This window comes from Oncorhynchus mykiss, chromosome 17 (assembly GCF_057628025.1).
Source record: "Oncorhynchus mykiss isolate SJ-2025 chromosome 17, ASM5762802v1, whole genome shotgun sequence".
Lineage (NCBI taxonomy): Eukaryota > Metazoa > Chordata > Actinopteri > Salmoniformes > Salmonidae > Oncorhynchus > Oncorhynchus mykiss.
The window spans coordinates 27226509-27370687 of record NC_143038.1 but is presented as its reverse complement, the minus strand read 5'-3'; positions in this window follow the sequence as shown (position 1 = coordinate 27370687).

The window sequence follows — 144179 nt, the reverse complement described above, 5'->3', positions numbered from 1 at the left end:
CAATTACCCATTCCTTCTGAAGCTATATAAAAGCCAGTGTTCTGTTCAGGTGAGAGAAATTTGCTGGGAGGTCATTGCAGAGAGATTTTGCTAGAGGTTGATTTTGCTGGGAGTTCATTGATGAGAGTTGATTGCCTCTTTTTCTCTCTCTTTCTCTCTGCCTCTATCTCTCTGCCTGTGTCTCTCTGCCGCTGTCTCTCTGGCGCTATCTCTCTGGCTAGAGGTTGATTTTGCTGGGAGTTCATTGATGAGCGTTGATTGCCTCTTTTTCTCTCTCTCTTTCTCGCTGCCTCTTTCTCTCTGCCTGTGTCTCTCTGCCGCTATCTCTCTGCCGCTATCTCTCTGGCGCTATCTCTCTGGCTGCTATCTCTCTGGCTGCTATCTCTCTGGCTCTATCTCTCTGGCTCTATCTCTCTGGCTCCTATCTCTCTGGCTCCTATCTCTCTGCCGCCTATCTCTCTGGCTCTATCTCTCTGGCCTCTATCTCTCTGGCCTCTATCTCTCGGGGCTCTATCTCTCGGGGCTCTATCTCTCGGGGCTCTATCTCTCTGGCTCTATCTCTCTGGCTCTATCTCTCTGGCTCCTATCTCTCTGGCTCCTATCTCTCTGGCTCCTATCTCTCTGGCTCCTATCTCTCTGGCTCCTATCTCTCTGGCTCCTATCTCTCTGGCTCTATCTCTCTGGCGCCTATCTCTCTGGCGCCTATCTCTCTGGCTGCTATCTCTCTGGCTGCTATCTCTCTGGCTGCTATCTCTCTGGCTGCTATCTCTCTGGCTGCTATCTCTCTGGCTGCTATCTCTCTGGCTCCTATCTCTCTGGCTGCTATCTCTCTGGCTGCTATCTCTCTGGCGCTATCTCTCTGCTCTCTATCTCTCTGGCCTCTATCTCTCTGGCCTCTATCTCTCTGGGCTCTATCTCTCTGGGCTCTATCTCTTTTGCTAGAGGTTGATTTTGCTGGGAGTTCATTGATGAGAGTTGATTTCCTCTTTTTCTCTCTCTCTTTCTCTCTGCCTCTGTCTCTCTGCCGCTATCTCTCTGGCGCTATCTCTCTGATGCTATCTCTCTGGCGCTATCTCTCTGGCGCTATCTCTCTGGCTTCTATTTCTCTGCCTCTCTCTGCCTCTATCTCTCTGGCGCCATCTCTCTGGCGCCATCTCTCTGGCGCCATCTCTCTGGCGCCATCTCTCTGGCGCCTATCTCTCTGGCTCCTATCTCTCTGGCTCCTATCTCTCTGCCTCCTATCTCTCTGCCTCCTATCTCTCTGCCTCCTATCTCTCTGGCGCCATCTCTCTGGCGCCAATCTCTCTGGCTCCTATCTCTCGGGCTCCTATCTCTCGGGCTCCTATCTCTCGGCCCTCTATCTCTCAGGCTCCTATCTCTCGGGCTCCTATCTCTCGGGCTCCTATCTCTCGGGCCTCTATCTCTCTGGCTATATCTCTCTGGCTCTATCTCTTTTGCTAGAGGTTGATTTTGCTGGGAGTTCATTGATGAGAGTTGATTGCCTCTTTTTCTATCTCTCTTTCTCTATGCCTCTTTCTCTCTGCCTCTGTCTCTCTGCCGCTATCTCTCTGGCTATATCTCTCTGGCTCTATCTCTTTTGCTAGAGGTTGATTTTGCTGGGAGTTCATTGATGAGAGTTGATTGCCTCTTTTTCTATCTCTCTTTCTCTATGCCTCTTTCTCTCTGCCTCTGTCTCTCTGCCGCTATCTCTCTGGCTCCTATCTCTCTGGCTCCTATCTCTCGGGCCTCTATCTCTCTGTCTCTATCTCCCTGGCTCCTATCTCTCTGGCTCCTATCTCTCTGGCTCCTATCTCTCTGGCTCCTATCTCTCTGGCTCCTATCTCTCGGGCTCCTATCTCTCGGGCCTCTAACTCTCTGGCTCCTAACTCTCGGGCCTCTATCTCTCTGCCTCTATCTCTCTGCCGCTATCTCTCTGGCTTTATCTCTCTGGCTCTATCTCTCTGGCCTCTATCTCTCGGGCCTCTATCTCTCTGGCGCTATCGCTCTGCCTCTATCTCTGGTGCTATCTCTCTGGCGCTATCTCTCTGGCTCTATCTCTCTGGCACTCTCTCTCTGCCTCTAGCTCTCTGCCTCTAGCTCTCTGCCTCTAGCTCTCTGCCTCTAGCTCTCTGCCTCTAGCTCTCTGCCTCTAGCTCTCTGCCTCTATCTCTCTGGCTCTATCTCTCTGGCGCTATCTCTCTGGCGCTATCTCTCTGGCGCTATCTCTCTGGCGCTATCTCTCTGGCTCTATCTCTCTGGCTCTATCTCTCTGGCTCTATCTCTCTGGCTCTATCTCTCTGGCTCTATCTCTCTGGCTCTATCTCTCTGGCGCTAGCTCTCTGCCTCTAGCTCTCTGCCTCTATCTCTCTGCCCCTATCTCTGGTGCTATCTCTCTGGCGCTATCTCTCTGGCGCTATCTCTGGTGCTATCTCTCTAGCTCTATCTCTCTGGCTCTATCTCTCTGGCGCTATCTCTCTGGCTCTATCTCTCTGGCTCTATCTCTCTGGCTCTATCTCTCTGGCTCTATCTCTCTGGCTCTATCTCTCTGGCTCTATCTCTCTGGCTGCTATCTCTCTGGCTCCTATCTCTCTGGCTCCTATCTCTCTGGCTCCTATCTCTCTGGCTCCTATCTCTCTGGCTCCTATCTCTCGGGCTCCTATCTCTCTGACTCTATCTCTCTGGCTCTATCTCTCTGGCTCTATCTCTCTGGCTCTAACTCTCTGGCTCTATCTCTCTGGCTCCCATCTCTCTGGCTCCTATCTCTCTGGCTCCTATCTCTCTGGCTCCTATCTCTCTGGCTCCTATCTCTCTGGCTCCTATCTCTCTGGCTCCTATCTCTCTGGCTCCTATCTCTCTGGCTCCTATCTCTCTGGCTCCTATCTCTCTGGCTCCTATCTCTCTGGGCCTCTATCTCTCGGCCCTCTATCTCTCGGGGCTCTATCTCTCGGGGCTCTATCTCTCGGGGCTCTATCTCTCGGGGCTCTATCTCTCTGCCTCTATCTCTCTGCCTCTAATCTCTCGGGCCTCTATCTCTCTGGCGCTATCTCTCTGCCTCTATCGCTCTGCCTCTATCGCTCTGGCTCTATCTCTCTGGCTCTATCTCTCTGGCTCTATCGCTCTGGCGCTAGCTCTCTGCCTCTATCTCTCTGCCCCTATCTCTGGTGCTATCTCTCTGGTGCTATCTCTCTGGCGCTATCTCTCTGGCGCTATCTCTCTGGCGCTATCTCTGGTGCTATCTCTCTGGCTCTATCTCTCTGGCTCTATCTCTCTGGCTCTATCTCTCTGGCGCTATCTCTCTGGCTCTATCTCTCTGGCTCTATCTCTCTGGCTCTATCTCTCTGGCTCTATCTCTCTGGCTGCTATCTCTCTGGCTCCTATCTCTCTGGCTCCTATCTCTCTGGCTCTATCTCTCTGGCTCTATCTCTCTGGCTCTAACTCTCTGGCTCTATCTCTCTGGCTCTATCTCTCTGGCTCTAACTCTCTGGCTCTATCTCTCTGGCTCCTATCTCTCTGGCTCCTATCTCTCTGGCTCCTATCTCTCTGGCTCCTATCTCTCTGGCTCCTATCTCTCTGGCTCCTATCTCTCTGGCTCCTATCTCTCTGGCTCCTATCTCTCTGGCTCCTATCTCTCGGGCTCCTATCTCTCTGACTCTATCTCTCTGACTCTATCTCTCTGACTCTATCTCTCTGGCTCTATCTCTCTGGCTCTAACTCTCTGGCTCTATCTCTCTGGCTCCCATCTCTCTGGCTCCTATCTCTCTGGCTCCTATCTCTCTGGCTCCTATCTCTCTGGCTCCTATCTCTCTGGCGCTATCTCTCTGGCGCTATCTCTCTGGCGCTATCTCTGGTGCTATCTCTCTAGCTCTATCTCTCTGGCTCTATCTCTCTGGCTCTATCTCTCTGGCTCTATCTCTCTGGCGCTATCTCTCTGGCGCTATCTCTCTGGCTCTATCTCTCTGGCTCTATCTCTCTGGCTCTATCTCTCTGGCTGCTATCTCTCTGGCTCCTATCTCTCTGGCTCCTATCTCTCTGGCTCCTATCTCTCTGGCTCCTATCTCTCGGGCTCCTATCTCTCTGACTCTATCTCTCTGACTCTATCTCTCTGGCTCTATCTCTCTGGCTCTATCTCTCTGGCTCTAACTCTCTGGCTCTATCTCTCTGGCTCCCATCTCTCTGGCTCCTATCTCTCTGGCTCCTATCTCTCTGGCTCCTATCTCTCTGGCTCCTATCTCTCTGGCTCCTATCTCTCTGGCTCTATCTCTCTGCCTCTATCTCTCTGCCTCTATCTCTCTGGCTCTATCTCTCGGGCCTCTATCTCTCTGGCGCTATCTCTCTGCCTCTATCGCTCTGCCTCTATCGCTCTGGCTCTATCTCTCTGGCGCTATCTCTCTGGCGCTATCTCTCTGGCTCTATCTCTCTGGCTCCTATCTCTCGGGCTCCTATCTCTCGGGCTCCTATCTCTCGGGCTCCTATCTCTCTGCCTCTATCTCTCGGGCCTCTATCTCTCTGGCTCCTATCTCTCGGCCCTCTATCTCTCGGCCCTCTATCTCTCTGGCTCCTATCTCTCAGGCTCCTATCTCTCTGGCTCCTATCTCCTATTGCTGGGAGTTCATTGATGAGAGTTGATTGCCTCTTTTTCTATCTCTCTTTCTCTCTGCCTCTGTCTCTCTGCTGCTATCTCTCTGGCTCCTATCTCTCTGGCTCTAAACTCTCGGGCCTCTATCTCTCTGCCTCTATCTCTCTGCCTCTATCTCTCTGCCTCTATCTCTCTATCTCTCTGGCTCTATCTCTCTGGCCTCTATCTCTCTGGCGCTATCTCTCTGGCGCTATCTCTCTGGCTTTATCTCTCTGGCTCTATCTCTCTGGCCTCTATCTCTCTGGCCTCTATCTCTCTGGCTCTATCTCTCTGCCTCTATCTCTCTGCCTCTATCTCTCTGCCTCTATCTCTCTGCCTCTATCTCTCTGCCTCTATCTCTCTGCCTCTATCTCTCTGGCCTCTATCTCTCTGGCGCCATCTCTCTGGCGCCATCTCTCTGGCGCCATCTCTCTGGCGCCATCTCTCTGGCGCCATCTCTCTGGCGCCATCTCTCTGGCTCCTATCTCTCGGGCTCCTATCTCTCGGGCTCCTATCTCTCGGGCTCCTATCTCTCGGCCCTCTATCTCTCTGGCTCTATCTCTTTTGCTAGAGGTTGATTTTGCTGGGAGTTCATTGATGAGAGTTGATTGCCTCTTTTTCTATCTCTCTTTCTCTATGCCTCTTTCTCTCTGCCTCTGTCTCTCTGCCGCTATCTCTCTGGCTCTATCTCTTTTGCTAGAGGTTGATTTTGCTTGGAGTTCATTGATGAGAGTTGATTGCCTCTTTTTCTATCTCTCTTTCTCTATGCCTCTGTCTCTCTGCCGCTATCTCTCTGGCTCCTATCTCTCTGGCTCCTATCTCTCGGGCCTCTATCTCTCTGTCTCTATCTCCCTGGCTCCTAACTCTCTGGCTCCTAACTCTCGGGCCTCTATCTCTCTGCCTCTATCTCTCTGCCGCTATCTCTCTGCCTCTATCGCTCTGCCTCTATCTCTGGTGCTATCTCTCTGGCTCTATCTCTCTGGCTCTATCTCTCTGGCTCTATCTATCTGGCACTCTCTCTCTGCCTCTAGCTCTCTGCCTCTAGCTCTCTGCCTCTAGCTCTCTGCCTCTATCTCTGGCTCCTATCTCTCTGGCTCCTATCTCTCTGGCTCCTATCTCTCTGGCTCCTATCTCTCGGGCTCCTATCTCTCGGGCTCCTATCTCTCGGGCCTCTATCTCTCTGGCGCTATCTCTCTGCCTTTATCGCTCTGCCTCTATCTCTGGTGCTATCTCTCTGGCGCTATCTCTCTGGCACTCTCTCTCTGCCTCTATCTCTCTGGCTCTATCTCTCTGGCACTCTCTCTCTGCCTCTAGCTCTCTGCCTCTAGCTCTCTGCCTCTAGCTCTCTGCCTCTAGCTCTCTGCCTCTAGCTCTCTGCCTCTAGCTCTCTGCCTCTAGCTCTCTGCCTCTATCTCTGGCTCCTATCTCTCTGGCTCCTATCTCTCTGGCTCCTATCTCTCGGCCCTCTATCTCTCGGGGCTCTATCTCTCTGCCTCTATCTCTCTGCCTCTATCTCTCTGCCTCTATCTCTCTGCCTCTATCTCTCTGCCTCTATCTCTCTGCCTCTATCTCTCTGGCTCCTATCTCTCGGGCCCCTATCTCTCTGGCTCCTATCTCTCGGGCTCCTATCTCTCTGCCTCTATCTCTCTGCCTCTATCTCTCTGCCTCTATCTCTCTGCCTCTATCTCTCTGGCTCTATCTCTCTGGCTCTATCTCTCTGGCTCCTATCTCTCTGGCTCCTATCTCTCTGGCTCCTATCTCTCTGGCTCTATCTCTCTATCTCTATCTCTCTGTCTCTATCTCTCTGGCTCCTATCTCCTATTACTGGGAGTTCATTGATGAGAGTTGATTGCCTCTTTTTCTATCTCTCTTTCTCTCTGCCTCTGGCTCTATCTCTCTGGCTCTATCTCTCTGGCTCTATCTCTCTGGCTCTATCTCTCTGGCTCTATCTCTCTGGCTCCTATCTCTCTGGCTCTATCTCTCTGCCTCTATCTCTCTGCCTCTATCTCTCTGCCGCTATCTCTCTGGCTTTCTCTCTGGCTCTATCTCTCTGGCGCTATCTCTCTGCCTCTATCGCTCTGCCTCTATCGCTCTGCCTCTATCGCTCTGCCTCTATCTCTCTGGCGCTATCTCTCTGGCTCTATCTCTCTGGCTCTATCTCTCTGGCTCTATCTCTCTGTCTCCATCTCTCTGCCTCCATCTCTCTGCCTCTATCTCTCTGGTGCTATCTCTCTGGCTCTATCTCTCTGGCTCTATCTCTCTGCCTCTATCTCTGGTGCTATCTCTCTGGCTTTCTCTCTGGCTCTATCTCTCTGGCGCTATCTCTCTGCCTCTATCGCTCTGCCTCTATCGCTCTGCCTCTATCGCTCTGCCTCTATCTCTCTGGCGCTATCTCTCTGGCTCTATCTCTCTGGCTCTATCTCTCTGGCTCTATCTCTCTGTCTCCATCTCTCTGCCTCTATCTCTCTGCCTCTATCTCTGGTGCTATCTCTCTGGCTCTATCTCTCTGGCTCTATCTCTCTGTCTCCTATCTCTCTGTCTCCTATCTCTCTGTCTCCTATCTCTCTGTCTCCATCTCTCTGCCTCTATCTCTCTGGCTCCTATCTCTCTGGCTCATATCTCTCTGGCTCCTATCTCTCTGGCTCCTATCTCTCTGGCTCCTATCTCTCTAGCTCCTATCTCTCTGGGCCTCTATCTCTCGGCCCTCTATCTCTCGGCCCTCTATCTCTCTGCCTCTATCTCTCTGCCTCTATCTCTCTGGCTCCTATCTCTCGGGCCCCTATCTCTCTGGCTCCTATCTCTCTGCCTCTATCTCTCTGCCTCTATCTCTCTGGCTTTATCTCTCTGGCTCTATCTCTCGGGCCTCTATCTCTCTGGCGCTATCTCTCTGCCTCTATCGCTCTGCCTCTATCTCTGGCGCTATCTCTCTGGCGCTATCTCTCTGGCGCTATCTCTCTGGCGCTATCTCTCTGGCTCTATCTCTCTGGCTCTATCTCTCTGGCTCCTATCTCTCTGGCTCCTATCTCTCTGGCTCCTATCTCTCTGGCTCTATCTCTCTGGCTCTATCTCTCTGGCGCTATCTCTCTGGCGCTATCTCTCTGGCTCTATCTCTCTGGCTCTATCTCTCTGGCTCTATCCAGAGAGCCAGAGAGATAGGAGCCAGAGAGATAAAGGCCCGACCCTAACCCCAACCCTCGTAACCCTAACCCTGGATCAACAGACTCAAAACTAGAAACCTAACCGTAACCAGTTGAAACAAAACACAATTATATTCAAACCTAACCCCCGTAACCCTAACACCCGTAACCCTAGATCAACAGACTCAAAACTAGAAACCTAACCCTTAACCCTAACCCCTAACCCCCCCTAACCCTAAACCTAACCTCTAACCCAAACACTGGAGCAGTTACACCAACTTCGGAGGACACACATCACTGGAAACAACAAATCTGGACCCGTATCTCCCATTCCCCAAGTGGACGAAAACACGGCAAAAAATCTACCGCATACACAGGATCCCAAATGGACAAAAACGCGATGGTAGCTAGACTTGTATGGCAATTTAGCTAGTTAACTTGCTAGCTAATTTGTCCTGTGATATAAACATTGCGTTATTTTTTTACCTGAATTACACAAATTCCTCTACTCCGACAATTAATCCACACATAAACAGGTCAACTGAATCGTTTCTAGTCATCCCTCCTTCATCTTTGCCATCAACACAAATCAGTTCGTCCTTCAATCAACCACGTGAGTGAGGAGATATCACGTGCATAGGCAGAAATCCCAGGGGGGACACGATCCCCCTATCCTGGGAAAAATATGATTTCCCCCCCCCCCCCCCCAATATATCACTGTAAACATATCTATGTAATTTCAATAATATGAATGAACGCAATGAAAGCACTTAAGCTGATTATAGACACTAATAGCGCGTTTTTAAGTTTCAAAAGACTGCGACCCCCGCCCTTTGCCTCAATGGTTTGATCCACTGTAGGTCATTAGTTTAGCTAACTAATTAAACTAATTGACTTGAGGTTAACGTTGGAAGCGTTCACACACACTTGCTGAATTTGCAGAGCTGGCACGCAAACATTAACTATCAAGCTAGCTAGCTAGTACCTATTCAATTTATGTGGAGTTGTCAAAAATTGAACTTTTGCTATCGTCTGTTAACAAGGTTGGTTATGTTTCCACCTGCCTCGAAAGAAATGTGTATTTAATGTTCAAGCATTCTTATTGGTTGGATCTCATCATTCAAGCATTCTTATTGGTTGATTTCATCTGGGCGCTGGTGTCACCGACTAACACCATGGTGTAGCTCCAGTTCTCCTCAGTCCGAGAAAACACATAGAGAAGGGTATGTGTTGCAAATTACTCCTTTGTAGAAGTCCATAACATGAAATAGATTAAACATCCCAAGGTTAATGCTGTAGATATTGTTATAAGGGAGTGTGAGACTATTGAAACATGTAACTTTCAGAGTTTTATTGTTGTTATTAATATAGTTTACAGAGTGCTAAAAGTGCTGCTGTTGCTAGCTAGCAAGCCTTTCTGGATGTAGACGATTAGCTTTGAATGCCACCTGTGCTGGCGTTGCATTATGGGAGATGTAGTTTGGTCCTCTACGGTTTGAATGGAATAGAGGCGATTTCACGTTGTAACACGTTGAAATAAATGATGAAAGGCTGGTTGTAAGTACATATACCTGCATACATACTGGACTGATAAGGAACACTGCTATAACTATTATTAGTAGTAGTGTTATAATGATTTGAACAACCCTTCAGTTAACTACTGTACCTATCAATTATCCAGTAGTAGTGATTATGGTTCCTCAATATACATTTAACATATTACAGCGTAGGCTATGTGTTACAGCACTACTTTTGGTGTTTTTTCAGGAATTGCTCTTGAGAAAATGTCATGTAATTGTCCCCTCCCAAAGTTGATAACAGATTTTAGCCCCTGCTAGGGCAGATGGCACACAGACAGCAGAACTGGGGACAGATATGCAGGGACAGGGAGTCTCAGGTAAGTTTGTTGCGCCCCATATACAGTCAGTGTACAGTACCATTGCCACCTACTGTCCAGTATGTATGCAGGTATATGTACTACAACCAGCAATACCAAGAAAGGCTGGTTGTAAAAGCACATATACCTGCATACATACTGGACTGATAAGGAGCACTGCTTTTAACTATTATTAGTAGTAGTATTATAATGATTTGACCAAGTTGGGACAACCCTTCAGTTCACTACTGTACCTATCAATTATCCAGTAGTAGTGATTATGGTTCCTCAATATACATTTAACATATTACAGCGTAGGCTATGTGTTACAGCACTACTTTTGGTGTTTTTTCAGGAATTGCTCTTGAGAAAATGTCATGTAATTGTCCCTTCTAAGTTGATATCAGAATTTAGCCCCTGCTAGGGCAGATGGCACACAGACAGCAGAACTGGGGACAGATATGCAGGGACAGACTGGCAGAGACAGGGAGTCTCAGGTAAGTTTGTTGCACCCCATATACAGTACCATTGCCACCTATACTGTCCAGTATGTATGCAGGTATATGTACTACAACCAGCAATACCAAGAAAGGCTGGGTGTAAGCACATATACCTGCACACATACTGGACTGATAAGGAGCACTGCTTTTAACTATTATTAGTAGTAGTATTATAATGATTTGAACAAGTTGGGACAACCCTTCAGTTCACTACTGTACCTATCAATTATCCAGTAGTAGTGATTATGGTTCCTCAATATACATTTAACATATTACAGCGTAGGCTATGTGTTACAGCACTACTTTTGGTGTTTTTTCAGGAATTGCTCTTGAGAAAATGTCAGCAATGACCTACAGAAATAACCACTTTTCCATAAACAAGGTCTATTTCATGTTTGGTTGCAACTCTGGATACAATGTTTTAAACATAACTGTTCAAACTAGATGAAATGTGGACAATTTTCAGCAAGTTGATCTGGTAGTACATTTTTTGCAAAACTGTTCAAACTAGATGAACTGTGGACAATTTTCTGCAAGTTGCAGCAATGACCTACAGAAATAACCACTTTTCCATAAACAAGGTCTATTTCATGTTTGGTTGCAATCTGGAAGTACATTTTTGGCAGAACTATTCAAACTAGATGAAATGTGGACAATTTTCAGCAAGTTGCAGCAAATATTGAACTACAGAAATAACCACTTTTCCATAAACAAGGTCTAAATCATGATTGGTTGCACTTTGGAAGTACATTTTTTGCAGAACTGTTCAAACTAGATGAAATGTGGACAATTTTCAGCAAGTTGCAGCAATTATTGAACTACAGAAATAACCACTTTTCCATAAACAAGGTCTATTTCACAACTTCTGCACTGCCACCCAGAAAAAGAGGCAACTTGGAGCGTACATCAGTTTAATTTATGATCCTAGGAGGACATCTACGGGCCTTTTTAAGTACTCCACCTATTATATTCGATCAGAAATGGGAGGGATAAACAGGAGATAGGCCTGTGCACCTTACAACTAACCAGTTGAAACGAAACACAATTATATTCAAAACCTAACCCTAACCCCAACCCTCGTAACCCCAACCCTCGTAACCCTAACCCTCGAAACCCTAACCCTCGAAACCCTAACCCTGGATCAACAGACTCAAAACTAGAAACCTAACCAGTTGAAACAAAACACAATTATATTCAAAACCTACCCCTCTAACCCAAACCCCCTAACCCTAAGCGCATATGAGTGGAGTACACCCCCTCCCTTCCCCCCTCCGGTTTCCACGTGTCAGAGATGGAAGTGGATCAACCGATTCAAACCTAGAACCCTAACCCCCTAACCCTGACCCCCCTAACCCTAAACCTAACCCCTAACCTCTAACCCAAACACTGGAGCAGTTACACCAACTTCGGAGGACACACATAACTGGAAACAACAACAACAACAAAAAATCCGGACCCGTATCTCCCATTCCCCAAGTGGACGAAAACACGGCAAAAAAATCTACCGCATACACAGGATCCCAAATGGACAAAAACGCGATGGTAGCTAGACTTGTATGGCAATTTAGCTAGTTAACTTGCTAGCTAATTTGTCCTGTGATATAAACATTACGTTATGTTTTTTACCTGACTTACACAAATTCCTCTACTCCGACAATTAATCCACACATAAACCGGTCAACTGAATCGTTTCTAGTCATCCCTCCTTCTTCATCTTTGAATTTATATGGTTATTGCCATCAACACAAATCAGTTCGTGCTTCAATCAACCACGTGAGTGAGGAGATATCACGTGCATAGGCAGAAATCCCAGGGGGACACGACCCCCCTATCCTGGGAAAAATATGATTTCCCCCCCAATATATCACTGTAAACATATCTATGTAATTTCAATAATATGAATGAACGCAATGAAAGCACTTAAGCTGATTATAGACACTAATAGCGCGTTTTTAAGTTTCAAAAGATTGCGACCCCTTTGCCTCACAATGGTTTGATCCACTGTAGGTCATTAGTTTAGCTAACTAATGAAACTAATTGACTTGAGGTTAACGTTGGAAGCGTTCACACACACACACTTGCTGAATTTGCAGAACTGGCGCGCAAACTAAAGCAAACATTAACTATCAAGCTAGCTAGCTAACTAGTACCTATTCAATTTATGTGGAGTTGTCAAAAATTGAACTTTTGCTATCGTCTGTTAACAAGGTTGGTTATGTTTCCACCTGCCTCTAAAGAAATGTGTATTTAATGTTCAAGCATTCTTATTGGTTGGATCTCATCATTCAAGCATTCTTATTGGTTGATTTCATCTGGGTGCTTGTGTCACCGACTAACACCATGGTGTAGCTCCAGTTCTCCTCAGTCCGAGAAAACACATAGAGAAGGGTATGTGTTGCAGATTACTCCATTGTAGAAGTCCATAACATGAAATAGATTAAACATCCCAAGGTTAATGCTGTAGATATTGTTATAAGGGAGTGTGAGACTATTGAAACATGTAACTTTCAGAGTTTTATTGTTGTTATTAATATAGTTTACAGAGTGCTAAATGTGCTGCTGTTGCTAGCTAGCAAGCCTTTCTGGATGTAGACGATTAGCTTGGCTGGCCACCTGTGCTGGCGTTGCATTATGGGAGATGTAGTTTGGTCCTCTACGGTTTGAATGGAATAGAGGCGATTTCACGTTGTAACACGTTGAAATAAATGATGAAAGGCTGGTTGTAAGTACATATACCTGCATACATACTGGACTGATGAGGAACACTGCTATAACTATTATTAGTAGTAGTATTATAATGATTTGAACAAGTTGGGACAACCCTTCAGTTCACTACTGTACCTATCAATTATCCAGTAGTAGTGATTATGGTTCCTCAATATACATTTAACATATTACAGCGTAGGCTATGTGTTACAGCACTACTTTTGGTGTTTTTTCAGGAATTGCTCTTGAGAAAATGTCATGTAATTGTCCCTTCTAAGTGGATATTAGATTTTAGACCCTGCTAGGGCAGATGGCACACAGACAGCAGAACTGGGGACAGATATGCAGGGACAGAGTCTCAGGTAAGTTTGTTGCACCCCATATACAGTCAGTGTACAGTACCATTGCCACCTACTGTCCAGTATGTATGCAGGTATATGTACTACAACCAGCAATACCAAGAAAGGCTGGTTGTAAGCACATATACCTGCATACATACTGGACTGATAAGGAACACTGCTTTAACTATTATTAGTAGTAGTATTATAATGATTTGAACAAGTTGGGACAACCCTTCAGTTAACATATTACAGCGTAGGCTATGTGTTACAGCACTACTTTTGGTGTTTTTTCAGGAATTGCTCTTGAGAAAATGTCATGTAATTGTCCCCTTCAAAGTTGATATTCGATTTTAGCCCCTGCTAGGGCAGATGGCACACAGACAGCAGAACTGGGGACAGATATGCAGGGACAGACTGGCAGAGACAGGGAGTCTCAGGTAAGTTTGTTGCACCCCATATACAGTACCATTGCCACCTATACTGTCCAGTATGTATGCAGGTATATGTACTACAACCAGCAATACCAAGAAAGGCTGGGTGTAAGCACATATACCTGCACACATACTGGACTGATAAGGAGCACTGCTTTTAACTATTATTAGTAGTAGTATTATAATGATTTGAACAAGTTGGGACAACCCTTCAGTTCACTACTGTACCTATCAATTATCCAGTAGTAGTGATTATGGTTCCTCAATAGACATTTAACATATTACAGCGTAGGCTATGTGTTACAGCACTACTTTTGGTGTTTTTTCAGGAATTGCTCTTGAGAAAATGTCATGTAATTGTCCCTTCTAAGTTGATATCAGAATTTAGCCCCTGCTAGGGCAGATGGCACACAGACAGCAGAACTGGGGACAGATATGCAGGGACAGACTGGCAGAGACAGGGAGTCTCAGGTAAGTTTGTTGCACCCCATATACAGTACCATTGCCACCTATACTGTCCAGTATGTATGCAGGTATATGTACTACAACCAGCAATACCAAGAAAGGCTGGGTGTAAGCACATATACCTGCACACATACTGGACTGATAAGGAGCACTGCTTTTAACTATTATTAGTAGTAGTATTATAATGATTTGAACAAGTTGGGACAACCCTTCAGTTCACTACTGTACCTATCAATTATCCAGTAGTAGTGATTATGGTTCCTCAATATACATTTAACATATTACAGCGTAGGCTATGTGTTACAGCACTACTTTTGGTGTTTTTTCAGGAATTGCTCTTGAGAAAATGTCATGTAATTGTCCCTTCTAAGTTGATATCAGATTTTAGCCCCTGCTAGGGCAGATGGCACACAGACAGCAGAACTGGGGACAGATATGCAGGGACAGACTGGCAGAGACAGGGAGTCTCAGGTAAGTTTGTTGCACCCCATATACAGTCAGTGTACAGTACCATTGCCACCTACTGTCCAGTATGTATGCCGGTATATGTACTACAACCAGCCTTTCTGCCTATGCACGTGATATCTCCTCACTCACGTGGTTGATTGAAGCACGAACTGATTTGTGTTGATGGCAATAACCATATAAATTCAAAGATGAAGAAGGAGGGATGACTAGAAACGATTCAGTTGACCGGTTTATGTGTGGATTAATTGTCGGAGTAGAGGAATTTGTGTAATTCAGGTAAAAAAATAACGTAATGTTTATATCACAGGACAAATTAGCTAGCAAGTTAACTAGCTAAATTGCCATACAAGTCTAGCTACCATCGCGTTTTTGTCCATTTGGGATCCTGTGTATGCGGTAGATTTTTTTGCTGTGTTTTCGTCCACTTGGGGAATGGGAGATACGGGTCCGGATTTTTTTTTGTTTGTTGTTTCCAGTGATGTGTGTCCTCCGAAGTTGGTGTAACTGCTCCAGTGTTTGGGTTAGAGGTTAGGGGTTAGGTTTAGGGTTAGGGGGGTCAGGGTTAGGGGGTTAGGGTTCTAGGTTTGAATCGGTTGATCCACTTCTATCTCTGACACGTGGAAACCGGAGGGGGGAAGGGAGGGGGTGTACTCCACTCATATGCGCTTAGGGTTAGGGGGTTTGGGTTAGAGGGTTAGGTTTTGAATATAATTGTGTTTTGTTTCAACTGGTTAGGGTTAGGTTTCTAGTTTTGAGTCTGTTGATCCAGGGTTAGGGTTTCGAGGGTTAGGGTTTCGAGGGTTAGGATTTCGAGGGTTAGGATTGAGGGTTAGGGTTTCGAGGGTTAGGGTTACGAGGGTTAGGTTTCTAGTTTTGAGTCTGTTGATCCAGGGTTAGGGTTACGGGGTTAGGGTTAGGTTTTGAATATAATTGTGTTTCGTTTCAACTGGTTAGGGTTAGGGTTAGAGGGTTAGGGGGTTTTAGGGTTAGGGGGTTTAGGGATAGGGGTTTAGGGATAGGGGTTTAGGGATAGGGGTTAGGGGGTTAGGGTTAGGGCGGGGTAGGGTTAGGGTGTTGGGGTAGGGGTTAGTTTCTAGTTCTGAGTCGGTTGATCCACTTCCATCTCTGACACGTGGAAGCCTAAGGGGGGGTTAGAGGGTTAGGGGGTTAGAGGTTAAGGGTTAGAGGGTTAGAGGGTTAGGGATAGGGGGTTAGGGATAGGGGTTTAGGGTTAGGGTTAGAGGGTTTTAGGGTTAGAGGGTTAGGGTTAGGGGTTTAGGGTTAGGGGGTTAGGGTTCTAGGTTTGAATCGGTTGATCCACTTCTATCTCTGACACGTGGAAACCGGAGGGGGGAAGGGAGGGGGTGTACTCCACTCATATGCGCTTAGGGTTAGGGGGTTTGGGTTAGAGGGTTAGGTTTTGAATATAATTGTGTTTTGTTTCAACTGGTTAGGGTTAGGTTTCTAGTTTTGAGTCTGTTGATCCAGGGTTAGGGTTTCGAGGGTTAGGGTTTCGAGGGTTAGGGTTTCGAGGGTTAGGGTTACGAGGGTTAGGTTTCTAGTTTTGAGTCTGTTGATCCAGGGTTAGGGTTACGGTTAGGGGGTTAGGGTTAGGGTTAGGGTTAGAGGGTTAGGGGGTTTTAGGGTTAGGGGGTTTAGGGATAGGGGTTTAGGGATAGGGGTTTAGGAATAGGGGTTAGGGTTAGGGCGGGGTAGGGTTAGGGTGTTGGGGTAGGGGTTAGTTTCTAGTTCTGAGTCGGTTGATCCACTTCCATCTCTGACACGTGGAAGCCTAAGGGGGGGTTAGAGGGTTAGGGGGTTAGAGGTTAAGGGTTAGAGGGTTTTAGGGTTAGAGGGTTTTAGGGATAGGGGGTTAGGGATAGGGGTTTAGGGTTAGGGTTAGAGGGTTTTAGGGTTAGAGGGTTAGGGATAGGGGGTTAGGGATAGGGGTTTAGGGATAGGGGGTTAGGGATAGGGGTTTAGGGTTAGGGGTTTAGGGTTAGGTTCTAGTTTTGAGTCGGTTGATCCACTTCCATCTCTGACACGTGGAAGCCGAAGGGGGGGAAGGGAGGGGTGTGCACTCCACATCATATACGCGCGGGCCGGAGGGGTCCGGGCGCGGCCGGCCAAAGTAGTAGGCCCCACTTGTAGATTAACCCGTTGGTTGGGTTTAAAGACTGTCTGTCTGTAGGGTTAGGGTTAGGTATGGTTTTTAGAATGGTTGAGGTAAGAGTAAGGTATAGTTTTTTAGAATAGTTTTAGAATAGAATAGTTAAGCTTAGGGTTAGGTATAGTTTTTTAGAATGGTTAGGGTTAGGGTTAGGGTTAGGGTTAGGGTTCTAGGTTTGAATCGGTTGATCCACTTCTATCTCTGACACGTGGAAACCGGAGGGGGGAAGGGAGGGGGTGTACTCCACTCATATGCGCTTAGGGTTAGGGGGTTTGGGTTAGAGGGTTAGGTTTTGAATATAATTGTGTTTTGTTTCAACTGGTTAGGGTTAGGTTTCTAGTTTTGAGTCTGTTGATCCAGGGTTAGGGTTTCGAGGGTTAGGGTTTCGAGGGTTAGGGTTTCGAGGGTTAGGGTTACGAGGGTTAGGTTTCTAGTTTTGAGTCTGTTGATCCAGGGTTAGGGTTACGGTTAGGGGGTTAGGGTTAGGGTTAGGGGTTAGGGTTAGAGGGTTAGGGGGTTTTAGGGTTAGGGGGTTTAGGGATAGGGGTTTAGGAATAGGGGTTAGGGGGTTAGGGTTAGGGCGGGGTAGGGTTAGGGTGTTGGGGTAGGGGTTAGTTTCTAGTTCTGAGTCGGTTGATCCACTTCCATCTCTGACACGTGGAAGCCTAAGGGGGGGTTAGAGGGTTAGGGGGTTAGAGGTTAAGGGTTAGAGGGTTTTAGGGTTAGAGGGTTTTAGGGATAGGGGGTTAGGGATAGGGGTTTAGGGTTAGGGTTAGAGGGTTTTAGGGTTAGAGGGTTAGGGATAGGGGGTTAGGGATAGGGGTTTAGGGATAGGGGGTTAGGGATAGGGGTTTAGGGTTAGGGGTTTAGGGTTAGGTTCTAGTTTTGAGTCGGTTGATCCACTTCCATCTCTGACACGTGGAAGCCGAAGGGGGGGAAGGGAGGGGTGTGCACTCCACATCATATACGCGCGGGCCGGAGGGGTCCGGGCGCGGCCGGCCAAAGTAGTAGGCCCCACTTGTAGATTAACCCGTTGGTTGGGTTTAAAGACTGTCTGTCTGTAGGGTTAGGGTTAGGTATGGTTTTTAGAATGGTTGAGGTAAGAGTAAGGTATAGTTTTTTAGAATAGTTTTAGAATAGAATAGTTAAGCTTAGGGTTAGGTATAGTTTTTTAGAATGGTTAAGGTATAGGGTTAGGGTTAGGTAGGTCTGTCAACAGGTCCGGTCCTCGGTTGGTTGCCATGTGTCCATGTCGAGTGGTATGGTCATGATGTCTAGGTCTGCTTGTCAACGGAAGTGGAAAGCATAGTGCAACCTAGGAGTTTACTCTCTGTCGGATCCTTCTTTTTTAGCTCCACGTTGTCTATGTATTTACTTCCGTGTTCGTCAGTCTTTTGGCCCTGGATGTTTTCAATCATGTGTGTAATTAGGAGTTATTCCCTTCCAGGATCCTAACTCTGAATTAACACCTGTCTAGTCGAATCCAGCTGGTATGTATGGGTATACTCGGCGTAGGATCAGGCAAAACCATTGAGTTGCGTACCTTGTGCAGGTCCGGACCTCAGTTGGTTGCCATGTGTCCCTGTCAAGTGGTTAGTGTTTAAACTACAAGTGGTTTGAGCAGACAAAAACCCAGAAGGCGAGCCCTCTCTATGGTTGTCATGCATCCGCCCTTAGAGTTCCGTCCTGTGTTTCGGTAGGTGTATGGAGGGTTTAGGATCAGGCAAATCTTCTCTGGTTTTCGTCTGCCAGTAGTTTGAACAGTTATGTTTAAAACATTGTATTCAGAGTGCAACCAATCATGATTTAGACCTTGTTTATGGAAAAGTGGTTATTTCTGTAGTTCAATGCTGCAACTTGCTGAAAATTGTCCACAGTGTTCCTATCATCTAGTTTGAACAGTTCTGTGAAAAATGTACTTCCAGAGTGCAATCAAACATGATTTAGACCTTGTTTATGGAAACGTGGTTATTTCTGTTAGTTTATTTGCTGCAACTTATTGAAAATTGTCCATAGTGTCCCTATCATCTAGTTTGAACAGTTCTGTAAAAAACATTGTATCCAGAGTGCAATCAAACATGATTTAGACCTTGTTTATGGAAAAGTGGTTATTTCTGTAGTTCAATTGCTGCCACTTGCTGAAAATTGTCCACAGTGTCCCTATCATCTTGTTTGAACAGTTCTGTGAAAAATGTACTTCCAGAGTGCAATCAAACATGATTTAGACCTTGTTTATGGAAAAGTGGTTATTTCTGTTAGTTTATTTGCTGCAACTTGCTGAAAATTGTCCACAGTGTCCCTATCATCTAGTTTGAACAGTTACAGTGCCTTGCGAAAGTATTCGGCCCCCTTGAACTTTGCGACCTTTTGCCACATTTCAGGCTTCAAACATAAAGATATAAAACTGTATTTTTTTGTGAAGAATCAACAACAAGTGGGACACAATCATGAAGTGGAACGACATTTATTGGATATTTCAAACTTTTTTAACAAATCAAAAACTGAAAAATTGGGCATGCAAACTTATTCAGCCCCTTTACTTTCAGTGCAGCAAACTCTCTCCAGAAGTTCAGTGAGGATCTCTGAATGATCCAATGTTGACCTAAATGACTAAAGATGATAAATACAATCCACCGGTGTGTAATCAAGTCTCCGTATAAATGCACCTGCACTGTGATAGTCTCAGAGGTCCGTTAAAAGCGCAGAGAGCATCATGAAGAACAAGGAACACACCGGGCAGGTCCGAGATACTGTTGTGAAGAAGTTTAAAGCCGGATTTGGATACAAAAAGATTTCCCAAGCTTTAAACATCCCAAGAAGCACTGTGCAAGCGATAATATTGAAATGGAAGGAGTATCAGACCACTGCAAATCTACCAAGACCTGGCCGTCCCTCTAAACTTTCAGCTCATACAAGGAGAAGACTGATCAGAGATGCAGCCAAGAGGCCCATGATCACTCTGGATGAACTGCAGAGATCTACAGCTGAGGTGGGAGACTCTGTCCATACGACAACAATCAGTTGTATATTGCACAAATCTGGCCTTTATGGAAGAGTGGCAAGAAGAAAGCCATTTCTTCAAGATATCCATAAAAAGTGTCGTTTAAAGTTTGCCACAAGCCACCTGGGAGACACACCAAACATGTGGAAGAAGGTGCTCTGGTCAGATGAAACCAAAATTGAACTTTTTGCCAACAATGCAAAACGTTATGTTTGGCGTAAAAGCAACACAGAACACACCATCCCCACTGTCAAACATGGTGGTGGCAGCATCATGGTTTGGGCCTGCTTTTCTTCAGCAGGGACAGGGAAGATGGATAAAATTGATGGGAAGATGGATGGAGCCAAATACAGGACCATTCTGGAAGAAAACCTGATGGAGTCTGCAAAAGACCTGAGACTGGGACGGAGATTTGTCTTCCAACAAGACAATGATCCAAAACATAAAGCAAAATCTACAATGGAATGGTTCAAAAATAAACATATCCAGGTGTTAGAATGGCCAAATCAAAGTCCAGACCTGAATCCAATAGAGAATCTGTGGAAAGAACTGAAAACTGCTGTTCACAAATGCTCTCCATCCAACCTCAATGAGCTCGAGCTGTTTTGCAAGGAGGAATGGGAAAAAATGTCAGTCTCTCGATGTGCAAAACTGATAGAGACATACCCCAAGCGACTTACAGCTGTAATCGCAGCAAAAGGTGGCGCTTACAAGGGGGCTGAATAATTTTGCAAGCCCAATTTTTCAGTTTTTGATTTGTTAAAAAAGTTTGAAATATCCAATAAATGTCGTTCCACTTCATGATTGTGTCCCACTTGTTGTTGATTCTTCACAAAAAAATACAGTTTTATATCTTTATTTTTGAAGCCTGAAATGTGGCAAAAGGTTGCAAAGTTCAAGGGGGCCGAATACTTTCGCAAGGCACTGTACATACTGGACAGTAGGTGGCAATGGTACTGTACACTGACTGTATATGGGGTGCAACAAACTTACCTGAGACTCCCTGTCTCTGCCAGTCTGTCCCTGCATATCTGTCCCCAGTTCTGCTGTCTGTGTGCCATCTGCCCTAGCAGGGGCTAAAATCTGATATCAACTTAGAAGGGACAATTACATTACATTTTCTCAAGAGCAATTCCTGAAAAAACACCAACAGTAGTGCTGTAACACATACGTTATATGTTAAATGTATATTGAGGAACCATAATCACTACTACTGGATAATTGATAGGTACAGTAGTTAACTGAAGGGTTGTCCCAACTTGTTCAAATCATTATAATACTACTACTAATAATAGTTAAAGCAGTGTTCCTTATCAGTCCAGTATGTATGCAGGTATATGTACTTACAACCAGCCTTTCATCATTTATTTCAACGTGTTACAACGTGAAATCGCCTCTATTCCATTCAAACCGTAGAGGACCAAACTACATCTCCCATAATGCAACGCCAGCACAGGTGGCCAGCAAAGCTAATCGTCTACATCCAGAAAGGCTTGCTAGCTAGCAACAGCAGCACTTTTAGCACTCTGTAAACTATATTAATAACAACAATAAAACTCTGAAAGTTACATGTTTCAATAGTCTCACACTCCCTTATAACAATATCTACAGCATTAACCTTGGGATGTTTAATCTATTTCATGTTATGGACTTCTACAAAGGAGTAATCTGCAACACATACCCTTCTCTATGCGTTTTCTCGGACTGAGGAGAACTGGAGCTACACCATGGTGTTAGTCGGTGACACAAGCACCCAGATGAAATCAACCAATAAGAATGCTTGAATGATGAGATCCAACCAATAAGAATGCTTGAACATTAAATACACATTTCTTTAGAGGCAGGTGGAAACATAACCAACCTTGTTAACAGACGATAGCAAAAGTTCAATTTTTGACAACTCCACATAAATTGAATAGGTACTAGTTAGCTAGCTAGCTTGATAGTTAATGTTTGCGCGCCAGCTCTGCAAATTCAGCAAGTGTGTGTGTGAACGCTTCCAACGTTAACCTCAAGTCAATTAGTTTCATTAGTTAGCTAAACTAATGACCTACAGTGGATCAAACCATTGTGAGGCAAAGGGGTCGCTATCTTTTGAAACTTAAAAACGCGCTATTAGTGTCTATAATCAGCTTAAGTGCTTTCATTGCGTTCATTCATATTATTGAAATTACATAGATATGTTTACAGTGATATATTGGGGGGGAAATCATATTTTTCCCAGGATAGGGGGGTCGTGTCCCCCCTGGGATTTCTGCCTATGCACGTGATATCTCCTCACTCACGTGGTTGATTGAAGCACGAACTGATTTGTGTTGATGGCAATAACCATATAAATTCAAAGATGAAGAAGGAGGGATGACTAGAAACGATTCAGTTGACCGGTTTATGTGTGGATTAATTGTCGGAGTAGAGGAATTTGTGTAATTCAGGTAAAAAAATAACGTAATGTTTATATCACAGGACAAATTAGCTAGCAAGTTAACTAGCTAAATTGCCATACAAGTCTAGCTACCATCGCGTTTTTGTCCATTTGGGATCCTGTGTATGCGGTAGATTTTTTTGCCGTGTTTTCGTCCACTTGGGGAATGGGAGATACGGGTCCGGATTTTTTTTTGTTTGTTGTTTCCAGTGATGTGTGTCCTCCGAAGTTGGTGTAACTGCTCCAGTGTTTGGGTTAGAGGTTAGGGGTTAGGTTTAGGGTTAGGGGGGTCAGGGTTAGGGGGTTAGGGTTCTAGGTTTGAATCGGTTGATCCACTTCTATCTCTGACACGTGGAAACCGGAGGGGGGAAGGGAGGGGGTGTACTCCACTCATATGCGCTTAGGGTTAGGGGGTTTGGGTTAGAGGGTTAGGTTTTGAATATAATTGTGTTTTGTTTCAACTGGTTAGGGTTAGGTTTCTAGTTTTGAGTCTGTTGATCCAGGGTTAGGGTTTCGAGGGTTAGGGTTTCGAGGGTTAGGATTTCGAGGGTTAGGATTGAGGGTTAGGGTTTCGAGGGTTAGGGTTACGAGGGTTAGGTTTCTAGTTTTGAGTCTGTTGATCCAGGGTTAGGGTTACGGTTAGGGGGTTAAATATAATTGTGTTTCGTTTCAACTGGTTAGGGTTAGGGTTAGAGGGTTAGGGGGTTTTAGGGTTAGGGGGTTTAGGGATAGGGGTTTAGGGATAGGGGTTTAGGGATAGGGGTTAGGGGGTTAGGGTTAGGGCGGGGTAGGGTTAGGGTGTTGGGGTAGGGGTTAGTTTCTAGTTCTGAGTCGGTTGATCCACTTCCATCTCTGACACGTGGAAGCCTAAGGGGGGGTTAGGGGGTTAGAGGTTAAGGGTTAGAGGGTTAGGGATAGGGGGTTAGGGATAGGGGTTTAGGGTTAGGGTTAGAGGGTTTTAGGGTTAGAGGGTTAGGGTTAGGGATAGGGGGTTAGGGATAGGGGTTTAGGGTTAGGGGTTTAGGGTTAGGTTCTAGTTTTGAGTCGGTTGATCCACTTCCATCTCTGACACGTGGAAGCCGAAGGGGGGGAAGGGAGGGGTGTGCACTCCACATCATATACGCGCGGGCCGGAGGGGTCCGGGCGCGGCCGGCCAAAGTAGTAGGCCCCACTTGTAGATTAACCCGTTGGTTGGGTTTAAAGACTGTCTGTCTGTAGGGTTAGGGTTAGGTATGGTTTTTAGAATGGTTAAGGTTGAGGTAAGAGTAAGGTATAGTTTTTTAGAATAGTTTTAGAATAGAATAGTTAAGCTTAGGGTTAGGTATAGTTTTTTAGAATGGTTAAGGTATAGGGTTAGGGTTAGGTAGGTCTGTCAACAGGTCCGGTCCTCGGTTGGTTGCCATGTGTCCATGTCGAGTGGTATGGTCATGATGTCTAGGTCTGCTTGTCAACGGAAGTGGAAAGCATAGTGCAACCTAGGAGTTTACTCTCTGTCGGATCCTTCTTTTTTAGCTCCACGTTGTCTATGTATTTACTTCCGTGTTCTTCAGTCTTTTGGCCCTGGATGTTTTCAATCATGTGTGTAATTAGGAGTTATTCCCTTCCAGGATCCTAACTCTGAATTAACACCTGTCTAGTCGAATCCAGCTGGTCTGTATGGGTATACTCGGCGTAGGATCAGGCAAAACCATTGAGTTGCGTACCTTGTGCAGGTCCGGACCTCAGTTGGTTGCCATGTGTCCCTGTCAAGTGGTTAGTGTTTAAACTACAAGTGGTTTGAGCAGACAAAAACCCAGAAGGCGAGCCCTCTCTATGGTTGTCATGCATCCGCCCTTAGAGTTCCGTCCTGTGTTTCGGTAGGTGTATGGAGGGTTTAGGATCAGGCAAATCTTCTCTGGTTTTCGTCTGCCAGTAGTTTGAACAGTTATGTTTAAAACATTGTATTCAGAGTGCAACCAATCATGATTTAGACCTTGTTTATGGAAAAGTGGTTATTTCTGTAGTTCAATGCTGCAACTTGCTGAAAATGGTCCACAGTGTTCCTATCATCTTGTTTGAACAGTTCTGTGAAAAATGTACTTCCAGAGTGCAATCAAACATGATTTAGACCTTGTTTATGGAAAAGTGGTTATTTCTGTTAGTTTATTTGCTGCAACTTGCTGAAAATTGTCCACAGTGTCCCTATCATCTAGTTTGAACAGTTACAGTGCCTTGCGAAAGTATTCGGCCCCCTTGAACTTTGCGACCTTTTGCCACATTTCAGGCTTCAAACATAAAGATATAAAACTGTATTTTTTTGTGAAGAATCAACAACAAGTGGGACACAATCATGAAGTGGAACGACATTTATTGGATATTTCAAACTTTTTTAACAAATCAAAAACTGAAAAATTGGGCATGCAAACTTATTCAGCCCCTTTACTTTCAGTGCAGCAAACTCTCTCCAGAAGTTCAGTGAGGATCTCTGAATGATCCAATGTTGACCTAAATGACTAAAGATGATAAATACAATCCACCGGTGTGTAATCAAGTCTCCGTATAAATGCACCTGCACTGTGATAGTCTCAGAGGTCCGTTAAAAGCGCAGAGAGCATCATGAAGAACAAGGAACACACCGGGCAGGTCCGAGATACTGTTGTGAAGAAGTTTAAAGCCGGATTTGGATACAAAAAGATTTCCCAAGCTTTAAACATCCCAAGAAGCACTGTGCAAGCGATAATATTGAAATGGAAGGAGTATCAGACCACTGCAAATCTACCAAGACCTGGCCGTCCCTCTAAACTTTCAGCTCATACAAGGAGAAGACTGATCAGAGATGCAGCCAAGAGGCCCATGATCACTCTGGATGAACTGCAGAGATCTACAGCTGAGGTGGGAGACTCTGTCCATACGACAACAATCAGTTGTATATTGCACAAATCTGGCCTTTATGGAAGAGTGGCAAGAAGAAAGCCATTTCTTCAAGATATCCATAAAAAGTGTCGTTTAAAGTTTGCCACAAGCCACCTGGGAGACACACCAAACATGTGGAAGAAGGTGCTCTGGTCAGATGAAACCAAAATTGAACTTTTTGCCAACAATGCAAAACGTTATGTTTGGCGTAAAAGCAACACAGAACACACCATCCCCACTGTCAAACATGGTGGTGGCAGCATCATGGTTTGGGCCTGCTTTTCTTCAGCAGGGACAGGGAAGATGGATAAAATTGATGGGAAGATGGATGGAGCCAAATACAGGACCATTCTGGAAGAAAACCTGATGGAGTCTGCAAAAGACCTGAGACTGGGACGGAGATTTGTCTTCCAACAAGACAATGATCCAAAACATAAAGCAAAATCTACAATGGAATGGTTCAAAAATAAACATATCCAGGTGTTAGAATGGCCAAATCAAAGTCCAGACCTGAATCCAATAGAGAATCTGTGGAAAGAACTGAAAACTGCTGTTCACAAATGCTCTCCATCCAACCTCAATGAGCTCGAGCTGTTTTGCAAGGAGGAATGGGAAAAAATGTCAGTCTCTCGATGTGCAAAACTGATAGAGACATACCCCAAGCGACTTACAGCTGTAATCGCAGCAAAAGGTGGCGCTTACAAGGGGGCTGAATAATTTTGCAAGCCCAATTTTTCAGTTTTTGATTTGTTAAAAAAGTTTGAAATATCCAATAAATGTCGTTCCACTTCATGATTGTGTCCCACTTGTTGTTGATTCTTCACAAAAAAATACAGTTTTATATCTTTATTTTTGAAGCCTGAAATGTGGCAAAAGGTTGCAAAGTTCAAGGGGGCCGAATACTTTCGCAAGGCACTGTACATACTGGACAGTAGGTGGCAATGGTACTGTACACTGACTGTATATGGGGTGCAACAAACTTACCTGAGACTCCCTGTCTCTGCCAGTCTGTCCCTGCATATCTGTCCCCAGTTCTGCTGTCTGTGTGCCATCTGCCCTAGCAGGGGCTAAAATCTGATATCAACTTAGAAGGGACAATTACATTACATTTTCTCAAGAGCAATTCCTGAAAAAACACCAACAGTAGTGCTGTAACACATACGTTATATGTTAAATGTATATTGAGGAACCATAATCACTACTACTGGATAATTGATAGGTACAGTAGTTAACTGAAGGGTTGTCCCAACTTGTTCAAATCATTATAATACTACTACTAATAATAGTTAAAGCAGTGTTCCTTATCAGTCCAGTATGTATGCAGGTATATGTACTTACAACCAGCCTTTCATCATTTATTTCAACGTGTTACAACGTGAAATCGCCTCTATTCCATTCAAACCGTAGAGGACCAAACTACATCTCCCATAATGCAACGCCAGCACAGGTGGCCAGCAAAGCTAATCGTCTACATCCAGAAAGGCTTGCTAGCTAGCAACAGCAGCACTTTTAGCACTCTGTAAACTATATTAATAACAACAATAAAACTCTGAAAGTTACATGTTTCAATAGTCTCACACTCCCTTATAACAATATCTACAGCATTAACCTTGGGATGTTTAATCTATTTCATGTTATGGACTTCTACAAAGGAGTAATCTGCAACACATACCCTTCTCTATGTGTTTTCTCGGACTGAGGAGAACTGGAGCTACACCATGGTGTTAGTCGGTGACACAAGCACCCAGATGAAATCAACCAATAAGAATGCTTGAATGATGAGATCCAACCAATAACAATGCTTGAACATTAAATACACATTTCTTTAGAGGCAGGTGGAAACATAACCAACCTTGTTAACAGACGATAGCAAAAGTTCAATTTTTGACAACTCCACATAAATTGAATAGGTACTAGTTAGCTAGCTAGCTTGATAGTTAATGTTTGCGCGCCAGCTCTGCAAATTCAGCAAGTGTGTGTGTGAACGCTTCCAACGTTAACCTCAAGTCAATTAGTTTCATTAGTTAGCTAAACTAATGACCTACAGTGGATCAAACCATTGTGAGGCAAAGGGGTCGCTATCTTTTGAAACTTAAAAACGCGCTATTAGTGTCTATAATCAGCTTAAGTGCTTTCATTGCGTTCATTCATATTATTGAAATTACATAGATATGTTTACAGTGATATATTGGGGGGGAAATCATATTTTTCCCAGGATAGGGGGGTCGTGTCCCCCCTGGGATTTCTGCCTATGCACGTGATATCTCCTCACTCACGTGGTTGATTGAAGCACGAACTGATTTGTGTTGATGGCAATAACCATATAAATTCAAAGATGAAGAAGGAGGGATGACTAGAAACGATTCAGTTGACCGGTTTATGTGTGGATTAATTGTCGGAGTAGAGGAATTTGTGTAATTCAGGTAAAAAAATAACGTAATGTTTATATCACAGGACAAATTAGCTAGCAAGTTAACTAGCTAAATTGCCATACAAGTCTAGCTACCATCGCGTTTTTGTCCATTTGGGATCCTGTGTATGCGGTAGATTTTTTTGCCGTGTTTTCGTCCACTTGGGGAATGGGAGATACGGGTCCGGATTTTTTTTTGTTTGTTGTTTCCAGTGATGTGTGTCCTCCGAAGTTGGTGTAACTGCTCCAGTGTTTGGGTTAGAGGTTAGGGGTTAGGTTTAGGGTTAGGGGGGTCAGGGTTAGGGGGTTAGGGTTCTAGGTTTGAATCGGTTGATCCACTTCTATCTCTGACACGTGGAAACCGGAGGGGGGAAGGGAGGGGGTGTACTCCACTCATATGCGCTTAGGGTTAGGGGGTTTGGGTTAGAGGGTTAGGTTTTGAATATAATTGTGTTTTGTTTCAACTGGTTAGGGTTAGGTTTCTAGTTTTGAGTCTGTTGATCCAGGGTTAGGGTTTCGAGGGTTAGGGTTTCGAGGGTTAGGATTTCGAGGGTTAGGATTGAGGGTTAGGGTTTCGAGGGTTAGGGTTACGAGGGTTAGGTTTCTAGTTTTGAGTCTGTTGATCCAGGGTTAGGGTTACGGTTAGGGGGTTAGGGTTAGGTTTTGAATATAATTGTGTTTCGTTTCAACTGGTTAGGGTTAGGGTTAGAGGGTTAGGGGGTTTTAGGGTTAGGGGGTTTAGGGATAGGGGTTTAGGGATAGGGGTTTAGGGATAGGGGTTAGGGGGTTAGGGTTAGGGCGGGGTAGGGTTAGGGTGTTGGGGTAGGGGTTAGTTTCTAGTTCTGAGTCGGTTGATCCACTTCCATCTCTGACACGTGGAAGCCTAAGGGGGGGTTAGAGGGTTAGGGGGTTAGAGGTTAAGGGTTAGAGGGTTAGAGGGTTAGGGATAGGGGGTTAGGGATAGGGGTTTAGGGTTAGGGTTAGAGGGTTTTAGGGTTAGAGGGTTAGGGTTAGGGATAGGGGGTTAGGGATAGGGGTTTAGGGTTAGGGGTTTAGGGTTAGGGGGTTAGGGTTCTAGGTTTGAATCGGTTGATCCACTTCTATCTCTGACACGTGGAAACCGGAGGGGGGAAGGGAGGGGGTGTACTCCACTCATATGCGCTTAGGGTTAGGGGGTTTGGGTTAGAGGGTTAGGTTTTGAATATAATTGTGTTTTGTTTCAACTGGTTAGGGTTAGGTTTCTAGTTTTGAGTCTGTTGATCCAGGGTTAGGGTTTCGAGGGTTAGGGTTTCGAGGGTTAGGATTTCGAGGGTTAGGATTGAGGGTTAGGGTTTCGAGGGTTAGGGTTACGAGGGTTAGGTTTCTAGTTTTGAGTCTGTTGATCCAGGGTTAGGGTTTCGAGGGTTAGGGTTTCGAGGGTTAGGGTTACGAGGGTTAGGTTTCTAGTTTTGAGTCTGTTGATCCAGGGTTAGGGTTACGGTTAGGGGGTTAGGGTTAGGGTTAGGGGTTAGGGTTAGAGGGTTAGGGGGTTTTAGGGTTAGGGGGTTTAGGGATAGGGGTTTAGGGATAGGGGTTTAGGAATAGGGGTTAGGGTTAGGGCGGGGTAGGGTTAGGGTGTTGGGGTAGGGGTTAGTTTCTAGTTCTGAGTCGGTTGATCCACTTCCATCTCTGACACGTGGAAGCCTAAGGGGGGGTTAGAGGGTTAGGGGGTTAGAGGTTAAGGGTTAGAGGGTTTTAGGGTTAGAGGGTTTTAGGGATAGGGGGTTAGGGATAGGGGTTTAGGGTTAGGGTTAGAGGGTTTTAGGGTTAGAGGGTTAGGGATAGGGGGTTAGGGATAGGGGTTTAGGGATAGGGGGTTAGGGATAGGGGTTTAGGGTTAGGGGTTTAGGGTTAGGTTCTAGTTTTGAGTCGGTTGATCCACTTCCATCTCTGACACGTGGAAGCCGAAGGGGGGGAAGGGAGGGGTGTGCACTCCACATCATATACGCGCGGGCCGGAGGGGTCCGGGCGCGGCCGGCCAAAGTAGTAGGCCCCACTTGTAGATTAACCCGTTGGTTGGGTTTAAAGACTGTCTGTCTGTAGGGTTAGGGTTAGGTATGGTTTTTAGAATGGTTGAGGTAAGAGTAAGGTATAGTTTTTTAGAATAGTTTTAGAATAGAATAGTTAAGCTTAGGGTTAGGTATAGTTTTTTAGAATGGTTAAGGTATAGGGTTAGGGTTAGGTAGGTCTGTCAACAGGTCCGGTCCTCGGTTGGTTGCCATGTGTCCATGTCGAGTGGTATGGTCATGATGTCTAGGTCTGCTTGTCAACGGAAGTGGAAAGCATAGTGCAACCTAGGAGTTTACTCTCTGTCGGATCCTTCTTTTTTAGCTCCACGTTGTCTATGTATTTACTTCCGTGTTCGTCAGTCTTTTGGCCCTGGATGTTTTCAATCATGTGTGTAATTAGGAGTTATTCCCTTCCAGGATCCTAACTCTGAATTAACACCTGTCTAGTCGAATCCAGCTGGTATGTATGGGTATACTCGGCGTAGGATCAGGCAAAACCATTGAGTTGCGTACCTTGTGCAGGTCCGGACCTCAGTTGGTTGCCATGTGTCCCTGTCAAGTGGTTAGTGTTTAAACTACAAGTGGTTTGAGCAGACAAAAACCCAGAAGGCGAGCCCTCTCTATGGTTGTCATGCATCCGCCCTTAGAGTTCCGTCCTGTGTTTCGGTAGGTGTATGGAGGGTTTAGGATCAGGCAAATCTTCTCTGGTTTTCGTCTGCCAGTAGTTTGAACAGTTATGTTTAAAACATTGTATTCAGAGTGCAACCAATCATGATTTAGACCTTGTTTATGGAAAAGTGGTTATTTCTGTAGTTCAATGCTGCAACTTGCTGAAAATTGTCCACAGTGTTCCTATCATCTAGTTTGAACAGTTCTGTGAAAAATGTACTTCCAGAGTGCAATCAAACATGATTTAGACCTTGTTTATGGAAACGTGGTTATTTCTGTTAGTTTATTTGCTGCAACTTATTGAAAATTGTCCATAGTGTCCCTATCATCTAGTTTGAACAGTTCTGTAAAAAACATTGTATCCAGAGTGCAATCAAACATGATTTAGACCTTGTTTATGGAAAAGTGGTTATTTCTGTAGTTCAATTGCTGCCACTTGCTGAAAATTGTCCACAGTGTCCCTATCATCTTGTTTGAACAGTTCTGTGAAAAATGTACTTCCAGAGTGCAATCAAACATGATTTAGACCTTGTTTATGGAAAAGTGGTTATTTCTGTTAGTTTATTTGCTGCAACTTGCTGAAAATTGTCCACAGTGTCCCTATCATCTAGTTTGAACAGTTACAGTGCCTTGCGAAAGTATTCGGCCCCCTTGAACTTTGCGACCTTTTGCCACATTTCAGGCTTCAAACATAAAGATATAAAACTGTATTTTTTTGTGAAGAATCAACAACAAGTGGGACACAATCATGAAGTGGAACGACATTTATTGGATATTTCAAACTTTTTTAACAAATCAAAAACTGAAAAATTGGGCATGCAAACTTATTCAGCCCCTTTACTTTCAGTGCAGCAAACTCTCTCCAGAAGTTCAGTGAGGATCTCTGAATGATCCAATGTTGACCTAAATGACTAAAGATGATAAATACAATCCACCGGTGTGTAATCAAGTCTCCGTATAAATGCACCTGCACTGTGATAGTCTCAGAGGTCCGTTAAAAGCGCAGAGAGCATCATGAAGAACAAGGAACACACCGGGCAGGTCCGAGATACTGTTGTGAAGAAGTTTAAAGCCGGATTTGGATACAAAAAGATTTCCCAAGCTTTAAACATCCCAAGAAGCACTGTGCAAGCGATAATATTGAAATGGAAGGAGTATCAGACCACTGCAAATCTACCAAGACCTGGCCGTCCCTCTAAACTTTCAGCTCATACAAGGAGAAGACTGATCAGAGATGCAGCCAAGAGGCCCATGATCACTCTGGATGAACTGCAGAGATCTACAGCTGAGGTGGGAGACTCTGTCCATACGACAACAATCAGTTGTATATTGCACAAATCTGGCCTTTATGGAAGAGTGGCAAGAAGAAAGCCATTTCTTCAAGATATCCATAAAAAGTGTCGTTTAAAGTTTGCCACAAGCCACCTGGGAGACACACCAAACATGTGGAAGAAGGTGCTCTGGTCAGATGAAACCAAAATTGAACTTTTTGCCAACAATGCAAAACGTTATGTTTGGCGTAAAAGCAACACAGAACACACCATCCCCACTGTCAAACATGGTGGTGGCAGCATCATGGTTTGGGCCTGCTTTTCTTCAGCAGGGACAGGGAAGATGGATAAAATTGATGGGAAGATGGATGGAGCCAAATACAGGACCATTCTGGAAGAAAACCTGATGGAGTCTGCAAAAGACCTGAGACTGGGACGGAGATTTGTCTTCCAACAAGACAATGATCCAAAACATAAAGCAAAATCTACAATGGAATGGTTCAAAAATAAACATATCCAGGTGTTAGAATGGCCAAATCAAAGTCCAGACCTGAATCCAATAGAGAATCTGTGGAAAGAACTGAAAACTGCTGTTCACAAATGCTCTCCATCCAACCTCAATGAGCTCGAGCTGTTTTGCAAGGAGGAATGGGAAAAAATGTCAGTCTCTCGATGTGCAAAACTGATAGAGACATACCCCAAGCGACTTACAGCTGTAATCGCAGCAAAAGGTGGCGCTTACAAGGGGGCTGAATAATTTTGCAAGCCCAATTTTTCAGTTTTTGATTTGTTAAAAAAGTTTGAAATATCCAATAAATGTCGTTCCACTTCATGATTGTGTCCCACTTGTTGTTGATTCTTCACAAAAAAATACAGTTTTATATCTTTATTTTTGAAGCCTGAAATGTGGCAAAAGGTTGCAAAGTTCAAGGGGGCCGAATACTTTCGCAAGGCACTGTACATACTGGACAGTAGGTGGCAATGGTACTGTACACTGACTGTATATGGGGTGCAACAAACTTACCTGAGACTCCCTGTCTCTGCCAGTCTGTCCCTGCATATCTGTCCCCAGTTCTGCTGTCTGTGTGCCATCTGCCCTAGCAGGGGCTAAAATCTGATATCAACTTAGAAGGGACAATTACATTACATTTTCTCAAGAGCAATTCCTGAAAAAACACCAACAGTAGTGCTGTAACACATACGTTATATGTTAAATGTATATTGAGGAACCATAATCACTACTACTGGATAATTGATAGGTACAGTAGTTAACTGAAGGGTTGTCCCAACTTGTTCAAATCATTATAATACTACTACTAATAATAGTTAAAGCAGTGTTCCTTATCAGTCCAGTATGTATGCAGGTATATGTACTTACAACCAGCCTTTCATCATTTATTTCAACGTGTTACAACGTGAAATCGCCTCTATTCCATTCAAACCGTAGAGGACCAAACTACATCTCCCATAATGCAACGCCAGCACAGGTGGCCAGCAAAGCTAATCGTCTACATCCAGAAAGGCTTGCTAGCTAGCAACAGCAGCACTTTTAGCACTCTGTAAACTATATTAATAACAACAATAAAACTCTGAAAGTTACATGTTTCAATAGTCTCACACTCCCTTATAACAATATCTACAGCATTAACCTTGGGATGTTTAATCTATTTCATGTTATGGACTTCTACAAAGGAGTAATCTGCAACACATACCCTTCTCTATGCGTTTTCTCGGACTGAGGAGAACTGGAGCTACACCATGGTGTTAGTCGGTGACACAAGCACCCAGATGAAATCAACCAATAAGAATGCTTGAATGATGAGATCCAACCAATAAGAATGCTTGAACATTAAATACACATTTCTTTAGAGGCAGGTGGAAACATAACCAACCTTGTTAACAGACGATAGCAAAAGTTCAATTTTTGACAACTCCACATAAATTGAATAGGTACTAGTTAGCTAGCTAGCTTGATAGTTAATGTTTGCGCGCCAGCTCTGCAAATTCAGCAAGTGTGTGTGTGAACGCTTCCAACGTTAACCTCAAGTCAATTAGTTTCATTAGTTAGCTAAACTAATGACCTACAGTGGATCAAACCATTGTGAGGCAAAGGGGTCGCTATCTTTTGAAACTTAAAAACGCGCTATTAGTGTCTATAATCAGCTTAAGTGCTTTCATTGCGTTCATTCATATTATTGAAATTACATAGATATGTTTACAGTGATATATTGGGGGGGAAATCATATTTTTCCCAGGATAGGGGGGTCGTGTCCCCCCTGGGATTTCTGCCTATGCACGTGATATCTCCTCACTCACGTGGTTGATTGAAGCACGAACTGATTTGTGTTGATGGCAATAACCATATAAATTCAAAGATGAAGAAGGAGGGATGACTAGAAACGATTCAGTTGACCGGTTTATGTGTGGATTAATTGTCGGAGTAGAGGAATTTGTGTAATTCAGGTAAAAAAATAACGTAATGTTTATATCACAGGACAAATTAGCTAGCAAGTTAACTAGCTAAATTGCCATACAAGTCTAGCTACCATCGCGTTTTTGTCCATTTGGGATCCTGTGTATGCGGTAGATTTTTTTGCCGTGTTTTCGTCCACTTGGGGAATGGGAGATACGGGTCCGGATTTTTTTTTGTTTGTTGTTTCCAGTGATGTGTGTCCTCCGAAGTTGGTGTAACTGCTCCAGTGTTTGGGTTAGAGGTTAGGGGTTAGGTTTAGGGTTAGGGGGGTCAGGGTTAGGGGGTTAGGGTTCTAGGTTTGAATCGGTTGATCCACTTCTATCTCTGACACGTGGAAACCGGAGGGGGGAAGGGAGGGGGTGTACTCCACTCATATGCGCTTAGGGTTAGGGGGTTTGGGTTAGAGGGTTAGGTTTTGAATATAATTGTGTTTTGTTTCAACTGGTTAGGGTTAGGTTTCTAGTTTTGAGTCTGTTGATCCAGGGTTAGGGTTTCGAGGGTTAGGGTTTCGAGGGTTAGGATTTCGAGGGTTAGGATTGAGGGTTAGGGTTTCGAGGGTTAGGGTTACGAGGGTTAGGTTTCTAGTTTTGAGTCTGTTGATCCAGGGTTAGGGTTACGGTTAGGGGGTTAGGGTTAGGTTTTGAATATAATTGTGTTTCGTTTCAACTGGTTAGGGTTAGGGTTAGAGGGTTAGGGGGTTTTAGGGTTAGGGGGTTTAGGGATAGGGGTTTAGGGATAGGGGTTTAGGGATAGGGGTTAGGGGGTTAGGGCGGGGTAGGGTTAGGGTGTTGGGGTAGGGGTTAGTTTCTAGTTCTGAGTCGGTTGATCCACTTCCATCTCTGACACGTGGAAGCCTAAGGGGGGGTTAGAGGGTTAGGGGGTTAGAGGTTAAGGGTTAGAGGGTTAGGGATAGGGGTTTAGGGTTAGGGTTAGAGGGTTTTAGGGTTAGAGGGTTAGGGTTAGGGATAGGGGGTTAGGGATAGGGGTTTAGGGTTAGGGGTTTAGGGTTAGGTTCTAGTTTTGAGTCGGTTGATCCACTTCCATCTCTGACACGTGGAAGCCTAAGGGGGGGTTAGGGGGTTAGAGGTTAAGGGTTAGAGGGTTAGAGGGTTAGGGATAGGGGGTTAGGGATAGGGGTTTAGGGTTAGGGTTAGAGGGTTTTAGGGTTAGAGGGTTAGGGTTAGGGGGTTAGGGATAGGGGTTTAGGGTTAGGGGTTTAGGGTTAGGGGGTTAGGGTTCTAGGTTTGAATCGGTTGATCCACTTCTATCTCTGACACGTGGAAACCGGAGGGGGGAAGGGAGGGGGTGTACTCCACTCATATGCGCTTAGGGTTAGGGGGTTTGGGTTAGAGGGTTAGGTTTTGAATATAATTGTGTTTTGTTTCAACTGGTTAGGGTTAGGTTTCTAGTTTTGAGTCTGTTGATCCAGGGTTAGGGTTTCGAGGGTTAGGGTTTCGAGGGTTAGGGTTACGAGGGTTAGGTTTCTAGTTTTGAGTCTGTTGATCCAGGGTTAGGGTTACGGTTAGGGGGTTAGGGTTAGGGTTAGGGTTAGAGGGTTAGGGGGTTTTAGGGTTAGGGGGTTTAGGGATAGGGGTTTAGGGATAGGGGTTTAGGAATAGGGGTTAGGGTTAGGGCGGGGTAGGGTTAGGGTGTTGGGGTAGGGGTTAGTTTCTAGTTCTGAGTCGGTTGATCCACTTCCATCTCTGACACGTGGAAGCCTAAGGGGGGGTTAGAGGGTTAGGGGGTTAGAGGTTAAGGGTTAGAGGGTTTTAGGGTTAGAGGGTTTTAGGGATAGGGGGTTAGGGATAGGGGTTTAGGGTTAGGGTTAGAGGGTTTTAGGGTTAGAGGGTTAGGGATAGGGGGTTAGGGATAGGGGTTTAGGGTTAGGGGTTTAGGGTTAGGTTCTAGTTTTGAGTCGGTTGATCCACTTCCATCTCTGACACGTGGAAGCCGAAGGGGGGGAAGGGAGGGGTGTGCACTCCACATCATATACGCGCGGGCCGGAGGGGTCCGGGCGCGGCCGGCCAAAGTAGTAGGCCCCACTTGTAGATTAACCCGTTGGTTGGGTTTAAAGACTGTCTGTCTGTAGGGTTAGGGTTAGGTATGGTTTTTAGAATGGTTGAGGTAAGAGTAAGGTATAGTTTTTTAGAATAGTTTTAGAATAGAATAGTTAAGCTTAGGGTTAGGTATAGTTTTTTAGAATGGTTAGGGTTAGGGTTAGGGTTAGGGTTCTAGGTTTGAATCGGTTGATCCACTTCTATCTCTGACACGTGGAAACCGGAGGGGGGAAGGGAGGGGGTGTACTCCACTCATATGCGCTTAGGGTTAGGGGGTTTGGGTTAGAGGGTTAGGTTTTGAATATAATTGTGTTTTGTTTCAACTGGTTAGGGTTAGGTTTCTAGTTTTGAGTCTGTTGATCCAGGGTTAGGGTTTCGAGGGTTAGGGTTTCGAGGGTTAGGGTTTCGAGGGTTAGGGTTACGAGGGTTAGGTTTCTAGTTTTGAGTCTGTTGATCCAGGGTTAGGGTTACGGTTAGGGGGTTAGGGTTAGGGTTAGGGGTTAGGGTTAGAGGGTTAGGGGGTTTTAGGGTTAGGGGGTTTAGGGATAGGGGTTTAGGGATAGGGGTTTAGGAATAGGGGTTAGGGGGTTAGGGTTAGGGCGGGGTAGGGTTAGGGTGTTGGGGTAGGGGTTAGTTTCTAGTTCTGAGTCGGTTGATCCACTTCCATCTCTGACACGTGGAAGCCTAAGGGGGGGTTAGAGGGTTAGGGGGTTAGAGGTTAAGGGTTAGAGGGTTTTAGGGTTAGAGGGTTTTAGGGATAGGGGGTTAGGGATAGGGGTTTAGGGTTAGGGTTAGAGGGTTTTAGGGTTAGAGGGTTAGGGATAGGGGGTTAGGGATAGGGGTTTAGGGATAGGGGGTTAGGGATAGGGGTTTAGGGTTAGGGGTTTAGGGTTAGGTTCTAGTTTTGAGTCGGTTGATCCACTTCCATCTCTGACACGTGGAAGCCGAAGGGGGGGAAGGGAGGGGTGTGCACTCCACATCATATACGCGCGGGCCGGAGGGGTCCGGGCGCGGCCGGCCAAAGTAGTAGGCCCCACTTGTAGATTAACCCGTTGGTTGGGTTTAAAGACTGTCTGTCTGTAGGGTTAGGGTTAGGTATGGTTTTTAGAATGGTTGAGGTAAGAGTAAGGTATAGTTTTTTAGAATAGTTTTAGAATAGAATAGTTAAGCTTAGGGTTAGGTATAGTTTTTTAGAATGGTTAAGGTATAGGGTTAGGGTTAGGTAGGTCTGTCAACAGGTCCGGTCCTCGGTTGGTTGCCATGTGTCCATGTCGAGTGGTATGGTCATGATGTCTAGGTCTGCTTGTCAACGGAAGTGGAAAGCATAGTGCAACCTAGGAGTTTACTCTCTGTCGGATCCTTCTTTTTTAGCTCCACGTTGTCTATGTATTTACTTCCGTGTTCGTCAGTCTTTTGGCCCTGGATGTTTTCAATCATGTGTGTAATTAGGAGTTATTCCCTTCCAGGATCCTAACTCTGAATTAACACCTGTCTAGTCGAATCCAGCTGGTATGTATGGGTATACTCGGCGTAGGATCAGGCAAAACCATTGAGTTGCGTACCTTGTGCAGGTCCGGACCTCAGTTGGTTGCCATGTGTCCCTGTCAAGTGGTTAGTGTTTAAACTACAAGTGGTTTGAGCAGACAAAAACCCAGAAGGCGAGCCCTCTCTATGGTTGTCATGCATCCGCCCTTAGAGTTCCGTCCTGTGTTTCGGTAGGTGTATGGAGGGTTTAGGATCAGGCAAATCTTCTCTGGTTTTCGTCTGCCAGTAGTTTGAACAGTTATGTTTAAAACATTGTATTCAGAGTGCAACCAATCATGATTTAGACCTTGTTTATGGAAAAGTGGTTATTTCTGTAGTTCAATGCTGCAACTTGCTGAAAATTGTCCACAGTGTTCCTATCATCTAGTTTGAACAGTTCTGTGAAAAATGTACTTCCAGAGTGCAATCAAACATGATTTAGACCTTGTTTATGGAAACGTGGTTATTTCTGTTAGTTTATTTGCTGCAACTTATTGAAAATTGTCCATAGTGTCCCTATCATCTAGTTTGAACAGTTCTGTAAAAAACATTGTATCCAGAGTGCAATCAAACATGATTTAGACCTTGTTTATGGAAAAGTGGTTATTTCTGTAGTTCAATTGCTGCCACTTGCTGAAAATTGTCCACAGTGTCCCTATCATCTTGTTTGAACAGTTCTGTGAAAAATGTACTTCCAGAGTGCAATCAAACATGATTTAGACCTTGTTTATGGAAAAGTGGTTATTTCTGTTAGTTTATTTGCTGCAACTTGCTGAAAATTGTCCACAGTGTCCCTATCATCTAGTTTGAACAGTTACAGTGCCTTGCGAAAGTATTCGGCCCCCTTGAACTTTGCGACCTTTTGCCACATTTCAGGCTTCAAACATAAAGATATAAAACTGTATTTTTTTGTGAAGAATCAACAACAAGTGGGACACAATCATGAAGTGGAACGACATTTATTGGATATTTCAAACTTTTTTAACAAATCAAAAACTGAAAAATTGGGCATGCAAACTTATTCAGCCCCTTTACTTTCAGTGCAGCAAACTCTCTCCAGAAGTTCAGTGAGGATCTCTGAATGATCCAATGTTGACCTAAATGACTAAAGATGATAAATACAATCCACCGGTGTGTAATCAAGTCTCCGTATAAATGCACCTGCACTGTGATAGTCTCAGAGGTCCGTTAAAAGCGCAGAGAGCATCATGAAGAACAAGGAACACACCGGGCAGGTCCGAGATACTGTTGTGAAGAAGTTTAAAGCCGGATTTGGATACAAAAAGATTTCCCAAGCTTTAAACATCCCAAGAAGCACTGTGCAAGCGATAATATTGAAATGGAAGGAGTATCAGACCACTGCAAATCTACCAAGACCTGGCCGTCCCTCTAAACTTTCAGCTCATACAAGGAGAAGACTGATCAGAGATGCAGCCAAGAGGCCCATGATCACTCTGGATGAACTGCAGAGATCTACAGCTGAGGTGGGAGACTCTGTCCATACGACAACAATCAGTTGTATATTGCACAAATCTGGCCTTTATGGAAGAGTGGCAAGAAGAAAGCCATTTCTTCAAGATATCCATAAAAAGTGTCGTTTAAAGTTTGCCACAAGCCACCTGGGAGACACACCAAACATGTGGAAGAAGGTGCTCTGGTCAGATGAAACCAAAATTGAACTTTTTGCCAACAATGCAAAACGTTATGTTTGGCGTAAAAGCAACACAGAACACACCATCCCCACTGTCAAACATGGTGGTGGCAGCATCATGGTTTGGGCCTGCTTTTCTTCAGCAGGGACAGGGAAGATGGATAAAATTGATGGGAAGATGGATGGAGCCAAATACAGGACCATTCTGGAAGAAAACCTGATGGAGTCTGCAAAAGACCTGAGACTGGGACGGAGATTTGTCTTCCAACAAGACAATGATCCAAAACATAAAGCAAAATCTACAATGGAATGGTTCAAAAATAAACATATCCAGGTGTTAGAATGGCCAAATCAAAGTCCAGACCTGAATCCAATAGAGAATCTGTGGAAAGAACTGAAAACTGCTGTTCACAAATGCTCTCCATCCAACCTCAATGAGCTCGAGCTGTTTTGCAAGGAGGAATGGGAAAAAATGTCAGTCTCTCGATGTGCAAAACTGATAGAGACATACCCCAAGCGACTTACAGCTGTAATCGCAGCAAAAGGTGGCGCTTACAAGGGGGCTGAATAATTTTGCAAGCCCAATTTTTCAGTTTTTGATTTGTTAAAAAAGTTTGAAATATCCAATAAATGTCGTTCCACTTCATGATTGTGTCCCACTTGTTGTTGATTCTTCACAAAAAAATACAGTTTTATATCTTTATTTTTGAAGCCTGAAATGTGGCAAAAGGTTGCAAAGTTCAAGGGGGCCGAATACTTTCGCAAGGCACTGTACATACTGGACAGTAGGTGGCAATGGTACTGTACACTGACTGTATATGGGGTGCAACAAACTTACCTGAGACTCCCTGTCTCTGCCAGTCTGTCCCTGCATATCTGTCCCCAGTTCTGCTGTCTGTGTGCCATCTGCCCTAGCAGGGGCTAAAATCTGATATCAACTTAGAAGGGACAATTACATTACATTTTCTCAAGAGCAATTCCTGAAAAAACACCAACAGTAGTGCTGTAACACATACGTTATATGTTAAATGTATATTGAGGAACCATAATCACTACTACTGGATAATTGATAGGTACAGTAGTTAACTGAAGGGTTGTCCCAACTTGTTCAAATCATTATAATACTACTACTAATAATAGTTAAAGCAGTGTTCCTTATCAGTCCAGTATGTATGCAGGTATATGTACTTACAACCAGCCTTTCATCATTTATTTCAACGTGTTACAACGTGAAATCGCCTCTATTCCATTCAAACCGTAGAGGACCAAACTACATCTCCCATAATGCAACGCCAGCACAGGTGGCCAGCAAAGCTAATCGTCTACATCCAGAAAGGCTTGCTAGCTAGCAACAGCAGCACTTTTAGCACTCTGTAAACTATATTAATAACAACAATAAAACTCTGAAAGTTACATGTTTCAATAGTCTCACACTCCCTTATAACAATATCTACAGCATTAACCTTGGGATGTTTAATCTATTTCATGTTATGGACTTCTACAAAGGAGTAATCTGCAACACATACCCTTCTCTATGTGTTTTCTCGGACTGAGGAGAACTGGAGCTACACCATGGTGTTAGTCGGTGACACAAGCACCCAGATGAAATCAACCAATAAGAATGCTTGAATGATGAGATCCAACCAATAAGAATGCTTGAACATTAAATACACATTTCTTTAGAGGCAGGTGGAAACATAACCAACCTTGTTAACAGACGATAGCAAAAGTTCAATTTTTGACAACTCCACATAAATTGAATAGGTACTAGTTAGCTAGCTAGCTTGATAGTTAATGTTTGCGCGCCAGCTCTGCAAATTCAGCAAGTGTGTGTGTGAACGCTTCCAACGTTAACCTCAAGTCAATTAGTTTCATTAGTTAGCTAAACTAATGACCTACAGTGGATCAAACCATTGTGAGGCAAAGGGGTCGCTATCTTTTGAAACTTAAAAACGCGCTATTAGTGTCTATAATCAGCTTAAGTGCTTTCATTGCGTTCATTCATATTATTGAAATTACATAGATATGTTTACAGTGATATATTGGGGGGGAAATCATATTTTTCCCAGGATAGGGGGGTCGTGTCCCCCCTGGGATTTCTGCCTATGCACGTGATATCTCCTCACTCACGTGGTTGATTGAAGCACGAACTGATTTGTGTTGATGGCAATAACCATATAAATTCAAAGATGAAGAAGGAGGGATGACTAGAAACGATTCAGTTGACCGGTTTATGTGTGGATTAATTGTCGGAGTAGAGGAATTTGTGTAATTCAGGTAAAAAAATAACGTAATGTTTATATCACAGGACAAATTAGCTAGCAAGTTAACTAGCTAAATTGCCATACAAGTCTAGCTACCATCGCGTTTTTGTCCATTTGGGATCCTGTGTATGCGGTAGATTTTTTTGCCGTGTTTTCGTCCACTTGGGGAATGGGAGATACGGGTCCGGATTTTTTTTTGTTTGTTGTTTCCAGTGATGTGTGTCCTCCGAAGTTGGTGTAACTGCTCCAGTGTTTGGGTTAGAGGTTAGGGGTTAGGTTTAGGGTTAGGGGGGTCAGGGTTAGGGGGTTAGGGTTCTAGGTTTGAATCGGTTGATCCACTTCTATCTCTGACACGTGGAAACCGGAGGGGGGAAGGGAGGGGGTGTACTCCACTCATATGCGCTTAGGGTTAGGGGGTTTGGGTTAGAGGGTTAGGTTTTGAATATAATTGTGTTTTGTTTCAACTGGTTAGGGTTAGGTTTCTAGTTTTGAGTCTGTTGATCCAGGGTTAGGGTTTCGAGGGTTAGGGTTTCGAGGGTTAGGATTTCGAGGGTTAGGATTGAGGGTTAGGGTTTCGAGGGTTAGGGTTACGAGGGTTAGGTTTCTAGTTTTGAGTCTGTTGATCCAGGGTTAGGGTTACGGGGTTAGGGTTAGGTTTTGAATATAATTGTGTTTCGTTTCAACTGGTTAGGGTTAGGGTTAGAGGGTTAGGGGGTTTTAGGGTTAGGGGGTTTAGGGATAGGGGTTTAGGGATAGGGGTTTAGGGATAGGGGTTAGGGGGTTAGGGCGGGGTAGGGTTAGGGTGTTGGGGTAGGGGTTAGTTTCTAGTTCTGAGTCGGTTGATCCACTTCCATCTCTGACACGTGGAAGCCTAAGGGGGGGTTAGAGGGTTAGGGGGTTAGAGGTTAAGGGTTAGAGGGTTAGAGGGTTAGGGATAGGGGGTTAGGGATAGGGGTTTAGGGTTAGGGTTAGAGGGTTTTAGGGTTAGAGGGTTAGGGTTAGGGATAGGGGGTTAGGGATAGGGGTTTAGGGTTAGGGGTTTAGGGTTAGGGGGTTAGGGTTCTAGGTTTGAATCGGTTGATCCACTTCTATCTCTGACACGTGGAAACCGGAGGGGGGAAGGGAGGGGGTGTACTCCACTCATATGCGCTTAGGGTTAGGGGGTTTGGGTTAGAGGGTTAGGTTTTGAATATAATTGTGTTTTGTTTCAACTGGTTAGGGTTAGGTTTCTAGTTTTGAGTCTGTTGATCCAGGGTTAGGGTTTCGAGGGTTAGGGTTTCGAGGGTTAGGGTTTCGAGGGTTAGGGTTACGAGGGTTAGGTTTCTAGTTTTGAGTCTGTTGATCCAGGGTTAGGGTTACGGTTAGGGGGTTAGGGTTAGGGTTAGGGGTTAGAGTTAGAGGGTTAGGGGGTTTAGGGATAGGGGTTTAGGGATAGGGGTTTAGGAATAGGGGTTAGGGGGTTAGGGTTAGGGCGGGGTAGGGTTAGGGTGTTGGGGTAGGGGTTAGTTTCTAGTTCTGAGTCGGTTGATCCACTTCCATCTCTGACACGTGGAAGCCTAAGGGGGGGTTAGAGGGTTAGGGGGTTAGAGGTTAAGGGTTAGAGGGTTTTAGGGTTAGAGGGTTTTAGGGATAGGGGGTTAGGGATAGGGGTTTAGGGTTAGGGTTAGAGGGTTTTAGGGTTAGAGGGTTAGGGATAGGGGGTTAGGGATAGGGGTTTAGGGATAGGGGGTTAGGGATAGGGGTTTAGGGTTAGGGGTTTAGGGTTAGGTTCTAGTTTTGAGTCGGTTGATCCACTTCCATCTCTGACACGTGGAAGCCGAAGGGGGGGAAGGGAGGGGTGTGCACTCCACATCATATACGCGCGGGCCGGAGGGGTCCGGGCGCGGCCGGCCAAAGTAGTAGGCCCCACTTGTAGATTAACCCGTTGGTTGGGTTTAAAGACTGTCTGTCTGTAGGGTTAGGGTTAGGTATGGTTTTTAGAATGGTTGAGGTAAGAGTAAGGTATAGTTTTTTAGAATAGTTTTAGAATAGAATAGTTAAGCTTAGGGTTAGGTATAGTTTTTTAGAATGGTTAAGGTATAGGGTTAGGGTTAGGTAGGTCTGTCAACAGGTCCGGTCCTCGGTTGGTTGCCATGTGTCCATGTCGAGTGGTATGGTCATGATGTCTAGGTCTGCTTGTCAACGGAAGTGGAAAGCATAGTGCAACCTAGGAGTTTACTCTCTGTCGGATCCTTCTTTTTTAGCTCCACGTTGTCTATGTATTTACTTCCGTGTTCGTCAGTCTTTTGGCCCTGGATGTTTTCAATCATGTGTGTAATTAGGAGTTATTCCCTTCCAGGATCCTAACTCTGAATTAACACCTGTCTAGTCGAATCCAGCTGGTATGTATGGGTATACTCGGCGTAGGATCAGGCAAAACCATTGAGTTGCGTACCTTGTGCAGGTCCGGACCTCAGTTGGTTGCCATGTGTCCCTGTCAAGTGGTTAGTGTTTAAACTACAAGTGGTTTGAGCAGACAAAAACCCAGAAGGCGAGCCCTCTCTATGGTTGTCATGCATCCGCCCTTAGAGTTCCGTCCTGTGTTTCGGTAGGTGTATGGAGGGTTTAGGATCAGGCAAATCTTCTCTGGTTTTCGTCTGCCAGTAGTTTGAACAGTTATGTTTAAAACATTGTATTCAGAGTGCAACCAATCATGATTTAGACCTTGTTTATGGAAAAGTGGTTATTTCTGTAGTTCAATGCTGCAACTTGCTGAAAATTGTCCACAGTGTTCCTATCATCTAGTTTGAACAGTTCTGTGAAAAATGTACTTCCAGAGTGCAATCAAACATGATTTAGACCTTGTTTATGGAAACGTGGTTATTTCTGTTAGTTTATTTGCTGCAACTTATTGAAAATTGTCCATAGTGTCCCTATCATCTAGTTTGAACAGTTCTGTAAAAAACATTGTATCCAGAGTGCAATCAAACATGATTTAGACCTTGTTTATGGAAAAGTGGTTATTTCTGTAGTTCAATTGCTGCCACTTGCTGAAAATTGTCCACAGTGTCCCTATCATCTTGTTTGAACAGTTCTGTGAAAAATGTACTTCCAGAGTGCAATCAAACATGATTTAGACCTTGTTTATGGAAAAGTGGTTATTTCTGTTAGTTTATTTGCTGCAACTTGCTGAAAATTGTCCACAGTGTCCCTATCATCTAGTTTGAACAGTTACAGTGCCTTGCGAAAGTATTCGGCCCCCTTGAACTTTGCGACCTTTTGCCACATTTCAGGCTTCAAACATAAAGATATAAAACTGTATTTTTTTGTGAAGAATCAACAACAAGTGGGACACAATCATGAAGTGGAACGACATTTATTGGATATTTCAAACTTTTTTAACAAATCAAAAACTGAAAAATTGGGCATGCAAACTTATTCAGCCCCTTTACTTTCAGTGCAGCAAACTCTCTCCAGAAGTTCAGTGAGGATCTCTGAATGATCCAATGTTGACCTAAATGACTAAAGATGATAAATACAATCCACCGGTGTGTAATCAAGTCTCCGTATAAATGCACCTGCACTGTGATAGTCTCAGAGGTCCGTTAAAAGCGCAGAGAGCATCATGAAGAACAAGGAACACACCGGGCAGGTCCGAGATACTGTTGTGAAGAAGTTTAAAGCCGGATTTGGATACAAAAAGATTTCCCAAGCTTTAAACATCCCAAGAAGCACTGTGCAAGCGATAATATTGAAATGGAAGGAGTATCAGACCACTGCAAATCTACCAAGACCTGGCCGTCCCTCTAAACTTTCAGCTCATACAAGGAGAAGACTGATCAGATATGCAGCCAAGAGGCCCATGATCACTCTGGATGAACTGCAGAGATCTACAGCTGAGGTGGGAGACTCTGTCCATACGACAACAATCAGTTGTATATTGCACAAATCTGGCCTTTATGGAAGAGTGGCAAGAAGAAAGCCATTTCTTAAAGATATCCATAAAAAGTGTCGTTTAAAGTTTGCCACAAGCCACCTGGGAGACACACCAAACATGTGGAAGAAGGTGCTCTGGTCAGATGAAACCAAAATTGAACTTTTTGCCAACAATGCAAAACGTTATGTTTGGCGTAAAAGCAACACAGAACACACCATCCCCACTGTCAAACATGGTGGTGGCAGCATCATGGTTTGGGCCTGCTTTTCTTCAGCAGGGACAGGGAAGATGGATAAAATTGATGGGAAGATGGATGGAGCCAAATACAGGACCATTCTGGAAGAAAACCTGATGGAGTCTGCAAAAGACCTGAGACTGGGACGGAGATTTGTCTTCCAACAAGACAATGATCCAAAACATAAAGCAAAATCTACAATGGAATGGTTCAAAAATAAACATATCCAGGTGTTAGAATGGCCAAATCAAAGTCCAGACCTGAATCCAATAGAGAATCTGTGGAAAGAACTGAAAACTGCTGTTCACAAATGCTCTCCATCCAACCTCAATGAGCTCGAGCTGTTTTGCAAGGAGGAATGGGAAAAAATGTCAGTCTCTCGATGTGCAAAACTGATAGAGACATACCCCAAGCGACTTACAGCTGTAATCGCAGCAAAAGGTGGCGCTTACAAGGGGGCTGAATAATTTTGCAAGCCCAATTTTTCAGTTTTTGATTTGTTAAAAAAGTTTGAAATATCCAATAAATGTCGTTCCACTTCATGATTGTGTCCCACTTGTTGTTGATTCTTCACAAAAAAATACAGTTTTATATCTTTATTTTTGAAGCCTGAAATGTGGCAAAAGGTTGCAAAGTTCAAGGGGGCCGAATACTTTCGCAAGGCACTGTACATACTGGACAGTAGGTGGCAATGGTACTGTACACTGACTGTATATGGGGTGCAACAAACTTACCTGAGACTCCCTGTCTCTGCCAGTCTGTCCCTGCATATCTGTCCCCAGTTCTGCTGTCTGTGTGCCATCTGCCCTAGCAGGGGCTAAAATCTGATATCAACTTAGAAGGGACAATTACATTACATTTTCTCAAGAGCAATTCCTGAAAAAACACCAACAGTAGTGCTGTAACACATACGTTATATGTTAAATGTATATTGAGGAACCATAATCACTACTACTGGATAATTGATAGGTACAGTAGTTAACTGAAGGGTTGTCCCAACTTGTTCAAATCATTATAATACTACTACTAATAATAGTTAAAGCAGTGTTCCTTATCAGTCCAGTATGTATGCAGGTATATGTACTTACAACCAGCCTTTCATCATTTATTTCAACGTGTTACAACGTGAAATCGCCTCTATTCCATTCAAACCGTAGAGGACCAAACTACATCTCCCATAATGCAACGCCAGCACAGGTGGCCAGCAAAGCTAATCGTCTACATCCAGAAAGGCTTGCTAGCTAGCAACAGCAGCACTTTTAGCACTCTGTAAACTATATTAATAACAACAATAAAACTCTGAAAGTTACATGTTTCAATAGTCTCACACTCCCTTATAACAATATCTACAGCATTAACCTTGGGATGTTTAATCTATTTCATGTTATGGACTTCTACAAAGGAGTAATCTGCAACACATACCCTTCTCTATGTGTTTTCTCGGACTGAGGAGAACTGGAGCTACACCATGGTGTTAGTCGGTGACACAAGCACCCAGATGAAATCAACCAATAAGAATGCTTGAATGATGAGATCCAACCAATAAGAATGCTTGAACATTAAATACACATTTCTTTAGAGGCAGGTGGAAACATAACCAACCTTGTTAACAGACGATAGCAAAAGTTCAATTTTTGACAACTCCACATAAATTGAATAGGTACTAGTTAGCTAGCTAGCTTGATAGTTAATGTTTGCGCGCCAGCTCTGCAAATTCAGCAAGTGTGTGTGTGAACGCTTCCAACGTTAACCTCAAGTCAATTAGTTTCATTAGTTAGCTAAACTAATGACCTACAGTGGATCAAACCATTGTGAGGCAAAGGGGTCGCTATCTTTTGAAACTTAAAAACGCGCTATTAGTGTCTATAATCAGCTTAAGTGCTTTCATTGCGTTCATTCATATTATTGAAATTACATAGATATGTTTACAGTGATATATTGGGGGGGAAATCATATTTTTCCCAGGATAGGGGGGTCGTGTCCCCCCTGGGATTTCTGCCTATGCACGTGATATCTCCTCACTCACGTGGTTGATTGAAGCACGAACTGATTTGTGTTGATGGCAATAACCATATAAATTCAAAGATGAAGAAGGAGGGATGACTAGAAACGATTCAGTTGACCGGTTTATGTGTGGATTAATTGTCGGAGTAGAGGAATTTGTGTAATTCAGGTAAAAAAATAACGTAATGTTTATATCACAGGACAAATTAGCTAGCAAGTTAACTAGCTAAATTGCCATACAAGTCTAGCTACCATCGCGTTTTTGTCCATTTGGGATCCTGTGTATGCGGTAGATTTTTTTGCCGTGTTTTCGTCCACTTGGGGAATGGGAGATACGGGTCCGGATTTTTTTTTGTTTGTTGTTTCCAGTGATGTGTGTCCTCCGAAGTTGGTGTAACTGCTCCAGTGTTTGGGTTAGAGGTTAGGGGTTAGGTTTAGGGTTAGGGGGGTCAGGGTTAGGGGGTTAGGGTTCTAGGTTTGAATCGGTTGATCCACTTCTATCTCTGACACGTGGAAACCGGAGGGGGGAAGGGAGGGGGTGTACTCCACTCATATGCGCTTAGGGTTAGGGGGTTTGGGTTAGAGGGTTAGGTTTTGAATATAATTGTGTTTTGTTTCAACTGGTTAGGGTTAGGTTTCTAGTTTTGAGTCTGTTGATCCAGGGTTAGGGTTTCGAGGGTTAGGGTTTCGAGGGTTAGGATTTCGAGGGTTAGGATTGAGGGTTAGGGTTTCGAGGGTTAGGGTTACGAGGGTTAGGTTTCTAGTTTTGAGTCTGTTGATCCAGGGTTAGGGTTACGGGGTTAGGGTTAGGTTTTGAATATAATTGTGTTTCGTTTCAACTGGTTAGGGTTAGGGTTAGAGGGTTAGGGGGTTTTAGGGTTAGGGGGTTTAGGGATAGGGGTTTAGGGATAGGGGTTTAGGGATAGGGTTTAGGGGGTTAGGGTTAGGGCGGGGTAGGGTTAGGGTGTTGGGGTAGGGGTTAGTTTCTAGTTCTGAGTCGGTTGATCCACTTCCATCTCTGACACGTGGAAGCCTAAGGGGGGGTTAGAGGGTTAGGGGGTTAGAGGTTAAGGGTTAGAGGGTTAGGGATAGGGGGTTAGGGATAGGGGTTTAGGGTTAGGGTTAGAGGGTTTTAGGGTTAGAGGGTTAGGGTTAGGGGTTTAGGGTTAGGGGGTTAGGGTTCTAGGTTTGAATCGGTTGATCCACTTCTATCGCTGACACGTGGAAACCGGAGGGGGGAAGGGAAGGGGTGTACTCCACTCATATGCGCTTAGGGTTAGGGGGTTTGGGTTAGAGGGTTAGGTTTTGAATATAATTGTGTTTTGTTTCAACTGGTTAGGGTTAGGTTTCTAGTTTTGAGTCTGTTGATCCAGGGTTAGGGTTTCGAGGGTTAGGGTTTCGAGGGTTAGGGTTTCGAGGGTTAGGGTTACGAGGGTTAGGTTTCTAGTTTTGAGTCTGTTGATCCAGGGTTAGGGTTACGGTTAGGGGGTTAGGGTTAGGGTTAGGGTTAGAGGGTTAGGGGGTTTTAGGGTTAGGGGGTTTAGGGATAGGGGTTTAGGGATAGGGGTTTAGGAATAGGGGTTAGGGTTAGGGCGGGGTAGGGTTAGGGTGTTGGGGTAGGGGTTAGTTTCTAGTTCTGAGTCGGTTGATCCACTTCCATCTCTGACACGTGGAAGCCTAAGGGGGGGTTAGAGGGTTAGGGGGTTAGAGGTTAAGGGTTAGAGGGTTTTAGGGTTAGAGGGTTTTAGGGATAGGGGGTTAGGGATAGGGGTTTAGGGTTAGGGTTAGAGGGTTTTAGGGTTAGAGGGTTAGGGATAGGGGGTTAGGGATAGGGGTTTAGGGTTAGGGGTTTAGGGTTAGGTTCTAGTTTTGAGTCGGTTGATCCACTTCCATCTCTGACACGTGGAAGCCGAAGGGGGGGAAGGGAGGGGTGTGCACTCCACATCATATACGCGCGGGCCGGAGGGGTCCGGGCGCGGCCGGCCAAAGTAGTAGGCCCCACTTGTAGATTAACCCGTTGGTTGGGTTTAAAGACTGTCTGTCTGTAGGGTTAGGGTTAGGTATGGTTTTTAGAATGGTTGAGGTAAGAGTAAGGTATAGTTTTTTAGAATAGTTTTAGAATAGAATAGTTAAGCTTAGGGTTAGGTATAGTTTTTTAGAATGGTTAGGGTTAGGGTTAGGGTTAGGGTTAGGGTTCTAGGTTTGAATCGGTTGATCCACTTCTATCTCTGACACGTGGAAACCGGAGGGGGGAAGGGAGGGGGTGTACTCCACTCATATGCGCTTAGGGTTAGGGGGTTTGGGTTAGAGGGTTAGGTTTTGAATATAATTGTGTTTTGTTTCAACTGGTTAGGGTTAGGTTTCTAGTTTTGAGTCTGTTGATCCAGGGTTAGGGTTTCGAGGGTTAGGGTTTCGAGGGTTAGGGTTTCGAGGGTTAGGGTTACGAGGGTTAGGTTTCTAGTTTTGAGTCTGTTGATCCAGGGTTAGGGTTACGGTTAGGGGGTTAGGGTTAGGGTTAGGGGTTAGGGTTAGAGGGTTAGGGGGTTTTAGGGTTAGGGGGTTTAGGGATAGGGGTTTAGGGATAGGGGTTTAGGAATAGGGGTTAGGGGGTTAGGGTTAGGGCGGGGTAGGGTTAGGGTGTTGGGGTAGGGGTTAGTTTCTAGTTCTGAGTCGGTTGATCCACTTCCATCTCTGACACGTGGAAGCCTAAGGGGGGGTTAGAGGGTTAGGGGGTTAGAGGTTAAGGGTTAGAGGGTTTTAGGGTTAGAGGGTTTTAGGGATAGGGGGTTAGGGATAGGGGTTTAGGGTTAGGGTTAGAGGGTTTTAGGGTTAGAGGGTTAGGGATAGGGGGTTAGGGATAGGGGTTTAGGGATAGGGGGTTAGGGATAGGGGTTTAGGGTTAGGGGTTTAGGGTTAGGTTCTAGTTTTGAGTCGGTTGATCCACTTCCATCTCTGACACGTGGAAGCCGAAGGGGGGGAAGGGAGGGGTGTGCACTCCACATCATATACGCGCGGGCCGGAGGGGTCCGGGCGCGGCCGGCCAAAGTAGTAGGCCCCACTTGTAGATTAACCCGTTGGTTGGGTTTAAAGACTGTCTGTCTGTAGGGTTAGGGTTAGGTATGGTTTTTAGAATGGTTGAGGTAAGAGTAAGGTATAGTTTTTTAGAATAGTTTTAGAATAGAATAGTTAAGCTTAGGGTTAGGTATAGTTTTTTAGAATGGTTAAGGTATAGGGTTAGGGTTAGGTAGGTCTGTCAACAGGTCCGGTCCTCGGTTGGTTGCCATGTGTCCATGTCGAGTGGTATGGTCATGATGTCTAGGTCTGCTTGTCAACGGAAGTGGAAAGCATAGTGCAACCTAGGAGTTTACTCTCTGTCGGATCCTTCTTTTTTAGCTCCACGTTGTCTATGTATTTACTTCCGTGTTCGTCAGTCTTTTGGCCCTGGATGTTTTCAATCATGTGTGTAATTAGGAGTTATTCCCTTCCAGGATCCTAACTCTGAATTAACACCTGTCTAGTCGAATCCAGCTGGTATGTATGGGTATACTCGGCGTAGGATCAGGCAAAACCATTGAGTTGCGTACCTTGTGCAGGTCCGGACCTCAGTTGGTTGCCATGTGTCCCTGTCAAGTGGTTAGTGTTTAAACTACAAGTGGTTTGAGCAGACAAAAACCCAGAAGGCGAGCCCTCTCTATGGTTGTCATGCATCCGCCCTTAGAGTTCCGTCCTGTGTTTCGGTAGGTGTATGGAGGGTTTAGGATCAGGCAAATCTTCTCTGGTTTTCGTCTGCCAGTAGTTTGAACAGTTATGTTTAAAACATTGTATTCAGAGTGCAACCAATCATGATTTAGACCTTGTTTATGGAAAAGTGGTTATTTCTGTAGTTCAATGCTGCAACTTGCTGAAAATTGTCCACAGTGTTCCTATCATCTAGTTTGAACAGTTCTGTGAAAAATGTACTTCCAGAGTGCAATCAAACATGATTTAGACCTTGTTTATGGAAACGTGGTTATTTCTGTTAGTTTATTTGCTGCAACTTATTGAAAATTGTCCATAGTGTCCCTATCATCTAGTTTGAACAGTTCTGTAAAAAACATTGTATCCAGAGTGCAATCAAACATGATTTAGACCTTGTTTATGGAAAAGTGGTTATTTCTGTAGTTCAATTGCTGCCACTTGCTGAAAATTGTCCACAGTGTCCCTATCATCTTGTTTGAACAGTTCTGTGAAAAATGTACTTCCAGAGTGCAATCAAACATGATTTAGACCTTGTTTATGGAAAAGTGGTTATTTCTGTTAGTTTATTTGCTGCAACTTGCTGAAAATTGTCCACAGTGTCCCTATCATCTAGTTTGAACAGTTACAGTGCCTTGCGAAAGTATTCGGCCCCCTTGAACTTTGCGACCTTTTGCCACATTTCAGGCTTCAAACATAAAGATATAAAACTGTATTTTTTTGTGAAGAATCAACAACAAGTGGGACACAATCATGAAGTGGAACGACATTTATTGGATATTTCAAACTTTTTTAACAAATCAAAAACTGAAAAATTGGGCATGCAAACTTATTCAGCCCCTTTACTTTCAGTGCAGCAAACTCTCTCCAGAAGTTCAGTGAGGATCTCTGAATGATCCAATGTTGACCTAAATGACTAAAGATGATAAATACAATCCACCGGTGTGTAATCAAGTCTCCGTATAAATGCACCTGCACTGTGATAGTCTCAGAGGTCCGTTAAAAGCGCAGAGAGCATCATGAAGAACAAGGAACACACCGGGCAGGTCCGAGATACTGTTGTGAAGAAGTTTAAAGCCGGATTTGGATACAAAAAGATTTCCCAAGCTTTAAACATCCCAAGAAGCACTGTGCAAGCGATAATATTGAAATGGAAGGAGTATCAGACCACTGCAAATCTACCAAGACCTGGCCGTCCCTCTAAACTTTCAGCTCATACAAGGAGAAGACTGATCAGATATGCAGCCAAGAGGCCCATGATCACTCTGGATGAACTGCAGAGATCTACAGCTGAGGTGGGAGACTCTGTCCATACGACAACAATCAGTTGTATATTGCACAAATCTGGCCTTTATGGAAGAGTGGCAAGAAGAAAGCCATTTCTTAAAGATATCCATAAAAAGTGTCGTTTAAAGTTTGCCACAAGCCACCTGGGAGACACACCAAACATGTGGAAGAAGGTGCTCTGGTCAGATGAAACCAAAATTGAACTTTTTGCCAACAATGCAAAACGTTATGTTTGGCGTAAAAGCAACACAGAACACACCATCCCCACTGTCAAACATGGTGGTGGCAGCATCATGGTTTGGGCCTGCTTTTCTTCAGCAGGGACAGGGAAGATGGATAAAATTGATGGGAAGATGGATGGAGCCAAATACAGGACCATTCTGGAAGAAAACCTGATGGAGTCTGCAAAAGACCTGAGACTGGGACGGAGATTTGTCTTCCAACAAGACAATGATCCAAAACATAAAGCAAAATCTACAATGGAATGGTTCAAAAATAAACATATCCAGGTGTTAGAATGGCCAAATCAAAGTCCAGACCTGAATCCAATAGAGAATCTGTGGAAAGAACTGAAAACTGCTGTTCACAAATGCTCTCCATCCAACCTCAATGAGCTCGAGCTGTTTTGCAAGGAGGAATGGGAAAAAATGTCAGTCTCTCGATGTGCAAAACTGATAGAGACATACCCCAAGCGACTTACAGCTGTAATCGCAGCAAAAGGTGGCGCTTACAAGGGGGCTGAATAATTTTGCAAGCCCAATTTTTCAGTTTTTGATTTGTTAAAAAAGTTTGAAATATCCAATAAATGTCGTTCCACTTCATGATTGTGTCCCACTTGTTGTTGATTCTTCACAAAAAAATACAGTTTTATATCTTTATTTTTGAAGCCTGAAATGTGGCAAAAGGTTGCAAAGTTCAAGGGGGCCGAATACTTTCGCAAGGCACTGTACATACTGGACAGTAGGTGGCAATGGTACTGTACACTGACTGTATATGGGGTGCAACAAACTTACCTGAGACTCCCTGTCTCTGCCAGTCTGTCCCTGCATATCTGTCCCCAGTTCTGCTGTCTGTGTGCCATCTGCCCTAGCAGGGGCTAAAATCTGATATCAACTTAGAAGGGACAATTACATTACATTTTCTCAAGAGCAATTCCTGAAAAAACACCAACAGTAGTGCTGTAACACATACGTTATATGTTAAATGTATATTGAGGAACCATAATCACTACTACTGGATAATTGATAGGTACAGTAGTTAACTGAAGGGTTGTCCCAACTTGTTCAAATCATTATAATACTACTACTAATAATAGTTAAAGCAGTGTTCCTTATCAGTCCAGTATGTATGCAGGTATATGTACTTACAACCAGCCTTTCATCATTTATTTCAACGTGTTACAACGTGAAATCGCCTCTATTCCATTCAAACCGTAGAGGACCAAACTACATCTCCCATAATGCAACGCCAGCACAGGTGGCCAGCAAAGCTAATCGTCTACATCCAGAAAGGCTTGCTAGCTAGCAACAGCAGCACTTTTAGCACTCTGTAAACTATATTAATAACAACAATAAAACTCTGAAAGTTACATGTTTCAATAGTCTCACACTCCCTTATAACAATATCTACAGCATTAACCTTGGGATGTTTAATCTATTTCATGTTATGGACTTCTACAAAGGAGTAATCTGCAACACATACCCTTCTCTATGCGTTTTCTCGGACTGAGGAGAACTGGAGCTACACCATGGTGTTAGTCGGTGACACAAGCACCCAGATGAAATCAACCAATAAGAATGCTTGAATGATGAGATCCAACCAATAAGAATGCTTGAACATTAAATACACATTTCTTTAGAGGCAGGTGGAAACATAACCAACCTTGTTAACAGACGATAGCAAAAGTTCAATTTTTGACAACTCCACATAAATTGAATAGGTACTAGTTAGCTAGCTAGCTTGATAGTTAATGTTTGCGCGCCAGCTCTGCAAATTCAGCAAGTGTGTGTGTGAACGCTTCCAACGTTAACCTCAAGTCAATTAGTTTCATTAGTTAGCTAAACTAATGACCTACAGTGGATCAAACCATTGTGAGGCAAAGGGGTCGCTATCTTTTGAAACTTAAAAACGCGCTATTAGTGTCTATAATCAGCTTAAGTGCTTTCATTGCGTTCATTCATATTATTGAAATTACATAGATATGTTTACAGTGATATATTGGGGGGGAAATCATATTTTTCCCAGGATAGGGGGGTCGTGTCCCCCCTGGGATTTCTGCCTATGCACGTGATATCTCCTCACTCACGTGGTTGATTGAAGCACGAACTGATTTGTGTTGATGGCAATAACCATATAAATTCAAAGATGAAGAAGGAGGGATGACTAGAAACGATTCAGTTGACCGGTTTATGTGTGGATTAATTGTCGGAGTAGAGGAATTTGTGTAATTCAGGTAAAAAAATAACGTAATGTTTATATCACAGGACAAATTAGCTAGCAAGTTAACTAGCTAAATTGCCATACAAGTCTAGCTACCATCGCGTTTTTGTCCATTTGGGATCCTGTGTATGCGGTAGATTTTTTTGCCGTGTTTTCGTCCACTTGGGGAATGGGAGATACGGGTCCGGATTTTTTTTTGTTTGTTGTTTCCAGTGATGTGTGTCCTCCGAAGTTGGTGTAACTGCTCCAGTGTTTGGGTTAGAGGTTAGGGGTTAGGTTTAGGGTTAGGGGGGTCAGGGTTAGGGGGTTAGGGTTCTAGGTTTGAATCGGTTGATCCACTTCTATCTCTGACACGTGGAAACCGGAGGGGGGAAGGGAGGGGGTGTACTCCACTCATATGCGCTTAGGGTTAGGGGGTTTGGGTTAGAGGGTTAGGTTTTGAATATAATTGTGTTTTGTTTCAACTGGTTAGGGTTAGGTTTCTAGTTTTGAGTCTGTTGATCCAGGGTTAGGGTTTCGAGGGTTAGGGTTTCGAGGGTTAGGATTTCGAGGGTTAGGATTGAGGGTTAGGGTTTCGAGGGTTAGGGTTACGAGGGTTAGGTTTCTAGTTTTGAGTCTGTTGATCCAGGGTTAGGGTTACGGGGTTAGGGTTAGGTTTTGAATATAATTGTGTTTCGTTTCAACTGGTTAGGGTTAGGGTTAGAGGGTTAGGGGGTTTTAGGGTTAGGGGGTTTAGGGATAGGGGTTTAGGGATAGGGGTTTAGGGATAGGGGTTAGGGGGTTAGGGTTAGGGCGGGGTAGGGTTAGGGTGTTGGGGTAGGGGTTAGTTTCTAGTTCTGAGTCGGTTGATCCACTTCCATCTCTGACACGTGGAAGCCTAAGGGGGGGTTAGGGGGTTAGAGGTTAAGGGTTAGAGGGTTAGAGGGTTAGGGATAGGGGGTTAGGGATAGGGGTTTAGGGTTAGGGTTAGAGGGTTTTAGGGTTAGAGGGTTAGGGTTAGGGATAGGGGGTTAGGGATAGGGGTTTAGGGTTAGGGGTTTAGGGTTAGGGGGTTAGGGTTCTAGGTTTGAATCGGTTGATCCACTTCTATCTCTGACACGTGGAAACCGGAGGGGGGAAGGGAGGGGGTGTACTCCACTCATATGCGCTTAGGGTTAGGGGGTTTGGGTTAGAGGGTTAGGTTTTGAATATAATTGTGTTTTGTTTCAACTGGTTAGGGTTAGGTTTCTAGTTTTGAGTCTGTTGATCCAGGGTTAGGGTTTCGAGGGTTAGGGTTTCGAGGGTTAGGGTTACGAGGGTTAGGTTTCTAGTTTTGAGTCTGTTGATCCAGGGTTAGGGTTACGGTTAGGGGGTTAGGGTTAGGGTTAGGGTTAGAGGGTTAGGGGGTTTTAGGGTTAGGGGGTTTAGGGATAGGGGTTTAGGGATAGGGGTTTAGGAATAGGGGTTAGGGTTAGGGCGGGGTAGGGTTAGGGTGTTGGGGTAGGGGTTAGTTTCTAGTTCTGAGTCGGTTGATCCACTTCCATCTCTGACACGTGGAAGCCTAAGGGGGGGTTAGAGGGTTAGGGGGTTAGAGGTTAAGGGTTAGAGGGTTTTAGGGTTAGAGGGTTTTAGGGATAGGGGGTTAGGGATAGGGGTTTAGGGTTAGGGTTAGAGGGTTTTAGGGTTAGAGGGTTAGGGATAGGGGGTTAGGGATAGGGGTTTAGGGTTAGGGGTTTAGGGTTAGGTTCTAGTTTTGAGTCGGTTGATCCACTTCCATCTCTGACACGTGGAAGCCGAAGGGGGGGAAGGGAGGGGTGTGCACTCCACATCATATACGCGCGGGCCGGAGGGGTCCGGGCGCGGCCGGCCAAAGTAGTAGGCCCCACTTGTAGATTAACCCGTTGGTTGGGTTTAAAGACTGTCTGTCTGTAGGGTTAGGGTTAGGTATGGTTTTTAGAATGGTTGAGGTAAGAGTAAGGTATAGTTTTTTAGAATAGTTTTAGAATAGAATAGTTAAGCTTAGGGTTAGGTATAGTTTTTTAGAATGGTTAGGGTTAGGGTTAGGGTTAGGGTTAGGGTTCTAGGTTTGAATCGGTTGATCCACTTCTATCTCTGACACGTGGAAACCGGAGGGGGGAAGGGAGGGGGTGTACTCCACTCATATGCGCTTAGGGTTAGGGGGTTTGGGTTAGAGGGTTAGGTTTTGAATATAATTGTGTTTTGTTTCAACTGGTTAGGGTTAGGTTTCTAGTTTTGAGTCTGTTGATCCAGGGTTAGGGTTTCGAGGGTTAGGGTTTCGAGGGTTAGGGTTTCGAGGGTTAGGGTTACGAGGGTTAGGTTTCTAGTTTTGAGTCTGTTGATCCAGGGTTAGGGTTACGGTTAGGGGGTTAGGGTTAGGGTTAGGGGTTAGGGTTAGAGGGTTAGGGGGTTTTAGGGTTAGGGGGTTTAGGGATAGGGGTTTAGGGATAGGGGTTTAGGAATAGGGGTTAGGGGGTTAGGGTTAGGGCGGGGTAGGGTTAGGGTGTTGGGGTAGGGGTTAGTTTCTAGTTCTGAGTCGGTTGATCCACTTCCATCTCTGACACGTGGAAGCCTAAGGGGGGGTTAGAGGGTTAGGGGGTTAGAGGTTAAGGGTTAGAGGGTTTTAGGGTTAGAGGGTTTTAGGGATAGGGGGTTAGGGATAGGGGTTTAGGGTTAGGGTTAGAGGGTTTTAGGGTTAGAGGGTTAGGGATAGGGGGTTAGGGATAGGGGTTTAGGGATAGGGGGTTAGGGATAGGGGTTTAGGGTTAGGGGTTTAGGGTTAGGTTCTAGTTTTGAGTCGGTTGATCCACTTCCATCTCTGACACGTGGAAGCCGAAGGGGGGGAAGGGAGGGGTGTGCACTCCACATCATATACGCGCGGGCCGGAGGGGTCCGGGCGCGGCCGGCCAAAGTAGTAGGCCCCACTTGTAGATTAACCCGTTGGTTGGGTTTAAAGACTGTCTGTCTGTAGGGTTAGGGTTAGGTATGGTTTTTAGAATGGTTGAGGTAAGAGTAAGGTATAGTTTTTTAGAATAGTTTTAGAATAGAATAGTTAAGCTTAGGGTTAGGTATAGTTTTTTAGAATGGTTAAGGTATAGGGTTAGGGTTAGGTAGGTCTGTCAACAGGTCCGGTCCTCGGTTGGTTGCCATGTGTCCATGTCGAGTGGTATGGTCATGATGTCTAGGTCTGCTTGTCAACGGAAGTGGAAAGCATAGTGCAACCTAGGAGTTTACTCTCTGTCGGATCCTTCTTTTTTAGCTCCACGTTGTCTATGTATTTACTTCCGTGTTCGTCAGTCTTTTGGCCCTGGATGTTTTCAATCATGTGTGTAATTAGGAGTTATTCCCTTCCAGGATCCTAACTCTGAATTAACACCTGTCTAGTCGAATCCAGCTGGTATGTATGGGTATACTCGGCGTAGGATCAGGCAAAACCATTGAGTTGCGTACCTTGTGCAGGTCCGGACCTCAGTTGGTTGCCATGTGTCCCTGTCAAGTGGTTAGTGTTTAAACTACAAGTGGTTTGAGCAGACAAAAACCCAGAAGGCGAGCCCTCTCTATGGTTGTCATGCATCCGCCCTTAGAGTTCCGTCCTGTGTTTCGGTAGGTGTATGGAGGGTTTAGGATCAGGCAAATCTTCTCTGGTTTTCGTCTGCCAGTAGTTTGAACAGTTATGTTTAAAACATTGTATTCAGAGTGCAACCAATCATGATTTAGACCTTGTTTATGGAAAAGTGGTTATTTCTGTAGTTCAATGCTGCAACTTGCTGAAAATTGTCCACAGTGTTCCTATCATCTAGTTTGAACAGTTCTGTGAAAAATGTACTTCCAGAGTGCAATCAAACATGATTTAGACCTTGTTTATGGAAACGTGGTTATTTCTGTTAGTTTATTTGCTGCAACTTATTGAAAATTGTCCATAGTGTCCCTATCATCTAGTTTGAACAGTTCTGTAAAAAACATTGTATCCAGAGTGCAATCAAACATGATTTAGACCTTGTTTATGGAAAAGTGGTTATTTCTGTAGTTCAATTGCTGCCACTTGCTGAAAATTGTCCACAGTGTCCCTATCATCTTGTTTGAACAGTTCTGTGAAAAATGTACTTCCAGAGTGCAATCAAACATGATTTAGACCTTGTTTATGGAAAAGTGGTTATTTCTGTTAGTTTATTTGCTGCAACTTGCTGAAAATTGTCCACAGTGTCCCTATCATCTAGTTTGAACAGTTACAGTGCCTTGCGAAAGTATTCGGCCCCCTTGAACTTTGCGACCTTTTGCCACATTTCAGGCTTCAAACATAAAGATATAAAACTGTATTTTTTTGTGAAGAATCAACAACAAGTGGGACACAATCATGAAGTGGAACGACATTTATTGGATATTTCAAACTTTTTTAACAAATCAAAAACTGAAAAATTGGGCATGCAAACTTATTCAGCCCCTTTACTTTCAGTGCAGCAAACTCTCTCCAGAAGTTCAGTGAGGATCTCTGAATGATCCAATGTTGACCTAAATGACTAAAGATGATAAATACAATCCACCGGTGTGTAATCAAGTCTCCGTATAAATGCACCTGCACTGTGATAGTCTCAGAGGTCCGTTAAAAGCGCAGAGAGCATCATGAAGAACAAGGAACACACCGGGCAGGTCCGAGATACTGTTGTGAAGAAGTTTAAAGCCGGATTTGGATACAAAAAGATTTCCCAAGCTTTAAACATCCCAAGAAGCACTGTGCAAGCGATAATATTGAAATGGAAGGAGTATCAGACCACTGCAAATCTACCAAGACCTGGCCGTCCCTCTAAACTTTCAGCTCATACAAGGAGAAGACTGATCAGATATGCAGCCAAGAGGCCCATGATCACTCTGGATGAACTGCAGAGATCTACAGCTGAGGTGGGAGACTCTGTCCATACGACAACAATCAGTTGTATATTGCACAAATCTGGCCTTTATGGAAGAGTGGCAAGAAGAAAGCCATTTCTTAAAGATATCCATAAAAAGTGTCGTTTAAAGTTTGCCACAAGCCACCTGGGAGACACACCAAACATGTGGAAGAAGGTGCTCTGGTCAGATGAAACCAAAATTGAACTTTTTGCCAACAATGCAAAACGTTATGTTTGGCGTAAAAGCAACACAGAACACACCATCCCCACTGTCAAACATGGTGGTGGCAGCATCATGGTTTGGGCCTGCTTTTCTTCAGCAGGGACAGGGAAGATGGATAAAATTGATGGGAAGATGGATGGAGCCAAATACAGGACCATTCTGGAAGAAAACCTGATGGAGTCTGCAAAAGACCTGAGACTGGGACGGAGATTTGTCTTCCAACAAGACAATGATCCAAAACATAAAGCAAAATCTACAATGGAATGGTTCAAAAATAAACATATCCAGGTGTTAGAATGGCCAAATCAAAGTCCAGACCTGAATCCAATAGAGAATCTGTGGAAAGAACTGAAAACTGCTGTTCACAAATGCTCTCCATCCAACCTCAATGAGCTCGAGCTGTTTTGCAAGGAGGAATGGGAAAAAATGTCAGTCTCTCGATGTGCAAAACTGATAGAGACATACCCCAAGCGACTTACAGCTGTAATCGCAGCAAAAGGTGGCGCTTACAAGGGGGCTGAATAATTTTGCAAGCCCAATTTTTCAGTTTTTGATTTGTTAAAAAAGTTTGAAATATCCAATAAATGTCGTTCCACTTCATGATTGTGTCCCACTTGTTGTTGATTCTTCACAAAAAAATACAGTTTTATATCTTTATTTTTGAAGCCTGAAATGTGGCAAAAGGTTGCAAAGTTCAAGGGGGCCGAATACTTTCGCAAGGCACTGTACATACTGGACAGTAGGTGGCAATGGTACTGTACACTGACTGTATATGGGGTGCAACAAACTTACCTGAGACTCCCTGTCTCTGCCAGTCTGTCCCTGCATATCTGTCCCCAGTTCTGCTGTCTGTGTGCCATCTGCCCTAGCAGGGGCTAAAATCTGATATCAACTTAGAAGGGACAATTACATTACATTTTCTCAAGAGCAATTCCTGAAAAAACACCAACAGTAGTGCTGTAACACATACGTTATATGTTAAATGTATATTGAGGAACCATAATCACTACTACTGGATAATTGATAGGTACAGTAGTTAACTGAAGGGTTGTCCCAACTTGTTCAAATCATTATAATACTACTACTAATAATAGTTAAAGCAGTGTTCCTTATCAGTCCAGTATGTATGCAGGTATATGTACTTACAACCAGCCTTTCATCATTTATTTCAACGTGTTACAACGTGAAATCGCCTCTATTCCATTCAAACCGTAGAGGACCAAACTACATCTCCCATAATGCAACGCCAGCACAGGTGGCCAGCAAAGCTAATCGTCTACATCCAGAAAGGCTTGCTAGCTAGCAACAGCAGCACTTTTAGCACTCTGTAAACTATATTAATAACAACAATAAAACTCTGAAAGTTACATGTTTCAATAGTCTCACACTCCCTTATAACAATATCTACAGCATTAACCTTGGGATGTTTAATCTATTTCATGTTATGGACTTCTACAAAGGAGTAATCTGCAACACATACCCTTCTCTATGTGTTTTCTCGGACTGAGGAGAACTGGAGCTACACCATGGTGTTAGTCGGTGACACAAGCACCCAGATGAAATCAACCAATAAGAATGCTTGAATGATGAGATCCAACCAATAAGAATGCTTGAACATTAAATACACATTTCTTTAGAGGCAGGTGGAAACATAACCAACCTTGTTAACAGACGATAGCAAAAGTTCAATTTTTGACAACTCCACATAAATTGAATAGGTACTAGTTAGCTAGCTAGCTTGATAGTTAATGTTTGCGCGCCAGCTCTGCAAATTCAGCAAGTGTGTGTGTGAACGCTTCCAACGTTAACCTCAAGTCAATTAGTTTCATTAGTTAGCTAAACTAATGACCTACAGTGGATCAAACCATTGTGAGGCAAAGGGGTCGCTATCTTTTGAAACTTAAAAACGCGCTATTAGTGTCTATAATCAGCTTAAGTGCTTTCATTGCGTTCATTCATATTATTGAAATTACATAGATATGTTTACAGTGATATATTGGGGGGGAAATCATATTTTTCCCAGGATAGGGGGGTCGTGTCCCCCCTGGGATTTCTGCCTATGCACGTGATATCTCCTCACTCACGTGGTTGATTGAAGCACGAACTGATTTGTGTTGATGGCAATAACCATATAAATTCAAAGATGAAGAAGGAGGGATGACTAGAAACGATTCAGTTGACCGGTTTATGTGTGGATTAATTGTCGGAGTAGAGGAATTTGTGTAATTCAGGTAAAAAAATAACGTAATGTTTATATCACAGGACAAATTAGCTAGCAAGTTAACTAGCTAAATTGCCATACAAGTCTAGCTACCATCGCGTTTTTGTCCATTTGGGATCCTGTGTATGCGGTAGATTTTTTTGCCGTGTTTTCGTCCACTTGGGGAATGGGAGATACGGGTCCGGATTTTTTTTTGTTTGTTGTTTCCAGTGATGTGTGTCCTCCGAAGTTGGTGTAACTGCTCCAGTGTTTGGGTTAGAGGTTAGGGGTTAGGTTTAGGGTTAGGGGGGTCAGGGTTAGGGGGTTAGGGTTCTAGGTTTGAATCGGTTGATCCACTTCTATCTCTGACACGTGGAAACCGGAGGGGGGAAGGGAGGGGGTGTACTCCACTCATATGCGCTTAGGGTTAGGGGGTTTGGGTTAGAGGGTTAGGTTTTGAATATAATTGTGTTTTGTTTCAACTGGTTAGGGTTAGGTTTCTAGTTTTGAGTCTGTTGATCCAGGGTTAGGGTTTCGAGGGTTAGGGTTTCGAGGGTTAGGATTTCGAGGGTTAGGATTGAGGGTTAGGGTTTCGAGGGTTAGGGTTACGAGGGTTAGGTTTCTAGTTTTGAGTCTGTTGATCCAGGGTTAGGGTTACGGTTAGGGGGTTAGGGTTAGGTTTTGAATATAATTGTGTTTCGTTTCAACTGGTTAGGGTTAGGGTTAGAGGGTTAGGGGGTTTTAGGGTTAGGGGGTTTAGGGATAGGGGTTTAGGGATAGGGGTTTAGGGATAGGGGTTAGGGGGTTAGGGTTAGGGCGGGGTAGGGTTAGGGTGTTGGGGTAGGGGTTAGTTTCTAGTTCTGAGTCGGTTGATCCACTTCCATCTCTGACACGTGGAAGCCTAAGGGGGGGTTAGAGGGTTAGGGGTTAAGGGTTAGAGGGTTAGAGGGTTAGGGATAGGGGGTTAGGGATAGGGGTTTAGGGTTAGGGTTAGAGGGTTTTAGGGTTAGAGGGTTAGGGTTAGGGATAGGGGGTTAGGGATAGGGGTTTAGGGTTAGGGGGTTAGGGTTCTAGGTTTGAATCGGTTGATCCACTTCTATCTCTGACACGTGGAAACCGGAGGGGGGAAGGGAGGGGGTGTACTCCACTCATATGCGCTTAGGGTTAGGGGGTTTGGGTTAGAGGGTTAGGTTTTGAATATAATTGTGTTTTGTTTCAACTGGTTAGGGTTAGGTTTCTAGTTTTGAGTCTGTTGATCCAGGGTTAGGGTTTCGAGGGTTAGGGTTTCGAGGGTTAGGGTTTCGAGGGTTAGGGTTACGAGGGTTAGGTTTCTAGTTTTGAGTCTGTTGATCCAGGGTTAGGGTTACGGTTAGGGGGTTAGGGTTAGGGTTAGGGGTTAGAGTTAGAGGGTTAGGGGGTTTAGGGATAGGGGTTTAGGGATAGGGGTTTAGGAATAGGGGTTAGGGGGTTAGGGTTAGGGCGGGGTAGGGTTAGGGTGTTGGGGTAGGGGTTAGTTTCTAGTTCTGAGTCGGTTGATCCACTTCCATCTCTGACACGTGGAAGCCTAAGGGGGGGTTAGAGGGTTAGGGGGTTAGAGGTTAAGGGTTAGAGGGTTTTAGGGTTAGAGGGTTTTAGGGATAGGGGGTTAGGGATAGGGGTTTAGGGTTAGGGTTAGAGGGTTTTAGGGTTAGAGGGTTAGGGATAGGGGGTTAGGGATAGGGGTTTAGGGATAGGGGGTTAGGGATAGGGGTTTAGGGTTAGGGGTTTAGGGTTAGGTTCTAGTTTTGAGTCGGTTGATCCACTTCCATCTCTGACACGTGGAAGCCGAAGGGGGGGAAGGGAGGGGTGTGCACTCCACATCATATACGCGCGGGCCGGAGGGGTCCGGGCGCGGCCGGCCAAAGTAGTAGGCCCCACTTGTAGATTAACCCGTTGGTTGGGTTTAAAGACTGTCTGTCTGTAGGGTTAGGGTTAGGTATGGTTTTTAGAATGGTTGAGGTAAGAGTAAGGTATAGTTTTTTAGAATAGTTTTAGAATAGAATAGTTAAGCTTAGGGTTAGGTATAGTTTTTTAGAATGGTTAAGGTATAGGGTTAGGGTTAGGTAGGTCTGTCAACAGGTCCGGTCCTCGGTTGGTTGCCATGTGTCCATGTCGAGTGGTATGGTCATGATGTCTAGGTCTGCTTGTCAACGGAAGTGGAAAGCATAGTGCAACCTAGGAGTTTACTCTCTGTCGGATCCTTCTTTTTTAGCTCCACGTTGTCTATGTATTTACTTCCGTGTTCGTCAGTCTTTTGGCCCTGGATGTTTTCAATCATGTGTGTAATTAGGAGTTATTCCCTTCCAGGATCCTAACTCTGAATTAACACCTGTCTAGTCGAATCCAGCTGGTATGTATGGGTATACTCGGCGTAGGATCAGGCAAAACCATTGAGTTGCGTACCTTGTGCAGGTCCGGACCTCAGTTGGTTGCCATGTGTCCCTGTCAAGTGGTTAGTGTTTAAACTACAAGTGGTTTGAGCAGACAAAAACCCAGAAGGCGAGCCCTCTCTATGGTTGTCATGCATCCGCCCTTAGAGTTCCGTCCTGTGTTTCGGTAGGTGTATGGAGGGTTTAGGATCAGGCAAATCTTCTCTGGTTTTCGTCTGCCAGTAGTTTGAACAGTTATGTTTAAAACATTGTATTCAGAGTGCAACCAATCATGATTTAGACCTTGTTTATGGAAAAGTGGTTATTTCTGTAGTTCAATGCTGCAACTTGCTGAAAATTGTCCACAGTGTTCCTATCATCTAGTTTGAACAGTTCTGTGAAAAATGTACTTCCAGAGTGCAATCAAACATGATTTAGACCTTGTTTATGGAAACGTGGTTATTTCTGTTAGTTTATTTGCTGCAACTTATTGAAAATTGTCCATAGTGTCCCTATCATCTAGTTTGAACAGTTCTGTAAAAAACATTGTATCCAGAGTGCAATCAAACATGATTTAGACCTTGTTTATGGAAAAGTGGTTATTTCTGTAGTTCAATTGCTGCCACTTGCTGAAAATTGTCCACAGTGTCCCTATCATCTTGTTTGAACAGTTCTGTGAAAAATGTACTTCCAGAGTGCAATCAAACATGATTTAGACCTTGTTTATGGAAAAGTGGTTATTTCTGTTAGTTTATTTGCTGCAACTTGCTGAAAATTGTCCACAGTGTCCCTATCATCTAGTTTGAACAGTTACAGTGCCTTGCGAAAGTATTCGGCCCCCTTGAACTTTGCGACCTTTTGCCACATTTCAGGCTTCAAACATAAAGATATAAAACTGTATTTTTTTGTGAAGAATCAACAACAAGTGGGACACAATCATGAAGTGGAACGACATTTATTGGATATTTCAAACTTTTTTAACAAATCAAAAACTGAAAAATTGGGCATGCAAACTTATTCAGCCCCTTTACTTTCAGTGCAGCAAACTCTCTCCAGAAGTTCAGTGAGGATCTCTGAATGATCCAATGTTGACCTAAATGACTAAAGATGATAAATACAATCCACCGGTGTGTAATCAAGTCTCCGTATAAATGCACCTGCACTGTGATAGTCTCAGAGGTCCGTTAAAAGCGCAGAGAGCATCATGAAGAACAAGGAACACACCGGGCAGGTCCGAGATACTGTTGTGAAGAAGTTTAAAGCCGGATTTGGATACAAAAAGATTTCCCAAGCTTTAAACATCCCAAGAAGCACTGTGCAAGCGATAATATTGAAATGGAAGGAGTATCAGACCACTGCAAATCTACCAAGACCTGGCCGTCCCTCTAAACTTTCAGCTCATACAAGGAGAAGACTGATCAGATATGCAGCCAAGAGGCCCATGATCACTCTGGATGAACTGCAGAGATCTACAGCTGAGGTGGGAGACTCTGTCCATACGACAACAATCAGTTGTATATTGCACAAATCTGGCCTTTATGGAAGAGTGGCAAGAAGAAAGCCATTTCTTAAAGATATCCATAAAAAGTGTCGTTTAAAGTTTGCCACAAGCCACCTGGGAGACACACCAAACATGTGGAAGAAGGTGCTCTGGTCAGATGAAACCAAAATTGAACTTTTTGCCAACAATGCAAAACGTTATGTTTGGCGTAAAAGCAACACAGAACACACCATCCCCACTGTCAAACATGGTGGTGGCAGCATCATGGTTTGGGCCTGCTTTTCTTCAGCAGGGACAGGGAAGATGGATAAAATTGATGGGAAGATGGATGGAGCCAAATACAGGACCATTCTGGAAGAAAACCTGATGGAGTCTGCAAAAGACCTGAGACTGGGACGGAGATTTGTCTTCCAACAAGACAATGATCCAAAACATAAAGCAAAATCTACAATGGAATGGTTCAAAAATAAACATATCCAGGTGTTAGAATGGCCAAATCAAAGTCCAGACCTGAATCCAATAGAGAATCTGTGGAAAGAACTGAAAACTGCTGTTCACAAATGCTCTCCATCCAACCTCAATGAGCTCGAGCTGTTTTGCAAGGAGGAATGGGAAAAAATGTCAGTCTCTCGATGTGCAAAACTGATAGAGACATACCCCAAGCGACTTACAGCTGTAATCGCAGCAAAAGGTGGCGCTTACAAGGGGGCTGAATAATTTTGCAAGCCCAATTTTTCAGTTTTTGATTTGTTAAAAAAGTTTGAAATATCCAATAAATGTCGTTCCACTTCATGATTGTGTCCCACTTGTTGTTGATTCTTCACAAAAAAATACAGTTTTATATCTTTATTTTTGAAGCCTGAAATGTGGCAAAAGGTTGCAAAGTTCAAGGGGGCCGAATACTTTCGCAAGGCACTGTACATACTGGACAGTAGGTGGCAATGGTACTGTACACTGACTGTATATGGGGTGCAACAAACTTACCTGAGACTCCCTGTCTCTGCCAGTCTGTCCCTGCATATCTGTCCCCAGTTCTGCTGTCTGTGTGCCATCTGCCCTAGCAGGGGCTAAAATCTGATATCAACTTAGAAGGGACAATTACATTACATTTTCTCAAGAGCAATTCCTGAAAAAACACCAACAGTAGTGCTGTAACACATACGTTATATGTTAAATGTATATTGAGGAACCATAATCACTACTACTGGATAATTGATAGGTACAGTAGTTAACTGAAGGGTTGTCCCAACTTGTTCAAATCATTATAATACTACTACTAATAATAGTTAAAGCAGTGTTCCTTATCAGTCCAGTATGTATGCAGGTATATGTACTTACAACCAGCCTTTCATCATTTATTTCAACGTGTTACAACGTGAAATCGCCTCTATTCCATTCAAACCGTAGAGGACCAAACTACATCTCCCATAATGCAACGCCAGCACAGGTGGCCAGCAAAGCTAATCGTCTACATCCAGAAAGGCTTGCTAGCTAGCAACAGCAGCACTTTTAGCACTCTGTAAACTATATTAATAACAACAATAAAACTCTGAAAGTTACATGTTTCAATAGTCTCACACTCCCTTATAACAATATCTACAGCATTAACCTTGGGATGTTTAATCTATTTCATGTTATGGACTTCTACAAAGGAGTAATCTGCAACACATACCCTTCTCTATGTGTTTTCTCGGACTGAGGAGAACTGGAGCTACACCATGGTGTTAGTCGGTGACACAAGCACCCAGATGAAATCAACCAATAAGAATGCTTGAATGATGAGATCCAACCAATAAGAATGCTTGAACATTAAATACACATTTCTTTAGAGGCAGGTGGAAACATAACCAACCTTGTTAACAGACGATAGCAAAAGTTCAATTTTTGACAACTCCACATAAATTGAATAGGTACTAGTTAGCTAGCTAGCTTGATAGTTAATGTTTGCGCGCCAGCTCTGCAAATTCAGCAAGTGTGTGTGTGAACGCTTCCAACGTTAACCTCAAGTCAATTAGTTTCATTAGTTAGCTAAACTAATGACCTACAGTGGATCAAACCATTGTGAGGCAAAGGGGTCGCTATCTTTTGAAACTTAAAAACGCGCTATTAGTGTCTATAATCAGCTTAAGTGCTTTCATTCATATTATTGAAATTACATAGATATGTTTACAGTGATATATTGGGGGGGAAATCATATTTTTCCCAGGATAGGGGGGTCGTGTCCCCCCTGGGATTTCTGCCTATGCACGTGATATCTCCTCACTCACGTGGTTGATTGAAGCACGAACTGATTTGTGTTGATGGCAATAACCATATAAATTCAAAGATGAAGAAGGAGGGATGACTAGAAACGATTCAGTTGACCGGTTTATGTGTGGATTAATTGTCGGAGTAGAGGAATTTGTGTAATTCAGGTAAAAAAATAACGTAATGTTTATATCACAGGACAAATTAGCTAGCAAGTTAACTAGCTAAATTGCCATACAAGTCTAGCTACCATCGCGTTTTTGTCCATTTGGGATCCTGTGTATGCGGTAGATTTTTTTGCCGTGTTTTCGTCCACTTGGGGAATGGGAGATACGGGTCCGGATTTTTTTTTGTTTGTTGTTTCCAGTGATGTGTGTCCTCCGAAGTTGGTGTAACTGCTCCAGTGTTTGGGTTAGAGGTTAGGGGTTAGGTTTAGGGTTAGGGGGGTCAGGGTTAGGGGGTTAGGGTTCTAGGTTTGAATCGGTTGATCCACTTCTATCTCTGACACGTGGAAACCGGAGGGGGGAAGGGAGGGGGTGTACTCCACTCATATGCGCTTAGGGTTAGGGGGTTTGGGTTAGAGGGTTAGGTTTTGAATATAATTGTGTTTTGTTTCAACTGGTTAGGGTTAGGTTTCTAGTTTTGAGTCTGTTGATCCAGGGTTAGGGTTTCGAGGGTTAGGGTTTCGAGGGTTAGGATTTCGAGGGTTAGGATTGAGGGTTAGGGTTTCGAGGGTTAGGGTTACGAGGGTTAGGTTTCTAGTTTTGAGTCTGTTGATCCAGGGTTAGGGTTACGGGGTTAGGGTTAGGTTTTGAATATAATTGTGTTTCGTTTCAACTGGTTAGGGTTAGGGTTAGAGGGTTAGGGGGTTTTAGGGTTAGGGGGTTTAGGGATAGGGGTTTAGGGATAGGGGTTTAGGGATAGGGGTTAGGGGGTTAGGGTTAGGGCGGGGTAGGGTTAGGGTGTTGGGGTAGGGGTTAGTTTCTAGTTCTGAGTCGGTTGATCCACTTCCATCTCTGACACGTGGAAGCCTAAGGGGGGGTTAGAGGGTTAGGGGGTTAGAGGTTAAGGGTTAGAGGGTTAGGGATAGGGGGTTAGGGATAGGGGTTTAGGGTTAGGGTTAGAGGGTTTTAGGGTTAGAGGGTTAGGGTTAGGGGTTTAGGGTTAGGGGGTTAGGGTTCTAGGTTTGAATCGGTTGATCCACTTCTATCGCTGACACGTGGAAACCGGAGGGGGGAAGGGAAGGGGTGTACTCCACTCATATGCGCTTAGGGTTAGGGGGTTTGGGTTAGAGGGTTAGGTTTTGAATATAATTGTGTTTTGTTTCAACTGGTTAGGGTTAGGTTTCTAGTTTTGAGTCTGTTGATCCAGGGTTAGGGTTTCGAGGGTTAGGGTTTCGAGGGTTAGGGTTTCGAGGGTTAGGGTTACGAGGGTTAGGTTTCTAGTTTTGAGTCTGTTGATCCAGGGTTAGGGTTACGGTTAGGGGGTTAGGGTTAGGGTTAGGGTTAGAGGGTTAGGGGGTTTTAGGGTTAGGGGGTTTAGGGATAGGGGTTTAGGGATAGGGGTTTAGGAATAGGGGTTAGGGTTAGGGCGGGGTAGGGTTAGGGTGTTGGGGTAGGGGTTAGTTTCTAGTTCTGAGTCGGTTGATCCACTTCCATCTCTGACACGTGGAAGCCTAAGGGGGGGTTAGAGGGTTAGGGGGTTAGAGGTTAAGGGTTAGAGGGTTTTAGGGTTAGAGGGTTTTAGGGATAGGGGGTTAGGGATAGGGGTTTAGGGTTAGGGTTAGAGGGTTTTAGGGTTAGAGGGTTAGGGATAGGGGGTTAGGGATAGGGGTTTAGGGTTAGGGGTTTAGGGTTAGGTTCTAGTTTTGAGTCGGTTGATCCACTTCCATCTCTGACACGTGGAAGCCGAAGGGGGGGAAGGGAGGGGTGTGCACTCCACATCATATACGCGCGGGCCGGAGGGGTCCGGGCGCGGCCGGCCAAAGTAGTAGGCCCCACTTGTAGATTAACCCGTTGGTTGGGTTTAAAGACTGTCTGTCTGTAGGGTTAGGGTTAGGTATGGTTTTTAGAATGGTTGAGGTAAGAGTAAGGTATAGTTTTTTAGAATAGTTTTAGAATAGAATAGTTAAGCTTAGGGTTAGGTATAGTTTTTTAGAATGGTTAGGGTTAGGGTTAGGGTTAGGGTTAGGGTTCTAGGTTTGAATCGGTTGATCCACTTCTATCTCTGACACGTGGAAACCGGAGGGGGGAAGGGAGGGGGTGTACTCCACTCATATGCGCTTAGGGTTAGGGGGTTTGGGTTAGAGGGTTAGGTTTTGAATATAATTGTGTTTTGTTTCAACTGGTTAGGGTTAGGTTTCTAGTTTTGAGTCTGTTGATCCAGGGTTAGGGTTTCGAGGGTTAGGGTTTCGAGGGTTAGGGTTTCGAGGGTTAGGGTTACGAGGGTTAGGTTTCTAGTTTTGAGTCTGTTGATCCAGGGTTAGGGTTACGGTTAGGGGGTTAGGGTTAGGGTTAGGGGTTAGGGTTAGAGGGTTAGGGGGTTTTAGGGTTAGGGGGTTTAGGGATAGGGGTTTAGGGATAGGGGTTTAGGAATAGGGGTTAGGGGGTTAGGGTTAGGGCGGGGTAGGGTTAGGGTGTTGGGGTAGGGGTTAGTTTCTAGTTCTGAGTCGGTTGATCCACTTCCATCTCTGACACGTGGAAGCCTAAGGGGGGGTTAGAGGGTTAGGGGGTTAGAGGTTAAGGGTTAGAGGGTTTTAGGGTTAGAGGGTTTTAGGGATAGGGGGTTAGGGATAGGGGTTTAGGGTTAGGGTTAGAGGGTTTTAGGGTTAGAGGGTTAGGGATAGGGGGTTAGGGATAGGGGTTTAGGGATAGGGGGTTAGGGATAGGGGTTTAGGGTTAGGGGTTTAGGGTTAGGTTCTAGTTTTGAGTCGGTTGATCCACTTCCATCTCTGACACGTGGAAGCCGAAGGGGGGGAAGGGAGGGGTGTGCACTCCACATCATATACGCGCGGGCCGGAGGGGTCCGGGCGCGGCCGGCCAAAGTAGTAGGCCCCACTTGTAGATTAACCCGTTGGTTGGGTTTAAAGACTGTCTGTCTGTAGGGTTAGGGTTAGGTATGGTTTTTAGAATGGTTGAGGTAAGAGTAAGGTATAGTTTTTTAGAATAGTTTTAGAATAGAATAGTTAAGCTTAGGGTTAGGTATAGTTTTTTAGAATGGTTAAGGTATAGGGTTAGGGTTAGGTAGGTCTGTCAACAGGTCCGGTCCTCGGTTGGTTGCCATGTGTCCATGTCGAGTGGTATGGTCATGATGTCTAGGTCTGCTTGTCAACGGAAGTGGAAAGCATAGTGCAACCTAGGAGTTTACTCTCTGTCGGATCCTTCTTTTTTAGCTCCACGTTGTCTATGTATTTACTTCCGTGTTCGTCAGTCTTTTGGCCCTGGATGTTTTCAATCATGTGTGTAATTAGGAGTTATTCCCTTCCAGGATCCTAACTCTGAATTAACACCTGTCTAGTCGAATCCAGCTGGTATGTATGGGTATACTCGGCGTAGGATCAGGCAAAACCATTGAGTTGCGTACCTTGTGCAGGTCCGGACCTCAGTTGGTTGCCATGTGTCCCTGTCAAGTGGTTAGTGTTTAAACTACAAGTGGTTTGAGCAGACAAAAACCCAGAAGGCGAGCCCTCTCTATGGTTGTCATGCATCCGCCCTTAGAGTTCCGTCCTGTGTTTCGGTAGGTGTATGGAGGGTTTAGGATCAGGCAAATCTTCTCTGGTTTTCGTCTGCCAGTAGTTTGAACAGTTATGTTTAAAACATTGTATTCAGAGTGCAACCAATCATGATTTAGACCTTGTTTATGGAAAAGTGGTTATTTCTGTAGTTCAATGCTGCAACTTGCTGAAAATTGTCCACAGTGTTCCTATCATCTAGTTTGAACAGTTCTGTGAAAAATGTACTTCCAGAGTGCAATCAAACATGATTTAGACCTTGTTTATGGAAACGTGGTTATTTCTGTTAGTTTATTTGCTGCAACTTATTGAAAATTGTCCATAGTGTCCCTATCATCTAGTTTGAACAGTTCTGTAAAAAACATTGTATCCAGAGTGCAATCAAACATGATTTAGACCTTGTTTATGGAAAAGTGGTTATTTCTGTAGTTCAATTGCTGCCACTTGCTGAAAATTGTCCACAGTGTCCCTATCATCTTGTTTGAACAGTTCTGTGAAAAATGTACTTCCAGAGTGCAATCAAACATGATTTAGACCTTGTTTATGGAAAAGTGGTTATTTCTGTTAGTTTATTTGCTGCAACTTGCTGAAAATTGTCCACAGTGTCCCTATCATCTAGTTTGAACAGTTACAGTGCCTTGCGAAAGTATTCGGCCCCCTTGAACTTTGCGACCTTTTGCCACATTTCAGGCTTCAAACATAAAGATATAAAACTGTATTTTTTTGTGAAGAATCAACAACAAGTGGGACACAATCATGAAGTGGAACGACATTTATTGGATATTTCAAACTTTTTTAACAAATCAAAAACTGAAAAATTGGGCATGCAAACTTATTCAGCCCCTTTACTTTCAGTGCAGCAAACTCTCTCCAGAAGTTCAGTGAGGATCTCTGAATGATCCAATGTTGACCTAAATGACTAAAGATGATAAATACAATCCACCGGTGTGTAATCAAGTCTCCGTATAAATGCACCTGCACTGTGATAGTCTCAGAGGTCCGTTAAAAGCGCAGAGAGCATCATGAAGAACAAGGAACACACCGGGCAGGTCCGAGATACTGTTGTGAAGAAGTTTAAAGCCGGATTTGGATACAAAAAGATTTCCCAAGCTTTAAACATCCCAAGAAGCACTGTGCAAGCGATAATATTGAAATGGAAGGAGTATCAGACCACTGCAAATCTACCAAGACCTGGCCGTCCCTCTAAACTTTCAGCTCATACAAGGAGAAGACTGATCAGAGATGCAGCCAAGAGGCCCATGATCACTCTGGATGAACTGCAGAGATCTACAGCTGAGGTGGGAGACTCTGTCCATACGACAACAATCAGTTGTATATTGCACAAATCTGGCCTTTATGGAAGAGTGGCAAGAAGAAAGCCATTTCTTCAAGATATCCATAAAAAGTGTCGTTTAAAGTTTGCCACAAGCCACCTGGGAGACACACCAAACATGTGGAAGAAGGTGCTCTGGTCAGATGAAACCAAAATTGAACTTTTTGCCAACAATGCAAAACGTTATGTTTGGCGTAAAAGCAACACAGAACACACCATCCCCACTGTCAAACATGGTGGTGGCAGCATCATGGTTTGGGCCTGCTTTTCTTCAGCAGGGACAGGGAAGATGGATAAAATTGATGGGAAGATGGATGGAGCCAAATACAGGACCATTCTGGAAGAAAACCTGATGGAGTCTGCAAAAGACCTGAGACTGGGACGGAGATTTGTCTTCCAACAAGACAATGATCCAAAACATAAAGCAAAATCTACAATGGAATGGTTCAAAAATAAACATATCCAGGTGTTAGAATGGCCAAATCAAAGTCCAGACCTGAATCCAATAGAGAATCTGTGGAAAGAACTGAAAACTGCTGTTCACAAATGCTCTCCATCCAACCTCAATGAGCTCGAGCTGTTTTGCAAGGAGGAATGGGAAAAAATGTCAGTCTCTCGATGTGCAAAACTGATAGAGACATACCCCAAGCGACTTACAGCTGTAATCGCAGCAAAAGGTGGCGCTTACAAGGGGGCTGAATAATTTTGCAAGCCCAATTTTTCAGTTTTTGATTTGTTAAAAAAGTTTGAAATATCCAATAAATGTCGTTCCACTTCATGATTGTGTCCCACTTGTTGTTGATTCTTCACAAAAAAATAGTTTTATATCTTTATTTTTGAAGCCTGAAATGTGGCAAAAGGTTGCAAAGTTCAAGGGGGCCGAATACTTTCGCAAGGCACTGTACATACTGGACAGTAGGTGGCAATGGTACTGTACACTGACTGTATATGGGGTGCAACAAACTTACCTGAGACTCCCTGTCTCTGCCAGTCTGTCCCTGCATATCTGTCCCCAGTTCTGCTGTCTGTGTGCCATCTGCCCTAGCAGGGGCTAAAATCTGATATCAACTTAGAAGGGACAATTACATTACATTTTCTCAAGAGCAATTCCTGAAAAAACACCAACAGTAGTGCTGTAACACATACGTTATATGTTAAATGTATATTGAGGAACCATAATCACTACTACTGGATAATTGATAGGTACAGTAGTTAACTGAAGGGTTGTCCCAACTTGTTCAAATCATTATAATACTACTACTAATAATAGTTAAAGCAGTGTTCCTTATCAGTCCAGTATGTATGCAGGTATATGTACTTACAACCAGCCTTTCATCATTTATTTCAACGTGTTACAACGTGAAATCGCCTCTATTCCATTCAAACCGTAGAGGACCAAACTACATCTCCCATAATGCAACGCCAGCACAGGTGGCCAGCAAAGCTAATCGTCTACATCCAGAAAGGCTTGCTAGCTAGCAACAGCAGCACTTTTAGCACTCTGTAAACTATATTAATAACAACAATAAAACTCTGAAAGTTACATGTTTCAATAGTCTCACACTCCCTTATAACAATATCTACAGCATTAACCTTGGGATGTTTAATCTATTTCATGTTATGGACTTCTACAAAGGAGTAATCTGCAACACATACCCTTCTCTATGTGTTTTCTCGGACTGAGGAGAACTGGAGCTACACCATGGTGTTAGTCGGTGACACAAGCACCCAGATGAAATCAACCAATAAGAATGCTTGAATGATGAGATCCAACCAATAAGAATGCTTGAACATTAAATACACATTTCTTTAGAGGCAGGTGGAAACATAACCAACCTTGTTAACAGACGATAGCAAAAGTTCAATTTTTGACAACTCCACATAAATTGAATAGGTACTAGTTAGCTAGCTAGCTTGATAGTTAATGTTTGCGCGCCAGCTCTGCAAATTCAGCAAGTGTGTGTGTGAACGCTTCCAACGTTAACCTCAAGTCAATTAGTTTCATTAGTTAGCTAAACTAATGACCTACAGTGGATCAAACCATTGTGAGGCAAAGGGGTCGCTATCTTTTGAAACTTAAAAACGCGCTATTAGTGTCTATAATCAGCTTAAGTGCTTTCATTGCGTTCATTCATATTATTGAAATTACATAGATATGTTTACAGTGATATATTGGGGGGGAAATCATATTTTTCCCAGGATAGGGGGGTCGTGTCCCCCCTGGGATTTCTGCCTATGCACGTGATATCTCCTCACTCACGTGGTTGATTGAAGCACGAACTGATTTGTGTTGATGGCAATAACCATATAAATTCAAAGATGAAGAAGGAGGGATGACTAGAAACGATTCAGTTGACCGGTTTATGTGTGGATTAATTGTCGGAGTAGAGGAATTTGTGTAATTCAGGTAAAAAAATAACGTAATGTTTATATCACAGGACAAATTAGCTAGCAAGTTAACTAGCTAAATTGCCATACAAGTCTAGCTACCATCGCGTTTTTGTCCATTTGGGATCCTGTGTATGCGGTAGATTTTTTTGCCGTGTTTTCGTCCACTTGGGGAATGGGAGATACGGGTCCGGATTTTTTTTTGTTTGTTGTTTCCAGTGATGTGTGTCCTCCGAAGTTGGTGTAACTGCTCCAGTGTTTGGGTTAGAGGTTAGGGGTTAGGTTTAGGGTTAGGGGGGTCAGGGTTAGGGGGTTAGGGTTCTAGGTTTGAATCGGTTGATCCACTTCTATCTCTGACACGTGGAAACCGGAGGGGGGAAGGGAGGGGGTGTACTCCACTCATATGCGCTTAGGGTTAGGGGGTTTGGGTTAGAGGGTTAGGTTTTGAATATAATTGTGTTTTGTTTCAACTGGTTAGGGTTAGGTTTCTAGTTTTGAGTCTGTTGATCCAGGGTTAGGGTTTCGAGGGTTAGGGTTTCGAGGGTTAGGATTTCGAGGGTTAGGATTGAGGGTTAGGGTTTCGAGGGTTAGGGTTACGAGGGTTAGGTTTCTAGTTTTGAGTCTGTTGATCCAGGGTTAGGGTTACGGGGTTAGGGTTAGGTTTTGAATATAATTGTGTTTCGTTTCAACTGGTTAGGGTTAGGGTTAGAGGGTTAGGGGGTTTTAGGGTTAGGGGGTTTAGGGATAGGGGTTTAGGGATAGGGGTTTAGGGATAGGGGTTAGGGGGTTAGGGTTAGGGCGGGGTAGGGTTAGGGTGTTGGGGTAGGGGTTAGTTTCTAGTTCTGAGTCGGTTGATCCACTTCCATCTCTGACACGTGGAAGCCTAAGGGGGGGTTAGGGGGTTAGAGGTTAAGGGTTAGAGGGTTAGAGGGTTAGGGATAGGGGGTTAGGGATAGGGGTTTAGGGTTAGGGTTAGAGGGTTTTAGGGTTAGAGGGTTAGGGTTAGGGATAGGGGGTTAGGGATAGGGGTTTAGGGTTAGGGGTTTAGGGTTAGGGGGTTAGGGTTCTAGGTTTGAATCGGTTGATCCACTTCTATCTCTGACACGTGGAAACCGGAGGGGGGAAGGGAGGGGGTGTACTCCACTCATATGCGCTTAGGGTTAGGGGGTTTGGGTTAGAGGGTTAGGTTTTGAATATAATTGTGTTTTGTTTCAACTGGTTAGGGTTAGGTTTCTAGTTTTGAGTCTGTTGATCCAGGGTTAGGGTTTCGAGGGTTAGGGTTTCGAGGGTTAGGGTTACGAGGGTTAGGTTTCTAGTTTTGAGTCTGTTGATCCAGGGTTAGGGTTACGGTTAGGGGGTTAGGGTTAGGGTTAGGGTTAGAGGGTTAGGGGGTTTTAGGGTTAGGGGGTTTAGGGATAGGGGTTTAGGGATAGGGGTTTAGGAATAGGGGTTAGGGTTAGGGCGGGGTAGGGTTAGGGTGTTGGGGTAGGGGTTAGTTTCTAGTTCTGAGTCGGTTGATCCACTTCCATCTCTGACACGTGGAAGCCTAAGGGGGGGTTAGAGGGTTAGGGGGTTAGAGGTTAAGGGTTAGAGGGTTTTAGGGTTAGAGGGTTTTAGGGATAGGGGGTTAGGGATAGGGGTTTAGGGTTAGGGTTAGAGGGTTTTAGGGTTAGAGGGTTAGGGATAGGGGGTTAGGGATAGGGGTTTAGGGTTAGGGGTTTAGGGTTAGGTTCTAGTTTTGAGTCGGTTGATCCACTTCCATCTCTGACACGTGGAAGCCGAAGGGGGGGAAGGGAGGGGTGTGCACTCCACATCATATACGCGCGGGCCGGAGGGGTCCGGGCGCGGCCGGCCAAAGTAGTAGGCCCCACTTGTAGATTAACCCGTTGGTTGGGTTTAAAGACTGTCTGTCTGTAGGGTTAGGGTTAGGTATGGTTTTTAGAATGGTTGAGGTAAGAGTAAGGTATAGTTTTTTAGAATAGTTTTAGAATAGAATAGTTAAGCTTAGGGTTAGGTATAGTTTTTTAGAATGGTTAGGGTTAGGGTTAGGGTTAGGGTTCTAGGTTTGAATCGGTTGATCCACTTCTATCTCTGACACGTGGAAACCGGAGGGGGGAAGGGAGGGGGTGTACTCCACTCATATGCGCTTAGGGTTAGGGGGTTTGGGTTAGAGGGTTAGGTTTTGAATATAATTGTGTTTTGTTTCAACTGGTTAGGGTTAGGTTTCTAGTTTTGAGTCTGTTGATCCAGGGTTAGGGTTTCGAGGGTTAGGGTTTCGAGGGTTAGGGTTTCGAGGGTTAGGGTTACGAGGGTTAGGTTTCTAGTTTTGAGTCTGTTGATCCAGGGTTAGGGTTACGGTTAGGGGGTTAGGGTTAGGGTTAGGGGTTAGGGTTAGAGGGTTAGGGGGTTTTAGGGTTAGGGGGTTTAGGGATAGGGGTTTAGGGATAGGGGTTTAGGAATAGGGGTTAGGGGGTTAGGGTTAGGGCGGGGTAGGGTTAGGGTGTTGGGGTAGGGGTTAGTTTCTAGTTCTGAGTCGGTTGATCCACTTCCATCTCTGACACGTGGAAGCCTAAGGGGGGGTTAGAGGGTTAGGGGGTTAGAGGTTAAGGGTTAGAGGGTTTTAGGGTTAGAGGGTTTTAGGGATAGGGGGTTAGGGATAGGGGTTTAGGGTTAGGGTTAGAGGGTTTTAGGGTTAGAGGGTTAGGGATAGGGGGTTAGGGATAGGGGTTTAGGGATAGGGGGTTAGGGATAGGGGTTTAGGGTTAGGGGTTTAGGGTTAGGTTCTAGTTTTGAGTCGGTTGATCCACTTCCATCTCTGACACGTGGAAGCCGAAGGGGGGGAAGGGAGGGGTGTGCACTCCACATCATATACGCGCGGGCCGGAGGGGTCCGGGCGCGGCCGGCCAAAGTAGTAGGCCCCACTTGTAGATTAACCCGTTGGTTGGGTTTAAAGACTGTCTGTCTGTAGGGTTAGGGTTAGGTATGGTTTTTAGAATGGTTGAGGTAAGAGTAAGGTATAGTTTTTTAGAATAGTTTTAGAATAGAATAGTTAAGCTTAGGGTTAGGTATAGTTTTTTTGAATGGTTAAGGTATAGGGTTAGGGTTAGGTAGGTCTGTCAACAGGTCCGGTCCTCGGTTGGTTGCCATGTGTCCATGTCGAGTGGTATGGTCATGATGTCTAGGTCTGCTTGTCAACGGAAGTGGAAAGCATAGTGCAACCTAGGAGTTTACTCTCTGTCGGATCCTTCTTTTTTAGCTCCACGTTGTCTATGTATTTACTTCCGTGTTCGTCAGTCTTTTGGCCCTGGATGTTTTCAATCATGTGTGTAATTAGGAGTTATTCCCTTCCAGGATCCTAACTCTGAATTAACACCTGTCTAGTCGAATCCAGCTGGTATGTATGGGTATACTCGGCGTAGGATCAGGCAAAACCATTGAGTTGCGTACCTTGTGCAGGTCCGGACCTCAGTTGGTTGCCATGTGTCCCTGTCAAGTGGTTAGTGTTTAAACTACAAGTGGTTTGAGCAGACAAAAACCCAGAAGGCGAGCCCTCTCTATGGTTGTCATGCATCCGCCCTTAGAGTTCCGTCCTGTGTTTCGGTAGGTGTATGGAGGGTTTAGGATCAGGCAAATCTTCTCTGGTTTTCGTCTGCCAGTAGTTTGAACAGTTATGTTTAAAACATTGTATTCAGAGTGCAACCAATCATGATTTAGACCTTGTTTATGGAAAAGTGGTTATTTCTGTAGTTCAATGCTGCAACTTGCTGAAAATTGTCCACAGTGTTCCTATCATCTAGTTTGAACAGTTCTGTGAAAAATGTACTTCCAGAGTGCAATCAAACATGATTTAGACCTTGTTTATGGAAACGTGGTTATTTCTGTTAGTTTATTTGCTGCAACTTATTGAAAATTGTCCATAGTGTCCCTATCATCTAGTTTGAACAGTTCTGTAAAAAACATTGTATCCAGAGTGCAATCAAACATGATTTAGACCTTGTTTATGGAAAAGTGGTTATTTCTGTAGTTCAATTGCTGCCACTTGCTGAAAATTGTCCACAGTGTCCCTATCATCTTGTTTGAACAGTTCTGTGAAAAATGTACTTCCAGAGTGCAATCAAACATGATTTAGACCTTGTTTATGGAAAAGTGGTTATTTCTGTTAGTTTATTTGCTGCAACTTGCTGAAAATTGTCCACAGTGTCCCTATCATCTAGTTTGAACAGTTACAGTGCCTTGCGAAAGTATTCGGCCCCCTTGAACTTTGCGACCTTTTGCCACATTTCAGGCTTCAAACATAAAGATATAAAACTGTATTTTTTTGTGAAGAATCAACAACAAGTGGGACACAATCATGAAGTGGAACGACATTTATTGGATATTTCAAACTTTTTTAACAAATCAAAAACTGAAAAATTGGGCATGCAAACTTATTCAGCCCCTTTACTTTCAGTGCAGCAAACTCTCTCCAGAAGTTCAGTGAGGATCTCTGAATGATCCAATGTTGACCTAAATGACTAAAGATGATAAATACAATCCACCGGTGTGTAATCAAGTCTCCGTATAAATGCACCTGCACTGTGATAGTCTCAGAGGTCCGTTAAAAGCGCAGAGAGCATCATGAAGAACAAGGAACACACCGGGCAGGTCCGAGATACTGTTGTGAAGAAGTTTAAAGCCGGATTTGGATACAAAAAGATTTCCCAAGCTTTAAACATCCCAAGAAGCACTGTGCAAGCGATAATATTGAAATGGAAGGAGTATCAGACCACTGCAAATCTACCAAGACCTGGCCGTCCCTCTAAACTTTCAGCTCATACAAGGAGAAGACTGATCAGAGATGCAGCCAAGAGGCCCATGATCACTCTGGATGAACTGCAGAGATCTACAGCTGAGGTGGGAGACTCTGTCCATACGACAACAATCAGTTGTATATTGCACAAATCTGGCCTTTATGGAAGAGTGGCAAGAAGAAAGCCATTTCTTAAAGATATCCATAAAAAGTGTCGTTTAAAGTTTGCCACAAGCCACCTGGGAGACACACCAAACATGTGGAAGAAGGTGCTCTGGTCAGATGAAACCAAAATTGAACTTTTTGCCAACAATGCAAAACGTTATGTTTGGCGTAAAAGCAACACAGAACACACCATCCCCACTGTCAAACATGGTGGTGGCAGCATCATGGTTTGGGCCTGCTTTTCTTCAGCAGGGACAGGGAAGATGGATAAAATTGATGGGAAGATGGATGGAGCCAAATACAGGACCATTCTGGAAGAAAACCTGATGGAGTCTGCAAAAGACCTGAGACTGGGACGGAGATTTGTCTTCCAACAAGACAATGATCCAAAACATAAAGCAAAATCTACAATGGAATGGTTCAAAAATAAACATATCCAGGTGTTAGAATGGCCAAATCAAAGTCCAGACCTGAATCCAATAGAGAATCTGTGGAAAGAACTGAAAACTGCTGTTCACAAATGCTCTCCATCCAACCTCAATGAGCTCGAGCTGTTTTGCAAGGAGGAATGGGAAAAAATGTCAGTCTCTCGATGTGCAAAACTGATAGAGACATACCCCAAGCGACTTACAGCTGTAATCGCAGCAAAAGGTGGCGCTTACAAGGGGGCTGAATAATTTTGCAAGCCCAATTTTTCAGTTTTTGATTTGTTAAAAAAGTTTGAAATATCCAATAAATGTCGTTCCACTTCATGATTGTGTCCCACTTGTTGTTGATTCTTCACAAAAAAATACAGTTTTATATCTTTATTTTTGAAGCCTGAAATGTGGCAAAAGGTTGCAAAGTTCAAGGGGGCCGAATACTTTCGCAAGGCACTGTACATACTGGACAGTAGGTGGCAATGGTACTGTACACTGACTGTATATGGGGTGCAACAAACTTACCTGAGACTCCCTGTCTCTGCCAGTCTGTCCCTGCATATCTGTCCCCAGTTCTGCTGTCTGTGTGCCATCTGCCCTAGCAGGGGCTAAAATCTGATATCAACTTAGAAGGGACAATTACATTACATTTTCTCAAGAGCAATTCCTGAAAAAACACCAACAGTAGTGCTGTAACACATACGTTATATGTTAAATGTATATTGAGGAACCATAATCACTACTACTGGATAATTGATAGGTACAGTAGTTAACTGAAGGGTTGTCCCAACTTGTTCAAATCATTATAATACTACTACTAATAATAGTTAAAGCAGTGTTCCTTATCAGTCCAGTATGTATGCAGGTATATGTACTTACAACCAGCCTTTCATCATTTATTTCAACGTGTTACAACGTGAAATCGCCTCTATTCCATTCAAACCGTAGAGGACCAAACTACATCTCCCATAATGCAACGCCAGCACAGGTGGCCAGCAAAGCTAATCGTCTACATCCAGAAAGGCTTGCTAGCTAGCAACAGCAGCACTTTTAGCACTCTGTAAACTATATTAATAACAACAATAAAACTCTGAAAGTTACATGTTTCAATAGTCTCACACTCCCTTATAACAATATCTACAGCATTAACCTTGGGATGTTTAATCTATTTCATGTTATGGACTTCTACAAAGGAGTAATCTGCAACACATACCCTTCTCTATGTGTTTTCTCGGACTGAGGAGAACTGGAGCTACACCATGGTGTTAGTCGGTGACACAAGCACCCAGATGAAATCAACCAATAAGAATGCTTGAATGATGAGATCCAACCAATAAGAATGCTTGAACATTAAATACACATTTCTTTAGAGGCAGGTGGAAACATAACCAACCTTGTTAACAGACGATAGCAAAAGTTCAATTTTTGACAACTCCACATAAATTGAATAGGTACTAGTTAGCTAGCTAGCTTGATAGTTAATGTTTGCGCGCCAGCTCTGCAAATTCAGCAAGTGTGTGTGTGAACGCTTCCAACGTTAACCTCAAGTCAATTAGTTTCATTAGTTAGCTAAACTAATGACCTACAGTGGATCAAACCATTGTGAGGCAAAGGGGTCGCTATCTTTTGAAACTTAAAAACGCGCTATTAGTGTCTATAATCAGCTTAAGTGCTTTCATTCATATTATTGAAATTACATAGATATGTTTACAGTGATATATTGGGGGGGAAATCATATTTTTCCCAGGATAGGGGGGTCGTGTCCCCCCTGGGATTTCTGCCTATGCACGTGATATCTCCTCACTCACGTGGTTGATTGAAGCACGAACTGATTTGTGTTGATGGCAATAACCATATAAATTCAAAGATGAAGAAGGAGGGATGACTAGAAACGATTCAGTTGACCGGTTTATGTGTGGATTAATTGTCGGAGTAGAGGAATTTGTGTAATTCAGGTAAAAAAATAACGTAATGTTTATATCACAGGACAAATTAGCTAGCAAGTTAACTAGCTAAATTGCCATACAAGTCTAGCTACCATCGCGTTTTTGTCCATTTGGGATCCTGTGTATGCGGTAGATTTTTTTGCCGTGTTTTCGTCCACTTGGGGAATGGGAGATACGGGTCCGGATTTTTTTTTGTTTGTTGTTTCCAGTGATGTGTGTCCTCCGAAGTTGGTGTAACTGCTCCAGTGTTTGGGTTAGAGGTTAGGGGTTAGGTTTAGGGTTAGGGGGGTCAGGGTTAGGGGGTTAGGGTTCTAGGTTTGAATCGGTTGATCCACTTCTATCTCTGACACGTGGAAACCGGAGGGGGGAAGGGAGGGGGTGTACTCCACTCATATGCGCTTAGGGTTAGGGGGTTTGGGTTAGAGGGTTAGGTTTTGAATATAATTGTGTTTTGTTTCAACTGGTTAGGGTTAGGTTTCTAGTTTTGAGTCTGTTGATCCAGGGTTAGGGTTTCGAGGGTTAGGGTTTCGAGGGTTAGGATTTCGAGGGTTAGGATTGAGGGTTAGGGTTTCGAGGGTTAGGGTTACGAGGGTTAGGTTTCTAGTTTTGAGTCTGTTGATCCAGGGTTAGGGTTACGGGGTTAGGGTTAGGTTTTGAATATAATTGTGTTTCGTTTCAACTGGTTAGGGTTAGGGTTAGAGGGTTAGGGGGTTTTAGGGTTAGGGGGTTTAGGGATAGGGGTTTAGGGATAGGGGTTTAGGGATAGGGGTTAGGGGGTTAGGGTTAGGGCGGGGTAGGGTTAGGGTGTTGGGGTAGGGGTTAGTTTCTAGTTCTGAGTCGGTTGATCCACTTCCATCTCTGACACGTGGAAGCCTAAGGGGGGGTTAGAGGGTTAGGGGGTTAGAGGTTAAGGGTTAGAGGGTTAGGGATAGGGGGTTAGGGATAGGGGTTTAGGGTTAGGGTTAGAGGGTTTTAGGGTTAGAGGGTTAGGGTTAGGGGTTTAGGGTTAGGGGGTTAGGGTTCTAGGTTTGAATCGGTTGATCCACTTCTATCGCTGACACGTGGAAACCGGAGGGGGGAAGGGAAGGGGTGTACTCCACTCATATGCGCTTAGGGTTAGGGGGTTTGGGTTAGAGGGTTAGGTTTTGAATATAATTGTGTTTTGTTTCAACTGGTTAGGGTTAGGTTTCTAGTTTTGAGTCTGTTGATCCAGGGTTAGGGTTTCGAGGGTTAGGGTTTCGAGGGTTAGGGTTTCGAGGGTTAGGGTTACGAGGGTTAGGTTTCTAGTTTTGAGTCTGTTGATCCAGGGTTAGGGTTACGGTTAGGGGGTTAGGGTTAGGGTTAGGGTTAGAGGGTTAGGGGGTTTTAGGGTTAGGGGGTTTAGGGATAGGGGTTTAGGGATAGGGGTTTAGGAATAGGGGTTAGGGTTAGGGCGGGGTAGGGTTAGGGTGTTGGGGTAGGGGTTAGTTTCTAGTTCTGAGTCGGTTGATCCACTTCCATCTCTGACACGTGGAAGCCTAAGGGGGGGTTAGAGGGTTAGGGGGTTAGAGGTTAAGGGTTAGAGGGTTTTAGGGTTAGAGGGTTTTAGGGATAGGGGGTTAGGGATAGGGGTTTAGGGTTAGGGTTAGAGGGTTTTAGGGTTAGAGGGTTAGGGATAGGGGGTTAGGGATAGGGGTTTAGGGTTAGGGGTTTAGGGTTAGGTTCTAGTTTTGAGTCGGTTGATCCACTTCCATCTCTGACACGTGGAAGCCGAAGGGGGGGAAGGGAGGGGTGTGCACTCCACATCATATACGCGCGGGCCGGAGGGGTCCGGGCGCGGCCGGCCAAAGTAGTAGGCCCCACTTGTAGATTAACCCGTTGGTTGGGTTTAAAGACTGTCTGTCTGTAGGGTTAGGGTTAGGTATGGTTTTTAGAATGGTTGAGGTAAGAGTAAGGTATAGTTTTTTAGAATAGTTTTAGAATAGAATAGTTAAGCTTAGGGTTAGGTATAGTTTTTTAGAATGGTTAGGGTTAGGGTTAGGGTTAGGGTTAGGGTTCTAGGTTTGAATCGGTTGATCCACTTCTATCTCTGACACGTGGAAACCGGAGGGGGGAAGGGAGGGGGTGTACTCCACTCATATGCGCTTAGGGTTAGGGGGTTTGGGTTAGAGGGTTAGGTTTTGAATATAATTGTGTTTTGTTTCAACTGGTTAGGGTTAGGTTTCTAGTTTTGAGTCTGTTGATCCAGGGTTAGGGTTTCGAGGGTTAGGGTTTCGAGGGTTAGGGTTTCGAGGGTTAGGGTTACGAGGGTTAGGTTTCTAGTTTTGAGTCTGTTGATCCAGGGTTAGGGTTACGGTTAGGGGGTTAGGGTTAGGGTTAGGGGTTAGGGTTAGAGGGTTAGGGGGTTTTAGGGTTAGGGGGTTTAGGGATAGGGGTTTAGGGATAGGGGTTTAGGAATAGGGGTTAGGGGGTTAGGGTTAGGGCGGGGTAGGGTTAGGGTGTTGGGGTAGGGGTTAGTTTCTAGTTCTGAGTCGGTTGATCCACTTCCATCTCTGACACGTGGAAGCCTAAGGGGGGGTTAGAGGGTTAGGGGGTTAGAGGTTAAGGGTTAGAGGGTTTTAGGGTTAGAGGGTTTTAGGGATAGGGGGTTAGGGATAGGGGTTTAGGGTTAGGGTTAGAGGGTTTTAGGGTTAGAGGGTTAGGGATAGGGGGTTAGGGATAGGGGTTTAGGGATAGGGGGTTAGGGATAGGGGTTTAGGGTTAGGGGTTTAGGGTTAGGTTCTAGTTTTGAGTCGGTTGATCCACTTCCATCTCTGACACGTGGAAGCCGAAGGGGGGGAAGGGAGGGGTGTGCACTCCACATCATATACGCGCGGGCCGGAGGGGTCCGGGCGCGGCCGGCCAAAGTAGTAGGCCCCACTTGTAGATTAACCCGTTGGTTGGGTTTAAAGACTGTCTGTCTGTAGGGTTAGGGTTAGGTATGGTTTTTAGAATGGTTGAGGTAAGAGTAAGGTATAGTTTTTTAGAATAGTTTTAGAATAGAATAGTTAAGCTTAGGGTTAGGTATAGTTTTTTAGAATGGTTAAGGTATAGGGTTAGGGTTAGGTAGGTCTGTCAACAGGTCCGGTCCTCGGTTGGTTGCCATGTGTCCATGTCGAGTGGTATGGTCATGATGTCTAGGTCTGCTTGTCAACGGAAGTGGAAAGCATAGTGCAACCTAGGAGTTTACTCTCTGTCGGATCCTTCTTTTTTAGCTCCACGTTGTCTATGTATTTACTTCCGTGTTCGTCAGTCTTTTGGCCCTGGATGTTTTCAATCATGTGTGTAATTAGGAGTTATTCCCTTCCAGGATCCTAACTCTGAATTAACACCTGTCTAGTCGAATCCAGCTGGTATGTATGGGTATACTCGGCGTAGGATCAGGCAAAACCATTGAGTTGCGTACCTTGTGCAGGTCCGGACCTCAGTTGGTTGCCATGTGTCCCTGTCAAGTGGTTAGTGTTTAAACTACAAGTGGTTTGAGCAGACAAAAACCCAGAAGGCGAGCCCTCTCTATGGTTGTCATGCATCCGCCCTTAGAGTTCCGTCCTGTGTTTCGGTAGGTGTATGGAGGGTTTAGGATCAGGCAAATCTTCTCTGGTTTTCGTCTGCCAGTAGTTTGAACAGTTATGTTTAAAACATTGTATTCAGAGTGCAACCAATCATGATTTAGACCTTGTTTATGGAAAAGTGGTTATTTCTGTAGTTCAATGCTGCAACTTGCTGAAAATTGTCCACAGTGTTCCTATCATCTAGTTTGAACAGTTCTGTGAAAAATGTACTTCCAGAGTGCAATCAAACATGATTTAGACCTTGTTTATGGAAACGTGGTTATTTCTGTTAGTTTATTTGCTGCAACTTATTGAAAATTGTCCATAGTGTCCCTATCATCTAGTTTGAACAGTTCTGTAAAAAACATTGTATCCAGAGTGCAATCAAACATGATTTAGACCTTGTTTATGGAAAAGTGGTTATTTCTGTAGTTCAATTGCTGCCACTTGCTGAAAATTGTCCACAGTGTCCCTATCATCTTGTTTGAACAGTTCTGTGAAAAATGTACTTCCAGAGTGCAATCAAACATGATTTAGACCTTGTTTATGGAAAAGTGGTTATTTCTGTTAGTTTATTTGCTGCAACTTGCTGAAAATTGTCCACAGTGTCCCTATCATCTAGTTTGAACAGTTACAGTGCCTTGCGAAAGTATTCGGCCCCCTTGAACTTTGCGACCTTTTGCCACATTTCAGGCTTCAAACATAAAGATATAAAACTGTATTTTTTTGTGAAGAATCAACAACAAGTGGGACACAATCATGAAGTGGAACGACATTTATTGGATATTTCAAACTTTTTTAACAAATCAAAAACTGAAAAATTGGGCATGCAAACTTATTCAGCCCCTTTACTTTCAGTGCAGCAAACTCTCTCCAGAAGTTCAGTGAGGATCTCTGAATGATCCAATGTTGACCTAAATGACTAAAGATGATAAATACAATCCACCGGTGTGTAATCAAGTCTCCGTATAAATGCACCTGCACTGTGATAGTCTCAGAGGTCCGTTAAAAGCGCAGAGAGCATCATGAAGAACAAGGAACACACCGGGCAGGTCCGAGATACTGTTGTGAAGAAGTTTAAAGCCGGATTTGGATACAAAAAGATTTCCCAAGCTTTAAACATCCCAAGAAGCACTGTGCAAGCGATAATATTGAAATGGAAGGAGTATCAGACCACTGCAAATCTACCAAGACCTGGCCGTCCCTCTAAACTTTCAGCTCATACAAGGAGAAGACTGATCAGAGATGCAGCCAAGAGGCCCATGATCACTCTGGATGAACTGCAGAGATCTACAGCTGAGGTGGGAGACTCTGTCCATACGACAACAATCAGTTGTATATTGCACAAATCTGGCCTTTATGGAAGAGTGGCAAGAAGAAAGCCATTTCTTAAAGATATCCATAAAAAGTGTCGTTTAAAGTTTGCCACAAGCCACCTGGGAGACACACCAAACATGTGGAAGAAGGTGCTCTGGTCAGATGAAACCAAAATTGAACTTTTTGCCAACAATGCAAAACGTTATGTTTGGCGTAAAAGCAACACAGAACACACCATCCCCACTGTCAAACATGGTGGTGGCAGCATCATGGTTTGGGCCTGCTTTTCTTCAGCAGGGACAGGGAAGATGGATAAAATTGATGGGAAGATGGATGGAGCCAAATACAGGACCATTCTGGAAGAAAACCTGATGGAGTCTGCAAAAGACCTGAGACTGGGACGGAGATTTGTCTTCCAACAAGACAATGATCCAAAACATAAAGCAAAATCTACAATGGAATGGTTCAAAAATAAACATATCCAGGTGTTAGAATGGCCAAATCAAAGTCCAGACCTGAATCCAATAGAGAATCTGTGGAAAGAACTGAAAACTGCTGTTCACAAATGCTCTCCATCCAACCTCAATGAGCTCGAGCTGTTTTGCAAGGAGGAATGGGAAAAAATGTCAGTCTCTCGATGTGCAAAACTGATAGAGACATACCCCAAGCGACTTACAGCTGTAATCGCAGCAAAAGGTGGCGCTTACAAGGGGGCTGAATAATTTTGCAAGCCCAATTTTTCAGTTTTTGATTTGTTAAAAAAGTTTGAAATATCCAATAAATGTCGTTCCACTTCATGATTGTGTCCCACTTGTTGTTGATTCTTCACAAAAAAATACAGTTTTATATCTTTATTTTTGAAGCCTGAAATGTGGCAAAAGGTTGCAAAGTTCAAGGGGGCCGAATACTTTCGCAAGGCACTGTACATACTGGACAGTAGGTGGCAATGGTACTGTACACTGACTGTATATGGGGTGCAACAAACTTACCTGAGACTCCCTGTCTCTGCCAGTCTGTCCCTGCATATCTGTCCCCAGTTCTGCTGTCTGTGTGCCATCTGCCCTAGCAGGGGCTAAAATCTGATATCAACTTAGAAGGGACAATTACATTACATTTTCTCAAGAGCAATTCCTGAAAAAACACCAACAGTAGTGCTGTAACACATACGTTATATGTTAAATGTATATTGAGGAACCATAATCACTACTACTGGATAATTGATAGGTACAGTAGTTAACTGAAGGGTTGTCCCAACTTGTTCAAATCATTATAATACTACTACTAATAATAGTTAAAGCAGTGTTCCTTATCAGTCCAGTATGTATGCAGGTATATGTACTTACAACCAGCCTTTCATCATTTATTTCAACGTGTTACAACGTGAAATCGCCTCTATTCCATTCAAACCGTAGAGGACCAAACTACATCTCCCATAATGCAACGCCAGCACAGGTGGCCAGCAAAGCTAATCGTCTACATCCAGAAAGGCTTGCTAGCTAGCAACAGCAGCACTTTTAGCACTCTGTAAACTATATTAATAACAACAATAAAACTCTGAAAGTTACATGTTTCAATAGTCTCACACTCCCTTATAACAATATCTACAGCATTAACCTTGGGATGTTTAATCTATTTCATGTTATGGACTTCTACAAAGGAGTAATCTGCAACACATACCCTTCTCTATGCGTTTTCTCGGACTGAGGAGAACTGGAGCTACACCATGGTGTTAGTCGGTGACACAAGCACCCAGATGAAATCAACCAATAAGAATGCTTGAATGATGAGATCCAACCAATAAGAATGCTTGAACATTAAATACACATTTCTTTAGAGGCAGGTGGAAACATAACCAACCTTGTTAACAGACGATAGCAAAAGTTCAATTTTTGACAACTCCACATAAATTGAATAGGTACTAGTTAGCTAGCTAGCTTGATAGTTAATGTTTGCGCGCCAGCTCTGCAAATTCAGCAAGTGTGTGTGTGAACGCTTCCAACGTTAACCTCAAGTCAATTAGTTTCATTAGTTAGCTAAACTAATGACCTACAGTGGATCAAACCATTGTGAGGCAAAGGGGTCGCTATCTTTTGAAACTTAAAAACGCGCTATTAGTGTCTATAATCAGCTTAAGTGCTTTCATTGCGTTCATTCATATTATTGAAATTACATAGATATGTTTACAGTGATATATTGGGGGGGAAATCATATTTTTCCCAGGATAGGGGGGTCGTGTCCCCCCTGGGATTTCTGCCTATGCACGTGATATCTCCTCACTCACGTGGTTGATTGAAGCACGAACTGATTTGTGTTGATGGCAATAACCATATAAATTCAAAGATGAAGAAGGAGGGATGACTAGAAACGATTCAGTTGACCGGTTTATGTGTGGATTAATTGTCGGAGTAGAGGAATTTGTGTAATTCAGGTAAAAAAATAACGTAATGTTTATATCACAGGACAAATTAGCTAGCAAGTTAACTAGCTAAATTGCCATACAAGTCTAGCTACCATCGCGTTTTTGTCCATTTGGGATCCTGTGTATGCGGTAGATTTTTTTGCCGTGTTTTCGTCCACTTGGGGAATGGGAGATACGGGTCCGGATTTTTTTTTGTTTGTTGTTTCCAGTGATGTGTGTCCTCCGAAGTTGGTGTAACTGCTCCAGTGTTTGGGTTAGAGGTTAGGGGTTAGGTTTAGGGTTAGGGGGGTCAGGGTTAGGGGGTTAGGGTTCTAGGTTTGAATCGGTTGATCCACTTCTATCTCTGACACGTGGAAACCGGAGGGGGGAAGGGAGGGGGTGTACTCCACTCATATGCGCTTAGGGTTAGGGGGTTTGGGTTAGAGGGTTAGGTTTTGAATATAATTGTGTTTTGTTTCAACTGGTTAGGGTTAGGTTTCTAGTTTTGAGTCTGTTGATCCAGGGTTAGGGTTTCGAGGGTTAGGGTTTCGAGGGTTAGGATTTCGAGGGTTAGGATTGAGGGTTAGGGTTTCGAGGGTTAGGGTTACGAGGGTTAGGTTTCTAGTTTTGAGTCTGTTGATCCAGGGTTAGGGTTACGGTTAGGGGGTTAAATATAATTGTGTTTCGTTTCAACTGGTTAGGGTTAGGGTTAGAGGGTTAGGGGGTTTTAGGGTTAGGGGGTTTAGGGATAGGGGTTTAGGGATAGGGGTTTAGGGATAGGGGTTAGGGGGTTAGGGTTAGGGCGGGGTAGGGTTAGGGTGTTGGGGTAGGGGTTAGTTTCTAGTTCTGAGTCGGTTGATCCACTTCCATCTCTGACACGTGGAAGCCTAAGGGGGGGTTAGAGGGTTAGGGGGTTAGAGGTTAAGGGTTAGAGGGTTAGGGATAGGGGGTTAGGGATAGGGGTTTAGGGTTAGGGTTAGAGGGTTTTAGGGTTAGAGGGTTAGGGTTAGGGATAGGGGGTTAGGGATAGGGGTTTAGGGTTAGGGGTTTAGGGTTAGGTTCTAGTTTTGAGTCGGTTGATCCACTTCCATCTCTGACACGTGGAAGCCGAAGGGGGGGAAGGGAGGGGTGTGCACTCCACATCATATACGCGCGGGCCGGAGGGGTCCGGGCGCGGCCGGCCAAAGTAGTAGGCCCCACTTGTAGATTAACCCGTTGGTTGGGTTTAAAGACTGTCTGTCTGTAGGGTTAGGGTTAGGTATGGTTTTTAGAATGGTTAAGGTTGAGGTAAGAGTAAGGTATAGTTTTTTAGAATAGTTTTAGAATAGAATAGTTAAGCTTAGGGTTAGGTATAGTTTTTTAGAATGGTTAAGGTATAGGGTTAGGGTTAGGTAGGTCTGTCAACAGGTCCGGTCCTCGGTTGGTTGCCATGTGTCCATGTCGAGTGGTATGGTCATGATGTCTAGGTCTGCTTGTCAACGGAAGTGGAAAGCATAGTGCAACCTAGGAGTTTACTCTCTGTCGGATCCTTCTTTTTTAGCTCCACGTTGTCTATGTATTTACTTCCGTGTTCTTCAGTCTTTTGGCCCTGGATGTTTTCAATCATGTGTGTAATTAGGAGTTATTCCCTTCCAGGATCCTAACTCTGAATTAACACCTGTCTAGTCGAATCCAGCTGGTCTGTATGGGTATACTCGGCGTAGGATCAGGCAAAACCATTGAGTTGCGTACCTTGTGCAGGTCCGGACCTCAGTTGGTTGCCATGTGTCCCTGTCAAGTGGTTAGTGTTTAAACTACAAGTGGTTTGAGCAGACAAAAACCCAGAAGGCGAGCCCTCTCTATGGTTGTCATGCATCCGCCCTTAGAGTTCCGTCCTGTGTTTCGGTAGGTGTATGGAGGGTTTAGGATCAGGCAAATCTTCTCTGGTTTTCGTCTGCCAGTAGTTTGAACAGTTATGTTTAAAACATTGTATTCAGAGTGCAACCAATCATGATTTAGACCTTGTTTATGGAAAAGTGGTTATTTCTGTAGTTCAATGCTGCAACTTGCTGAAAATGGTCCACAGTGTTCCTATCATCTTGTTTGAACAGTTCTGTGAAAAATGTACTTCCAGAGTGCAATCAAACATGATTTAGACCTTGTTTATGGAAAAGTGGTTATTTCTGTTAGTTTATTTGCTGCAACTTGCTGAAAATTGTCCACAGTGTCCCTATCATCTAGTTTGAACAGTTACAGTGCCTTGCGAAAGTATTCGGCCCCCTTGAACTTTGCGACCTTTTGCCACATTTCAGGCTTCAAACATAAAGATATAAAACTGTATTTTTTTGTGAAGAATCAACAACAAGTGGGACACAATCATGAAGTGGAACGACATTTATTGGATATTTCAAACTTTTTTAACAAATCAAAAACTGAAAAATTGGGCATGCAAACTTATTCAGCCCCTTTACTTTCAGTGCAGCAAACTCTCTCCAGAAGTTCAGTGAGGATCTCTGAATGATCCAATGTTGACCTAAATGACTAAAGATGATAAATACAATCCACCGGTGTGTAATCAAGTCTCCGTATAAATGCACCTGCACTGTGATAGTCTCAGAGGTCCGTTAAAAGCGCAGAGAGCATCATGAAGAACAAGGAACACACCGGGCAGGTCCGAGATACTGTTGTGAAGAAGTTTAAAGCCGGATTTGGATACAAAAAGATTTCCCAAGCTTTAAACATCCCAAGAAGCACTGTGCAAGCGATAATATTGAAATGGAAGGAGTATCAGACCACTGCAAATCTACCAAGACCTGGCCGTCCCTCTAAACTTTCAGCTCATACAAGGAGAAGACTGATCAGAGATGCAGCCAAGAGGCCCATGATCACTCTGGATGAACTGCAGAGATCTACAGCTGAGGTGGGAGACTCTGTCCATACGACAACAATCAGTTGTATATTGCACAAATCTGGCCTTTATGGAAGAGTGGCAAGAAGAAAGCCATTTCTTCAAGATATCCATAAAAAGTGTCGTTTAAAGTTTGCCACAAGCCACCTGGGAGACACACCAAACATGTGGAAGAAGGTGCTCTGGTCAGATGAAACCAAAATTGAACTTTTTGCCAACAATGCAAAACGTTATGTTTGGCGTAAAAGCAACACAGAACACACCATCCCCACTGTCAAACATGGTGGTGGCAGCATCATGGTTTGGGCCTGCTTTTCTTCAGCAGGGACAGGGAAGATGGATAAAATTGATGGGAAGATGGATGGAGCCAAATACAGGACCATTCTGGAAGAAAACCTGATGGAGTCTGCAAAAGACCTGAGACTGGGACGGAGATTTGTCTTCCAACAAGACAATGATCCAAAACATAAAGCAAAATCTACAATGGAATGGTTCAAAAATAAACATATCCAGGTGTTAGAATGGCCAAATCAAAGTCCAGACCTGAATCCAATAGAGAATCTGTGGAAAGAACTGAAAACTGCTGTTCACAAATGCTCTCCATCCAACCTCAATGAGCTCGAGCTGTTTTGCAAGGAGGAATGGGAAAAAATGTCAGTCTCTCGATGTGCAAAACTGATAGAGACATACCCCAAGCGACTTACAGCTGTAATCGCAGCAAAAGGTGGCGCTTACAAGGGGGCTGAATAATTTTGCAAGCCCAATTTTTCAGTTTTTGATTTGTTAAAAAAGTTTGAAATATCCAATAAATGTCGTTCCACTTCATGATTGTGTCCCACTTGTTGTTGATTCTTCACAAAAAAATACAGTTTTATATCTTTATTTTTGAAGCCTGAAATGTGGCAAAAGGTTGCAAAGTTCAAGGGGGCCGAATACTTTCGCAAGGCACTGTACATACTGGACAGTAGGTGGCAATGGTACTGTACACTGACTGTATATGGGGTGCAACAAACTTACCTGAGACTCCCTGTCTCTGCCAGTCTGTCCCTGCATATCTGTCCCCAGTTCTGCTGTCTGTGTGCCATCTGCCCTAGCAGGGGCTAAAATCTGATATCAACTTAGAAGGGACAATTACATTACATTTTCTCAAGAGCAATTCCTGAAAAAACACCAACAGTAGTGCTGTAACACATACGTTATATGTTAAATGTATATTGAGGAACCATAATCACTACTACTGGATAATTGATAGGTACAGTAGTTAACTGAAGGGTTGTCCCAACTTGTTCAAATCATTATAATACTACTACTAATAATAGTTAAAGCAGTGTTCCTTATCAGTCCAGTATGTATGCAGGTATATGTACTTACAACCAGCCTTTCATCATTTATTTCAACGTGTTACAACGTGAAATCGCCTCTATTCCATTCAAACCGTAGAGGACCAAACTACATCTCCCATAATGCAACGCCAGCACAGGTGGCCAGCAAAGCTAATCGTCTACATCCAGAAAGGCTTGCTAGCTAGCAACAGCAGCACTTTTAGCACTCTGTAAACTATATTAATAACAACAATAAAACTCTGAAAGTTACATGTTTCAATAGTCTCACACTCCCTTATAACAATATCTACAGCATTAACCTTGGGATGTTTAATCTATTTCATGTTATGGACTTCTACAAAGGAGTAATCTGCAACACATACCCTTCTCTATGTGTTTTCTCGGACTGAGGAGAACTGGAGCTACACCATGGTGTTAGTCGGTGACACAAGCACCCAGATGAAATCAACCAATAAGAATGCTTGAATGATGAGATCCAACCAATAACAATGCTTGAACATTAAATACACATTTCTTTAGAGGCAGGTGGAAACATAACCAACCTTGTTAACAGACGATAGCAAAAGTTCAATTTTTGACAACTCCACATAAATTGAATAGGTACTAGTTAGCTAGCTAGCTTGATAGTTAATGTTTGCGCGCCAGCTCTGCAAATTCAGCAAGTGTGTGTGTGAACGCTTCCAACGTTAACCTCAAGTCAATTAGTTTCATTAGTTAGCTAAACTAATGACCTACAGTGGATCAAACCATTGTGAGGCAAAGGGGTCGCTATCTTTTGAAACTTAAAAACGCGCTATTAGTGTCTATAATCAGCTTAAGTGCTTTCATTGCGTTCATTCATATTATTGAAATTACATAGATATGTTTACAGTGATATATTGGGGGGGAAATCATATTTTTCCCAGGATAGGGGGGTCGTGTCCCCCCTGGGATTTCTGCCTATGCACGTGATATCTCCTCACTCACGTGGTTGATTGAAGCACGAACTGATTTGTGTTGATGGCAATAACCATATAAATTCAAAGATGAAGAAGGAGGGATGACTAGAAACGATTCAGTTGACCGGTTTATGTGTGGATTAATTGTCGGAGTAGAGGAATTTGTGTAATTCAGGTAAAAAAATAACGTAATGTTTATATCACAGGACAAATTAGCTAGCAAGTTAACTAGCTAAATTGCCATACAAGTCTAGCTACCATCGCGTTTTTGTCCATTTGGGATCCTGTGTATGCGGTAGATTTTTTTGCCGTGTTTTCGTCCACTTGGGGAATGGGAGATACGGGTCCGGATTTTTTTTTGTTTGTTGTTTCCAGTGATGTGTGTCCTCCGAAGTTGGTGTAACTGCTCCAGTGTTTGGGTTAGAGGTTAGGGGTTAGGTTTAGGGTTAGGGGGGTCAGGGTTAGGGGGTTAGGGTTCTAGGTTTGAATCGGTTGATCCACTTCTATCTCTGACACGTGGAAACCGGAGGGGGGAAGGGAGGGGGTGTACTCCACTCATATGCGCTTAGGGTTAGGGGGTTTGGGTTAGAGGGTTAGGTTTTGAATATAATTGTGTTTTGTTTCAACTGGTTAGGGTTAGGTTTCTAGTTTTGAGTCTGTTGATCCAGGGTTAGGGTTTCGAGGGTTAGGGTTTCGAGGGTTAGGATTTCGAGGGTTAGGATTGAGGGTTAGGGTTTCGAGGGTTAGGGTTACGAGGGTTAGGTTTCTAGTTTTGAGTCTGTTGATCCAGGGTTAGGGTTACGGTTAGGGGGTTAGGGTTAGGTTTTGAATATAATTGTGTTTCGTTTCAACTGGTTAGGGTTAGGGTTAGAGGGTTAGGGGGTTTTAGGGTTAGGGGGTTTAGGGATAGGGGTTTAGGGATAGGGGTTTAGGGATAGGGGTTAGGGGGTTAGGGTTAGGGCGGGGTAGGGTTAGGGTGTTGGGGTAGGGGTTAGTTTCTAGTTCTGAGTCGGTTGATCCACTTCCATCTCTGACACGTGGAAGCCTAAGGGGGGGTTAGAGGGTTAGGGGGTTAGAGGTTAAGGGTTAGAGGGTTAGAGGGTTAGGGATAGGGGGTTAGGGATAGGGGTTTAGGGTTAGGGTTAGAGGGTTTTAGGGTTAGAGGGTTAGGGTTAGGGATAGGGGGTTAGGGATAGGGGTTTAGGGTTAGGGGTTTAGGGTTAGGGGGTTAGGGTTCTAGGTTTGAATCGGTTGATCCACTTCTATCTCTGACACGTGGAAACCGGAGGGGGGAAGGGAGGGGGTGTACTCCACTCATATGCGCTTAGGGTTAGGGGGTTTGGGTTAGAGGGTTAGGTTTTGAATATAATTGTGTTTTGTTTCAACTGGTTAGGGTTAGGTTTCTAGTTTTGAGTCTGTTGATCCAGGGTTAGGGTTTCGAGGGTTAGGGTTTCGAGGGTTAGGATTTCGAGGGTTAGGATTGAGGGTTAGGGTTTCGAGGGTTAGGGTTACGAGGGTTAGGTTTCTAGTTTTGAGTCTGTTGATCCAGGGTTAGGGTTTCGAGGGTTAGGGTTTCGAGGGTTAGGGTTACGAGGGTTAGGTTTCTAGTTTTGAGTCTGTTGATCCAGGGTTAGGGTTACGGTTAGGGGGTTAGGGTTAGGGTTAGGGGTTAGGGTTAGAGGGTTAGGGGGTTTTAGGGTTAGGGGGTTTAGGGATAGGGGTTTAGGGATAGGGGTTTAGGAATAGGGGTTAGGGTTAGGGCGGGGTAGGGTTAGGGTGTTGGGGTAGGGGTTAGTTTCTAGTTCTGAGTCGGTTGATCCACTTCCATCTCTGACACGTGGAAGCCTAAGGGGGGGTTAGAGGGTTAGGGGGTTAGAGGTTAAGGGTTAGAGGGTTTTAGGGTTAGAGGGTTTTAGGGATAGGGGGTTAGGGATAGGGGTTTAGGGTTAGGGTTAGAGGGTTTTAGGGTTAGAGGGTTAGGGATAGGGGGTTAGGGATAGGGGTTTAGGGATAGGGGGTTAGGGATAGGGGTTTAGGGTTAGGGGTTTAGGGTTAGGTTCTAGTTTTGAGTCGGTTGATCCACTTCCATCTCTGACACGTGGAAGCCGAAGGGGGGGAAGGGAGGGGTGTGCACTCCACATCATATACGCGCGGGCCGGAGGGGTCCGGGCGCGGCCGGCCAAAGTAGTAGGCCCCACTTGTAGATTAACCCGTTGGTTGGGTTTAAAGACTGTCTGTCTGTAGGGTTAGGGTTAGGTATGGTTTTTAGAATGGTTGAGGTAAGAGTAAGGTATAGTTTTTTAGAATAGTTTTAGAATAGAATAGTTAAGCTTAGGGTTAGGTATAGTTTTTTAGAATGGTTAAGGTATAGGGTTAGGGTTAGGTAGGTCTGTCAACAGGTCCGGTCCTCGGTTGGTTGCCATGTGTCCATGTCGAGTGGTATGGTCATGATGTCTAGGTCTGCTTGTCAACGGAAGTGGAAAGCATAGTGCAACCTAGGAGTTTACTCTCTGTCGGATCCTTCTTTTTTAGCTCCACGTTGTCTATGTATTTACTTCCGTGTTCGTCAGTCTTTTGGCCCTGGATGTTTTCAATCATGTGTGTAATTAGGAGTTATTCCCTTCCAGGATCCTAACTCTGAATTAACACCTGTCTAGTCGAATCCAGCTGGTATGTATGGGTATACTCGGCGTAGGATCAGGCAAAACCATTGAGTTGCGTACCTTGTGCAGGTCCGGACCTCAGTTGGTTGCCATGTGTCCCTGTCAAGTGGTTAGTGTTTAAACTACAAGTGGTTTGAGCAGACAAAAACCCAGAAGGCGAGCCCTCTCTATGGTTGTCATGCATCCGCCCTTAGAGTTCCGTCCTGTGTTTCGGTAGGTGTATGGAGGGTTTAGGATCAGGCAAATCTTCTCTGGTTTTCGTCTGCCAGTAGTTTGAACAGTTATGTTTAAAACATTGTATTCAGAGTGCAACCAATCATGATTTAGACCTTGTTTATGGAAAAGTGGTTATTTCTGTAGTTCAATGCTGCAACTTGCTGAAAATTGTCCACAGTGTTCCTATCATCTAGTTTGAACAGTTCTGTGAAAAATGTACTTCCAGAGTGCAATCAAACATGATTTAGACCTTGTTTATGGAAACGTGGTTATTTCTGTTAGTTTATTTGCTGCAACTTATTGAAAATTGTCCATAGTGTCCCTATCATCTAGTTTGAACAGTTCTGTAAAAAACATTGTATCCAGAGTGCAATCAAACATGATTTAGACCTTGTTTATGGAAAAGTGGTTATTTCTGTAGTTCAATTGCTGCCACTTGCTGAAAATTGTCCACAGTGTCCCTATCATCTTGTTTGAACAGTTCTGTGAAAAATGTACTTCCAGAGTGCAATCAAACATGATTTAGACCTTGTTTATGGAAAAGTGGTTATTTCTGTTAGTTTATTTGCTGCAACTTGCTGAAAATTGTCCACAGTGTCCCTATCATCTAGTTTGAACAGTTACAGTGCCTTGCGAAAGTATTCGGCCCCCTTGAACTTTGCGACCTTTTGCCACATTTCAGGCTTCAAACATAAAGATATAAAACTGTATTTTTTTGTGAAGAATCAACAACAAGTGGGACACAATCATGAAGTGGAACGACATTTATTGGATATTTCAAACTTTTTTAACAAATCAAAAACTGAAAAATTGGGCATGCAAACTTATTCAGCCCCTTTACTTTCAGTGCAGCAAACTCTCTCCAGAAGTTCAGTGAGGATCTCTGAATGATCCAATGTTGACCTAAATGACTAAAGATGATAAATACAATCCACCGGTGTGTAATCAAGTCTCCGTATAAATGCACCTGCACTGTGATAGTCTCAGAGGTCCGTTAAAAGCGCAGAGAGCATCATGAAGAACAAGGAACACACCGGGCAGGTCCGAGATACTGTTGTGAAGAAGTTTAAAGCCGGATTTGGATACAAAAAGATTTCCCAAGCTTTAAACATCCCAAGAAGCACTGTGCAAGCGATAATATTGAAATGGAAGGAGTATCAGACCACTGCAAATCTACCAAGACCTGGCCGTCCCTCTAAACTTTCAGCTCATACAAGGAGAAGACTGATCAGAGATGCAGCCAAGAGGCCCATGATCACTCTGGATGAACTGCAGAGATCTACAGCTGAGGTGGGAGACTCTGTCCATACGACAACAATCAGTTGTATATTGCACAAATCTGGCCTTTATGGAAGAGTGGCAAGAAGAAAGCCATTTCTTCAAGATATCCATAAAAAGTGTCGTTTAAAGTTTGCCACAAGCCACCTGGGAGACACACCAAACATGTGGAAGAAGGTGCTCTGGTCAGATGAAACCAAAATTGAACTTTTTGCCAACAATGCAAAACGTTATGTTTGGCGTAAAAGCAACACAGAACACACCATCCCCACTGTCAAACATGGTGGTGGCAGCATCATGGTTTGGGCCTGCTTTTCTTCAGCAGGGACAGGGAAGATGGATAAAATTGATGGGAAGATGGATGGAGCCAAATACAGGACCATTCTGGAAGAAAACCTGATGGAGTCTGCAAAAGACCTGAGACTGGGACGGAGATTTGTCTTCCAACAAGACAATGATCCAAAACATAAAGCAAAATCTACAATGGAATGGTTCAAAAATAAACATATCCAGGTGTTAGAATGGCCAAATCAAAGTCCAGACCTGAATCCAATAGAGAATCTGTGGAAAGAACTGAAAACTGCTGTTCACAAATGCTCTCCATCCAACCTCAATGAGCTCGAGCTGTTTTGCAAGGAGGAATGGGAAAAAATGTCAGTCTCTCGATGTGCAAAACTGATAGAGACATACCCCAAGCGACTTACAGCTGTAATCGCAGCAAAAGGTGGCGCTTACAAGGGGGCTGAATAATTTTGCAAGCCCAATTTTTCAGTTTTTGATTTGTTAAAAAAGTTTGAAATATCCAATAAATGTCGTTCCACTTCATGATTGTGTCCCACTTGTTGTTGATTCTTCACAAAAAAATACAGTTTTATATCTTTATTTTTGAAGCCTGAAATGTGGCAAAAGGTTGCAAAGTTCAAGGGGGCCGAATACTTTCGCAAGGCACTGTACATACTGGACAGTAGGTGGCAATGGTACTGTACACTGACTGTATATGGGGTGCAACAAACTTACCTGAGACTCCCTGTCTCTGCCAGTCTGTCCCTGCATATCTGTCCCCAGTTCTGCTGTCTGTGTGCCATCTGCCCTAGCAGGGGCTAAAATCTGATATCAACTTAGAAGGGACAATTACATTACATTTTCTCAAGAGCAATTCCTGAAAAAACACCAACAGTAGTGCTGTAACACATACGTTATATGTTAAATGTATATTGAGGAACCATAATCACTACTACTGGATAATTGATAGGTACAGTAGTTAACTGAAGGGTTGTCCCAACTTGTTCAAATCATTATAATACTACTACTAATAATAGTTAAAGCAGTGTTCCTTATCAGTCCAGTATGTATGCAGGTATATGTACTTACAACCAGCCTTTCATCATTTATTTCAACGTGTTACAACGTGAAATCGCCTCTATTCCATTCAAACCGTAGAGGACCAAACTACATCTCCCATAATGCAACGCCAGCACAGGTGGCCAGCAAAGCTAATCGTCTACATCCAGAAAGGCTTGCTAGCTAGCAACAGCAGCACTTTTAGCACTCTGTAAACTATATTAATAACAACAATAAAACTCTGAAAGTTACATGTTTCAATAGTCTCACACTCCCTTATAACAATATCTACAGCATTAACCTTGGGATGTTTAATCTATTTCATGTTATGGACTTCTACAAAGGAGTAATCTGCAACACATACCCTTCTCTATGTGTTTTCTCGGACTGAGGAGAACTGGAGCTACACCATGGTGTTAGTCGGTGACACAAGCACCCAGATGAAATCAACCAATAAGAATGCTTGAATGATGAGATCCAACCAATAAGAATGCTTGAACATTAAATACACATTTCTTTAGAGGCAGGTGGAAACATAACCAACCTTGTTAACAGACGATAGCAAAAGTTCAATTTTTGACAACTCCACATAAATTGAATAGGTACTAGTTAGCTAGCTAGCTTGATAGTTAATGTTTGCGCGCCAGCTCTGCAAATTCAGCAAGTGTGTGTGTGAACGCTTCCAACGTTAACCTCAAGTCAATTAGTTTCATTAGTTAGCTAAACTAATGACCTACAGTGGATCAAACCATTGTGAGGCAAAGGGGTCGCTATCTTTTGAAACTTAAAAACGCGCTATTAGTGTCTATAATCAGCTTAAGTGCTTTCATTGCGTTCATTCATATTATTGAAATTACATAGATATGTTTACAGTGATATATTGGGGGGGAAATCATATTTTTCCCAGGATAGGGGGGTCGTGTCCCCCCTGGGATTTCTGCCTATGCACGTGATATCTCCTCACTCACGTGGTTGATTGAAGCACGAACTGATTTGTGTTGATGGCAATAACCATATAAATTCAAAGATGAAGAAGGAGGGATGACTAGAAACGATTCAGTTGACCGGTTTATGTGTGGATTAATTGTCGGAGTAGAGGAATTTGTGTAATTCAGGTAAAAAAATAACGTAATGTTTATATCACAGGACAAATTAGCTAGCAAGTTAACTAGCTAAATTGCCATACAAGTCTAGCTACCATCGCGTTTTTGTCCATTTGGGATCCTGTGTATGCGGTAGATTTTTTTGCCGTGTTTTCGTCCACTTGGGGAATGGGAGATACGGGTCCGGATTTTTTTTTGTTTGTTGTTTCCAGTGATGTGTGTCCTCCGAAGTTGGTGTAACTGCTCCAGTGTTTGGGTTAGAGGTTAGGGGTTAGGTTTAGGGTTAGGGGGGTCAGGGTTAGGGGGTTAGGGTTCTAGGTTTGAATCGGTTGATCCACTTCTATCTCTGACACGTGGAAACCGGAGGGGGGAAGGGAGGGGGTGTACTCCACTCATATGCGCTTAGGGTTAGGGGGTTTGGGTTAGAGGGTTAGGTTTTGAATATAATTGTGTTTTGTTTCAACTGGTTAGGGTTAGGTTTCTAGTTTTGAGTCTGTTGATCCAGGGTTAGGGTTTCGAGGGTTAGGGTTTCGAGGGTTAGGATTTCGAGGGTTAGGATTGAGGGTTAGGGTTTCGAGGGTTAGGGTTACGAGGGTTAGGTTTCTAGTTTTGAGTCTGTTGATCCAGGGTTAGGGTTACGGGGTTAGGGTTAGGTTTTGAATATAATTGTGTTTCGTTTCAACTGGTTAGGGTTAGGGTTAGAGGGTTAGGGGGTTTTAGGGTTAGGGGGTTTAGGGATAGGGGTTTAGGGATAGGGGTTTAGGGATAGGGGTTAGGGGGTTAGGGTTAGGGCGGGGTAGGGTTAGGGTGTTGGGGTAGGGGTTAGTTTCTAGTTCTGAGTCGGTTGATCCACTTCCATCTCTGACACGTGGAAGCCTAAGGGGGGGTTAGGGGGTTAGAGGTTAAGGGTTAGAGGGTTAGAGGGTTAGGGATAGGGGGTTAGGGATAGGGGTTTAGGGTTAGGGTTAGAGGGTTTTAGGGTTAGAGGGTTAGGGTTAGGGATAGGGGGTTAGGGATAGGGGTTTAGGGTTAGGGGTTTAGGGTTAGGGGGTTAGGGTTCTAGGTTTGAATCGGTTGATCCACTTCTATCTCTGACACGTGGAAACCGGAGGGGGGAAGGGAGGGGGTGTACTCCACTCATATGCGCTTAGGGTTAGGGGGTTTGGGTTAGAGGGTTAGGTTTTGAATATAATTGTGTTTTGTTTCAACTGGTTAGGGTTAGGTTTCTAGTTTTGAGTCTGTTGATCCAGGGTTAGGGTTTCGAGGGTTAGGGTTTCGAGGGTTAGGGTTACGAGGGTTAGGTTTCTAGTTTTGAGTCTGTTGATCCAGGGTTAGGGTTACGGTTAGGGGGTTAGGGTTAGGGTTAGGGTTAGAGGGTTAGGGGGTTTTAGGGTTAGGGGGTTTAGGGATAGGGGTTTAGGGATAGGGGTTTAGGAATAGGGGTTAGGGTTAGGGCGGGGTAGGGTTAGGGTGTTGGGGTAGGGGTTAGTTTCTAGTTCTGAGTCGGTTGATCCACTTCCATCTCTGACACGTGGAAGCCTAAGGGGGGGTTAGAGGGTTAGGGGGTTAGAGGTTAAGGGTTAGAGGGTTTTAGGGTTAGAGGGTTTTAGGGATAGGGGGTTAGGGATAGGGGTTTAGGGTTAGGGTTAGAGGGTTTTAGGGTTAGAGGGTTAGGGATAGGGGGTTAGGGATAGGGGTTTAGGGTTAGGGGTTTAGGGTTAGGTTCTAGTTTTGAGTCGGTTGATCCACTTCCATCTCTGACACGTGGAAGCCGAAGGGGGGGAAGGGAGGGGTGTGCACTCCACATCATATACGCGCGGGCCGGAGGGGTCCGGGCGCGGCCGGCCAAAGTAGTAGGCCCCACTTGTAGATTAACCCGTTGGTTGGGTTTAAAGACTGTCTGTCTGTAGGGTTAGGGTTAGGTATGGTTTTTAGAATGGTTGAGGTAAGAGTAAGGTATAGTTTTTTAGAATAGTTTTAGAATAGAATAGTTAAGCTTAGGGTTAGGTATAGTTTTTTAGAATGGTTAGGGTTAGGGTTAGGGTTAGGGTTCTAGGTTTGAATCGGTTGATCCACTTCTATCTCTGACACGTGGAAACCGGAGGGGGGAAGGGAGGGGGTGTACTCCACTCATATGCGCTTAGGGTTAGGGGGTTTGGGTTAGAGGGTTAGGTTTTGAATATAATTGTGTTTTGTTTCAACTGGTTAGGGTTAGGTTTCTAGTTTTGAGTCTGTTGATCCAGGGTTAGGGTTTCGAGGGTTAGGGTTTCGAGGGTTAGGGTTTCGAGGGTTAGGGTTACGAGGGTTAGGTTTCTAGTTTTGAGTCTGTTGATCCAGGGTTAGGGTTACGGTTAGGGGGTTAGGGTTAGGGTTAGGGGTTAGGGTTAGAGGGTTAGGGGGTTTTAGGGTTAGGGGGTTTAGGGATAGGGGTTTAGGGATAGGGGTTTAGGAATAGGGGTTAGGGGGTTAGGGTTAGGGCGGGGTAGGGTTAGTTTCTAGTTCTGAGTCGGTTGATCCACTTCCATCTCTGACACGTGGAAGCCTAAGGGGGGGTTAGAGGGTTAGGGGGTTAGAGGTTAAGGGTTAGAGGGTTTTAGGGTTAGAGGGTTTTAGGGATAGGGGGTTAGGGATAGGGGTTTAGGGTTAGGGTTAGAGGGTTTTAGGGTTAGAGGGTTAGGGATAGGGGGTTAGGGATAGGGGTTTAGGGATAGGGGGTTAGGGATAGGGGTTTAGGGTTAGGGGTTTAGGGTTAGGTTCTAGTTTTGAGTCGGTTGATCCACTTCCATCTCTGACACGTGGAAGCCGAAGGGGGGGAAGGGAGGGGTGTGCACTCCACATCATATACGCGCGGGCCGGAGGGGTCCGGGCGCGGCCGGCCAAAGTAGTAGGCCCCACTTGTAGATTAACCCGTTGGTTGGGTTTAAAGACTGTCTGTCTGTAGGGTTAGGGTTAGGTATGGTTTTTAGAATGGTTGAGGTAAGAGTAAGGTATAGTTTTTTAGAATAGTTTTAGAATAGAATAGTTAAGCTTAGGGTTAGGTATAGTTTTTTAGAATGGTTAAGGTATAGGGTTAGGGTTAGGTAGGTCTGTCAACAGGTCCGGTCCTCGGTTGGTTGCCATGTGTCCATGTCGAGTGGTATGGTCATGATGTCTAGGTCTGCTTGTCAACGGAAGTGGAAAGCATAGTGCAACCTAGGAGTTTACTCTCTGTCGGATCCTTCTTTTTTAGCTCCACGTTGTCTATGTATTTACTTCCGTGTTCGTCAGTCTTTTGGCCCTGGATGTTTTCAATCATGTGTGTAATTAGGAGTTATTCCCTTCCAGGATCCTAACTCTGAATTAACACCTGTCTAGTCGAATCCAGCTGGTATGTATGGGTATACTCGGCGTAGGATCAGGCAAAACCATTGAGTTGCGTACCTTGTGCAGGTCCGGACCTCAGTTGGTTGCCATGTGTCCCTGTCAAGTGGTTAGTGTTTAAACTACAAGTGGTTTGAGCAGACAAAAACCCAGAAGGCGAGCCCTCTCTATGGTTGTCATGCATCCGCCCTTAGAGTTCCGTCCTGTGTTTCGGTAGGTGTATGGAGGGTTTAGGATCAGGCAAATCTTCTCTGGTTTTCGTCTGCCAGTAGTTTGAACAGTTATGTTTAAAACATTGTATTCAGAGTGCAACCAATCATGATTTAGACCTTGTTTATGGAAAAGTGGTTATTTCTGTAGTTCAATGCTGCAACTTGCTGAAAATTGTCCACAGTGTTCCTATCATCTAGTTTGAACAGTTCTGTGAAAAATGTACTTCCAGAGTGCAATCAAACATGATTTAGACCTTGTTTATGGAAACGTGGTTATTTCTGTTAGTTTATTTGCTGCAACTTATTGAAAATTGTCCATAGTGTCCCTATCATCTAGTTTGAACAGTTCTGTAAAAAACATTGTATCCAGAGTGCAATCAAACATGATTTAGACCTTGTTTATGGAAAAGTGGTTATTTCTGTAGTTCAATTGCTGCCACTTGCTGAAAATTGTCCACAGTGTCCCTATCATCTTGTTTGAACAGTTCTGTGAAAAATGTACTTCCAGAGTGCAATCAAACATGATTTAGACCTTGTTTATGGAAAAGTGGTTATTTCTGTTAGTTTATTTGCTGCAACTTGCTGAAAATTGTCCACAGTGTCCCTATCATCTAGTTTGAACAGTTACAGTGCCTTGCGAAAGTATTCGGCCCCCTTGAACTTTGCGACCTTTTGCCACATTTCAGGCTTCAAACATAAAGATATAAAACTGTATTTTTTTGTGAAGAATCAACAACAAGTGGGACACAATCATGAAGTGGAACGACATTTATTGGATATTTCAAACTTTTTTAACAAATCAAAAACTGAAAAATTGGGCATGCAAACTTATTCAGCCCCTTTACTTTCAGTGCAGCAAACTCTCTCCAGAAGTTCAGTGAGGATCTCTGAATGATCCAATGTTGACCTAAATGACTAAAGATGATAAATACAATCCACCGGTGTGTAATCAAGTCTCCGTATAAATGCACCTGCACTGTGATAGTCTCAGAGGTCCGTTAAAAGCGCAGAGAGCATCATGAAGAACAAGGAACACACCGGGCAGGTCCGAGATACTGTTGTGAAGAAGTTTAAAGCCGGATTTGGATACAAAAAGATTTCCCAAGCTTTAAACATCCCAAGAAGCACTGTGCAAGCGATAATATTGAAATGGAAGGAGTATCAGACCACTGCAAATCTACCAAGACCTGGCCGTCCCTCTAAACTTTCAGCTCATACAAGGAGAAGACTGATCAGAGATGCAGCCAAGAGGCCCATGATCACTCTGGATGAACTGCAGAGATCTACAGCTGAGGTGGGAGACTCTGTCCATACGACAACAATCAGTTGTATATTGCACAAATCTGGCCTTTATGGAAGAGTGGCAAGAAGAAAGCCATTTCTTAAAGATATCCATAAAAAGTGTCGTTTAAAGTTTGCCACAAGCCACCTGGGAGACACACCAAACATGTGGAAGAAGGTGCTCTGGTCAGATGAAACCAAAATTGAACTTTTTGCCAACAATGCAAAACGTTATGTTTGGCGTAAAAGCAACACAGAACACACCATCCCCACTGTCAAACATGGTGGTGGCAGCATCATGGTTTGGGCCTGCTTTTCTTCAGCAGGGACAGGGAAGATGGATAAAATTGATGGGAAGATGGATGGAGCCAAATACAGGACCATTCTGGAAGAAAACCTGATGGAGTCTGCAAAAGACCTGAGACTGGGACGGAGATTTGTCTTCCAACAAGACAATGATCCAAAACATAAAGCAAAATCTACAATGGAATGGTTCAAAAATAAACATATCCAGGTGTTAGAATGGCCAAATCAAAGTCCAGACCTGAATCCAATAGAGAATCTGTGGAAAGAACTGAAAACTGCTGTTCACAAATGCTCTCCATCCAACCTCAATGAGCTCGAGCTGTTTTGCAAGGAGGAATGGGAAAAAATGTCAGTCTCTCGATGTGCAAAACTGATAGAGACATACCCCAAGCGACTTACAGCTGTAATCGCAGCAAAAGGTGGCGCTTACAAGGGGGCTGAATAATTTTGCAAGCCCAATTTTTCAGTTTTTGATTTGTTAAAAAAGTTTGAAATATCCAATAAATGTCGTTCCACTTCATGATTGTGTCCCACTTGTTGTTGATTCTTCACAAAAAAATAGTTTTATATCTTTATTTTTGAAGCCTGAAATGTGGCAAAAGGTTGCAAAGTTCAAGGGGGCCGAATACTTTCGCAAGGCACTGTACATACTGGACAGTAGGTGGCAATGGTACTGTACACTGACTGTATATGGGGTGCAACAAACTTACCTGAGACTCCCTGTCTCTGCCAGTCTGTCCCTGCATATCTGTCCCCAGTTCTGCTGTCTGTGTGCCATCTGCCCTAGCAGGGGCTAAAATCTGATATCAACTTAGAAGGGACAATTACATTACATTTTCTCAAGAGCAATTCCTGAAAAAACACCAACAGTAGTGCTGTAACACATACGTTATATGTTAAATGTATATTGAGGAACCATAATCACTACTACTGGATAATTGATAGGTACAGTAGTTAACTGAAGGGTTGTCCCAACTTGTTCAAATCATTATAATACTACTACTAATAATAGTTAAAGCAGTGTTCCTTATCAGTCCAGTATGTATGCAGGTATATGTACTTACAACCAGCCTTTCATCATTTATTTCAACGTGTTACAACGTGAAATCGCCTCTATTCCATTCAAACCGTAGAGGACCAAACTACATCTCCCATAATGCAACGCCAGCACAGGTGGCCAGCAAAGCTAATCGTCTACATCCAGAAAGGCTTGCTAGCTAGCAACAGCAGCACTTTTAGCACTCTGTAAACTATATTAATAACAACAATAAAACTCTGAAAGTTACATGTTTCAATAGTCTCACACTCCCTTATAACAATATCTACAGCATTAACCTTGGGATGTTTAATCTATTTCATGTTATGGACTTCTACAAAGGAGTAATCTGCAACACATACCCTTCTCTATGTGTTTTCTCGGACTGAGGAGAACTGGAGCTACACCATGGTGTTAGTCGGTGACACAAGCACCCAGATGAAATCAACCAATAAGAATGCTTGAATGATGAGATCCAACCAATAAGAATGCTTGAACATTAAATACACATTTCTTTAGAGGCAGGTGGAAACATAACCAACCTTGTTAACAGACGATAGCAAAAGTTCAATTTTTGACAACTCCACATAAATTGAATAGGTACTAGTTAGCTAGCTAGCTTGATAGTTAATGTTTGCGCGCCAGCTCTGCAAATTCAGCAAGTGTGTGTGTGAACGCTTCCAACGTTAACCTCAAGTCAATTAGTTTCATTAGTTAGCTAAACTAATGACCTACAGTGGATCAAACCATTGTGAGGCAAAGGGGTCGCTATCTTTTGAAACTTAAAAACGCGCTATTAGTGTCTATAATCAGCTTAAGTGCTTTCATTGCGTTCATTCATATTATTGAAATTACATAGATATGTTTACAGTGATATATTGGGGGGGAAATCATATTTTTCCCAGGATAGGGGGGTCGTGTCCCCCCTGGGATTTCTGCCTATGCACGTGATATCTCCTCACTCACGTGGTTGATTGAAGCACGAACTGATTTGTGTTGATGGCAATAACCATATAAATTCAAAGATGAAGAAGGAGGGATGACTAGAAACGATTCAGTTGACCGGTTTATGTGTGGATTAATTGTCGGAGTAGAGGAATTTGTGTAATTCAGGTAAAAAAATAACGTAATGTTTATATCACAGGACAAATTAGCTAGCAAGTTAACTAGCTAAATTGCCATACAAGTCTAGCTACCATCGCGTTTTTGTCCATTTGGGATCCTGTGTATGCGGTAGATTTTTTTGCCGTGTTTTCGTCCACTTGGGGAATGGGAGATACGGGTCCGGATTTTTTTTTGTTTGTTGTTTCCAGTGATGTGTGTCCTCCGAAGTTGGTGTAACTGCTCCAGTGTTTGGGTTAGAGGTTAGGGGTTAGGTTTAGGGTTAGGGGGGTCAGGGTTAGGGGGTTAGGGTTCTAGGTTTGAATCGGTTGATCCACTTCTATCTCTGACACGTGGAAACCGGAGGGGGGAAGGGAGGGGGTGTACTCCACTCATATGCGCTTAGGGTTAGGGGGTTTGGGTTAGAGGGTTAGGTTTTGAATATAATTGTGTTTTGTTTCAACTGGTTAGGGTTAGGTTTCTAGTTTTGAGTCTGTTGATCCAGGGTTAGGGTTTCGAGGGTTAGGGTTTCGAGGGTTAGGATTTCGAGGGTTAGGATTGAGGGTTAGGGTTTCGAGGGTTAGGGTTACGAGGGTTAGGTTTCTAGTTTTGAGTCTGTTGATCCAGGGTTAGGGTTACGGTTAGGGGGTTAGGGTTAGGTTTTGAATATAATTGTGTTTCGTTTCAACTGGTTAGGGTTAGGGTTAGAGGGTTAGGGGGTTTTAGGGTTAGGGGGTTTAGGGATAGGGGTTTAGGGATAGGGGTTTAGGGATAGGGGTTAGGGGGTTAGGGTTAGGGCGGGGTAGGGTTAGGGTGTTGGGGTAGGGGTTAGTTTCTAGTTCTGAGTCGGTTGATCCACTTCCATCTCTGACACGTGGAAGCCTAAGGGGGGGTTAGAGGGTTAGGGGGTTAGAGGTTAAGGGTTAGAGGGTTAGAGGGTTAGGGATAGGGGGTTAGGGATAGGGGTTTAGGGTTAGGGTTAGAGGGTTTTAGGGTTAGAGGGTTAGGGTTAGGGATAGGGGGTTAGGGATAGGGGTTTAGGGTTAGGGGTTTAGGGTTAGGGGGTTAGGGTTCTAGGTTTGAATCGGTTGATCCACTTCTATCTCTGACACGTGGAAACCGGAGGGGGGAAGGGAGGGGGTGTACTCCACTCATATGCGCTTAGGGTTAGGGGGTTTGGGTTAGAGGGTTAGGTTTTGAATATAATTGTGTTTTGTTTCAACTGGTTAGGGTTAGGTTTCTAGTTTTGAGTCTGTTGATCCAGGGTTAGGGTTTCGAGGGTTAGGGTTTCGAGGGTTAGGGTTACGAGGGTTAGGTTTCTAGTTTTGAGTCTGTTGATCCAGGGTTAGGGTTACGGTTAGGGGGTTAGGGTTAGGGTTAGGGGTTAGGGTTAGAGGGTTAGGGGGTTTTAGGGTTAGGGGGTTTAGGGATAGGGGTTTAGGGATAGGGGTTTAGGAATAGGGGTTAGGGTTAGGGCGGGGTAGGGTTAGGGTGTTGGGGTAGGGGTTAGTTTCTAGTTCTGAGTCGGTTGATCCACTTCCATCTCTGACACGTGGAAGCCTAAGGGGGGGTTAGAGGGTTAGGGGGTTAGAGGTTAAGGGTTAGAGGGTTTTAGGGTTAGAGGGTTTTAGGGATAGGGGGTTAGGGATAGGGGTTTAGGGTTAGGGTTAGAGGGTTTTAGGGTTAGAGGGTTAGGGATAGGGGGTTAGGGATAGGGGGTTAGGGATAGGGGTTTAGGGTTAGGGGTTTAGGGTTAGGGGTTTAGGGTTAGGGGGTTAGGGTTCTAGGTTTGAATCGGTTGATCCACTTCTATCTCTGACACGTGGAAACCGGAGGGGGGAAGGGAGGGGGTGTACTCCACTCATATGCGCTTAGGGTTAGGGGGTTTGGGTTAGAGGGTTAGGTTTTGAATATAATTGTGTTTTGTTTCAACTGGTTAGGGTTAGGTTTCTAGTTTTGAGTCTGTTGATCCAGGGTTAGGGTTTCGAGGGTTAGGGTTTCGAGGGTTAGGGTTTCGAGGGTTAGGGTTACGAGGGTTAGGTTTCTAGTTTTGAGTCTGTTGATCCAGGGTTAGGGTTACGGTTAGGGGGTTAGGGTTAGGGTTAGGGGTTAGGGTTAGAGGGTTAGGGGGTTTTAGGGTTAGGGGGTTTAGGGATAGGGGTTTAGGGATAGGGGTTTAGGAATAGGGGTTAGGGTTAGGGCGGGGTAGGGTTAGGGTGTTGGGGTAGGGGTTAGTTTCTAGTTCTGAGTCGGTTGATCCACTTCCATCTCTGACACGTGGAAGCCTAAGGGGGGGTTAGAGGGTTAGGGGGTTAGAGGTTAAGGGTTAGAGGGTTTTAGGGTTAGAGGGTTTTAGGGATAGGGGGTTAGGGATAGGGGTTTAGGGTTAGGGTTAGAGGGTTTTAGGGTTAGAGGGTTAGGGATAGGGGGTTAGGGATAGGGGTTTAGGGATAGGGGGTTAGGGATAGGGGTTTAGGGTTAGGGGTTTAGGGTTAGGTTCTAGTTTTGAGTCGGTTGATCCACTTCCATCTCTGACACGTGGAAGCCGAAGGGGGGGAAGGGAGGGGTGTGCACTCCACATCATATACGCGCGGGCCGGAGGGGTCCGGGCGCGGCCGGCCAAAGTAGTAGGCCCCACTTGTAGATTAACCCGTTGGTTGGGTTTAAAGACTGTCTGTCTGTAGGGTTAGGGTTAGGTATGGTTTTTAGAATGGTTGAGGTAAGAGTAAGGTATAGTTTTTTAGAATAGTTTTAGAATAGAATAGTTAAGCTTAGGGTTAGGTATAGTTTTTTAGAATGGTTAAGGTATAGGGTTAGGGTTAGGTAGGTCTGTCAACAGGTCCGGTCCTCGGTTGGTTGCCATGTGTCCATGTCGAGTGGTATGGTCATGATGTCTAGGTCTGCTTGTCAACGGAAGTGGAAAGCATAGTGCAACCTAGGAGTTTACTCTCTGTCGGATCCTTCTTTTTTAGCTCCACGTTGTCTATGTATTTACTTCCGTGTTCGTCAGTCTTTTGGCCCTGGATGTTTTCAATCATGTGTGTAATTAGGAGTTATTCCCTTCCAGGATCCTAACTCTGAATTAACACCTGTCTAGTCGAATCCAGCTGGTATGTATGGGTATACTCGGCGTAGGATCAGGCAAAACCATTGAGTTGCGTACCTTGTGCAGGTCCGGACCTCAGTTGGTTGCCATGTGTCCCTGTCAAGTGGTTAGTGTTTAAACTACAAGTGGTTTGAGCAGACAAAAACCCAGAAGGCGAGCCCTCTCTATGGTTGTCATGCATCCGCCCTTAGAGTTCCGTCCTGTGTTTCGGTAGGTGTATGGAGGGTTTAGGATCAGGCAAATCTTCTCTGGTTTTCGTCTGCCAGTAGTTTGAACAGTTATGTTTAAAACATTGTATTCAGAGTGCAACCAATCATGATTTAGACCTTGTTTATGGAAAAGTGGTTATTTCTGTAGTTCAATGCTGCAACTTGCTGAAAATTGTCCACAGTGTTCCTATCATCTAGTTTGAACAGTTCTGTGAAAAATGTACTTCCAGAGTGCAATCAAACATGATTTAGACCTTGTTTATGGAAACGTGGTTATTTCTGTTAGTTTATTTGCTGCAACTTATTGAAAATTGTCCATAGTGTCCCTATCATCTAGTTTGAACAGTTCTGTAAAAAACATTGTATCCAGAGTGCAATCAAACATGATTTAGACCTTGTTTATGGAAAAGTGGTTATTTCTGTAGTTCAATTGCTGCCACTTGCTGAAAATTGTCCACAGTGTCCCTATCATCTTGTTTGAACAGTTCTGTGAAAAATGTACTTCCAGAGTGCAATCAAACATGATTTAGACCTTGTTTATGGAAAAGTGGTTATTTCTGTTAGTTTATTTGCTGCAACTTGCTGAAAATTGTCCACAGTGTCCCTATCATCTAGTTTGAACAGTTACAGTGCCTTGCGAAAGTATTCGGCCCCCTTGAACTTTGCGACCTTTTGCCACATTTCAGGCTTCAAACATAAAGATATAAAACTGTATTTTTTTGTGAAGAATCAACAACAAGTGGGACACAATCATGAAGTGGAACGACATTTATTGGATATTTCAAACTTTTTTAACAAATCAAAAACTGAAAAATTGGGCATGCAAACTTATTCAGCCCCTTTACTTTCAGTGCAGCAAACTCTCTCCAGAAGTTCAGTGAGGATCTCTGAATGATCCAATGTTGACCTAAATGACTAAAGATGATAAATACAATCCACCGGTGTGTAATCAAGTCTCCGTATAAATGCACCTGCACTGTGATAGTCTCAGAGGTCCGTTAAAAGCGCAGAGAGCATCATGAAGAACAAGGAACACACCGGGCAGGTCCGAGATACTGTTGTGAAGAAGTTTAAAGCCGGATTTGGATACAAAAAGATTTCCCAAGCTTTAAACATCCCAAGAAGCACTGTGCAAGCGATAATATTGAAATGGAAGGAGTATCAGACCACTGCAAATCTACCAAGACCTGGCCGTCCCTCTAAACTTTCAGCTCATACAAGGAGAAGACTGATCAGAGATGCAGCCAAGAGGCCCATGATCACTCTGGATGAACTGCAGAGATCTACAGCTGAGGTGGGAGACTCTGTCCATACGACAACAATCAGTTGTATATTGCACAAATCTGGCCTTTATGGAAGAGTGGCAAGAAGAAAGCCATTTCTTCAAGATATCCATAAAAAGTGTCGTTTAAAGTTTGCCACAAGCCACCTGGGAGACACACCAAACATGTGGAAGAAGGTGCTCTGGTCAGATGAAACCAAAATTGAACTTTTTGCCAACAATGCAAAACGTTATGTTTGGCGTAAAAGCAACACAGAACACACCATCCCCACTGTCAAACATGGTGGTGGCAGCATCATGGTTTGGGCCTGCTTTTCTTCAGCAGGGACAGGGAAGATGGATAAAATTGATGGGAAGATGGATGGAGCCAAATACAGGACCATTCTGGAAGAAAACCTGATGGAGTCTGCAAAAGACCTGAGACTGGGACGGAGATTTGTCTTCCAACAAGACAATGATCCAAAACATAAAGCAAAATCTACAATGGAATGGTTCAAAAATAAACATATCCAGGTGTTAGAATGGCCAAATCAAAGTCCAGACCTGAATCCAATAGAGAATCTGTGGAAAGAACTGAAAACTGCTGTTCACAAATGCTCTCCATCCAACCTCAATGAGCTCGAGCTGTTTTGCAAGGAGGAATGGGAAAAAATGTCAGTCTCTCGATGTGCAAAACTGATAGAGACATACCCCAAGCGACTTACAGCTGTAATCGCAGCAAAAGGTGGCGCTTACAAGGGGGCTGAATAATTTTGCAAGCCCAATTTTTCAGTTTTTGATTTGTTAAAAAAGTTTGAAATATCCAATAAATGTCGTTCCACTTCATGATTGTGTCCCACTTGTTGTTGATTCTTCACAAAAAAATACAGTTTTATATCTTTATTTTTGAAGCCTGAAATGTGGCAAAAGGTTGCAAAGTTCAAGGGGGCCGAATACTTTCGCAAGGCACTGTACATACTGGACAGTAGGTGGCAATGGTACTGTACACTGACTGTATATGGGGTGCAACAAACTTACCTGAGACTCCCTGTCTCTGCCAGTCTGTCCCTGCATATCTGTCCCCAGTTCTGCTGTCTGTGTGCCATCTGCCCTAGCAGGGGCTAAAATCTGATATCAACTTAGAAGGGACAATTACATTACATTTTCTCAAGAGCAATTCCTGAAAAAACACCAACAGTAGTGCTGTAACACATACGTTATATGTTAAATGTATATTGAGGAACCATAATCACTACTACTGGATAATTGATAGGTACAGTAGTTAACTGAAGGGTTGTCCCAACTTGTTCAAATCATTATAATACTACTACTAATAATAGTTAAAGCAGTGTTCCTTATCAGTCCAGTATGTATGCAGGTATATGTACTTACAACCAGCCTTTCATCATTTATTTCAACGTGTTACAACGTGAAATCGCCTCTATTCCATTCAAACCGTAGAGGACCAAACTACATCTCCCATAATGCAACGCCAGCACAGGTGGCCAGCAAAGCTAATCGTCTACATCCAGAAAGGCTTGCTAGCTAGCAACAGCAGCACTTTTAGCACTCTGTAAACTATATTAATAACAACAATAAAACTCTGAAAGTTACATGTTTCAATAGTCTCACACTCCCTTATAACAATATCTACAGCATTAACCTTGGGATGTTTAATCTATTTCATGTTATGGACTTCTACAAAGGAGTAATCTGCAACACATACCCTTCTCTATGCGTTTTCTCGGACTGAGGAGAACTGGAGCTACACCATGGTGTTAGTCGGTGACACAAGCACCCAGATGAAATCAACCAATAAGAATGCTTGAATGATGAGATCCAACCAATAAGAATGCTTGAACATTAAATACACATTTCTTTAGAGGCAGGTGGAAACATAACCAACCTTGTTAACAGACGATAGCAAAAGTTCAATTTTTGACAACTCCACATAAATTGAATAGGTACTAGTTAGCTAGCTAGCTTGATAGTTAATGTTTGCGCGCCAGCTCTGCAAATTCAGCAAGTGTGTGTGTGAACGCTTCCAACGTTAACCTCAAGTCAATTAGTTTCATTAGTTAGCTAAACTAATGACCTACAGTGGATCAAACCATTGTGAGGCAAAGGGGTCGCTATCTTTTGAAACTTAAAAACGCGCTATTAGTGTCTATAATCAGCTTAAGTGCTTTCATTGCGTTCATTCATATTATTGAAATTACATAGATATGTTTACAGTGATATATTGGGGGGGAAATCATATTTTTCCCAGGATAGGGGGGTCGTGTCCCCCCTGGGATTTCTGCCTATGCACGTGATATCTCCTCACTCACGTGGTTGATTGAAGCACGAACTGATTTGTGTTGATGGCAATAACCATATAAATTCAAAGATGAAGAAGGAGGGATGACTAGAAACGATTCAGTTGACCGGTTTATGTGTGGATTAATTGTCGGAGTAGAGGAATTTGTGTAATTCAGGTAAAAAAATAACGTAATGTTTATATCACAGGACAAATTAGCTAGCAAGTTAACTAGCTAAATTGCCATACAAGTCTAGCTACCATCGCGTTTTTGTCCATTTGGGATCCTGTGTATGCGGTAGATTTTTTTGCCGTGTTTTCGTCCACTTGGGGAATGGGAGATACGGGTCCGGATTTTTTTTTGTTTGTTGTTTCCAGTGATGTGTGTCCTCCGAAGTTGGTGTAACTGCTCCAGTGTTTGGGTTAGAGGTTAGGGGTTAGGTTTAGGGTTAGGGGGGTCAGGGTTAGGGTTCTAGGTTTGAATCGGTTGATCCACTTCTATCTCTGACACGTGGAAACCGGAGGGGGGAAGGGAGGGGGTGTACTCCACTCATATGCGCTTAGGGTTAGGGGGTTTGGGTTAGAGGGTTAGGTTTTGAATATAATTGTGTTTTGTTTCAACTGGTTAGGGTTAGGTTTCTAGTTTTGAGTCTGTTGATCCAGGGTTAGGGTTTCGAGGGTTAGGGTTTCGAGGGTTAGGATTTCGAGGGTTAGGATTGAGGGTTAGGGTTTCGAGGGTTAGGGTTACGAGGGTTAGGTTTCTAGTTTTGAGTCTGTTGATCCAGGGTTAGGGTTACGGTTAGGGGGTTAAATATAATTGTGTTTCGTTTCAACTGGTTAGGGTTAGGGTTAGAGGGTTAGGGGGTTTTAGGGTTAGGGGGTTTAGGGATAGGGGTTTAGGGATAGGGGTTTAGGGATAGGGGTTAGGGGGTTAGGGTTAGGGCGGGGTAGGGTTAGGGTGTTGGGGTAGGGGTTAGTTTCTAGTTCTGAGTCGGTTGATCCACTTCCATCTCTGACACGTGGAAGCCTAAGGGGGGGTTAGAGGGTTAGGGGGTTAGAGGTTAAGGGTTAGAGGGTTAGGGATAGGGGGTTAGGGATAGGGGTTTAGGGTTAGGGTTAGAGGGTTTTAGGGTTAGAGGGTTAGGGTTAGGGATAGGGGGTTAGGGATAGGGGTTTAGGGTTAGGGGTTTAGGGTTAGGTTCTAGTTTTGAGTCGGTTGATCCACTTCCATCTCTGACACGTGGAAGCCGAAGGGGGGGAAGGGAGGGGTGTGCACTCCACATCATATACGCGCGGGCCGGAGGGGTCCGGGCGCGGCCGGCCAAAGTAGTAGGCCCCACTTGTAGATTAACCCGTTGGTTGGGTTTAAAGACTGTCTGTCTGTAGGGTTAGGGTTAGGTATGGTTTTTAGAATGGTTAAGGTTGAGGTAAGAGTAAGGTATAGTTTTTTAGAATAGTTTTAGAATAGAATAGTTAAGCTTAGGGTTAGGTATAGTTTTTTAGAATGGTTAAGGTATAGGGTTAGGGTTAGGTAGGTCTGTCAACAGGTCCGGTCCTCGGTTGGTTGCCATGTGTCCATGTCGAGTGGTATGGTCATGATGTCTAGGTCTGCTTGTCAACGGAAGTGGAAAGCATAGTGCAACCTAGGAGTTTACTCTCTGTCGGATCCTTCTTTTTTAGCTCCACGTTGTCTATGTATTTACTTCCGTGTTCTTCAGTCTTTTGGCCCTGGATGTTTTCAATCATGTGTGTAATTAGGAGTTATTCCCTTCCAGGATCCTAACTCTGAATTAACACCTGTCTAGTCGAATCCAGCTGGTCTGTATGGGTATACTCGGCGTAGGATCAGGCAAAACCATTGAGTTGCGTACCTTGTGCAGGTCCGGACCTCAGTTGGTTGCCATGTGTCCCTGTCAAGTGGTTAGTGTTTAAACTACAAGTGGTTTGAGCAGACAAAAACCCAGAAGGCGAGCCCTCTCTATGGTTGTCATGCATCCGCCCTTAGAGTTCCGTCCTGTGTTTCGGTAGGTGTATGGAGGGTTTAGGATCAGGCAAATCTTCTCTGGTTTTCGTCTGCCAGTAGTTTGAACAGTTATGTTTAAAACATTGTATTCAGAGTGCAACCAATCATGATTTAGACCTTGTTTATGGAAAAGTGGTTATTTCTGTAGTTCAATGCTGCAACTTGCTGAAAATGGTCCACAGTGTTCCTATCATCTTGTTTGAACAGTTCTGTGAAAAATGTACTTCCAGAGTGCAATCAAACATGATTTAGACCTTGTTTATGGAAAAGTGGTTATTTCTGTTAGTTTATTTGCTGCAACTTGCTGAAAATTGTCCACAGTGTCCCTATCATCTAGTTTGAACAGTTACAGTGCCTTGCGAAAGTATTCGGCCCCCTTGAACTTTGCGACCTTTTGCCACATTTCAGGCTTCAAACATAAAGATATAAAACTGTATTTTTTTGTGAAGAATCAACAACAAGTGGGACACAATCATGAAGTGGAACGACATTTATTGGATATTTCAAACTTTTTTAACAAATCAAAAACTGAAAAATTGGGCATGCAAACTTATTCAGCCCCTTTACTTTCAGTGCAGCAAACTCTCTCCAGAAGTTCAGTGAGGATCTCTGAATGATCCAATGTTGACCTAAATGACTAAAGATGATAAATACAATCCACCGGTGTGTAATCAAGTCTCCGTATAAATGCACCTGCACTGTGATAGTCTCAGAGGTCCGTTAAAAGCGCAGAGAGCATCATGAAGAACAAGGAACACACCGGGCAGGTCCGAGATACTGTTGTGAAGAAGTTTAAAGCCGGATTTGGATACAAAAAGATTTCCCAAGCTTTAAACATCCCAAGAAGCACTGTGCAAGCGATAATATTGAAATGGAAGGAGTATCAGACCACTGCAAATCTACCAAGACCTGGCCGTCCCTCTAAACTTTCAGCTCATACAAGGAGAAGACTGATCAGAGATGCAGCCAAGAGGCCCATGATCACTCTGGATGAACTGCAGAGATCTACAGCTGAGGTGGGAGACTCTGTCCATACGACAACAATCAGTTGTATATTGCACAAATCTGGCCTTTATGGAAGAGTGGCAAGAAGAAAGCCATTTCTTCAAGATATCCATAAAAAGTGTCGTTTAAAGTTTGCCACAAGCCACCTGGGAGACACACCAAACATGTGGAAGAAGGTGCTCTGGTCAGATGAAACCAAAATTGAACTTTTTGCCAACAATGCAAAACGTTATGTTTGGCGTAAAAGCAACACAGAACACACCATCCCCACTGTCAAACATGGTGGTGGCAGCATCATGGTTTGGGCCTGCTTTTCTTCAGCAGGGACAGGGAAGATGGATAAAATTGATGGGAAGATGGATGGAGCCAAATACAGGACCATTCTGGAAGAAAACCTGATGGAGTCTGCAAAAGACCTGAGACTGGGACGGAGATTTGTCTTCCAACAAGACAATGATCCAAAACATAAAGCAAAATCTACAATGGAATGGTTCAAAAATAAACATATCCAGGTGTTAGAATGGCCAAATCAAAGTCCAGACCTGAATCCAATAGAGAATCTGTGGAAAGAACTGAAAACTGCTGTTCACAAATGCTCTCCATCCAACCTCAATGAGCTCGAGCTGTTTTGCAAGGAGGAATGGGAAAAAATGTCAGTCTCTCGATGTGCAAAACTGATAGAGACATACCCCAAGCGACTTACAGCTGTAATCGCAGCAAAAGGTGGCGCTTACAAGGGGGCTGAATAATTTTGCAAGCCCAATTTTTCAGTTTTTGATTTGTTAAAAAAGTTTGAAATATCCAATAAATGTCGTTCCACTTCATGATTGTGTCCCACTTGTTGTTGATTCTTCACAAAAAAATACAGTTTTATATCTTTATTTTTGAAGCCTGAAATGTGGCAAAAGGTTGCAAAGTTCAAGGGGGCCGAATACTTTCGCAAGGCACTGTACATACTGGACAGTAGGTGGCAATGGTACTGTACACTGACTGTATATGGGGTGCAACAAACTTACCTGAGACTCCCTGTCTCTGCCAGTCTGTCCCTGCATATCTGTCCCCAGTTCTGCTGTCTGTGTGCCATCTGCCCTAGCAGGGGCTAAAATCTGATATCAACTTAGAAGGGACAATTACATTACATTTTCTCAAGAGCAATTCCTGAAAAAACACCAACAGTAGTGCTGTAACACATACGTTATATGTTAAATGTATATTGAGGAACCATAATCACTACTACTGGATAATTGATAGGTACAGTAGTTAACTGAAGGGTTGTCCCAACTTGTTCAAATCATTATAATACTACTACTAATAATAGTTAAAGCAGTGTTCCTTATCAGTCCAGTATGTATGCAGGTATATGTACTTACAACCAGCCTTTCATCATTTATTTCAACGTGTTACAACGTGAAATCGCCTCTATTCCATTCAAACCGTAGAGGACCAAACTACATCTCCCATAATGCAACGCCAGCACAGGTGGCCAGCAAAGCTAATCGTCTACATCCAGAAAGGCTTGCTAGCTAGCAACAGCAGCACTTTTAGCACTCTGTAAACTATATTAATAACAACAATAAAACTCTGAAAGTTACATGTTTCAATAGTCTCACACTCCCTTATAACAATATCTACAGCATTAACCTTGGGATGTTTAATCTATTTCATGTTATGGACTTCTACAAAGGAGTAATCTGCAACACATACCCTTCTCTATGTGTTTTCTCGGACTGAGGAGAACTGGAGCTACACCATGGTGTTAGTCGGTGACACAAGCACCCAGATGAAATCAACCAATAAGAATGCTTGAATGATGAGATCCAACCAATAACAATGCTTGAACATTAAATACACATTTCTTTAGAGGCAGGTGGAAACATAACCAACCTTGTTAACAGACGATAGCAAAAGTTCAATTTTTGACAACTCCACATAAATTGAATAGGTACTAGTTAGCTAGCTAGCTTGATAGTTAATGTTTGCGCGCCAGCTCTGCAAATTCAGCAAGTGTGTGTGTGAACGCTTCCAACGTTAACCTCAAGTCAATTAGTTTCATTAGTTAGCTAAACTAATGACCTACAGTGGATCAAACCATTGTGAGGCAAAGGGGTCGCTATCTTTTGAAACTTAAAAACGCGCTATTAGTGTCTATAATCAGCTTAAGTGCTTTCATTGCGTTCATTCATATTATTGAAATTACATAGATATGTTTACAGTGATATATTGGGGGGGAAATCATATTTTTCCCAGGATAGGGGGGTCGTGTCCCCCCTGGGATTTCTGCCTATGCACGTGATATCTCCTCACTCACGTGGTTGATTGAAGCACGAACTGATTTGTGTTGATGGCAATAACCATATAAATTCAAAGATGAAGAAGGAGGGATGACTAGAAACGATTCAGTTGACCGGTTTATGTGTGGATTAATTGTCGGAGTAGAGGAATTTGTGTAATTCAGGTAAAAAAATAACGTAATGTTTATATCACAGGACAAATTAGCTAGCAAGTTAACTAGCTAAATTGCCATACAAGTCTAGCTACCATCGCGTTTTTGTCCATTTGGGATCCTGTGTATGCGGTAGATTTTTTTGCCGTGTTTTCGTCCACTTGGGGAATGGGAGATACGGGTCCGGATTTTTTTTTGTTTGTTGTTTCCAGTGATGTGTGTCCTCCGAAGTTGGTGTAACTGCTCCAGTGTTTGGGTTAGAGGTTAGGGGTTAGGTTTAGGGTTAGGGGGGTCAGGGTTAGGGGGTTAGGGTTCTAGGTTTGAATCGGTTGATCCACTTCTATCTCTGACACGTGGAAACCGGAGGGGGGAAGGGAGGGGGTGTACTCCACTCATATGCGCTTAGGGTTAGGGGGTTTGGGTTAGAGGGTTAGGTTTTGAATATAATTGTGTTTTGTTTCAACTGGTTAGGGTTAGGTTTCTAGTTTTGAGTCTGTTGATCCAGGGTTAGGGTTTCGAGGGTTAGGGTTTCGAGGGTTAGGATTTCGAGGGTTAGGATTGAGGGTTAGGGTTTCGAGGGTTAGGGTTACGAGGGTTAGGTTTCTAGTTTTGAGTCTGTTGATCCAGGGTTAGGGTTACGGTTAGGGGGTTAGGGTTAGGTTTTGAATATAATTGTGTTTCGTTTCAACTGGTTAGGGTTAGGGTTAGAGGGTTAGGGGGTTTTAGGGTTAGGGGGTTTAGGGATAGGGGTTTAGGGATAGGGGTTTAGGGATAGGGGTTAGGGGGTTAGGGTTAGGGCGGGGTAGGGTTAGGGTGTTGGGGTAGGGGTTAGTTTCTAGTTCTGAGTCGGTTGATCCACTTCCATCTCTGACACGTGGAAGCCTAAGGGGGGGTTAGAGGGTTAGGGGGTTAGAGGTTAAGGGTTAGAGGGTTAGAGGGTTAGGGATAGGGGGTTAGGGATAGGGGTTTAGGGTTAGGGTTAGAGGGTTTTAGGGTTAGAGGGTTAGGGTTAGGGATAGGGGGTTAGGGATAGGGGTTTAGGGTTAGGGGTTTAGGGTTAGGGGGTTAGGGTTCTAGGTTTGAATCGGTTGATCCACTTCTATCTCTGACACGTGGAAACCGGAGGGGGGAAGGGAGGGGGTGTACTCCACTCATATGCGCTTAGGGTTAGGGGGTTTGGGTTAGAGGGTTAGGTTTTGAATATAATTGTGTTTTGTTTCAACTGGTTAGGGTTAGGTTTCTAGTTTTGAGTCTGTTGATCCAGGGTTAGGGTTTCGAGGGTTAGGGTTTCGAGGGTTAGGATTTCGAGGGTTAGGATTGAGGGTTAGGGTTTCGAGGGTTAGGGTTACGAGGGTTAGGTTTCTAGTTTTGAGTCTGTTGATCCAGGGTTAGGGTTTCGAGGGTTAGGGTTTCGAGGGTTAGGGTTACGAGGGTTAGGTTTCTAGTTTTGAGTCTGTTGATCCAGGGTTAGGGTTACGGTTAGGGGGTTAGGGTTAGGGTTAGGGGTTAGGGTTAGAGGGTTAGGGGGTTTTAGGGTTAGGGGGTTTAGGGATAGGGGTTTAGGGATAGGGGTTTAGGAATAGGGGTTAGGGTTAGGGCGGGGTAGGGTTAGGGTGTTGGGGTAGGGGTTAGTTTCTAGTTCTGAGTCGGTTGATCCACTTCCATCTCTGACACGTGGAAGCCTAAGGGGGGGTTAGAGGGTTAGGGGGTTAGAGGTTAAGGGTTAGAGGGTTTTAGGGTTAGAGGGTTTTAGGGATAGGGGGTTAGGGATAGGGGTTTAGGGTTAGGGTTAGAGGGTTTTAGGGTTAGAGGGTTAGGGATAGGGGGTTAGGGATAGGGGTTTAGGGATAGGGGGTTAGGGATAGGGGTTTAGGGTTAGGGGTTTAGGGTTAGGTTCTAGTTTTGAGTCGGTTGATCCACTTCCATCTCTGACACGTGGAAGCCGAAGGGGGGGAAGGGAGGGGTGTGCACTCCACATCATATACGCGCGGGCCGGAGGGGTCCGGGCGCGGCCGGCCAAAGTAGTAGGCCCCACTTGTAGATTAACCCGTTGGTTGGGTTTAAAGACTGTCTGTCTGTAGGGTTAGGGTTAGGTATGGTTTTTAGAATGGTTGAGGTAAGAGTAAGGTATAGTTTTTTAGAATAGTTTTAGAATAGAATAGTTAAGCTTAGGGTTAGGTATAGTTTTTTAGAATGGTTAAGGTATAGGGTTAGGGTTAGGTAGGTCTGTCAACAGGTCCGGTCCTCGGTTGGTTGCCATGTGTCCATGTCGAGTGGTATGGTCATGATGTCTAGGTCTGCTTGTCAACGGAAGTGGAAAGCATAGTGCAACCTAGGAGTTTACTCTCTGTCGGATCCTTCTTTTTTAGCTCCACGTTGTCTATGTATTTACTTCCGTGTTCGTCAGTCTTTTGGCCCTGGATGTTTTCAATCATGTGTGTAATTAGGAGTTATTCCCTTCCAGGATCCTAACTCTGAATTAACACCTGTCTAGTCGAATCCAGCTGGTATGTATGGGTATACTCGGCGTAGGATCAGGCAAAACCATTGAGTTGCGTACCTTGTGCAGGTCCGGACCTCAGTTGGTTGCCATGTGTCCCTGTCAAGTGGTTAGTGTTTAAACTACAAGTGGTTTGAGCAGACAAAAACCCAGAAGGCGAGCCCTCTCTATGGTTGTCATGCATCCGCCCTTAGAGTTCCGTCCTGTGTTTCGGTAGGTGTATGGAGGGTTTAGGATCAGGCAAATCTTCTCTGGTTTTCGTCTGCCAGTAGTTTGAACAGTTATGTTTAAAACATTGTATTCAGAGTGCAACCAATCATGATTTAGACCTTGTTTATGGAAAAGTGGTTATTTCTGTAGTTCAATGCTGCAACTTGCTGAAAATTGTCCACAGTGTTCCTATCATCTAGTTTGAACAGTTCTGTGAAAAATGTACTTCCAGAGTGCAATCAAACATGATTTAGACCTTGTTTATGGAAACGTGGTTATTTCTGTTAGTTTATTTGCTGCAACTTATTGAAAATTGTCCATAGTGTCCCTATCATCTAGTTTGAACAGTTCTGTAAAAAACATTGTATCCAGAGTGCAATCAAACATGATTTAGACCTTGTTTATGGAAAAGTGGTTATTTCTGTAGTTCAATTGCTGCCACTTGCTGAAAATTGTCCACAGTGTCCCTATCATCTTGTTTGAACAGTTCTGTGAAAAATGTACTTCCAGAGTGCAATCAAACATGATTTAGACCTTGTTTATGGAAAAGTGGTTATTTCTGTTAGTTTATTTGCTGCAACTTGCTGAAAATTGTCCACAGTGTCCCTATCATCTAGTTTGAACAGTTACAGTGCCTTGCGAAAGTATTCGGCCCCCTTGAACTTTGCGACCTTTTGCCACATTTCAGGCTTCAAACATAAAGATATAAAACTGTATTTTTTTGTGAAGAATCAACAACAAGTGGGACACAATCATGAAGTGGAACGACATTTATTGGATATTTCAAACTTTTTTAACAAATCAAAAACTGAAAAATTGGGCATGCAAACTTATTCAGCCCCTTTACTTTCAGTGCAGCAAACTCTCTCCAGAAGTTCAGTGAGGATCTCTGAATGATCCAATGTTGACCTAAATGACTAAAGATGATAAATACAATCCACCGGTGTGTAATCAAGTCTCCGTATAAATGCACCTGCACTGTGATAGTCTCAGAGGTCCGTTAAAAGCGCAGAGAGCATCATGAAGAACAAGGAACACACCGGGCAGGTCCGAGATACTGTTGTGAAGAAGTTTAAAGCCGGATTTGGATACAAAAAGATTTCCCAAGCTTTAAACATCCCAAGAAGCACTGTGCAAGCGATAATATTGAAATGGAAGGAGTATCAGACCACTGCAAATCTACCAAGACCTGGCCGTCCCTCTAAACTTTCAGCTCATACAAGGAGAAGACTGATCAGAGATGCAGCCAAGAGGCCCATGATCACTCTGGATGAACTGCAGAGATCTACAGCTGAGGTGGGAGACTCTGTCCATACGACAACAATCAGTTGTATATTGCACAAATCTGGCCTTTATGGAAGAGTGGCAAGAAGAAAGCCATTTCTTCAAGATATCCATAAAAAGTGTCGTTTAAAGTTTGCCACAAGCCACCTGGGAGACACACCAAACATGTGGAAGAAGGTGCTCTGGTCAGATGAAACCAAAATTGAACTTTTTGCCAACAATGCAAAACGTTATGTTTGGCGTAAAAGCAACACAGAACACACCATCCCCACTGTCAAACATGGTGGTGGCAGCATCATGGTTTGGGCCTGCTTTTCTTCAGCAGGGACAGGGAAGATGGATAAAATTGATGGGAAGATGGATGGAGCCAAATACAGGACCATTCTGGAAGAAAACCTGATGGAGTCTGCAAAAGACCTGAGACTGGGACGGAGATTTGTCTTCCAACAAGACAATGATCCAAAACATAAAGCAAAATCTACAATGGAATGGTTCAAAAATAAACATATCCAGGTGTTAGAATGGCCAAATCAAAGTCCAGACCTGAATCCAATAGAGAATCTGTGGAAAGAACTGAAAACTGCTGTTCACAAATGCTCTCCATCCAACCTCAATGAGCTCGAGCTGTTTTGCAAGGAGGAATGGGAAAAAATGTCAGTCTCTCGATGTGCAAAACTGATAGAGACATACCCCAAGCGACTTACAGCTGTAATCGCAGCAAAAGGTGGCGCTTACAAGGGGGCTGAATAATTTTGCAAGCCCAATTTTTCAGTTTTTGATTTGTTAAAAAAGTTTGAAATATCCAATAAATGTCGTTCCACTTCATGATTGTGTCCCACTTGTTGTTGATTCTTCACAAAAAAATACAGTTTTATATCTTTATTTTTGAAGCCTGAAATGTGGCAAAAGGTTGCAAAGTTCAAGGGGGCCGAATACTTTCGCAAGGCACTGTACATACTGGACAGTAGGTGGCAATGGTACTGTACACTGACTGTATATGGGGTGCAACAAACTTACCTGAGACTCCCTGTCTCTGCCAGTCTGTCCCTGCATATCTGTCCCCAGTTCTGCTGTCTGTGTGCCATCTGCCCTAGCAGGGGCTAAAATCTGATATCAACTTAGAAGGGACAATTACATTACATTTTCTCAAGAGCAATTCCTGAAAAAACACCAACAGTAGTGCTGTAACACATACGTTATATGTTAAATGTATATTGAGGAACCATAATCACTACTACTGGATAATTGATAGGTACAGTAGTTAACTGAAGGGTTGTCCCAACTTGTTCAAATCATTATAATACTACTACTAATAATAGTTAAAGCAGTGTTCCTTATCAGTCCAGTATGTATGCAGGTATATGTACTTACAACCAGCCTTTCATCATTTATTTCAACGTGTTACAACGTGAAATCGCCTCTATTCCATTCAAACCGTAGAGGACCAAACTACATCTCCCATAATGCAACGCCAGCACAGGTGGCCAGCAAAGCTAATCGTCTACATCCAGAAAGGCTTGCTAGCTAGCAACAGCAGCACTTTTAGCACTCTGTAAACTATATTAATAACAACAATAAAACTCTGAAAGTTACATGTTTCAATAGTCTCACACTCCCTTATAACAATATCTACAGCATTAACCTTGGGATGTTTAATCTATTTCATGTTATGGACTTCTACAAAGGAGTAATCTGCAACACATACCCTTCTCTATGTGTTTTCTCGGACTGAGGAGAACTGGAGCTACACCATGGTGTTAGTCGGTGACACAAGCACCCAGATGAAATCAACCAATAAGAATGCTTGAATGATGAGATCCAACCAATAAGAATGCTTGAACATTAAATACACATTTCTTTAGAGGCAGGTGGAAACATAACCAACCTTGTTAACAGACGATAGCAAAAGTTCAATTTTTGACAACTCCACATAAATTGAATAGGTACTAGTTAGCTAGCTAGCTTGATAGTTAATGTTTGCGCGCCAGCTCTGCAAATTCAGCAAGTGTGTGTGTGAACGCTTCCAACGTTAACCTCAAGTCAATTAGTTTCATTAGTTAGCTAAACTAATGACCTACAGTGGATCAAACCATTGTGAGGCAAAGGGGTCGCTATCTTTTGAAACTTAAAAACGCGCTATTAGTGTCTATAATCAGCTTAAGTGCTTTCATTGCGTTCATTCATATTATTGAAATTACATAGATATGTTTACAGTGATATATTGGGGGGGAAATCATATTTTTCCCAGGATAGGGGGGTCGTGTCCCCCCTGGGATTTCTGCCTATGCACGTGATATCTCCTCACTCACGTGGTTGATTGAAGCACGAACTGATTTGTGTTGATGGCAATAACCATATAAATTCAAAGATGAAGAAGGAGGGATGACTAGAAACGATTCAGTTGACCGGTTTATGTGTGGATTAATTGTCGGAGTAGAGGAATTTGTGTAATTCAGGTAAAAAAATAACGTAATGTTTATATCACAGGACAAATTAGCTAGCAAGTTAACTAGCTAAATTGCCATACAAGTCTAGCTACCATCGCGTTTTTGTCCATTTGGGATCCTGTGTATGCGGTAGATTTTTTTGCCGTGTTTTCGTCCACTTGGGGAATGGGAGATACGGGTCCGGATTTTTTTTGGTTTGTTGTTTCCAGTGATGTGTGTCCTCCGAAGTTGGTGTAACTGCTCCAGTGTTTGGGTTAGAGGTTAGGGGTTAGGTTTAGGGTTAGGGGGGTCAGGGTTAGGGGGTTAGGGTTCTAGGTTTGAATCGGTTGATCCACTTCTATCTCTGACACGTGGAAACCGGAGGGGGGAAGGGAGGGGGTGTACTCCACTCATATGCGCTTAGGGTTAGGGGGTTTGGGTTAGAGGGTTAGGTTTTGAATATAATTGTGTTTTGTTTCAACTGGTTAGGGTTAGGTTTCTAGTTTTGAGTCTGTTGATCCAGGGTTAGGGTTTCGAGGGTTAGGGTTTCGAGGGTTAGGATTTCGAGGGTTAGGATTGAGGGTTAGGGTTTCGAGGGTTAGGGTTACGAGGGTTAGGTTTCTAGTTTTGAGTCTGTTGATCCAGGGTTAGGGTTACGGGGTTAGGGTTAGGTTTTGAATATAATTGTGTTTCGTTTCAACTGGTTAGGGTTAGGGTTAGAGGGTTAGGGGGTTTTAGGGTTAGGGGGTTTAGGGATAGGGGTTTAGGGATAGGGGTTTAGGGATAGGGGTTAGGGGGTTAGGGTTAGGGCGGGGTAGGGTTAGGGTGTTGGGGTAGGGGTTAGTTTCTAGTTCTGAGTCGGTTGATCCACTTCCATCTCTGACACGTGGAAGCCTAAGGGGGGGTTAGAGGGTTAGGGGGTTAGAGGTTAAGGGTTAGAGGGTTAGGGATAGGGGGTTAGGGATAGGGGTTTAGGGTTAGGGTTAGAGGGTTTTAGGGTTAGAGGGTTAGGGTTAGGGATAGGGGGTTAGGGATAGGGGTTTAGGGTTAGGGGTTTAGGGTTAGGGGGTTAGGGTTCTAGGTTTGAATCGGTTGATCCACTTCTATCTCTGACACGTGGAAACCGGAGGGGGGAAGGGAGGGGGTGTACTCCACTCATATGCGCTTAGGGTTAGGGGGTTTGGGTTAGAGGGTTAGGTTTTGAATATAATTGTGTTTTGTTTCAACTGGTTAGGGTTAGGTTTCTAGTTTTGAGTCTGTTGATCCAGGGTTAGGGTTTCGAGGGTTAGGGTTTCGAGGGTTAGGGTTTCGAGGGTTAGGGTTACGAGGGTTAGGTTTCTAGTTTTGAGTCTGTTGATCCAGGGTTAGGGTTACGGTTAGGGGGTTAGGGTTAGGGTTAGGGGTTAGAGTTAGAGGGTTAGGGGGTTTTAGGTTTAGGGATAGGGGTTTAGGGATAGGGGTTTAGGAATAGGGGTTAGGGGGTTAGGGTTAGGGCGGGGTAGGGTTAGGGTGTTGGGGTAGGGGTTAGTTTCTAGTTCTGAGTCGGTTGATCCACTTCCATCTCTGACACGTGGAAGCCTAAGGGGGGGTTAGAGGGTTAGGGGGTTAGAGGTTAAGGGTTAGAGGGTTTTAGGGTTAGAGGGTTTTAGGGATAGGGGGTTAGGGATAGGGGTTTAGGGTTAGGGTTAGAGGGTTTTAGGGTTAGAGGGTTAGGGATAGGGGGTTAGGGATAGGGGTTTAGGGATAGGGGGTTAGGGATAGGGGTTTAGGGTTAGGGGTTTAGGGTTAGGTTCTAGTTTTGAGTCGGTTGATCCACTTCCATCTCTGACACGTGGAAGCCGAAGGGGGGGAAGGGAGGGGTGTGCACTCCACATCATATACGCGCGGGCCGGAGGGGTCCGGGCGCGGCCGGCCAAAGTAGTAGGCCCCACTTGTAGATTAACCCGTTGGTTGGGTTTAAAGACTGTCTGTCTGTAGGGTTAGGGTTAGGTATGGTTTTTAGAATGGTTGAGGTAAGAGTAAGGTATAGTTTTTTAGAATAGTTTTAGAATAGAATAGTTAAGCTTAGGGTTAGGTATAGTTTTTTAGAATGGTTAAGGTATAGGGTTAGGGTTAGGTAGGTCTGTCAACAGGTCCGGTCCTCGGTTGGTTGCCATGTGTCCATGTCGAGTGGTATGGTCATGATGTCTAGGTCTGCTTGTCAACGGAAGTGGAAAGCATAGTGCAACCTAGGAGTTTACTCTCTGTCGGATCCTTCTTTTTTAGCTCCACGTTGTCTATGTATTTACTTCCGTGTTCGTCAGTCTTTTGGCCCTGGATGTTTTCAATCATGTGTGTAATTAGGAGTTATTCCCTTCCAGGATCCTAACTCTGAATTAACACCTGTCTAGTCGAATCCAGCTGGTATGTATGGGTATACTCGGCGTAGGATCAGGCAAAACCATTGAGTTGCGTACCTTGTGCAGGTCCGGACCTCAGTTGGTTGCCATGTGTCCCTGTCAAGTGGTTAGTGTTTAAACTACAAGTGGTTTGAGCAGACAAAAACCCAGAAGGCGAGCCCTCTCTATGGTTGTCATGCATCCGCCCTTAGAGTTCCGTCCTGTGTTTCGGTAGGTGTATGGAGGGTTTAGGATCAGGCAAATCTTCTCTGGTTTTCGTCTGCCAGTAGTTTGAACAGTTATGTTTAAAACATTGTATTCAGAGTGCAACCAATCATGATTTAGACCTTGTTTATGGAAAAGTGGTTATTTCTGTAGTTCAATGCTGCAACTTGCTGAAAATTGTCCACAGTGTTCCTATCATCTAGTTTGAACAGTTCTGTGAAAAATGTACTTCCAGAGTGCAATCAAACATGATTTAGACCTTGTTTATGGAAACGTGGTTATTTCTGTTAGTTTATTTGCTGCAACTTATTGAAAATTGTCCATAGTGTCCCTATCATCTAGTTTGAACAGTTCTGTAAAAAACATTGTATCCAGAGTGCAATCAAACATGATTTAGACCTTGTTTATGGAAAAGTGGTTATTTCTGTAGTTCAATTGCTGCCACTTGCTGAAAATTGTCCACAGTGTCCCTATCATCTTGTTTGAACAGTTCTGTGAAAAATGTACTTCCAGAGTGCAATCAAACATGATTTAGACCTTGTTTATGGAAAAGTGGTTATTTCTGTTAGTTTATTTGCTGCAACTTGCTGAAAATTGTCCACAGTGTCCCTATCATCTAGTTTGAACAGTTACAGTGCCTTGCGAAAGTATTCGGCCCCCTTGAACTTTGCGACCTTTTGCCACATTTCAGGCTTCAAACATAAAGATATAAAACTGTATTTTTTTGTGAAGAATCAACAACAAGTGGGACACAATCATGAAGTGGAACGACATTTATTGGATATTTCAAACTTTTTTAACAAATCAAAAACTGAAAAATTGGGCATGCAAACTTATTCAGCCCCTTTACTTTCAGTGCAGCAAACTCTCTCCAGAAGTTCAGTGAGGATCTCTGAATGATCCAATGTTGACCTAAATGACTAAAGATGATAAATACAATCCACCGGTGTGTAATCAAGTCTCCGTATAAATGCACCTGCACTGTGATAGTCTCAGAGGTCCGTTAAAAGCGCAGAGAGCATCATGAAGAACAAGGAACACACCGGGCAGGTCCGAGATACTGTTGTGAAGAAGTTTAAAGCCGGATTTGGATACAAAAAGATTTCCCAAGCTTTAAACATCCCAAGAAGCACTGTGCAAGCGATAATATTGAAATGGAAGGAGTATCAGACCACTGCAAATCTACCAAGACCTGGCCGTCCCTCTAAACTTTCAGCTCATACAAGGAGAAGACTGATCAGATATGCAGCCAAGAGGCCCATGATCACTCTGGATGAACTGCAGAGATCTACAGCTGAGGTGGGAGACTCTGTCCATACGACAACAATCAGTTGTATATTGCACAAATCTGGCCTTTATGGAAGAGTGGCAAGAAGAAAGCCATTTCTTAAAGATATCCATAAAAAGTGTCGTTTAAAGTTTGCCACAAGCCACCTGGGAGACACACCAAACATGTGGAAGAAGGTGCTCTGGTCAGATGAAACCAAAATTGAACTTTTTGCCAACAATGCAAAACGTTATGTTTGGCGTAAAAGCAACACAGAACACACCATCCCCACTGTCAAACATTGTGGTGGCAGCATCATGGTTTGGGCCTGCTTTTCTTCAGCAGGGACAGGGAAGATGGATAAAATTGATGGGAAGATGGATGGAGCCAAATACAGGACCATTCTGGAAGAAAACCTGATGGAGTCTGCAAAAGACCTGAGACTGGGACGGAGATTTGTCTTCCAACAAGACAATGATCCAAAACATAAAGCAAAATCTACAATGGAATGGTTCAAAAATAAACATATCCAGGTGTTAGAATGGCCAAATCAAAGTCCAGACCTGAATCCAATAGAGAATCTGTGGAAAGAACTGAAAACTGCTGTTCACAAATGCTCTCCATCCAACCTCAATGAGCTCGAGCTGTTTTGCAAGGAGGAATGGGAAAAAATGTCAGTCTCTCGATGTGCAAAACTGATAGAGACATACCCCAAGCGACTTACAGCTGTAATCGCAGCAAAAGGTGGCGCTTACAAGGGGGCTGAATAATTTTGCAAGCCCAATTTTTCAGTTTTTGATTTGTTAAAAAAGTTTGAAATATCCAATAAATGTCGTTCCACTTCATGATTGTGTCCCACTTGTTGTTGATTCTTCACAAAAAAATACAGTTTTATATCTTTATTTTTGAAGCCTGAAATGTGGCAAAAGGTTGCAAAGTTCAAGGGGGCCGAATACTTTCGCAAGGCACTGTACATACTGGACAGTAGGTGGCAATGGTACTGTACACTGACTGTATATGGGGTGCAACAAACTTACCTGAGACTCCCTGTCTCTGCCAGTCTGTCCCTGCATATCTGTCCCCAGTTCTGCTGTCTGTGTGCCATCTGCCCTAGCAGGGGCTAAAATCTGATATCAACTTAGAAGGGACAATTACATTACATTTTCTCAAGAGCAATTCCTGAAAAAACACCAACAGTAGTGCTGTAACACATACGTTATATGTTAAATGTATATTGAGGAACCATAATCACTACTACTGGATAATTGATAGGTACAGTAGTTAACTGAAGGGTTGTCCCAACTTGTTCAAATCATTATAATACTACTACTAATAATAGTTAAAGCAGTGTTCCTTATCAGTCCAGTATGTATGCAGGTATATGTACTTACAACCAGCCTTTCATCATTTATTTCAACGTGTTACAACGTGAAATCGCCTCTATTCCATTCAAACCGTAGAGGACCAAACTACATCTCCCATAATGCAACGCCAGCACAGGTGGCCAGCAAAGCTAATCGTCTACATCCAGAAAGGCTTGCTAGCTAGCAACAGCAGCACTTTTAGCACTCTGTAAACTATATTAATAACAACAATAAAACTCTGAAAGTTACATGTTTCAATAGTCTCACACTCCCTTATAACAATATCTACAGCATTAACCTTGGGATGTTTAATCTATTTCATGTTATGGACTTCTACAAAGGAGTAATCTGCAACACATACCCTTCTCTATGTGTTTTCTCGGACTGAGGAGAACTGGAGCTACACCATGGTGTTAGTCGGTGACACAAGCACCCAGATGAAATCAACCAATAAGAATGCTTGAATGATGAGATCCAACCAATAAGAATGCTTGAACATTAAATACACATTTCTTTAGAGGCAGGTGGAAACATAACCAACCTTGTTAACAGACGATAGCAAAAGTTCAATTTTTGACAACTCCACATAAATTGAATAGGTACTAGTTAGCTAGCTAGCTTGATAGTTAATGTTTGCGCGCCAGCTCTGCAAATTCAGCAAGTGTGTGTGTGAACGCTTCCAACGTTAACCTCAAGTCAATTAGTTTCATTAGTTAGCTAAACTAATGACCTACAGTGGATCAAACCATTGTGAGGCAAAGGGGTCGCTATCTTTTGAAACTTAAAAACGCGCTATTAGTGTCTATAATCAGCTTAAGTGCTTTCATTGCGTTCATTCATATTATTGAAATTACATAGATATGTTTACAGTGATATATTGGGGGGGAAATCATATTTTTCCCAGGATAGGGGGGTCGTGTCCCCCCTGGGATTTCTGCCTATGCACGTGATATCTCCTCACTCACGTGGTTGATTGAAGCACGAACTGATTTGTGTTGATGGCAATAACCATATAAATTCAAAGATGAAGAAGGAGGGATGACTAGAAACGATTCAGTTGACCGGTTTATGTGTGGATTAATTGTCGGAGTAGAGGAATTTGTGTAATTCAGGTAAAAAAATAACGTAATGTTTATATCACAGGACAAATTAGCTAGCAAGTTAACTAGCTAAATTGCCATACAAGTCTAGCTACCATCGCGTTTTTGTCCATTTGGGATCCTGTGTATGCGGTAGATTTTTTTGCCGTGTTTTCGTCCACTTGGGGAATGGGAGATACGGGTCCGGATTTTTTTTTGTTTGTTGTTTCCAGTGATGTGTGTCCTCCGAAGTTGGTGTAACTGCTCCAGTGTTTGGGTTAGAGGTTAGGGGTTAGGTTTAGGGTTAGGGGGGTCAGGGTTAGGGGGTTAGGGTTCTAGGTTTGAATCGGTTGATCCACTTCTATCTCTGACACGTGGAAACCGGAGGGGGGAAGGGAGGGGGTGTACTCCACTCATATGCGCTTAGGGTTAGGGGGTTTGGGTTAGAGGGTTAGGTTTTGAATATAATTGTGTTTTGTTTCAACTGGTTAGGGTTAGGTTTCTAGTTTTGAGTCTGTTGATCCAGGGTTAGGGTTTCGAGGGTTAGGGTTTCGAGGGTTAGGATTTCGAGGGTTAGGATTGAGGGTTAGGGTTTCGAGGGTTAGGGTTACGAGGGTTAGGTTTCTAGTTTTGAGTCTGTTGATCCAGGGTTAGGGTTACGGGGTTAGGGTTAGGTTTTGAATATAATTGTGTTTCGTTTCAACTGGTTAGGGTTAGGGTTAGAGGGTTAGGGGGTTTTAGGGTTAGGGGGTTTAGGGATAGGGGTTTAGGGATAGGGGTTTAGGGATAGGGGTTAGGGGGTTAGGGTTAGGGCGGGGTAGGGTTAGGGTGTTGGGGTAGGGGTTAGTTTCTAGTTCTGAGTCGGTTGATCCACTTCCATCTCTGACACGTGGAAGCCTAAGGGGGGGTTAGGGGGTTAGAGGTTAAGGGTTAGAGGGTTAGAGGGTTAGGGATAGGGGGTTAGGGATAGGGGTTTAGGGTTAGGGTTAGAGGGTTTTAGGGTTAGAGGGTTAGGGTTAGGGATAGGGGGTTAGGGATAGGGGTTTAGGGTTAGGGGTTTAGGGTTAGGGGGTTAGGGTTCTAGGTTTGAATCGGTTGATCCACTTCTATCTCTGACACGTGGAAACCGGAGGGGGGAAGGGAGGGGGTGTACTCCACTCATATGCGCTTAGGGTTAGGGGGTTTGGGTTAGAGGGTTAGGTTTTGAATATAATTGTGTTTTGTTTCAACTGGTTAGGGTTAGGTTTCTAGTTTTGAGTCTGTTGATCCAGGGTTAGGGTTTCGAGGGTTAGGGTTTCGAGGGTTAGGGTTACGAGGGTTAGGTTTCTAGTTTTGAGTCTGTTGATCCAGGGTTAGGGTTACGGTTAGGGGGTTAGGGTTAGGGTTAGGGTTAGAGGGTTAGGGGGTTTTAGGGTTAGGGGGTTTAGGGATAGGGGTTTAGGGATAGGGGTTTAGGAATAGGGGTTAGGGTTAGGGCGGGGTAGGGTTAGGGTGTTGGGGTAGGGGTTAGTTTCTAGTTCTGAGTCGGTTGATCCACTTCCATCTCTGACACGTGGAAGCCTAAGGGGGGGTTAGAGGGTTAGGGGGTTAGAGGTTAAGGGTTAGAGGGTTTTAGGGTTAGAGGGTTTTAGGGATAGGGGGTTAGGGATAGGGGTTTAGGGTTAGGGTTAGAGGGTTTTAGGGTTAGAGGGTTAGGGATAGGGGGTTAGGGATAGGGGTTTAGGGTTAGGGGTTTAGGGTTAGGTTCTAGTTTTGAGTCGGTTGATCCACTTCCATCTCTGACACGTGGAAGCCGAAGGGGGGGAAGGGAGGGGTGTGCACTCCACATCATATACGCGCGGGCCGGAGGGGTCCGGGCGCGGCCGGCCAAAGTAGTAGGCCCCACTTGTAGATTAACCCGTTGGTTGGGTTTAAAGACTGTCTGTCTGTAGGGTTAGGGTTAGGTATGGTTTTTAGAATGGTTGAGGTAAGAGTAAGGTATAGTTTTTTAGAATAGTTTTAGAATAGAATAGTTAAGCTTAGGGTTAGGTATAGTTTTTTAGAATGGTTAGGGTTAGGGTTAGGGTTAGGGTTAGGGTTCTAGGTTTGAATCGGTTGATCCACTTCTATCTCTGACACGTGGAAACCGGAGGGGGGAAGGGAGGGGGTGTACTCCACTCATATGCGCTTAGGGTTAGGGGGTTTGGGTTAGAGGGTTAGGTTTTGAATATAATTGTGTTTTGTTTCAACTGGTTAGGGTTAGGTTTCTAGTTTTGAGTCTGTTGATCCAGGGTTAGGGTTTCGAGGGTTAGGGTTTCGAGGGTTAGGGTTTCGAGGGTTAGGGTTACGAGGGTTAGGTTTCTAGTTTTGAGTCTGTTGATCCAGGGTTAGGGTTACGGTTAGGGGGTTAGGGTTAGGGTTAGGGGTTAGGGTTAGAGGGTTAGGGGGTTTTAGGGTTAGGGGGTTTAGGGATAGGGGTTTAGGGATAGGGGTTTAGGAATAGGGGTTAGGGGGTTAGGGTTAGGGCGGGGTAGGGTTAGGGTGTTGGGGTAGGGGTTAGTTTCTAGTTCTGAGTCGGTTGATCCACTTCCATCTCTGACACGTGGAAGCCTAAGGGGGGGTTAGAGGGTTAGGGGGTTAGAGGTTAAGGGTTAGAGGGTTTTAGGGTTAGAGGGTTTTAGGGATAGGGGGTTAGGGATAGGGGTTTAGGGTTAGGGTTAGAGGGTTTTAGGGTTAGAGGGTTAGGGATAGGGGGTTAGGGATAGGGGTTTAGGGATAGGGGGTTAGGGATAGGGATTTAGGGTTAGGGGTTTAGGGTTAGGTTCTAGTTTTGAGTCGGTTGATCCACTTCCATCTCTGACACGTGGAAGCCGAAGGGGGGGAAGGGAGGGGTGTGCACTCCACATCATATACGCGCGGGCCGGAGGGGTCCGGGCGCGGCCGGCCAAAGTAGTAGGCCCCACTTGTAGATTAACCCGTTGGTTGGGTTTAAAGACTGTCTGTCTGTAGGGTTAGGGTTAGGTATGGTTTTTAGAATGGTTGAGGTAAGAGTAAGGTATAGTTTTTTAGAATAGTTTTAGAATAGAATAGTTAAGCTTAGGGTTAGGTATAGTTTTTTAGAATGGTTAAGGTATAGGGTTAGGGTTAGGTAGGTCTGTCAACAGGTCCGGTCCTCGGTTGGTTGCCATGTGTCCATGTCGAGTGGTATGGTCATGATGTCTAGGTCTGCTTGTCAACGGAAGTGGAAAGCATAGTGCAACCTAGGAGTTTACTCTCTGTCGGATCCTTCTTTTTTAGCTCCACGTTGTCTATGTATTTACTTCCGTGTTCGTCAGTCTTTTGGCCCTGGATGTTTTCAATCATGTGTGTAATTAGGAGTTATTCCCTTCCAGGATCCTAACTCTGAATTAACACCTGTCTAGTCGAATCCAGCTGGTATGTATGGGTATACTCGGCGTAGGATCAGGCAAAACCATTGAGTTGCGTACCTTGTGCAGGTCCGGACCTCAGTTGGTTGCCATGTGTCCCTGTCAAGTGGTTAGTGTTTAAACTACAAGTGGTTTGAGCAGACAAAAACCCAGAAGGCGAGCCCTCTCTATGGTTGTCATGCATCCGCCCTTAGAGTTCCGTCCTGTGTTTCGGTAGGTGTATGGAGGGTTTAGGATCAGGCAAATCTTCTCTGGTTTTCGTCTGCCAGTAGTTTGAACAGTTATGTTTAAAACATTGTATTCAGAGTGCAACCAATCATGATTTAGACCTTGTTTATGGAAAAGTGGTTATTTCTGTAGTTCAATGCTGCAACTTGCTGAAAATTGTCCACAGTGTTCCTATCATCTAGTTTGAACAGTTCTGTGAAAAATGTACTTCCAGAGTGCAATCAAACATGATTTAGACCTTGTTTATGGAAACGTGGTTATTTCTGTTAGTTTATTTGCTGCAACTTATTGAAAATTGTCCATAGTGTCCCTATCATCTAGTTTGAACAGTTCTGTAAAAAACATTGTATCCAGAGTGCAATCAAACATGATTTAGACCTTGTTTATGGAAAAGTGGTTATTTCTGTAGTTCAATTGCTGCCACTTGCTGAAAATTGTCCACAGTGTCCCTATCATCTTGTTTGAACAGTTCTGTGAAAAATGTACTTCCAGAGTGCAATCAAACATGATTTAGACCTTGTTTATGGAAAAGTGGTTATTTCTGTTAGTTTATTTGCTGCAACTTGCTGAAAATTGTCCACAGTGTCCCTATCATCTAGTTTGAACAGTTACAGTGCCTTGCGAAAGTATTCGGCCCCCTTGAACTTTGCGACCTTTTGCCACATTTCAGGCTTCAAACATAAAGATATAAAACTGTATTTTTTTGTGAAGAATCAACAACAAGTGGGACACAATCATGAAGTGGAACGACATTTATTGGATATTTCAAACTTTTTTAACAAATCAAAAACTGAAAAATTGGGCATGCAAACTTATTCAGCCCCTTTACTTTCAGTGCAGCAAACTCTCTCCAGAAGTTCAGTGAGGATCTCTGAATGATCCAATGTTGACCTAAATGACTAAAGATGATAAATACAATCCACCGGTGTGTAATCAAGTCTCCGTATAAATGCACCTGCACTGTGATAGTCTCAGAGGTCCGTTAAAAGCGCAGAGAGCATCATGAAGAACAAGGAACACACCGGGCAGGTCCGAGATACTGTTGTGAAGAAGTTTAAAGCCGGATTTGGATACAAAAAGATTTCCCAAGCTTTAAACATCCCAAGAAGCACTGTGCAAGCGATAATATTGAAATGGAAGGAGTATCAGACCACTGCAAATCTACCAAGACCTGGCCGTCCCTCTAAACTTTCAGCTCATACAAGGAGAAGACTGATCAGAGATGCAGCCAAGAGGCCCATGATCACTCTGGATGAACTGCAGAGATCTACAGCTGAGGTGGGAGACTCTGTCCATACGACAACAATCAGTTGTATATTGCACAAATCTGGCCTTTATGGAAGAGTGGCAAGAAGAAAGCCATTTCTTAAAGATATCCATAAAAAGTGTCGTTTAAAGTTTGCCACAAGCCACCTGGGAGACACACCAAACATGTGGAAGAAGGTGCTCTGGTCAGATGAAACCAAAATTGAACTTTTTGCCAACAATGCAAAACGTTATGTTTGGCGTAAAAGCAACACAGAACACACCATCCCCACTGTCAAACATGGTGGTGGCAGCATCATGGTTTGGGCCTGCTTTTCTTCAGCAGGGACAGGGAAGATGGATAAAATTGATGGGAAGATGGATGGAGCCAAATACAGGACCATTCTGGAAGAAAACCTGATGGAGTCTGCAAAAGACCTGAGACTGGGACGGAGATTTGTCTTCCAACAAGACAATGATCCAAAACATAAAGCAAAATCTACAATGGAATGGTTCAAAAATAAACATATCCAGGTGTTAGAATGGCCAAATCAAAGTCCAGACCTGAATCCAATAGAGAATCTGTGGAAAGAACTGAAAACTGCTGTTCACAAATGCTCTCCATCCAACCTCAATGAGCTCGAGCTGTTTTGCAAGGAGGAATGGGAAAAAATGTCAGTCTCTCGATGTGCAAAACTGATAGAGACATACCCCAAGCGACTTACAGCTGTAATCGCAGCAAAAGGTGGCGCTTACAAGGGGGCTGAATAATTTTGCAAGCCCAATTTTTCAGTTTTTGATTTGTTAAAAAAGTTTGAAATATCCAATAAATGTCGTTCCACTTCATGATTGTGTCCCACTTGTTGTTGATTCTTCACAAAAAAATACAGTTTTATATCTTTATTTTTGAAGCCTGAAATGTGGCAAAAGGTTGCAAAGTTCAAGGGGGCCGAATACTTTCGCAAGGCACTGTACATACTGGACAGTAGGTGGCAATGGTACTGTACACTGACTGTATATGGGGTGCAACAAACTTACCTGAGACTCCCTGTCTCTGCCAGTCTGTCCCTGCATATCTGTCCCCAGTTCTGCTGTCTGTGTGCCATCTGCCCTAGCAGGGGCTAAAATCTGATATCAACTTAGAAGGGACAATTACATTACATTTTCTCAAGAGCAATTCCTGAAAAAACACCAACAGTAGTGCTGTAACACATACGTTATATGTTAAATGTATATTGAGGAACCATAATCACTACTACTGGATAATTGATAGGTACAGTAGTTAACTGAAGGGTTGTCCCAACTTGTTCAAATCATTATAATACTACTACTAATAATAGTTAAAGCAGTGTTCCTTATCAGTCCAGTATGTATGCAGGTATATGTACTTACAACCAGCCTTTCATCATTTATTTCAACGTGTTACAACGTGAAATCGCCTCTATTCCATTCAAACCGTAGAGGACCAAACTACATCTCCCATAATGCAACGCCAGCACAGGTGGCCAGCAAAGCTAATCGTCTACATCCAGAAAGGCTTGCTAGCTAGCAACAGCAGCACTTTTAGCACTCTGTAAACTATATTAATAACAACAATAAAACTCTGAAAGTTACATGTTTCAATAGTCTCACACTCCCTTATAACAATATCTACAGCATTAACCTTGGGATGTTTAATCTATTTCATGTTATGGACTTCTACAAAGGAGTAATCTGCAACACATACCCTTCTCTATGTGTTTTCTCGGACTGAGGAGAACTGGAGCTACACCATGGTGTTAGTCGGTGACACAAGCACCCAGATGAAATCAACCAATAAGAATGCTTGAATGATGAGATCCAACCAATAAGAATGCTTGAACATTAAATACACATTTCTTTAGAGGCAGGTGGAAACATAACCAACCTTGTTAACAGACGATAGCAAAAGTTCAATTTTTGACAACTCCACATAAATTGAATAGGTACTAGTTAGCTAGCTAGCTTGATAGTTAATGTTTGCGCGCCAGCTCTGCAAATTCAGCAAGTGTGTGTGTGAACGCTTCCAACGTTAACCTCAAGTCAATTAGTTTCATTAGTTAGCTAAACTAATGACCTACAGTGGATCAAACCATTGTGAGGCAAAGGGGTCGCTATCTTTTGAAACTTAAAAACGCGCTATTAGTGTCTATAATCAGCTTAAGTGCTTTCATTCATATTATTGAAATTACATAGATATGTTTACAGTGATATATTGGGGGGGAAATCATATTTTTCCCAGGATAGGGGGGTCGTGTCCCCCCTGGGATTTCTGCCTATGCACGTGATATCTCCTCACTCACGTGGTTGATTGAAGCACGAACTGATTTGTGTTGATGGCAATAACCATATAAATTCAAAGATGAAGAAGGAGGGATGACTAGAAACGATTCAGTTGACCGGTTTATGTGTGGATTAATTGTCGGAGTAGAGGAATTTGTGTAATTCAGGTAAAAAAATAACGTAATGTTTATATCACAGGACAAATTAGCTAGCAAGTTAACTAGCTAAATTGCCATACAAGTCTAGCTACCATCGCGTTTTTGTCCATTTGGGATCCTGTGTATGCGGTAGATTTTTTTGCCGTGTTTTCGTCCACTTGGGGAATGGGAGATACGGGTCCGGATTTTTTTTTGTTTGTTGTTTCCAGTGATGTGTGTCCTCCGAAGTTGGTGTAACTGCTCCAGTGTTTGGGTTAGAGGTTAGGGGTTAGGTTTAGGGTTAGGGGGGTCAGGGTTAGGGGGTTAGGGTTCTAGGTTTGAATCGGTTGATCCACTTCTATCTCTGACACGTGGAAACCGGAGGGGGGAAGGGAGGGGGTGTACTCCACTCATATGCGCTTAGGGTTAGGGGGTTTGGGTTAGAGGGTTAGGTTTTGAATATAATTGTGTTTTGTTTCAACTGGTTAGGGTTAGGTTTCTAGTTTTGAGTCTGTTGATCCAGGGTTAGGGTTTCGAGGGTTAGGGTTTCGAGGGTTAGGATTTCGAGGGTTAGGATTGAGGGTTAGGGTTTCGAGGGTTAGGGTTACGAGGGTTAGGTTTCTAGTTTTGAGTCTGTTGATCCAGGGTTAGGGTTACGGTTAGGGGGTTAGGGTTAGGTTTTGAATATAATTGTGTTTCGTTTCAACTGGTTAGGGTTAGGGTTAGAGGGTTAGGGGGTTTTAGGGTTAGGGGGTTTAGGGATAGGGGTTTAGGGATAGGGGTTTAGGGATAGGGGTTAGGGGGTTAGGGTTAGGGCGGGGTAGGGTTAGGGTGTTGGGGTAGGGGTTAGTTTCTAGTTCTGAGTCGGTTGATCCACTTCCATCTCTGACACGTGGAAGCCTAAGGGGGGGTTAGAGGGTTAGGGGGTTAGAGGTTAAGGGTTAGAGGGTTAGAGGGTTAGGGATAGGGGGTTAGGGATAGGGGTTTAGGGTTAGGGTTAGAGGGTTTTAGGGTTAGAGGGTTAGGGTTAGGGATAGGGGGTTAGGGATAGGGGTTTAGGGTTAGGGGTTTAGGGTTAGGGTTCTAGGTTTGAATCGGTTGATCCACTTCCATCTCTGACACGTGGAAACCGGAGGGGGGAAGGGAGGGGGTGTACTCCACTCATATGCGCTTAGGGTTAGGGGGTTTGGGTTAGAGGGTTAGGTTTTGAATATAATTGTGTTTTGTTTCAACTGGTTAGGGTTAGGTTTCTAGTTTTGAGTCTGTTGATCCAGGGTTAGGGTTTCGAGGGTTAGGGTTTCGAGGGTTAGGGTTTCGAGGGTTAGGGTTACGAGGGTTAGGTTTCTAGTTTTGAGTCTGTTGATCCAGGGTTAGGGTTACGGTTAGGGGGTTAGGGTTAGGGTTAGGGGTTAGGGTTAGAGGGTTAGGGGGTTTTAGGGTTAGGGGGTTTAGGGATAGGGGTTTAGGGATAGGGGTTTAGGAATAGGGGTTAGGGTTAGGGCGGGGTAGGGTTAGGGTGTTGGGGTAGGGGTTAGTTTCTAGTTCTGAGTCGGTTGATCCACTTCCATCTCTGACACGTGGAAGCCTAAGGGGGGGTTAGAGGGTTAGGGGGTTAGAGGTTAAGGGTTAGAGGGTTTTAGGGTTAGAGGGTTTTAGGGATAGGGGGTTAGGGATAGGGGTTTAGGGTTAGGGTTAGAGGGTTTTAGGGTTAGAGGGTTAGGGATAGGGGGTTAGGGATAGGGGTTTAGGGTTAGGGTTAGAGGGTTTTAGGGTTAGAGGGTTAGGGATAGGGGGTTAGGGATAGGGGTTTAGGGTTAGGGGTTTAGGGTTAGTTTCTAGTTCTGAGTCGGTTGATCCACTTCCATCTCTGACACGTGGAAGCCTAAGGGGGGGTTAGAGGGTTAGGGGGTTAGAGGTTAAGGGTTAGAGGGTTTTAGGGTTAGAGGGTTTTAGGGATAGGGGGTTAGGGATAGGGGTTTAGGGTTAGGGTTAGAGGGTTTTAGGGTTAGAGGGTTAGGGATAGGGGGTTAGGGATAGGGGTTTAGGGATAGGGGGTTAGGGATAGGGGTTTAGGGTTAGGGGTTTAGGGTTAGGTTCTAGTTTTGAGTCGGTTGATCCACTTCCATCTCTGACACGTGGAAGCCGAAGGGGGGGAAGGGAGGGGTGTGCACTCCACATCATATACGCGCGGGCC